A 144,179-nucleotide genomic window follows, 5' to 3' on the forward strand; every position below is an offset into this window, starting at 1 on the left:
GCAAGAATGTGCTTTACTTGACTTTGGCAGATTTTGCTAAAGGGGACATAACCCTGAACAAGTCATTTCCATTTCATTTTTTATTAAAAATGAGCAAAAATCTGGACATAATTAAAGTCAAGTATACAGTATAATTTAATTTTCAAGTTTGGCTGCACATTGTATGCAAATATGAAAAACTCTAATATCCAGTTTAATTTTAATTGTACTTTAACAGTGTTATGCTTTGAAGTAAACAGAAATTTGAGGAATTAATCCGTCAGTTCAGGGGTAACAAACAAATCTCAGATCAAGCATGCTCAAGGGTGATTTGTGAGTATATGTACAGTACATATATGTTTGGATGTGTGCCTATATCTGGTACCATTTCATTATCTGTGTTAGCATACACCTGTGCTTCTGAAGGAGTAAGCCTGTGCTTTGCTGCACATCTCAGCCAGGCCTGCTTGGAGGGAGGGCCATTAATCTTCGCTAAATCAAATAAATCAAGTGCACTTTAGAAAAGAGCTGTCAGTGTAATTGTTGTGATAGCCATTCTCCGGCTTCTCCAGGGGTTGCTCTATTGAAAATTGTGCCAGGGAATGCACACTCACTGCCGTCCAAAAAATGCAAGGGCTCTGAGAAAAGATATAGCCGAGGCTGAATGAAGACATCTGAAGCTACTCAGCAACATAATGAGCACTGCTGAGAGTGATGAGATTGAAGTTTGCAGCCCCGTTTGTGCTGCAGAGTCCATCATAGTAGGATGCTCGGACAAGGCCGATGCAGTGTAGTGGGCCTGTCTTTGTGTATGATCGTCCCCAATGTTAAATGTGGCCAAAACGCCCCTAAATGCTCTGCTCTGCAGTTGGCGCTGCTGTTAAACAGTTTTACTCAAGAGAAAGCCACTGCGACGATAAAACATCAAACCTAATCTTCAGCTCCATCCTGTGCGTCTGCACAGAGTGAGCACAATTTGGTATTTACATTTAAAAGAATGCTAAACCCTTTCAAGAAAACCATATTGGTGGTTGCGGGGATGAGACAGAGGAGATAATGGGGATGGAAAGAGCAGCATGTGAATAGGTTGTCCTGCCCTCGGCGTGCCTCTCAACCAATGAGGGTTAAATGACTATCTGGGCACCTTGGCAACCATTTCTGTGCTTCTTTTTCTTCCTCTAATTCGGCTGTGAACTGGCTAAACAGGCTGCATTCATCAGTCAACAGTCAAACATGCCCATGCTTGGGGGGTGGAAGAGGGTTTTGGTTCTTGTTTGATTGTAGTTGTTTGTTCTGTATGTTCTATGTTCAAAAATATAAAAATAAAAAAAAATCGATCATAAAAAAACATGCCTATGCTTTTCTCTCAAAAATAACCAATCTGCAATTAAGAAATCTTTAAATACATTATATTTATATTTGACATGCAGGTAAATATTTCACCTACATGTTTTTCAAGGTTCCAGCAGATGGTGCCAAACTGTGTATGTGTTTGTGTGTGTGTGTGTGTGTGTGTGTGTGTGTGTGTGTGTGTGTGTGTACAAAAGTGGGGTTTGTGTGTGTGTGTTGATCTCCTAAGTGTGTCTTTGTGTGAGAGCGTTCTTGAGAGATGAAGAGAGCCACTGTCACTCATCTTCACATCAGGTATCACAATAACCAGCGACGAGGAGCAGGACAAAAGGTTTTTTTTTAGATAAAAGACTATAATGTATTTATTCAAGGTTTCAGTAGAATACATTATATCCACAAGCACTCGTTTGTGCAGTTGGAGGGGTTAGGGTAGTTGGACATCCATGTTGTTCCTATTTATAATGAGGTTAAAAAAACTCAACTGAAGCTTTAATCATTTTTATAGAAAATAATCTGCACAAATCCTATTTTGTTGTGGACACATAATACAGCTTTTCCTGCCATTACCCTGAACAAATCCTCGCCACACTCGAGCGTAACAAAGTAAAAGTAACAGAAAAGGTTAGAAAATGTGTGTGTGTGTGGGGAGATGAAAAGACATGGATGGATGCGATCTCAGTTAATTTGTCTGACCCACTCTCTCCTCAAATGAGAATGGATGGAGGGATTCCCGATGTCCTGATTGGAAGATGGATGAGTGTGCAGCTATGGCTTTAATTGATTGAAGACAGGAACTCAGTTAGGGATAATTGAATCATGGAAATCATTAAAAGCTCAAGTGCATGAGATAATTAGGAGAGCTAGCCAGGTTGTAATCAACCCTCAGTAAGAATCATATTTAGGATACAGACTAAAAGGAGCTTTTTATCCTGCGAGATTTAAGGTTTTATGACATTTGGTGTAAAACATCTAACTGTTCTTTTCACATAAAGGCACATTTAAGCGCTTTGAAGCTGCTTTTTTGGATGACTCGGTTCATATTTATTAATAAATGACTGCTCTGTTTTAATATTTCCGTTTACTCTTGCTAATTGGTCTCTAGGCCAGTTTTCCCTGCTACAGAGTCCCAGGGTCTGCCGGAGGTTAGGGTTCTACTTCATTACTCCATCCAGGGAAATGAGGAGCCTGATTAGTTTGAGCTTGACCTTGGGCTATTCTGTTAAGCTCTCTATAACGAAATCTCCTCACTTCAGATCTCGGCAGACTCGATTCATCTCACAGACGGAAACGATAAAAAAAAAAAAAAAAACATGAGTGTATGTAGATGTTTCAAAATGAACATCTCGTGTTTCACTCAGAGAGATTTCACTTGTAGGCTGATGAGAATCGGTGGGCGATATCTTTTAGGTTCAGTGTCACAGAAGATGTGAATGAAGTGCAGCGCCGACTGTTACCCATAGAAACCAAGTAACCTATGGCCGGTGACTGTCATAGAATGCCATGGTAACAGCAGAGCTTAATAACAGGGGAGTTGGCTGGCTTGTGTCCTATCTATTTCAAAGACACGATCATACTTACGTAGAGCTGCTCTCCCCCTCTCCATTACCATGCTCCTCCCCCCCTCCCCCTTCCTCTCTTCTATAATGTGTTTGTCATCCAGTTGGAGTGGCCAAGCAGTAGCTTTATAATTGAGGCAGCACCCAGCAGGGGGGTATGATCTGTCCTCCCTGCTGATTCAGGCTGCCCCAAGTCTGGATATGCTAAGCCCAGGGACTTGTGGGTAAACCCACCGCCTCCTAGCCCCCTAAAACACCCCCCGCAGTGCTTCCTGAATCAGATTGCTGCTGACCCCCGTCGAGTGATGTCTCACCCGAGAGAACGGGGAACAGGCACAGCGGGGGTTCTGGGCAGGCAGTAATGCTATGCCCGTGGGCTGGGCACCAAACATTCATGTAAATACATGTCCCCCCATGCGTGTCCAACCCAACAAAGAGTGGGGAGTGAGTGACGCCCCACACAAGCCTGCAGATCATCTCTCTCTGCTGCTCTCCCTCAGGTGTACCTCAGGTGTGGATTGTCTTTCTTGCACAGCCTTGAACATGACGTCTTTGTTTTTGGCTTGCACTTTGCATAAAACTGCACATGTTTCCAGCAGCCAGAGCAGACATGCACAACTTCTACACACTATTAGGGCTGAATAAACATGGAATTTAATATTCACCAATTCATGTCAGTGCCTAATTTTTTCAAAGATGAATAGATTTACGAATCAACAAGCAGCCTCAGCGGAGCCTTGTTCCGCGCAGTTTTTGCCCTGGCTTCAACCCATGCCAAATCGATTCCAGAGGTCATTTCTTTCTTCCTTCATTTTCTCTTCCCTGTGTGCCAGTGGTCCTGCTCTGCAGCCTATACTGAAGGCTGTCTGTGGCAGGACTTGTGTGTGTTTATTTTCTCTGTTGGAGCAAAAAAAGAAAAGAAAAAGGAGATCTGTCTCCACTTAGCAAAGCCTGGGCTCCTTTACAGGGTAAAAACCTCAATAGTGGATGAGGGCTGGTGAGTAGGGGGAGTCTTGGAGGTATTAATGCTGAGTGAAATATGCATGGAGTTAACTGGAAGGAAAGGGCAGAAAAAGATGATGAGGTAAATAGGAGAAACAAAAAGGAAAGTAGGCTATTTAGTGAGAGGTAAAAGAAGAGATTCTGTGTGATAAAAAGATTTATATGGACCTATAAAGGAGGGCAGGGTGAGTGTGAGGTAGATGTAGTAAGCAAAATAAAGAGAGAAAAAGAGAGACAGAGAGAGAGGCCAGGCAGCTGGGAGCTCCCACAGACACGCACTTCTGTCTAAGCAGCTTTCCTCTCAGGGCAGGGTCACGGCGGGTCACAGTGGGATTACACTTTTGGCAAACAAGAGGGAGCTCCTCTCTCACAAAGCCGTGCACGACTCCCCCATGACTCTCAGCAGCTGTAATAAAGCCAAGGCAGCCTGAACCTTCAAACAAAAAGCTAACACGCTATCGATCGACAGCGGCCAACTTTCGTGAGGTGGTGTCGAAAGATCGACATTGTGCAGACAACTCGGGCCGGGGTGAAGGGCTATTATTGGGATGAGGGAAAACTCTGGCATTTAGTCTTATCACAGAAATTCCTCCCTTAGTTGACGATTTCACCAAACTGTCAGCACAGGAATGAAGTTATTGTTATGTGGCAAATGAAGAAAAACAGCCCAGTGTACAGTGTGATATTCCAATCACAAAATCCAAATGAGGTTTTCTACCTTTTCAATCAATAGCCATCCCCTGCAGTGCCTGCATGTCTCTTCACTTCCTAATCAACACTTCCACTCATAGGGAGGTCAGCTGAGCAGGCGCACAGTGCCCCGAGCGCTGCTTTGAACTTAATTAAGCAGCTTTAAACACAGCCAAAAAGATTAATTATTAGGCTACACAGGCAAGATGAGCAGCTAGATGAGAACATGGCCCTTCAACAGAAGAGATTCAACTTCGGATGGCTGTTGAACCCACATGTGTCAACATTGGGGTGCAGCTAAAGATAGCTAGATTTGCTAAAGGTTCCTCTAAATCACTTCATTTTCTTTCTTTTTTTTTTTTACAGTTAAAACCTCACTCAAGCTTAAATGAACCCAGTGGATGAGACTGTATACACATAGAGATGTAAACAGTGATACGATCTGTTAAAGCAATACGTAATCTGCAACGAATAATAGAGAAAGAGAGGTAAATATGGAAGTGTTCATGTGCCTGGAAGGCTGCAGTGTGCCACCAGGGTGCTGTGAGGCAGGGCCTGTTAAAGGAGAGCTCCAGACCAAGGTGTTCTATAGCTCGGGGGCTAACGGTGATAAATGAGTCCCTTAATGTCGGCAAACACTTTATCTCTGCTTCATCTGTTTTCATTAGGCAGGGCCAACCTTTGGCTGGGCGAGAACGTGCTGCAACTTTTATTACTACAACACAGAAAGGAGAGACCTCCCATCGGTCTAATAAAAACACCAGCTAGACACCATGACAGATCCTATTCCTTATTATTATGATGGCACGCCACCGTTATAAATTAGAGAATGCTATGTCCCTCAAAGATGATCAGTGCTTTTCCTTAACTCATGTCCCTTTTCTGCTGCTGTTATTGCTCTGAAACATGTGTTTGATCTCTTTTATCTTGTTTGTCTTTACTTGCTATTCTCTCTGAGAGGAATATTGAATGGGCACAAAGGCTTTTGCATTCCTAATTACTTGAGTTTATGTGTGTAAATTGATTTGAATGTGAGCTAAATGAACAAAGATCCTTGTTTGGGCTGGGCAATATTTAAATTGACTTTTACTGGAATGGTATCGTGACACGGTCATCTTTTGTAATAATTTCACAATGTTGTCCAACTTAATTTCAAGAAAAACACTTAATTTGTTATTGAGGTTTTACATACTTAAGTTAAAGATGAACAGAAAAAAACAGTTAATTGCAATGAACATTCATTTTATTTTTTGTATGTGATTTTGCGAAGTCATTTGCTACAAGTAATATAGTCCAATTCAATCAATGACAGAACAGAAAAATATGCTGCACATCTATTTCATGTGACAGGTGCATAGAAGAGGGACGAGTAGGTCAAAAGTCGCAAACAAAATCCTGCAGTCTAACTTGCAAAGATACATTTATTAGCGTTGTTTCGGTACTACAGTAGACCTTCATCAGCAATCGATGTCAACTATATCTTAACTTAAAGTTTCTCGAGTAAACCGATGTCAACACCATGTAATTAAACATCTTATATCCTGTGAAAAATGAAGACATTTTGGACTGCGTTTATTGGACTTCAAAGACTTAAATAAGGCTTTTCAAATATTCAGCAGGGAAGAACAACTGTAGATAGTTTATTTTTAATTTACAAACTATAACCAGTGGCACCAGTATTATATCTATGCTAGAAGCTGCAACACCTGCAATATGCAATATAGCTACCTGCTCTGTCAGCTGAATTGTCTGTGTAGACCACCTTTTAAAGTGCCCATATTATACTCATTTTCAGGTTCATAATTGTATTTAGAGGTTGTACCAGAATAAGTTTACATGGTTTAATTTTCAAAAAACACCATATATTTGTTGTACTGCACACTGCTGCAGCTCCTCTTTTCACCCTGTGTGTTGAGCTCTCTGTTTTAACTACAAAGTGAGACATCTCACTTCTATTCCATCTTTGTTGGGAGTCGCACACGCACAGTAGCTAGGTAAGGACTACTACCTAGTCAGGAGCAGAGTACGAGGGCGTGCCATGCTAGCAGCTGGGCGAGCATTAGCATTAGCGAGCATTTGCCAACTGTAGCAGGGACATTGCCTTCAAAAATGAATTCAGCCCATGCCGCTCTTCTGTCGTCTGCGGCTGGGAAACGATGGAGTGTTTTGTGCTCGTCTTTACAGCCAACAACAGAACACTTTCCGTGGTGCTTCGACATGGTGTCTCCTAAACCGGTGCTTGTACCTGGTGGGTGGAGACATAGACACGGTACGTATGCTCTGATGGGAGGGAATATTCAAATGTTTCGGGCGATGACGTAGACAGCCCTGCCGATTTTGACAAGCTCACCCGGAGACTGAAGGCAGGATACATTCAGAAATCCGTATCTCACTCAAAACAGTATGGATGTTTTTTTTTTCCAAGTTTGTGTGCGTGTGGAAGCACCAGAGACACAAAATAACACCCCAAATCCCAGAAAAAGTATATGGGCACTTTAACATGTAAATATACTTTATAGTATAGATAAATAGAAATGAGTGTCCTTTTCGAGATCCCACAAATTAGATTGAGGTTTTGTGGGGTTGTGGGTGTTAAATAACTAAGGGATGTTATATGTAGTACAAATACTAGAAACTATACTTAATCGGTTGCTCTGTGTTTATGCACAAGAGACAATGAGCATTTGGGTCACTAAAGTATTCACTGAAGAAACAGCCAGCTAGGAAGACAAAGAAAAAGTTTTGTTATGCGTTTAGCAAAGTGCAAGAGTGATGCTGTTAGTAGTGGACAAATGTGATCGTCAAAAGAATTAGCAGAGAAAAGACAAACAACTGAAGTAATATCTGATGTAAGCTTTACTTTCAAATCCTGTTACATTTAGACCTGGCAAGTTGAACATAAAATAATGCCAAACAAAGGAAACAAATACAAAAACAAAAAAGTACAAATGATCTATTTACCAGTTATCGTCACAACCCTGTACAGCCTTAACAATGAAGTAATAAAAAAAAGCATTGTACAGCACATACCAATCTTTACCGAGTGCCAAAAGATAAGATAGCTGAGCCTTTTCTAATAAAATACAGCCAAACTTAAAGCTAACTGATTGTAGACAGTGCAGTGTGATGCTAACTAAATGCAACCAAGGGAGTTAGTTTTAAACATAATTAAGTGCTAAAAAAACTAGAGAGGGCAATGTCATGCATACTCTGAAGTGCTGAAAAGGTAGTCGCTCTAAAAAAAAAAAAAAAAACTGGGCAAAAACAAAACAGAATAAGTGTTTAAGAATATTGGTTTCCAAAAGGATAGAGCCCTTTTGCCTATCTAAACATTACACTCAAACTAGGGGTGGCATAAAGAAGTGCAGCCATTCATGATTACGCTGTAATAAAAGGCAGACATTTTAAAAAGGTGTCAATAGTGGACACATTCTTTTTATCTTTATCTTTTTTTTTTTTTTTTTTTTTTGGACCCTGACAATTAGTTTGACTCATTCCCAGAAGTCTCAGGTGGTTTCCTTCCACCAAGTGGCACTAGAGTATAAAAGACAACGTAGATAGTAGAAAGAGTGTGTATGTATGTGTGTGTTGGAAGGATGCTCCTTTCACTCCAGGAACAGCACGCCAGACATTGATAGGGCAAAAAGGAACAAACAAACAAACAAACAGCAGTGTAAAGAGGGACAATCGAGGCATCGCTCCAGAGCAGGACGTGACGGATTCAATCCTAACATCACATCCTGCGGCGAGTTACAGTTTGGTCTCGACAAGTCATGTTCTCTGTCCAATCAACATTTGTCTGACATGATTTGACAATGATTCACTACAAGAAAAATGCATGAGTAAAATAGACACCAGGAGAACATAAGGAAAATAAAAAACAATCCCTTTACAATAAGGGATTTTGGCTTGAAGACCACTTACAAACACAAGCACTATCAATGGGTAAAGCTTTTTCAAAATAAAATGCGTGTACTATACTTCTTCCTTTTGAGCATTTTAGGGATAAATACATATTCTCTTAATCAAAAAGTGCAGCACTGTGCAAAACTGGCTATCACAATTTAGCCTGGGATCTTTAGTTCCCAGGGAGAGCTTGACTTCTACTGTCTAATTCATGCAATTTGTATTAATTTACGTTCTCCGATTTCGCAGAGGCAGACCCTTTTGCACTGCTAGAAATGCCTACATGTGAAACTAAGGGGTGTTGATTGAGTAATTTCCGGCAACTACTGTCCACTTCACATTATGGTAACTTGGTGGATCTAAGTTTGCACTTAACAAAAAAAGGAGAAAAAAAGGTTGAAGTGCTTTTGGCTTTAAGTGTAACTACAATAAGTGCAATTAAAACTCAAAAGGTTAACAAGGAGGGGGGGGGGGGGGGCCGACAAAAAAGCAGTACCATGTCTGCCGGCCTAACAGAAGCCAATGCCATTGAACACAATGCTGTACAAATGAATGGCTTTGCTTCATCATTGCACCTACAGGAGCTTTTTCTCACAATGCGTTCTCTATGAATGTTAGTAGAAAATGTTTTATTATGATGTAAAAGGCTCAGTAAAAAAAGTAAAAATTAAAAAAATGAAAGACAAAAAAAAAAAACCAAAGAAAAAGACACACAGAAGGCCACCAGACACACTAACTTTCCCGTCTTTTCCAGCACAGGAGACGTCCCAGTTCACACTTCTGTATCGCTTCTTTTTCATGTACATAAACAAAAATACATTCATTCAAGTCATTTTTTTTGTACACAAAAATTACAAAAAGCTCCAAAAAGCACCATGGAATCGGCCTGTGGTGACCCTGGCTGTGGGTAGCTCGCTAACCCAGAGCTGGTCACCTCCACAAAACAGTTATCTCATATATCTCTTCTAAGTACAGGTGCGTGATACATAGTTCTGCATATGAAGCTGCGCCGATATCCACCCAGTCTCAGTAATAATAAATGAATGTTTCCACTTTGTCATGAGTCTCATTATTTCACTGCTTATTCATCTGTGAGTGCAAATTCATCGTCAACATTTTACATTTATATTCAAATCTAATTATTAGTAATAAATGTATAATGTTTCTTGTAATGATAGGTCAGATGTTCCTTATTTACATTATCACAGCCTATCTTCTGTTTTGTGAGCTTACAAAAAAAATTATTAAAATTAGCTAGTAACCCATTCAAATATCTATTCCGAGACAGAGGTGATATCAGGCAGCAGCTATGCATAATATGGTTTCACCATTATACAAAAAACCAACAGAAATCAAAAAGATGGTAAGGGGAAAGGCTACAAAACTATGTACAAGACTGATAAATAAGTAAGTGCGTGGTTTGAGGCGTTGCTTTGGAAACGTGCCTTTTACAATGAAAAGCATTCCGTTTCATTGGTTCTGTCCACGTTGCACCGCTAACACTTCAGGAGATCTCAAATGTAGCTTCCTAATGACGTCAAAGCTAGTTGAAACACAGGCATGCCATTTCAATGCATAATAGCAATAGACAGAAATGCACTAAAATATAGCACTTGCAAGTTTTTGTTTCATCTTTTTATCTCGTCAAACAACTAAAGAAAAATATCTATAAAACTGAGATACGTTAGTTTCCTCAGATAATGCAACTGGGTCCAAGTCATTCAGACATTTCAAAACAGAAAAAAATGTAATAGAGAGTAGTAGTTGAAGTAGTAATAATTCAATTGATAGAACCGATAAGAAAAGCAGCTTTGTGATATAAATGCATTTTTAGCATGTACAGCCTTTTTCTCTTATAAATTTTTTTTTTTTTTTCTCTTTCTTCAATATCTTTGTCTGGTCCAGCTTATTCTGCTGGTCTGATTGGAAAAAGACGTTGCTCCCACTGCAGTGGTCGAGTGTCATTCACACCACCGTCCGAGGAGTGAGGGAAAGAGCGAGGAGCGGAGGAGGGGGCGGGCCGAGGTCAAACAGTCTTAGCCCTCTCCATCAGTCCCAGGTAGGCCAGGAAGGAGTGTTTGTGGGAGGAGGGCGAGGGGGGAGAGCGGGAGGGGGACGCCGATTTGGAGGAGAAGAGGAGAGGAGATGTGGCGTGCCGCCATCTGGAGTGGAGGTGCGAGTGGAATGTGAAGCGGCTGTTGTGGGTGAACAAGGTGGTGAGGGGGATCAGGTGCGCTCGGTCGCAGTTCCTGTACTGCTCGAACACGTGGCGGGAGGAGGGGAGGAAGAGAGAGGGGCCGCCGCCGCTCGGGCCGCTGGGGTTTCTGGCGGCGCTGCTGCCGTTAGTGCTGACCAAGCAGTGCAGAGGGCCGGCGGCGTCCAGCTGGCGGGGCTTGCCAAGTGTGAGTGACAGGGCAACGGATTGGAGTGCGTGGGATGCCGTTAGACTCAAGAGAGGGCTGTTACTCCCACTGCCTCCACTGCTCCCTCCTCCTCCTCTGCTAAACAGGAAGTTCTCCTGGCTTTTCCGCGACGAAGAGCCCCCTGGGGACGTTCCCTGGAGTGGCAGCTCCTCCTCTCCTGCCTCCTCATCGTCCTCCACGTCTTCTCCTCCTAAGCCTCCGTCCAGTCCCCCCGCTCCTCCACTCTGGTGTTTCTTGAGGTGGCGGCTGAAGACAAAGGGGTGTGTGGTGGTGAAAGGGCACTCTTGGCAGCCGAAAGTCTGGCGCGGCGCGTGCTTCAGCTTCTTGTGCAGGTTGAGGTTGTCCTTGCGCTTGCAGCTATAAGAGCAGCGGTCGCAGTGGAAGGGCCGCTCGCCTGTGTGCACACGCACATGCTCGATCAGCTTATTGGCCGTCTTGGACAAGTAGCCACACTGCTCACACTTGTAGTGGTTGCCCAGGCGGTGCCCGCGCATGTGCGCCTCCAATGAGGCCTGGTCGGGCCACAGTCCCTGGCAGATGCGGCAGCGGTACTCCATCTTACAGTGCGTCTTAAGGTGGCACTCCATGGCCGCTGGACGATTGGTGGAATAGATGCAGAAAGGGCACCTGGGAAATGCAACGAAAAGGGAAGTAGGGAGGGGAGACACAACAGACAAAAGCAAAGGACAGTTGAAGGGGAAGTGTACAAAGCCACATAACACACCTTGAAATTGAATTACACAAAATGATGAAGAAGGAGAAGGACAGGTAAAGGAAAAATGTGTATCATGTAGAGTTCTGTGTGCTCATGGTGGTATGTGTGGTAGTTTAATGGTGGGAGAATTGAGATGATCAGGTATGTGTGTATGGAGGAGGGGGGGTGTGGTTGGGTGGGGAGGGGTTTGGGGTGACAGTCTGGAGAAAAGATTGGAGCAGTAGGACATGAAGGGAAATGAAGGAATGGAGTGGCACTTACATTTAAATAGCACCTTTCATCTGCTCTGGGCCCCAAAGCGCTTCACAAACCCTGCAGAACAGAATCACCTCAGAAAAACCTCGAAATGGTCAAGGCCCTCTCTTCCTTTCTACACACTCCTACATATATAGTAACACTTCACATTGCTCAAGTGTATACACATACACTAGTCTTGAAAAAAAAAAAATCTGGATGTTGGAGGTCAGAAAATATAGGCAATAGGAGTTCATCTAAAACCTGTTTGCCTGCGAGCTCCGTTAACTCATTCTACACCTGTTTAGCTAAATCCTGCCTGCTTTTGACAGTAAATATAAATGTGGTTTACATAAATTAAGAGACTGTGTAAACCTTGAAGAGCTGAAAATATAAGCCACATGTGCAGATATAAACAGAACAGCAAAGAAGTTGAGTAAAAGCAGACGCGCTGATAAATTTAAATAAATATCAAAAGAGCTCAGTTCTTCCGTCTATTTTTTTCCTCCCTTGAATAACATTAATCTAAAATATCCACATCCTGCTTCTTTCTCTTTTGAATGCTAACTTAAAGAAATCAATCTGGCTTCAAAAACATTAACACCAGACAGAAGAAACATTTAAAACTGTTATAAAAACTCCTTTACATGTATTCACTCACACACTACAGCTAGCAGCAAATCCTCAAGTTGGGGACTAAGGATGCTGTGTAGAGATATTTGAGCTATGAATGGGGCTTCTTGTGTGTTTGTGTTCTGTTAGCCACAGTTTAACATATAAGTCAATTTAACTGTGTTGGCAGCCTCCTGGTTTACATTTCATGAAATGCTACCATTTCCAGACATTCAGCAATGTTTAGAACATCCTAACTCCACTGATGGCTGCACAGAGAAAACCATATAGAACACAGATCTTTGTTTATGACAAGATGAGGCGATAATCATAATGATACTCAATGATCTTGCACATGCACAGACTGGAGTTATGAGAACAACTCAAAAACAAAAAAATGGCGTGTGTTACTTGAAATGAATCTTTACAAAAGTTTGATTTACTGCATTTTTTCTTTTATCCCAACTGCTGTCAACTGCCACCCTAGAACTGAATCTGTGTGAAAGTACATTAGTGTGGTTGGCCTGAACTCAAACACTAACATCATCAGTGTGTGGTGTGGATGTTGAGATCAACAGATGGGCTTTATGTTGGCTTGACAGGCCTAAAAATGGGACATAAACTTGTCACAGTACAACAAAGGCTCCTGTGGGACTGGAGAATGGAGATGGAGAGGGAAGCATGTGAGGAGACTAGAGCTACAGAAAAAAAAACAAGGCTGCCTTGTCAAGAATCGTTAAAATTAGACCACTAGATCCAACATGCATGTGCATGAGTACTTAAGGGGTTTAGGGCATGAGTACTTTAGGGGTTTAGGGCATGAGTACTTTAGGGGTTTAGGGCATGAGTACTTTAGGGGTTTAGGGCATAAGTACTTTAGGGGTTTAGGGCATGAGTACTTTAGGGGTTTAGGGCATGAGTACTTTAGGGGTTTAGGGCATAAGTACTTTAGGGGTTTAGGGCATGAGTATTTTAGGGGTTTAGGGCATGAGTACTTTAGGGGTTTAGGGCATGAGTACTTTAGGGGTTTAGGACATGAGTACTTTAGGGGTTTAGGGCATATGTACTTTAGGGGTTGGGATGCAAACTACAGTGTGAGATAGGTTTGGACATTGTATTTTAAAGCTTTTCATCAGGGTCATTATTTCCAAAACATTCATGCTGTGTAAAATACAGTAAAGCATGCATTCATGTTGTCATATTTGGATTGACTTGTGTCAATGTCTAGTCTATGATGTTACAATGGGATCTGACATTTGTGCTTCTTCTAAATGATTATCTTCGAGGGATGTACCAACAACAATTATATTAGTGTCTGTGTTGGGGTGGCTTTCTGGAATGCAGGTTTCATCAGATATTTTTCTCTGGCATGGCTGTTTCGCTGTGGGCAATGGAAGAACAGACCCTGAGGGGAAGCCCATTTCCATCTCCTTTCCACTCTCCCTTCTGTTCATAGCAGCCACTGCAGACCCAGAGACCACTGTCTAATACGTTATCCTTGCCAAGAGAGGCTGTCGAGCAAGACTACAGCTTGTATCAATTTATTTGCTGGCTGCAGATAATGAACATTCAAGTGAGGTTAACTGATAAAGGACACATGGCTAGAATAATATTCAAATAATCCACAAATCTGTGTTTCTGTCTTCAGCTGTATTGCTGTTCAGCTCTTATTATAAAGAACCATGATAATGTCAGCCAGCTTTAGGTATATGATGTTATGCATCTTTTTGTATTCTTTTATTTACATGCATCATTTTATAAATGTAAAATTAGTTAAATGGTGCATGTAAAATAATTAAAACCATTGTGAGATGCCTGAAACTTTAGTTGTTTTTTTTAAATATTTATTTTAGCCAAATTTAAATATGCCATAGATTGCATACCCCTAACATTGGTCTATGACTGTGTATATACTGTGTTTTGTGTTTAGTGAATTGACAGGGTGAGGGGTGAGGGAGGGGAAGGGTGGGCGGAGTTAGGAACCTCTGTCTGTACTTGCTTTCCTTACTTGAGCCCTCCGGAGGGGACGGTGTGGCACTTCTTGTGCTCCAGCAGCTGCTCGGGCGTCTTGAGGAACTTGTGGCAGACGTCGCACTCAAACATTCGCGTGATGAGGTGGATCTGGAGGTGCCGTTCATACATGCTACGCGTCTTGCACACAAAATTGCAGAAGACACACTCGAAGCCTGTAGAGAAGGAAAGAGAAGAGGGTGAGTTAAGACTGAGTTTGAATGATTTTAAATGTAATGGTTTTGTTGCAGAGTCTGGTTGTGCTCCTCAGACTAAGCATGACTAAAATCTCAGAGTGACCCTAGAAACAGAAACAAAGAGTTCCGATACGGGGAAAAGTCAGGTTCAACAATGCCCACTCATATAAAGTATATAGGCAAGATTCACAGCTGCAAATGCACTGCACTTCTATAAAGATCATGGGACTCACAAGTGACTGAATTAAAAAAGTCAAAATTGATGCAGTGGGAGCTGAGATGTCCTGACTTCGAGCTCCAAAAGCAATGAATCCTAAATGTCCCATAATGCAACCTGACAGCATATTTTGTCAGACCCTCCCTGCATGGTATATATATATATAAAAATAACCCTGATGCCATCATCTGGGACCTCAGAAAGCTCCTCCAGAGACATTATACACACATATAGTACATATAGTACTTGTGACTCGGAAACAGATCTTTTTGCGTAAAATTAGCAGAGTGCACCATCTGCCAAATTAATGAATGGAGGAAGAAAAATAATTCAACACATACGTACACTATTGAGTGAATGAGGTCAACATGTAATTTTGTCACTTCAGAACTTATACAGTATGCCATGTTCTGCAACTGTTCTAGATTAAAAGAGTTTATTTTTGAATGACAATGAATGATCACATACTTGGTCTGTCACCCAGTCAAGCAGCTTTCTGACCAAAGAGCAAGTGTGTAGTCTCAGTACAGCTCCAAATGATGAGGGTAATTCTACTTTAGACCGACTTGATGGCTTTAAAATGACGTGAAAACTTATTTTCTCAATCAGCTTCTTACTATAGGGATAGGGCCCTACATGAACACACAATTCTCTGCCAAAGTTACAACAGTTTTGGTTATTTTTCATTAGGAGATGTCTATTTTAGTGCACCAATATAGACCACCTTTGAATCACAATTTGATGACAGTTGGTGGGTTGCTTGGGCACTGTGAATCAAATCCAATCAAATCACATTTTTTGTTGCCTAGTCAGTTGTGAATATACTATACTGTAGAAACATTTTCAGGGGCATTAAAATGATGAAGCGTATCTGGTTGCAATAGTTCCCACAATGCCTTGCCTTTGTCAGACTTGTCCTCAGTTCCTGATCCTGAGTGGCTTCCAGAGCTGGACTGGCTGCCTGCGGTGGAGGGCGGGGCGAGCAGGCCCCGCAGTTCTTCATTACCATGGGTGACGTCTCCGCCCTCTGAGCTGTTGAGTGAGTCGCTGAGGGCCGAGAGGGACGAGGAGGTACTCTTGGTCTCGCTGAGGGGACTCCTTGAGTTTAGACCTGGACACAATGGAAGAAAGTCTTATCATTATGACAGAAAGCAAAGTTGGGAAAGAATAGTAGCAGAAAACTCCTGGAAAAATATATTAACTGAAACCCTGCAGAAATTGTGGGGTATCCTTTATGCTGAAAAATCTGTTTCAACAACCCCATCGTTATGCGCGCGCGCGCACACACACACACACACACACACACACACACACACACACACACACACACACAAAGCAGGCAGCCTTGATAGCCCTTTGCTCTGACTGAAGCCCTGCTGCCAGTCAAATCAAGATGCAGTGTGCTTTTATTGATCCCCTTCTCTAAGTCTGCAATTCACTGGGAAGAGAGAGGGAATTAGAAGAGGAGGGGGCGAGAGGGAGGGAGGGGTGAGGAGCGTGGGTCATGGACGAAGGAGCTAAGATGGCGGGAGCATCTCAGGGCACAGCTCAACAAAGGGCATTCACTCAGGAGCGAGCGAAAGGAGGGAGAAAAGGCTGCACGGATCGTGAAATGGTTGACCTATCTTTTTATTACAAGCACACACAACACACAACACACACACAAAGTCTAAAACATAAGAGAATGTACGCATGCAGTCCACACGCAAGGAATTATACTGTAATAGAAGATATGATTAATTGCCTTCAATCAAAATAATAAATTACCCAGGGTCATTCACTGTGCAGTTTTAGCAGCATTTTGAATACAGTATTGGACCAGCTTGAGGCCATCTTATCTCCTCTGCTGCAGTATTTAACATACACTTGCCTTCTCTTACAATATGCACAAGGCTAATGCCACAGAATATAAGCAAAAAGGAAAAAAAAAAAAAGGCTCTGAGCCACTGGGCCTCAACCTTGAAACACCTCAACTGAAAAATATTCCATTTTCTCTTTAACTAAATAACTTTGTCTGTGATTGCCTGGCAATATTCACGATATAGAAATGGAAATAAAGAGGCAAAGTCTGCCTATCTGCCAATGTATCCAGGGTAGAAAGTAATACTGTCACCTAATTCACCACCTTCCCCCCCACAGAGAAGGGCACCCAACCAACCCTCTCCCCATGTTGAGCCCAGTCTTCACAGGGGGGGGCAGCTTGAACCATGACACCTGCTGAGCTCAGCCATCTCCTGCCTGGCCGTGTCTACACAGTTGACCAGATAACTGCCTTTTGCAGTCTGTCAGGATTTGCTGCTCTTTCTACTTTACACTCTAAAGCAGGGATCTTCAACGTTTTTTAGGCCAAGGACCCCTCAGTTGAAAAAGAGATGGAGCAGGGATCCCTTACTATATTATATAAAATATGAGTTGCATATTAAACTGGGCCTACAATAACGTGTAGGGTGGCCTAAAGTCTTCACACATACCTTTTTATGGTGCATACAATACTAAGCTATTAAAATAATAATTGCTAAAATAATCATGTATTTATACATCATGTTTTAATGTTAGAATGTGGCACAGTGAATCCTTAAGCTTAACTGTATCTGTGGATGGCTACCTTATGGCTATCTACTTATAGGCGCGTAAGCCTATCATCAATGTTGTGTAAACAAAAATAAAAAAAGTATCTTTACAAATAATATTGTATTTTTATATTTTAGTTTGATTCAAGTTTTTTCTCCAAAAGACCCAAGGCCTATTGATTTTTTCCCCTCAGGCACGATAAGGGTCAACCTTCTCGGATAAACAAGGCCACTGTGGCTTCTGAAAGACCCCTCAGCTGTCTAGGCCGGACAATCCCACCCACCCGCACATACACACAAGCAGCACACACACATTGAGGAACAGTGGAAGAGCAAAACGTCAGCAATAAACTGGACAAAGCTGTTTTAGACAAAAACACTCATATCGACCACCAGGGGTTCACACCAGCAGCTTTAAAAGTCCAAAGAAGGTCGACTGGAGGAGGCTTGTTTGTGAAACCCAATTCTGCTGCTTGTCTTTCCCTGTGTCCTCTGAACTGACACAGAACTGTGTTTATGGAGCGTAAATTACTGATACAATAGGATGTTTTGACTTGGAACTGGTTTTTGTCTTGATTTTACAGGTAAAACGCCGGAAAGTACAGTACAGTACAGTCAGTATTTAGACAGTGATGCATGTTTGTTGTGTTGTATCTGTACTCAAACACATCGGATCTGACAAGTAGAGCCAAAACCATTAGTCAGTTAGTCGATCAATTTATCTACACATATTTTGCTAATCAATAAGTTTAGTACATTATTTTAAGCAAAATGCCAAACAAATGTACAGGTTAGTGCCCGTAGGTAAAGTTTTTTTTTAATTTTTGCTGGTTTTCTTAGTCTTATATGAATATTCTTTGTTCATTGACTGTCCCCCCAAAATTGCGATTGATTGTGCGGTCCTTGTATATAACGGCTTCAGTTCCTCATCGGAGAGGGCTGTCTGATGGCAAGGTAAAACGGTAAAAATATTCTAAATATAGCGTACACTTAAACTGATATTGTTTTTTCTTTAGCTGGGCCTTTTTTAACAGGCTAAAATACGTTTTGCTGCTGGACCGGTCCACAGCAGTACATTGCTTAGCTTCCGTTCTGCTTCTCCAAACTGGGGGCGTGCCGACCTCCATCTACTGTAGGTAATACACTGACTATAGAGTATAACACGCCCACTTCAAAAAATCCAAACTATGCCTTTAAAGCTGAAAGTCAGCTCTTTAATGTCAGTCATTGTTTAAATTTACACCCCATGTTTTGGAGTACAGAGCCAAAACAATAGAAAATGTGTCACTGTCCAAGTACTGCACTGTATTTCTATTCTGAGCCGTGAACAAGAGCCACAATGTGTAAGCTACCGCCCACTCTCGCATGTGAGAGTCATTTTGAAAATAACTCCATAAATCAGTTTTCTAGGGGTTGAACCATGTACTTTGCTACTATCCAGTACATGTTTGAGAACCCTTGGTGAACAGCAGACACAAGAACCTTACCCTAGAGCTGAAACGATGAGTCGATATTATTTTGATTACCGTTATGATAATCGAGAAATCATTGAAGTAATTTTTTTAAGCAAAAAAGCCAAACAATTTCTAGTAACAGCTACTCAGTTGTGAGGATTTGTGCTTTTCTTTGTGTTATATAATAATAATACATTGCATATATTTAGGATTTGGACTGTTGGTTGGGGAAAAAAGCAATTTGAAGATGTCACCGCGATAAGCGTTATTCACATCAGCTACTGACATTTCATTGACTAAAACTAATCGATAAACTGAAAATTTTTTTATAATTTACATTACACCAACGCATATGAGAATGGCTGTATTATAAATTTTGTCACTCAGAACCAGTGGACTGCCATGCATCATCAGAGATACTGTACCTGCATGTCCAGTACTAATGTGGTTCTTCATGTCGTTCTCCTCCATGCAAACGTAGTCACAGACGCTGCAGCAGAGTGAGAACATCCACTGCTCCTTGTCCACATGGAGCGACATGTGGCTGACAAACTGGGCATTCAGCTCCGTCTGGAAATCACACACATGGCAGCTGGACAGAGAACAGAGAGAAAAAGGAAGGAGAATAACAGGAAGGAAGATGGCAAGAATAACAGGGGGGAGACCGTCAGCTTTAGTGTTATATTATGTCTGAATAAATTGATAAGTGGCACAGCGTGGATACATTTCTTTTAATGTAATAAAGACGATTGAAAATAAAATATTTCCACACTGTAGACGTGGCGCTATTTAACTCTTTTTACATCATGAGACACATAAAATTATGAAACAATAGTACAACATTTTGTGAAGTACATCTATTCGCTTTCTTCACACTCAGAAAACTTTATTTTCTGTCATGACAGAAAATCGTTTTGGACGTGGCTCAACACTCAGTGCAAAACAATCTCAGACAGTAAACATACAATAACTTATAAAAATTATTTACACAGGATTCTTGCAGAGAGTAAGAGAAGACTGAGAACATTCTACTTTCTGTAAGGTAAACAGGTAGCTACAGCTAGGAGACAGTTAGCTTAGCTTAGCATAGCATAGCATAAAGACTGTAAGTGGGGACGACACAGCTAGGCTTGCTCTGTCTGTCCCAATTTCAAATAATCAATTATCAACATATCTAAAGCTCACTAAGGAGTGTTTTCGTCACTGTGAGGTTATTACGCAACTCCAGGAACACTACACCCAAATAAGAAATATATCAGCACATAACCCCATGTATAACCACTGTATAACTATTTTATTTGAATAAACAAGATGTTAAATAGGGAGCTTTAGAGGTGCCAGTTAGTGGTTTTTGGACTATCCGTCTCCTGGCTGTAGCTTAATACTTGCATATAAGTCTGGTATTGATTTTCTCATTTAACTCTAGTTAAGAAAGCAAATAAGCACAATTTCCAGATAAATAGCTCACAAAAACAGAGAAAATTGAAAACAGATTACAAAAAAGAGCAGTTGGGGAGGACTTAACTCAAGAAATATATCAGGATATATTTGGGCATCAAGCAGCAGATATAGATCAATCAAAACCTCTGCTATTGGCTCGAGACATCCTAAAAAGAGTTGTGAGTTGGTCTGTTTTCGCTACCTGTAGTAGAAGGGGCAGTTCTTGCGCTCGGCAGAGTCTGCTGTAACAGCGCTGACGATCTGCTCAGCGTCTGTGTTGACCAGCTTGACAGAGTGGATGGTCAGGTGCTGATTGAGGTTAGCCCTACACTTGGCTGCATAAGGACACAGGTGACACTTGTACTTCCTCTCTTCTGCAAAAATAAACACAGACACAAGACCTCGGGTTACTGTAAACATTCACCGAAGATTATATTTCATTAAGTTGCACTCAGCCTCTGAGCCTTTAAAGCAAACTTAAAACTAATGACTAAATGTCTAACCCTGTCTCACCTTCGCCTGACCCCAACTGTAACTCTGATCCTGAGAAGAGGAAGAAAAAAACACCTTGTGATGTCTGACAAAATCAACTTTTCAGGGAAGCATCTGGATATTCCTATGGATGCCACAATTTTATTTGCAAGCACTATAAAACCAAATTAAAAAAATCTAATCATAATATTACCATTTAACCCCAAAACAAATCAACATAACATCATATCTTCTCCCTCTAGCTCCCCCTCAAACACACACAGACACCATTTGCCCCAAGGACATGAAGCCAGGCAACCTTTATGTCGCTGGGGAAACCAAAAAGACCATCACACTGACATATGCCCCTGCTTCTGCTCTCTGTGGTGTGGCCAAGCTGTTCACAGCCAACACTCTCAGATGGTGTGTGTGTGCACGCAAAATGTGAGAGCATGCCCAATTGTGTGGGGGCATTTTGTACACGAGTCTCCATTTGTGCGCCCAGTGATTTAGTCTGCAATTCCAAGTAGGTTGCATTCATTTCAAATCTATTTTGCTTTAAATAAAATTGCATAAGCAGGAGACTCATTAATGTATTATCCTAATAAGGGCCGAGAGAGGGATTGCAGAAGACAGTGACGGAATAGAATGGATCAGTGGGAGCAAAGAAGGGCCAAGTTTGAAAACAGTGTAATCAGGACACAAGGGAGTGTACAGCTTCATCCTGACGAAGTCTTCATTGTCTGAGAGAGAAAGTGAATGAGGGAACCAATCGTGACTTCATCAGAATTACTGGTGCGTGTGTGTGTGTGTGTGTGCACATGTGCGTGCGTGCATGCGTTACTCTGTGAGGCATCCCTCTAGCTGGGTAATTAGATGGGCAGTTTTCCCAGTGAGACTAATCATGGTAGTAATCTCTTTAAAGAAAGGGTAATCTAGTCTAGTCAACCTTATTTACTTACTGTGGGCAGAACAAGGATAAACACACGTGCACAAACTCAGCAGTTAACACATCTATACATTAAACAAAGAGATGCAAATGTGCGGCGGTGGTGTGCACAAACGCTAACGTGGTCAGTGTGTACGTGTGTTTATTTACCTGTGTGTAGAGACAGGTGTCTAGAAAGAGTCTGCTGTCTACCGAACACCTTGCCACAGACAGGACAGGGGAAGAGCTGTTCATTTAGTCTCCACTGGGCAATCTCGTTTCCTGGTTCCCCATCATCCTTTTCCAAGTCTGACACACACACACACACACACACACACACACACACACACACACACACACACACACACACACACACACACACACACACACACACACACACACACACACACACACACACACACACACACACACACACAAACAGAAAACCATCCTTATCATTCACTGCTGACAGTTAGCCACAAAAGCATTTGCAGGTAGACCAAATGCTGTTAAGTCATGTGGCTATAAATCAAACAACGTAACTTTAGTTTAATATTGACGTTATCTTGAAACTGTAACTGCCAAACCATAACACACTGCTGTGGTATGTGCTTATGTACTGATTATGTTGCTAGTGGGAAACTTGATTTTATCCATCTTTTAAAATGTTTTGGGGCAGTTTGCTTTTATTCAATAATAAACAGTTGAGAGAAAAAGGAAACAAGGGTATGGGGCGAATGAATGCACAAAGGTAAAAAAAACAAACCAGGGTTAAGTTGCAATCACAGTACAGAATATGGTGTGTGTGTGTGTGTGTGTGTGTGTGTGTGTGTTAACCACTATGACACCCTATTTACATCCATCTTTAATGAGATTTAACACCAGTTAAACAGCTGGAAACAAACAATATGGGAAACATTGTCTTGTTTCTTCTAGACCTGAAATATGCTTACTCCATTTATTACAGAAAGGTAGATGAGAAGATTGATACCATCCTCATGTCTGTCCACTAAATATGAAGCTACAGCCACCTGCTAGTTAGCTTAGCATAACGACTAGAAACAAGGGCAAACAGCAGGCTAGTTGAGAACCTAGAAAGTGAGTGTGTCTGGCCAAGAAATAGTCTGGCACATAACCCCCAATAAAACCACATCTTGTTGTTTTTACACTTTGGTTTTTGTACGCGTTACTTGGTGAGCTTTAAAGGTGCATGTAGGTGTATTGCTGAACTTTGGAGAGAGCCAGGCTAGCGGTTTCCCCGTGCTTTTAAGCTAAGCTAACTGGCTGTGGTGAATAAGCTTATTTCCAAAAATGGTGAACTATTTCTTTAAAAAAATGAAACTAAATACATCAATAAATAAAATATGATGTTTTCTACCCAGCTTTAATAATCTCATACAGTACTCTCTTTCTGTGAAGGTGCCCATTCCCCTCCTCCCACCACCCATCAGTCCTCAGCCCTCCTATGGAGGCTGTGTGGTTTTCAATGATGCTGGCCTCTACCTTACTGCACAGACTCGCAGATGAGGCTGGAGGGGCAATGGCGACGGGACAAATGAAACGGACGAGAGTCAGAGATGACACCAAATACAGATGTATTAGAGAGTGAAAGACACAAAACACTTGCATACCATTTTACAATCTATGGTTAATGAGTGGTTGTTCCTTTAAGATGCTGTCTCAGTATACCATTACATTCACCCATTTGGCTGCTTTAAATCATGGCAATTTAGTACTCTTTGTTTGAGTATCACATAGCCAAAAGCCAGAAAGTAAAATAGTTTAATCTATGAGGAAAAGTATCATTCCCTTCAGTTCCAGTGTAACAAAACAACTGATACACTGTTGTCTAATTTGCTAATCCACAAGACTGAAACCCATCTTCTACCTTTTGACAGATGCTCCTTGTCTAGCCTGCGGTTGGGATGCAGTGCAAATGCATTCTTAATGTCAACAGCAAGCACCGGTCCTTTGCTCTAAAGCCTGCAGCATACACATATCACTGTAGCTCTCCTTTCTGTATGTCACCCCAACTTCCCTCCCCCTCCACCCTGTAATCAAAGAAATCAAAAAAATGAGTGACTACTTTCAGATACTCTGATAGAATTTAAGTTTCTGCTTTGAATTAAATCTCAAAGCAATTACTCTAGGACAGAGTAATTCACGAGGATAACGTTTTTTACTTTTCTCACTGTGCTATAAAACTTATGCTGATGGAGGCAGGACTTTTACTTACACTACACAGACTGACCTTGGCCTTTTGTAATTGCAAGGTATTAAAAAAAGATCCTTTGAGTAACTTTGAGTTTTATTTTCATTGTTCATAAAGGATGGAACAGTGCTCAGTTTCCCCCTCTCACTAAACGTGATTCTTTTGCGGATGGAAATCAGTGCACATAAGCTAAACAGTTTTGACTTTACATAAGAGAAAAAAAATTAGAAAAGGAATCTTTAAGTCACATATTGTGCAGTTTATATTTTACAGCAAATTGTTGTAGCTTCTTAAAGTCACATTTTACCCTTAAAAATGCTTCTTATTTTTTAAGTTGTCAGACAAAACATCAATGAGGCGTTTGTGGTGGTAAGGATACCACAATGAGGAAAAGCAAAGCATGTTTTCTGTAATTTGGGGATAGGTTTTATATTAACAAAATATTAAAGAACAGATGCATTGGTTTTTGGAAGGTGGTGTAAAATGACATTTTACTGTTGTTGAACTGACTCACAACCCCTGGAGCACTTTTTCCTGTATTTGTCATTTTAAATATTAGAAACTAGTGAATTTATGTTGTGTTTATTGTTGTTGTTTGTTTGCTTTTATTTGTGTCACACCATCCCTCACACATCTTCTAGAAACTGTCAAAGCAAAATACAGCAAACAATTTGGTTTGATTCACGCACACTGAATTCTTATTTTTCCAAAAGAGAGGCTAGTATATGAATTGCAAAGTATCGGTTATATACACAGACAGTTGCAAAATATGGCCAGGGTGCATGTGCACTACCTTTAAGCATCTTTTTTTGTCTCCATATGCTCTTGTATAGTTTTTATTCTATCTTAGTTTTATATACCTCTTATTATTTCTTTCTTTCTTTTACTTTCTCTATTTATCTGTACTATTGATGTCCTTGGGCTGCTGCAAAAACTGAATTTCACCGCTAAGAATCGATAAAGGTTTATCTTATCTTATTTTGTAGTTTTGGTAATATATGTGCCACAAAAGGGTGTTTTGAAATTAATCAAACACTTTTTTTATTTTATTGGATTTGTCAAGTTATGTTATGTCATGCCTATATCACTTAGTATCATTGTAAGAAATGCAAAATGTTCTGAGGGGAATAACAGCTATCATAACTTGGAGTACTGAAAGAATATTTTAATTAACTCAACTTTAAAGAGATACATTACATTCACAGTGCATTTGAATTAGGTAATGAGTAGACATTATTATTAGTGTTCTTTCTAGGAAGTGTAGTTCTTAAATGTAAGCAATGGGCTGCAGACCATGAAATCTTAAATGAGCACAGCCTGCTGCGACATGCAGATTGGTTTTAACTAAAGATGAAATCATTAGTCGAATAGTCAATCGACAGAAAATGAATCGCTAATAATTAATAATATAATTGTGAACATCTTTATCTCTATTCTACTGTAGGAGTGTGGATCACTGTCATTAAAGGTGCTCTAAGCGATGTTGGGTTGTGTCACTTCTTGTTGACGTTCGAAGTATTGTCAAACATAACGGAGGCTAGCTCGCCCCTCCCTCCTCCTCCTCCTCATCCCGTCCCGTCCCCCTCCCTTCCGCGCACTAACCCCCCACTCCCAAATCCTTCTTGTTTCGTGGTGCAGGTTGGCGCAGTTTGTTTTTGTTGCCGTTTGTGAAGCCTGGGTGTCTACAGAGACCGTGTCTTTTTTGTGTGTTCAGGGAACAGACAGCTAGCGGATAGTGAGGAGATGTTTGCTGTATGTGACAAAACATGTCACATGAAAAAAATGCGTGACATCGCTTAGAGCACCTTTAAGGTGATAGAGGGAACATGTGTGATGGTAAATACATGCAAGTAGAATGCAGTATTTTGCTGTGTTTATGTGTGAGGCTCCTCACACAGAGTAAAGCCACACAGGTGGCGAAGGTGTCACAACACAAGACAGGTCAAGAAACTTAGTGTGACCTCGACCAACCTGCAGGCCATGGACTTCCTGACCTCCTGCATTAGCTGGAATCTGCCTTTCACCATGACGGCGGCCCTGCTATCTGACTATTAAGGGCTGATCACACTTCTGTTCTCTAAACTCATTGTCTGTGTATGGCTTATTCTGAGAATCTTAGACCTTCTTATGGGGCTTGTAGCTAAAGCTCAGCACATAAAAGCATTAACTTGTCCTGACTCACAAGTGAGACTAGGGGACGGCCTGGTCACACAGGGTCACGAGAAGCCGGACGGCAAGGTCTCGAGGCCACAACCCGGCAAACACACTGATGATTGAGCCAGTTGGGGTGTGGCATGAGCCTTGAAGTTGGTAATGGTTTAATTAGTGCTATTAGACCGGGAGAGAGAGAGAGAGGAGGACACAAACAAGAAATGAGGGATCGTGCTAAGCCTCAGATGGCAAACTCCTACTCACTTATTCTTTCTTGCTTAAAGGGACAGGCTCACCATGTTTATCTCTACATAGCTAGCCATTAAAATGAGCAGTTTTCTTTGCCCCAAAGATACTGTTGAAGATGATCGCCAGTTATATCGCTCTCAGAGAAATAGTTGTGGACAGAACGTCAATGTCCATGACTATAATAATAAAACACAAATATGTTGATTTTTCCTTTTTTTACATTGTCAAATACATTATTAAAATATCTGCAGTAATGGTGTCAGCTTTTCCTTTTAAATGAACAGCAAGTGACAAGACAATCTTGACACAGCAGCCAATTGTCACTCAAATCATTTTACAACCAGTACATTTTAATAATACTACAATAAACTTAGCTAAACCAAAAGGTGCAACGGCTTTTTTGGGAAATGTGGTATGAACTAACAGGAGAGTAAAGTTCTCCAACCACTGAACAGAAAATCTGTTTGATTAAAGGTCTGCTTTACAGCTGCAACTAACTAATATTTGGAGCAGGGGTGATAAAACAGAGAGAAAAAGGATGAAGAAAAAGAAGAAAAAGAACAGGCATACAGTAGAGACACGCATGGAGGAGAGAAAAGAGTACAACAGTAAAAGAGTGAGCTGAAGCTTAAACACACAAGGGAAAGGGGAGTTGGGCTGGGCGAATTAACTTTCAGGACACTCTTGACACCCAGAAGCCAATCAGATTTTCATTAACTGGCAGAGGGACAGGCAAAGCTGGCACAAGCTAATTAACCTCTGGATCTCTCACTGCCAAAGGAACATGGAGGGAAGTTCTGGGATGCCAGGGAAGAGGGGAAGAGAAGGAGACGGGGGATGCCCTGAGCAGAGGCCCTCGGGTTGGGGAAATGCGTGAGAGTGCAGAAAGGCCGGACAGAGCTCTAAATATGAAACGGGGGAGAGGGGGTTTTACCAGAGAAAAGGGTGAGATCGTGTAAAGTTTCAGGTGGTTAATTGAGATGTGTTTGTGGCAGTATAATGAGATTTAAAAAGGTGTCTTCATGTGTAGTTGGATGTTAAGTAACTCGCCAGGCTACAAAGCTTCTGTGTGAGCGTCTGTGTCGTGTGTGTGCAGGAAGGGTCTGTAAATGCATGTGCATGTACGTATGTGTGTAATGAGCATCTCTGCGTAATCAATTATTTCTCCCAGCTACAGTGAGAATAACTTGAGGACTTGGACGCGTCTTTGAAGATACTGTACTATGAATGATGCAGTGGTACGGACTGTTGACAGTTAATTACTTCCTTGTTTTGGCCAGCTGCAGATCATTTTTCTGTATATTATTTCTTTGGAAATAATCGTTGTGTAAAACAACAAACATAAAGACACTGTGGCTGCAATTAACGATGTTCAGTATTGATTAATCTGCCGATTATTTTCTTGATTAATCGCTAACCGAGTCTATGAAATGTTAAAAAGAAAATGGCATTCAAAACTTCTTGGAGTCGAGGACGATGTCTTCAATTTGCTTGTTTTGTCTGACCAACAGTCCAGAACCTACATACTAAATATACAGTCACATATTAGGGCTGGTCGACTGGACGCTATATCAGCTATCGGTTGAGTACATCGCTGGTTGTTGTTGTCGTTGTTGGGCTGACGGTGGCCAGGAGGGAAATTTTAACATCTTGGCCAACCCTATCATATATGACAACAAAAACCAGCAAATATTTACATCTGAGAAGCTGGAAGCAGAAAATGTTCGACATGTTTACCAGAATGCGTAATTGATTATCACAAATGTGGCCGACTAATTGGTTAATCGACTTATCGCAGCTCTAAAAGACACAAAATGAGCAAAGATAATGTCCATCCATCTACTTCTTGCAATAAACTGATAGTGATAGGTATGTTCCTCTACAACAATTCTAGTCGTGTTTGTTGGTGTTGGTGTGTGTGTGTGTGTGTGTGTGTGTGTGTGTGTGTGTGTGTATATATATGTGTGTGTGTTTTACATGTGTCTTACCGTGGAATAGTGCCCTGGTAGAGGAGCTGGCTTCTGCGGGGGAAGAGCTCTTGGAGCGCGAGTTAAAGGGTGATTGTCTGAAGCACTCGTCCAGGAACGGACTGAAACATGATGCATAATAATAATACTAACAGTTACATGGCTACTAAATTAAAAACATATTTAAACTATATTGCAAAATGCAGGTTATCACCTATCATAAAGCAAATACAGTGTATGATGGACTCACCTGTTTATTCCCACCATGTTACTGTCTTTGTGGTTGTTGGCTTTGCTGACTTTTTCTGAAAAAAACAACAAAACAGATCAAACGCAGTCGATACCATACCATTAACATATTTATATTTTACCATTCATATTTACTCATTACACAATTTAAATCCGACCTTATGGCATTCCAGAAAAAGACAGTAAATGGACATTGAGTTAAGAAACTAGTGTTATAGGTTTTCATTTTAAATCCTGAGTCAACTGTATAGAACAGAGATTTAGACATAGATGTATTTAGATGCCACCAACAATTGCATTTAGTCTGTGAATAAATGGTTACCAAAATGTCCTAAAGCTTCCCTGCACATTGGCCATTATAGAAAAGAAACAAACACTATATTATCCTGATTCCTTGATGTTTAACTCGGCTGGTAAAGCACAGGTTGGTCATGCCAGCATGGGGTGTACTGGCCATCTGGAGTAGTGGGAGTCTCTCTGGTGGGCCTGCCGACCTGTGAGCCGAAAAGTTAGCCCAACAACACCAATTTTTTTTTTTAAATGGGTGGTCACATCAGACAACCCAGATGGCACGTGTGTGTTTGTGTACGGCTGCACTCTTGTATGTAAATGGAGAAACAAAACATTACAAACACCTCTCAATATTATTGAGTCCTTTACCACCGACTGTGGCGTCAAAAACTGCCAAGAGTTGAATCAACACAGCTAACGTCACGTCAAGAAAGAAAAATTTGGATTTATTTCAAGGCTTTTGTATTTGATTGCATTACATTGTACAGATCTACCTAAAAGACCAGTACTAGGTGTACAATAATACTCAAAAGGACATTTCTTCTATTCTTTGGACACACTAGAAAGGTTATAAGGGCAAAACTATTCAAATATTTCATAGTACTACTTTATGAAGAATAAATGCTAAATGTTTGTCCAACTAACCTGTGTCTGAATTGCAATGCAGAGTTTTTTCCCACTCGCATATCAACACCTGATTGTAACTAGCTGCGCTGTTCGTCTCTACTATTCCTAACTTCAGAAGGTTTTTCTTTTTCCAACATAGCAACATGCTGCTCAGAATAATTACAGTGAAGCAACCAAACAATGTGATTGATCAATCACCTGCTGAATTAGACGTCTCCTGGCACTTAATAAGCCAGTATTATATTTCACAAAAAATTGAATATTTTCTCTTGACATTAGTGGAGGCGGTCCTTATTTCAGGCGAGGCAGGGTGCCGCCACTATAAAAAGGCTGCAGGAAATCCTGCAAATAGACATTGATATAGAACCATTAATAGAATGAGTCAAACGTGTCAATAACTGCTTGTGTTTTCCAAAAAGCACCTGTAGGGACACATATGCAAGTGGAAAACCGAGTGCATCCAAGTCCACCTCTGTATACCAGAGATCCCGAGTGCTGTTGTATGAATGAGTCTTTTTAGGTCAAACATGGTTGAAGCTTATGAACTGAATACTTGTTACACAGTAGTACATTTCTAGTTGCTCACAGAGTGATTGAGTCTTAAATACAAATTGTTTTAAGAGGTTTCTAAGTGGTAAGTAAAGTGATAATTGTAAAATTAGCTAACACCACGACATGGCCAGCTGATGTGAGCACAGACTATGGGTTTCAGTATTCATCCGTAAAGAGCACTATACAAAATGCCTGAGAATGGAGACATACTGTATGTGTGAGTTTCAAGGCGATGTACTGAAGTGAATTTCAAAGCTACAACCATCTCAGTGTTCAGAGCGACCTTGCTACTGATGTGTCTCTGAGGTCCTACTGCTCTGGGTAATTCATATTGATTGCTCATTGTGTGACAGCAGCCCACTCTGTTCCAGTCCCCCTCACATTCAGACCCATTTCTAAGGGGGCGGTTGTCGCTGTTGCAAGGCTAGCGATGCCCTGGCCTCCCTGGGTGGGCATAGTGTGTACCCCTTATGCCCTCTCTACCCTCCTTATCCTCTGCCCCCCCTAAACACTCCACTCCGTCACACTGCTCGCCCAGGACAGAGGTCTCTTTCCACGTTGCCATGGAGATGCCGCACGGGAGAAATGTAAAGGGAGGGAGGGGAAGTGCAGGGGGAGAGCGTGTGCAGCCAAGTGTGCTTGAGCCGGCATGTCTGAAAACGAGTCGAGAGAGAGAGAGAGAGAGAGAGAGAGAGAGAGAGAGAGAGAGAGAGAGAGAGAGAGAGAGGGGGGGGGGGCGTTTGTGCAGACACCACTCCCCATGGGGCCTGTGTGAGTGTGTAAAGGTGTGCATGCAAGACTGTGTGGGAAAGAAAGACTGTCAATGTGTGAATTTGTGAATATGTGTGAGAGCAAGAAGAGGAAAAAGATTTTACACAAGCTTGTTTCTCTATTTGGCATTTAAGCGAAGCAATCCGAGGCTGGATAGAGCTAGGGTCACAGCCCAGGACTACAAGCCTGACCCCCCACACACATACTCACGCAGCACCTTTTCCCTGAGGGGGCGATGGTTCCACCTCAAAGCTCCGTCTTAATCTAGCAATACAAACAGCTGTCTGCTGCTTCAATGTCACTTTCATGGCCGTACAGGTAAAAAGCAGGATGTCATTACATGTCGTATATCCTCGACTTTACAACAGAGCCACCAGAGGACAGAAATGGAAACATGTAGGTTTTATGGTTGAGTATAAAAAACTGTCCAAGGTTTACACCGGTGCTACAGGGGGAAAAAAACGACATGTTGCTGTGTGTGTGTGTGTGTGTGTGTGTGTGTGTGTGTGTGTGTGTGTGTGTGTGTGTGTGTGTGTGTGTGTGTGTTATGGATCTACTGTTGCTCAGAGTGTGTGTCTGACAGCATACATGTCTGGAGGGAACATACCTGACAGTTTGAACAGTAGTTCCGAGGCCATTTTGACTGATATGTCCTGGGAGAAGAGGTCTTTCTGGGGACGGGCCAACGTCTCGGGGAGGTTACTCATTGGCTCGGTCTTCTCACTAGCCCCTAAAGTGCTGAAGGTCAGCAGGTGAGAGGCCGGTGGGGTGAGTTCTGCAGGGGGTGGGTCCACCTCCATGGGCTCTACCTTTACTTTCACCTTGTACTGATCCTGGTACTGATCTTTGTTGTTCTCTGCAGCAGATGATTGAACAAGAGGACAAATACTGGTTAGACTCTGAAGAGATTGAATCGCTATACATTATCTGAGGGTAAAGATTTTTGTTTTATTCACAGAATGGAGGTTACAGTGACCGTTTTAAGGATTATACACTAACCAGAAAAATAGAAACCCGTGCAATGTGATGCAATGCAATAGCCTTTGCTTTTCTGTCTTTGTGCTGATAATACTCATCTACGGTTACTTAAGTAGGATATTAAATGCAGGACTTTTACTTGTAATGCACTACTTTAACACAGTGTTATTAGTACTTTTACATCTTTATAGCCTTGATATGGAAAAATCCACAAAAAAAAACTATTAATAACTACTAATCTAATCTAATAACACTTTTTGACTTTCACCCGGCTGTACAAGTAAATAATGCATCCAGCATACACGTGTAAAGATGTTGTATAGACTGAAATAGGGAAATCCAAATAACATTGCAGCTAAAGCCGAGCCGGTTGCCATCTAGCTGTGTAATTATTAGAGCAAGAGGGCATCAGCAGGTCACACTGTCACGTGTGGGAGCTCATGTACGTTCACTGAAGCAAACAGGAAAGACGCCAAAACACTTCAAATGGTAACTAAAAAGCAAGTAGGATAGAAGAGTCTCAGATTGAAAGTCGTTTGCGTTCAGCACATGAACAATGGACTGAAAGGGTGAAAACAGCTGTTGACTCACTTCTCATACAAGTTCAAGAGGTGAGGCGAAGTGAGCAGGCTAAAAATAGTCGAGATGGCATCTGCGAGGAATGTCCCGAGCAGATCTGCAGAATCAAACACTGACTCTCCTCTCTCTATGGATATTAAACAAAAGGCTAAAGGCAGCCATAAAAAAATATTGGAGAATATTAAAAGGAAACAGTGATGCAGGCTTTATTTCCTATTCCGTTGTTCTCTAATGGCCGCTGTGACTAAATTTACTTGATTAAATGTAGGTCTACTTTAGGCTACAGTAAGTATACACTGCAGCTGTAGTACATACGGTAAATACATAAATAAATCATTGATTGGTACACCCGTTAGCATCTGTATATCCAAGGTATCTGATCTTTGACGGCAGGGATGGCAGGAGGCAGGGTCTCAGTGTGGCGACAGGCAGGAGCAATGTAGTGGGGTTGATACAGTGCTGCTGACATGGCGACTCAGCACGATTATGGGATACATGAATTTGGCAGGGCATCGGGAGCAGTGGGAGGGGCAGGGGGGAGGTTAGAAGAGCTGGAGAAAGAGTAGGGAGGGGGGGGGAGATACAAGACAGTAACCCTGCGCTAACCCTGCCACCCCTCCCCTTCACATTCTCCACTCCTCTGCTGAACGAGGCCAGTGTAAGAGACCAAGACTGGACCTGCAGTACATTGTGTGCACGTGTGAACACGCAAGAGTACTGAATCAGTATGTGTGTATGCTACTGTGTTTATGTGGGTGAATTAAAGTGTAAACTCCCCCTTGCCACCTCCCTAAAGTCCAGGTGGAGCCAGCATGTGGGGGACACTGACAAGCATCAGCCGTGCTAATCCCTTAATCAGGTGGCCAGAGTTGGCCAAGAGTAACCTAGGAGAGGCGGATGGAGGGGCAGAGCAGAGGAGGAGAGAGGCGGGAGGGATGGGAGGGGGCACAGCTCTGTAAGGGTCAACAAAGGGACATGCGAGCTTCCATCATTGGATCACCACCCTAACGACAGAGGCTGAGTGGACGGCTGCACTGCAAAAACACACACAGTTACACACAAAAAAAACCATCCATGTACTAACATATACTATATGCACTTGAGCTCCCAGCGCAGGGACAAACATGCTTACGACTCAAAGAGCCATTACAGAGAGGTCACGTGACACAGAGAGAAAATATTTGGCCGTAAACACATTGACACCACATTGAAAGCATCGCATCACAATAGGCCAGATCAGAAGTCTACCTGTCGCACAATGAAAACATGGCCTTACTCCCACACTGGTAATAGCTATAGCTTTTTGGTCAGGGTCATGACCTAATGTTCTGAAGCCATAAAAAGCAGCCCTCTGTCTGCCTGAATCCAGCTTGTGTGTGTCTGTAAGTGAGAGCGTGAGAGTGTGTGTGCATATGTGTTTGTGCCCTGTGTGTCTATGGGCGCATGTGTCATCCCCTCTGGTGCAGAAGCCTCTTCTGTGATACACCAGCTGCCATTAGGCCACAGATCAGGTCTAGAAGAATGCGTTTGTACAAAAGTGCCTGTGCCCTTTCTCAAAAAATATCAGCTTCTCCCTAGTGTCAGAGTTTCTCTAATTCCTCTGAATATTACTTCAAAATATGCCTGTAAAAAAACAGTGTACGGTGTATGATAGTTGTACCACCACCGAAATGAAAAATGCTATGTGGTGGTTTATATTGTTTTAAAAACACGCCAGAGCCATTTTGTGGTAATATTTGTGAGATATTAGAAACAAGGGAAACTGATTTCTTTAGTATTATTTCATTAGAAATAATCTCATTAATTACATTGTCATGTTCACAATTTGGCCTAGATTTTGAAGAATATTAATCTTGCAACAAAATGCACAATGTCCTTTTCAGAGTTTGGCTGGCTGTCCTCGTGCCTGAACATAACATTGGGACAACATGGTCCAATGTAACTATCTGTACTATTATTTAAATTACCAACATCATATTGTTCTATATAAATACAATTTTTAAAAACCTTTAGTGCAAAAATTCCATTCCCTTTTCTCCCCCGAAGGTTTCAAAAGTGAATTGCTTAAACGTTTTTCTAATTTAGAAGCAGTCATAATTAAATACACATGTACACATCTTTGTTCTCCTGGCTTGCCTTTACCTTCAGTCCTTAAGATTCATGTCTCTGCTTAAAGAAATGCACATAGATCCTATTCACGAAGCTCTGCATGTGCAACATGGCATCATGACTTTGCGTAAACATACATGGCACTTTCCTAAAAACAAATGGCGTGTTTTCTGTACACATTTTGAGCTATCCACGTGTATGTCTACGCTGTATACAGCGGATGTAAACATACATACCACGTGGCATCGCCACGGGCCGTGCTATCGCAAGAACAACGTCACACGCGTGTAAAAAAAAAAGGTTGGGTTTAGGAAAAGAACATTAGGGGAAGGCTTTATTTTAAAAAAAAAAAAAAAAAAAACAGTTGATAAACACCACACGCGGGACGCGATCCCGGCTCTCCCGGGTGAAAGTCCTGTGTTCCGCCACCCCAACCAACCTCCATCCTTTCATACTACTCGCTACGGCAATAATTCACATATAATGTAGGTCAATAGAGGCCAAACGGCGTTGATAAACACGCTAAACAACAATTATGTAAAAATGGCATACGAATTGTAACTGTCGACTCCTTCGGTCCGGTCTTCGGGCTCCTTCACCGCCACCACCAGTGTCTAGACTCCATCGGGGCGACATGCCTTAGTTTCTCTACCCCTTTATAAAAATATTTTATAATGATGGAGTCTAATCTCCAAAGACACTGTACATTTCATATTATGCATATGTACAATAAACCTTTGCATATCTGCAACAAAGTATCTTCTGATTGAAATGACAAACATTTTAACATTGCATTAGTTGGGTTAAATGTTGTCCAAATGTGGCTGCAAGGCTGCAAACGAGAGCTTTTTTGAGCTCCATTTGGTTTTTTAATGGCAAACATATTGCATGGTTTTACAATGTGTGTCAATGTGATCTGTATGCCAACCAAGTTACGTTACATGCATATACTGTACATACCTTGTTCCCTCTGATGCAGCACTACTCAAGTTTTGAGTCAGAATTAAAGTGACTGGGGTTTGTGCGATGTTCTGTTTTTAGTGATCAACTTTGACCTCAGGTGTCTACTTGAATCTGCATGGACGTGACAGCCTTTTTTGCTGAGAATGAGGCACAAACCCAGGCCAGATCCGTAACTACACAAAAAAAGGTCATGCACCATTAGTGACTTAATGCATGCAAAGTCAATTTATTGCACCACTTTGATGCATCGATGGCACAGGAACAACTTGAGCAGACAGGCAGTGAGGGAAAGGAGGAAGGTTAAAGAAAGGGAAATAAATTGTCAAACAGTGCCAGAAACGAACATCCGAGGGTAAGAGAGGAAACAAGTAAGTGGGATGAGAGAGAAGAGCTGGGGGAGGACAGAAGGATGAGGAATGGCTTGAGCCTAAATGACAATCTCTCTCTCTCTCTCTCTCTCTCTCTCTCTGACCTGCTCAAACAGGGGTGAAGAGTTCATGTGCTTCAAAGGCTGCAGTGTGGAGACTGCATGTCATGTGGGAGCCACAGCAGCCTTGCCTGCAGACTTCACAGACAAGCTGCTGCTACAATTGATCCTCAACCAGCTAGCTCTCAGTAGTTCAGCCTTCCAACAGTTGCAAACTGCAGCTACATTGGACTCTAGAGTAGCACGCTTGATAAACAGCCCATAAGGAGCCAGATAATGGCCCTTATAAAAGTGGTCCTAAACAAATAACATTTGGTACAAGCCGGAGCTGGTCCAAGACTAGGAACGTTTCATCCTGGTCAAGACAAAAGACGACAAGCGATTTGCCTCGGTAATTCTGTCAATCAACGTCCGCATATAAAACTGCATTTATGTAAATGGAACCATAGGCAGTGATAAGAAGCCAGTGAGACAGAAAGAAAGAAGTGGAGGTAGGAAGGGTGGGAATAAAGAGAGGTCAGCGAGCGGCCACACTGAGGGGTCATGGCGAGGACACTGTCAGAGCAGTGTAGGGCTTAAAAAACAGTAATACTGTACAGTAATGCTAGTGTTGTGGATTTGAATGGTGAACTGCTTACACATTCTGCTGTGATAAGCCATATTGAGTAAATAGTGAATCCTTTTATGTGAGTGTATAGATAAATAATGAGCATTACATTCCATTTTCAACTAAAAAGGGAAGGGATATATATATATATATATATATATTTGGGGTGGAACGGTACACTGAAGTCACAGATCGGTTCATACCTCGGTTCAGACATCACGGTTCGGTACAATGGAGGGAAAAGCATAACAAAAATGCAGAAGGCAATTTTTTTTTTATTGTGCATGTCTCAGGCTGTACCACCTAGTGTCATCCAGTCTCTCCCCTGAGCTAGCTGCAACAGCCTGAAGTGTATAAAGATGTAAACAGTAGGCTAAACAATAAGTAGGCTACCCCACATCATCTCTAGACTCCATCTGGAACTTGTAAACAAAATAAGACAATCAGCTAGTAGGCCTAGTGTGATATGGGAGACAAGCGCTGCTCTCATATGTGAATGCACAGAGCAGGGGTGTTAAAAGAGCAGCTTCGGTTACACAGAGCAGTTGGCAAATTGCGGCGTTAGCTTCACACGCTAACAGCGGAGCTAGCAGCAAACAGCGAAGGTAACGGCGGAGCTAACAGTTAACGGCGGAGCTAAAAGCGGAGCTAACAGCGAAGCAAATGGGCCTGGAAGCCATTTGTGGTCGAGGCAAGAAGGGATACAGCTACAGTACATCCGTGTTTGGTTGTATATGGAAGGGACTAGTTTGCTTCGTGTGGACTCACTCACTGACATATATATGTAAGGACTCACTGGACCGACTTGACATGTAGGCGGCGCTTGGGAGCTTCAGAGCTAAGGCGGGGCTACAGATTAGGTGTCCCTAAGAAACGTGTATGTAACAGTAGTTCCACATTACATTAATTCATTTGCACGCGAGTTTTATTTATTTTTATACCGTGTGTAACCCTCCTACTCAATTCCACTTTTTTTGGGATTTACCATGTGCATGGGAAATGAATTGGTGAGAGGTTACTAGAATTTAAAGTTAGGATGTATCCACAGCAACTAAAACTTCGGGCATGCGACTCTGCTAAAGTGTAGCAAGGCCTGGTTAGCTTAAATATAGCTATACTGTGTTTGTTTGTTTGTTTTCACTGTGAGCATAAAACTCCCATGCACATATACTTAACCACTATAACCCTTATTTGCAAAAATAAAAAAAATAAAATCACATTTCAATCGCACACACTTAAATATCAGACCACAAAGATTGAATGCTATACTCAAAATGTATTTATATTTATTTCCAGAACCAGGTGAGTTAACCTTTCAAAATGTCCTCATAGTCCAAATGAAATGACTGGACAATACCCCGGGGTTTTTTCTACTATGTCTCAGTTTTGTGGTACCACAACGTTGGCGCGCTTGTTGGAGCTCAGTGGAAATCTTTCCAGAGAATATTGTCTGTACTCACGGTTCCTTGGTAACAGAAAGATTATAGTGACCATCTATCCGAACCCTTCTGTCCAGTGGTGAGATACACAATGAGGAAACCCGTCCTGAAACTCCGTCCGTCCCCAAACACAGACACCTCCGACCTGCAGCGCGAATCCTGAGCACATCTATTGCAGCAACATGGGTGGCAGCATTCAGAAACTCGGTGGCAAAGTGGGTTTCTGAATATGTAGTAGCAGTTCGCACATGGCTATGGCGTTAGCTCCACTTCAGTGAAATCTCCGTGGTCGATTTAACCTGCTCCAAGACAAAGCTCACTCTCCCGTTTAACAGGGTTACACACTAACAAAAAAACAAGAAAAAAAAATTCCCCCGGCTCTTAACTTTGATGACCAGTAATGTAATCAATAGTACATAACTTACAACTAGCTCGTAGCTATCTCTACGTCTCTTTTCTCGTCACTTTCTTTTTCCGTCTCCCTTTTTTTTAGTCCCGCCCCCTAAAAAAATTCCGGTAGGTTGCCAAACTGCGCTCTGGATGGCACTGATTGGATAATAAACAAAACTGACACCTGGCCACCCAATACAAAATAAAATGACAGAAGGTTCAAAGGTTACTCACAACAGAGGATATTTCAACACCTCACAATTATATAACTCGATAACAAATATGAATTAATATTAAATATTAATAACAAAAAAGGTATTACACAACAGGAACAATTGAACTGGCCCATATTTCAGGATATACTGTATTTCTGGTAACAGGACACAAAATAAACAATATATAAATTTAGCAGGGTGCTACATTCTCCCCCCACAAAAAAAATGGTCATGCCCTCATGACATGTCTAACACCGTATATCACATACAAAAAAAATAAATAAATAAATAAACACATTTCCTTAAAAGATTGTGTTAGGCAGATTATTAACATTCCCTTTAACCTATCCACTTGTAAAAAGAGCTTTTGTGTCTCTTAATAGGAGATGAGGCCTCTTTCTTGTCATTAATCTCAACTACGGTAACACTATGTGTACCAACTGCCACTGACGTTGGGTTCCCTAGGAAGTCATAAGTTAGTCTGGTTGGAGCTTTCTTTAGTCTCTGAAGTCGAGTTGTCTTGTCAGAGCTTTCTGTTACACTGTCTAGTCTCTCAGCTATTTCGTCTGACGTCTGTATTTCAGTGTCTCTTTCTCGTTTCACAATTTCTGCAGTCACATTTTGTACCAAATGGTCATCCTCCTCCACTGCGGCAGGTTCTTCAGCTGTCTCATCCGTTTCTGGGTTACTTGTCAAAACAGCCAGATCCAAATCCAGATTGAAAGGCTCACCGTGATCAATGTTTTGAGGTTCTGATCCTGGCAACTCTCGTGGTACATAATAGTCATACCATACACCCATCTCATCATCTTCGGAGTCAGATGTGGCCTCCATCTTATCATCCTGTTCAGGCACTGGTAAGCAAGGAGTATCATAGTTCTCTTTTCTCTTTTCTTTGAGCCGTCTGCTTGCTCTTCTTCGTTTTGGGGGCTCCTTGTTGATCTCAGGCCGCAGCCGCACTTCCCTTCCGATTGGCAGAATGTGATTGCGGTGCAGTATCTTTTCAGAGCCATGTCCACTCTCTGGCTTCAGTTTGAACACGGGCAAACCAGGCAGTTGACTCTCCACAATGTAAGGAGTATCTTTCCACCGATCAGCAAGCTTGTGCTTCCCTTGTAAACCAAGGTTTCGGATCAAGACCCTGTCCCCAGAATTTAATGGACAGAAACGAACTCTCTGATCATAGCGTTGCTTGTTCCCTTCATTTTTCTTCTCTGCCATACTCCCAGCCAACTGATAGGCAGCTTGGAGCTCACGTTTCATGTTTTTGACATACCTCAAGTAGGATTTTGTGGAGGTGCCATCACTTGAGACCCCGAATGTCACGTCTACTGGCAGCCTGGCTTCCCGTCCAAACATTAGAAAATATGGAGAATAGCCTGTTGACTCATTCACTGTGCAATTGTACGCATGTACAAGATGGCTGAGGTGTTTACTCCATTTACTTTTGTCTTGTGTTTCCAAGGTTCCAAGCATGTCAAGAAGAGTTCTGTTGAAACGCTCAGGCTGTGGATCACCCTGAGGGTGGTAGGGAGTGGTTCTGGATTTCTTTATGCCAAGCATGCTCAACAGTTCATGGATAAGGCGACTTTCGAAATCCCTGCCTTGATCTGAGTGCACCCTTCTTGGCAAACCATAGTGGACAAAGTACTGTTCCCACAGCACCTTAGCGACAGTCGATGCCTTTTGATCTTTAGTTGCAAAAGCTTGAGCATACCTTGTGTAATGATCTGTAACTACGAGCACATTGCAGATATTTCTGGAGTCAGGCTCAATAGTCAGAAAATCCATACAGATGAGATCCATCGGTCCATCACTATTGAGATGTGACAACTCAGCAACTCTCTTAGGCAGAGTCTTTCTCTGAACACACCTTGGACAGCTCTTACAGTACCTTTCGATCTGAACTTTCATGCGGGGCCAGTAAAACCTCTCTTGTATCAGGCCGTATGTCTTGTCAAACCCCAAATGGCCCGATTGGTCATGCAACGACTGGAGCACAGTTGTTCTGAACTCTTGTTGGAGCAACAGCTGCCGCCGAGCTGGTTTGTTTGGTGGATGGCTCATTCTATACAACACAGAGTCTCTGACCATTAGCTTCTCCCACTCTTTTAACAACAGTGACACATCAGGATGTTTCTCTTTGTTGGCGTGGTTGGCACTTTTCTGAATGATAGCACGCCACACTTCTCCAATGCACGGGTCTTTCTGTTGAGAATTTGAGATTTCTGCTGCGTTCAATTTGGGCAACTGCTGAGAGTTCAGAAATGACAGGTTGCAATAGGCTCTGGGCACCCCACCTTTGGATGAACCCATGAGATCTACAGCTCTGCACCGGCGACCGTGAGGTACTCTGACTTTGGACATGTGACAGACAGCTTGGACTGTGGTGGCAAGCAGTGTTTCCTTCTCCTCATGAAAAGCATTGTGGTTTGCATGAGGACGCCGTGACAATGCATCCGCATCCACGTTCTGTTTTCCAGGCCGATACTTCAGACTAAAATCATATGTTGACAATTCCGCCAACCATCGATGCCCTGTTGCATCCAATTTAGCTGTAGTTCAGACATACGTTAATGGATTGTTATCAGTGTGGACCTCAAACTTGACTCCATAGAGGTAATCATGCAACTTGTTGACAACAGCCCATTTCAAAGCCAAAAACTCAAGCTTATGCGTGGGATAATTCTTTTCTGCTGGAGAGAGGCTTCTGCTGACAACAGCAACTGGGCGCAAACCTTCTCCCTGATCCTGATAGAGGACACCTCCCAATCCTTCTCTGCTCGCATCAACATGCAGCACATATGACAGTTTTGGGTTGGCGATCGCCAGCACAGGCGCCTCTGTAAGACTTCTCTTTAAAGCCTCAAAAGCTCTCTCACAGTCTTTATCCCACCTAGCCCCAAAAGTCTCAGAAGGATGGTACCAATCTTTTGTTGCTGTGCCTGCTTGTGCTTTCCTCTGCTCTTTGATGTCTTTATTTTTCTTTGCCCCTTTCCCTGTCTTTCCAGCCACAATGCAGCCCTGAAGCAACTGGTTGAGGGGATAACAGACTCGGGAGAAATCTTTTACAAAACGTCTGTAATATCCACAGAAGCCAAGGAAGGAACGAAGAGCAGTGATGTTTTCTGGGCGTGGCCATGACTTCACAGCTTCAATCTTTGCCGGGTCTGTAGCAATGCCATTTCTAGACACAATGTGGCCAAGGTAGGTAACAGAGGAGCAGCAGAACTGACATTTATCCAACGATATCTTTAATCCTTCCTCCTTCAATCTGTCAAGGACTTTAAGAAGGCGCTGCTCATGTTCCTCTAACGTTCTCCCAAAAACGATCACGTCATCCAGATACACCAGCACTTCCAGTAGGTTCATATCGCCAACAGTCCTTTCCATAATTCGTTGAAATGTGGCCGGGGCCCCACAAATCCCCTGCGGCATCCGCTCAAACTGATAAAACCCTGCTGGGCAAGTGAAGGCTGTCTTTTCTTTATCCGCAGCAGCTAAAGGGATCTGATAATAGCCACTTCTGAGGTCAAGCACACTGAACCACTGGCTACCACCCAGACAGGACAAAGCATCTTCCACACGAGGGACTGTATACTGGTCCGTAATCGTTCTCCTGTTTAACGTCCTATAGTCCAGGCACATACGTATGGTGCCGTTTTTCTTGCGAACCACAACTATTGGGGAAGCATAGGGGCTTCTGGAGTCTGAAATGATTCCGGCCTCTTTTAGATCATTCAGATGCTTCCTCACATCCTCCAAATCACCCGGTGGTAACCGTCTAGAACGTTCTCTGAAAGGTCTATCATCTGTCACACGAATGCTGTGTTGTGTGCTCTTTGCACAACCCACATCAAACTCACTGCAGGAGAAAACCTCTTTTCTCTCCATCATCTTTTGACACAGTCGCTCCTTCCACTCAGGAGGCACAGGAGAGTCACCAAAGTTAAAAGAGGACAGGGACAATTTAGGTGTTGGCAGCTTAGGGCCCTCCCTTTCAAGGACTGTATTTATTACATCTACAGGGAATAGATGAGCAATAGGAATTCCACGTTTTAATGTCACATTATGACTGGACACATTTCTCATGGTGACTGTGCTGCGACGACATTGAACAGCAGTGGACTTTTCAACAACAGGCATGACCAGAAGCTCTTCAGGAAAACAATCCTCTTCTGGACGGTCTATAAGAACAGCTTGGCTAGAGAGACCTCCAGGAAACTTTGGAATACCAACAACTGTTGCAACGCCGCCAGGTGGCAGAGTGAACGGCTTGTCTCTTGTGAACCAGACTGTTCCTCTTTTTGTCTCAGCTGTGTCGTCAGGAGTTTCCCGAAACTTCTCATAAGCTTCTTTTATTACTGGATGAACAGACAGGGTGTTAAGAAAATTGTCTCCTCCATGTGTTTTGCATGCATGGAACAGTCTTCGAACTATAGAAGTGTTTGTGCCAACCACAATGGAAACATCCCCTGTCATGACCGGATCTGGACACACAAGCACAAGTGTTTCTACGGTCTCAGCTACTCCGACTACATCTCCAGTAAACTCAAGCTTCAAGCACATATAACCATTATATGGATACTCCTTTGCGCTGAGGCCCCAAATCTCCAGGCACTCAATAGGGGTCAAAGGCAGGTGCTTCAGATACTTGTCATAAAAGGAGCGATACAGTAGGGTAACTTGGGACCCGCTATCAAGTAAAGCTTTGGCGTAAATACCCTAAATTTGTACTGAGACAATAGAGCTAGGTCCAACTAAACCCTCTGGCAGGTTAGCCTGCTTTTCTGGTAGCGTGTCACACTTTGTGGAACGTATCTTCTCCGGAGCGTCAGGCCGTTCCTCTACTGAGCTCCTGGAAAGTTTCCCATCGGCTGTTTTATTTTCAAGAGACGCTTGTTAACTTTTCTGAGATTTTCTGGGTTCTGACACTCCCGCTGGAAATGACCATCTTCACCACATCTGTAGCAAAAGACATCAGCACGATACTGAGGTTTGGGAGCTCTCTCCTTCACACGTGCATATGAGTTTCCAGTAGCTTTCTGGCTGGGGTTCTGGTCTACCTGCTGTGCCACACTTGCTGATGCAGTCACAGAGACAGAAAGGAGGCGTGCAACATCAGTCTTGAGACCTTGAAATTCTTTCCTTAGACTCTCTATTGCAGGATCTTGCAGGACTGGCGCAGGCTCTGGCGGTACAGGTACAACTGAGGCTGTAGCACACTCTGCACGCTTACCAATAGCTAAAGATGCAACCTTCTTTACATTCGGTCTTTCAAGGATCATCTCCTCTTCTTCTCTTACATCCCGAAGCAACTCAGTAAAGCTGGGAGGAGGCTTGAGTTTGTAAGTCAGTCTTATGCGAAGGGCTACGAGGTCATGAGGCAGAGAACCTCTAGCAACTTGATCAATGCGCGCTCGGTTCATGTCAATCACTTCAATTCCACCTTTACGATGGACTGCATGCAATAGCTTGTCTAATCTGAGTAAGTAGGCTGATAATTTCTCACCATCTTGCTGGAATGTATTACGAAACCTTACCATGAGATCAGCTGCACTGTCTGTGGTTCCAAAAGCTGTTTCAAGGGCTTTAAGGTAGTCATTGGCAGTGGCCTGGGGATTAGTGACTCTCAAACCTCTGACAATATCTGCTGCTGGCCCTTTAAGACTCTCAGCTACTCTCTGTCTCTTGACAACATCAGAACACTGCCACTCGTCTAACATGTGAGTGGTCTGTTCCGCCCAAGCATCATACTCCTCTTCTCCATGTGGAGTGGGTTTCATACCTGAGAACATGCGTAGCTTGCGATAGCCCGGTCCATCTACAGGCGTGGCTTGACATTTTTCAACTAGTGAGGAGATGGCATTCACCAGCTTTGTGTTCAGGTCTGGAGCGGTGGGTGGAGCAGAAGCAGAGGTTAGTAAGTCTGTTACATCAGCTAGTGTCTTCCCTTCATTTGCTAAGAATGACAGCAACTTGGAATGGAAGTCTCCTTCACCAGTTACATGAACACTCTGGGTCTCAGTAACATTCACTATCCAAGGTCCAAACTCATCTCCAGCTAGTAACTGTTCAGGTATGTCAGTCTTAGTTTTAGTCGAAACTGTTAATGATATGACTAACTGGCTTTTACTGAAGTGTTCTACACACCGTCCTCTTATTTTACAGGGACCGAAAACTTCAGCCTCATCCAGTACCTTATACATAGTAAAGTTTCTCTTGGTGTTACTGATGAGACTAAGCACAAATGCTTTCCTTGCATCAATACCTTTGTCTATACACCATTTGATAACCTGTTTTGACTCCATGTTATATTAGCTTTAGATACACAGAATTAAAAAAAAAATGGCTATAGGGCTTTTAAGCTACCTCATTTAACACTGACTTTCCCTTTTTTTTTTTTTTTTTAGAACATGCTCACAAAAACAAAGCAACAGTAAACAACATCCCGGACGAGCCCCCACGTGTAACCCTCCTACTCAATTCCCCACATCATCTCTAGACTCCATCTGGAACTTGTAAACAAAATAAGACAATCAGCTAGTAGGCCTAGTGTGATATGGGAGACAAGCGCTGCTCTCATATGTGAATGCACAGAGCAGGGGTGTTAAAAGAGCAGCTTCGGTTACACAGAGCAGTTGGCAAATTGCGGCGTTAGCTTCACACGCTAACAGCGGAGCTAGCAGCAAACAGCGAAGGTAACGGCGGAGCTAACAGTTAACGGCGGAGCTAAAAGCGGAGCTAACAGCGAAGCTAACGGCGGAGCTAACAGCTAACGGCGGAGCTAAAAGCGGAGCTAACAGCGGAGCAAATGGGCCTGGAAGCCATTTGTGGTCGAGGCAAGAAGGGATACAGCTACAGTACATCCGTGTTTGGTTGTATATGGAAGGGACTAGTTTGCTTCGTGTGGACTCACTCACTGACATATATATGTAAGGACTCACTGGACCGACTTGACATGTAGGCGGCGCTTGGGAGCTTCAGAGCTAAGGCGGGGCTACAGATTAGGTGTCCCTAAGAAACGTGTATGTAACAGTAGTTCCACATTACATTAATTCATTTGCACGCGAGTTTTATTTATTTTTATACCGTGTGTAACCCTCCTACTCAATTCCACTTTTTTTGGGGATTTACCATGTGCATGGGGAATGAATTGGTGAGAGGTTACTAGAATTTAAAGTTAGGATGTATCCACAGCAACTAAAACTTCGGGCATGCGACTCTGCTAAAGTGTAGCAAGGCCTGGTTAGCTTAAATATAGCTATACTGTGTTTGTTTGTTTTCACTGTGAGCATAAAACTCCCATGCACATATACTTAACCACTATAACCCTTATTTGCAAAAATAAAAAAAAATAAAATCACATTTCAATCTTCTCAACTCAATCACTTAAATATCAGACCACAAAGATTGAATGCTATACTCAAAATGTATTTATATTTATTTCCAGAACCAGGTGAGTTAACCTTTCAAAATGTCCTCATAGTCCAAATGAAATGACTGGACAATACCCCGGGGTTTTTTCTACTATGTCTCAGTTTTGTGGTACCACAACGTTGGCGCGCTTGTTGGAGCTCAGTGGAAATCTTTCCAGAGAATATTGTCTGTACTCACGGTTCCTTGGTAACAGAAAGATTATAGTGACCATCTATCCGAACCCTTCTGTCCAGTGGTGAGATACACAATGAGGAAACCCGTCCTGAAACTCCGTCCGTCCCCAAACACAGACACCTCCGACCTGCAGCGCGAATCCTGAGCACATCTATTGCAGCAACATGGGTGGCAGCATTCAGAAACTCAGTGGCAAAGTGGGTTTCTGAATATGTAGTAGCAGTTCGCACATGGCTATGGCGTTAGCTCCACTTCAGTGAAATCTCCGTGGTCGATTTAACCTGCTCCAAGACAAAGCTCACTCTCCCGTTTAACAGGGTTACACACTAACAAAAAAACAAGAAAAAAAAATTCCCCCGGCTCTTAACTTTGATGACCAGTAATGTAATCAATAGTACATAACTTACAACTAGCTCGTAGCTATCTCTACGTCTCTTTTCTCGTCACTTTCTTTTTCCGTCTCCCTTTTTTTTAGTCCCGCCCCCTAAAAAAATTCCGGTAGGTTGCCAAACTGCGCTCTGGATGGCACTGATTGGATAATAAACAAAACTGACACCTGGCCACCCAATACAAAATAAAATGACAGAAGGTTCAAAGGTTACTCACAACAGAGGATATTTCAACACCTCACAATTATATAACTCGATAACAAATATGAATTAATATTAAATATTAATAACAAAAAAGGTATTACACAACAGGAACAATTGAACTGGCCCATATTTCAGGATATACTGTATTTCTGGTAACAGGACACAAAATAAACAATATATAAATTTAGCAGGGTGCTACACGTGTATTCTCCGTGTAAATTCATGTACCGAACCGAGACGCCCGTACCGTTTCGGTTCAATACGAATACATGTACCGTTCCACCCCTAATATATATTTGTAATATAAATAAATATTAGTATACTTAGTATTGGTTCACTCCTAAAGTTGCCATATTATTTCACCTATTTATATTGTTTTAATTTGATTTAAGAAAGAATTTTCTTTGTCACTTAACAGTTGCTGATCAGTGCTTCGATACGTTTTCCTAACCTATAATTGTGCTTTACTGTCATGGTGCAGTCGGTAGGAGTAGTGCTATGACATGTACGCTCCATACAAACAAGGTAGTGTAGGGCAAGGTGTTGGTAAATTGTAAATCAAGTAAATAAACACATTCTACAACCAGTAGACACATGTAGAAAAAGAACAACCAACAATGTCAATAATTCTGTCTGCATCTATCATCCTAAACTGCTTTTGGACTTTAGGAAAGCCTTCCACTTCCACACGACTAAATCCCTACAGCTACCTGAAGGCAGCAGGATATGTACAATGTGCGTTTTATCTGTAACAAGTGCCGCATCAAAGAGCAGAGACATTACACACATGATCCACTGAGCTTACCTCAAGGAAATCATGCACAACTAACCAAAATCTGCACACATCAAGCTGGTCTGTTACAACATAGATGGTATTCTGCTACTTTATCTGTTGCATTTTGATAGCAAAATGAAGTGTTACGGCAGAATTAAAACAGGGAATGTTTTAATTAAATGTAACAGCAGCAAGTCAAGAGTTGACTTTTAGGCAGAACAAAACCCCCACAAAACTCTTAATGGATAGTCGTGTAACCATCAGATGATACGGTTGACAGTGACGATGTCCACACTGTAGGCTGACAGCATGTGGTATGTCAGTCAGATGTGGCTCCTCCAGTAGAGGCAATCATGTGAAATCTTTTGAGGGAAGGCCAGGTGGAGCTGGCATCCTTTGATTACAAACAACATGAATGCTGCATGCAGCTAATTTGCACAGACAAAATCAAAACAATACAGTTTTCTTAAAAAAACATGGGCATTAACCATCACTAGCTGGTGGACCAAACCAGCGATTAACACCAGTTAATATTAAACCTACATTTAAATGGTAAACCAGAAAAAGCTCAGATGGAAGGTCCATGTTGCTTTGCTCCTGCTGGGTGCATAAGTCAGTTGTTGTTTTCTATAATAATCAACAAAAAGAACCTCACAAAGCAAAAAATGTGTTGCTGTCAGTTTGGTTCGAAGTCGTTCTGCTCCTTAGTGGTCAATGTTGCTTAATGCAACTTTTATTACGAAGGTAACGAGCACTGTAGAGGAGAGGGGTCCTGTAAAATGTCTTCAGAGAGGGAAGGCCTGTTCCTAAGGAATGAGGAACGAGTTAAGGGAGTACAAAGTGTGATTTCACACCTATAGTGAGGGTGGCTGGATGGTGAGTGGGTGGCACGGCTGTTACCCACACGATGCCAGTCTGCCAGGGCACCACCTAGGGCCCTGTACCCCTCCTTCTCCCTCCCTTCCTGTGACGCCATGTTCCCCTTGCCCTGCAACACCAGTGCCCATCTGCTAGGACACGTTAGCCTCTGGCGCCAGGGACTATTTAGCCTGGCGTAATTAGCCCCTAGACACCAGCAGCCTGGTTTTAAACAGATGTGGGGGAGGTAGCGCTTGCAAGGCGACTCAACACGACCAACCAATGTTTGATAAGGAAGAGAGGAGAGGGGGGGGGGGAGAAGAGAGAAGAGAAGAGAAGAAGTGACCTAGTTAAAAGGAATGATGCAAGTAATGTTACAGCACAATGGGCAGTAATGATGACAACCCCATTTGCTCGGACTATCCAATGCCGTGGTCGAGGAAGGATGAGCAGCGGAAATCTAATTAGGCTGTGTCCATTTGCTGCATGACAAGCAAAGATGAGGAAATTAGACATTTGACAGACAAAAAGTGATGTTTAGAACCAAGACAATGCTTCGTCTAAAACTCCCCAAAGTGATTTCCCTATTTAAGTATCCTCACTGGGTTATTGTGGTCTGGGGCTGACCTTTAACAGGGGACAGAGAGAGGTTACTGTGTCAATGGCCTTGAACCTCATGACCGTAATCACACGTGACTGTAACGACATTGACCTATCCCTGGCTCTCTCCTTTCCTCCTCGCCATCTTTTTTTCCCCTTCCCTTCCCCCCAGGGTCATTTGAGGGTCCAGACTCTTGTCAAGGCTGTCACTCTAGACAGCCCTCTCCATCTACCGCCCCCGCTGTTGCCATGGCAATGGACGGCACTGCGCTCCAAGGACTGTGTGAAGGGGCAGAGGGAGCCAGCGGATGGATGAACGCTGCAGCATCTTTCCCTAACCTAGGTCAACCTTGCAGAGCTAGTGTAAGTGATGGGTGGGGATAAACGCCGGCCATGCTGCTTGAGAACCACATAAACTGGCAGGATAACATCAGTGCAAGGAATTGGAAATGCCAGAATTGATGGGAGAGAAAGAGGGATAACAGTGATGAAACAAAGAACACAGGTGAAGGCAGTACAGTGGAGGAATTACATACTTCCCACATCATTCTCTCAGAGTCTCTTTCTGATTTAACACAAAGGCCAGTATCTTAAATGTGTTTTCTTGGTAGTAATCATGTCATCTTTGTCTTCCTCAAAAGCACACACAAAAGCACACGCACAGGGAAACGTGACCCGGGGGCAGGCAGTGGAGCAGCACACGTGTAGTACCACAGAGCTCCCAGCCAGCATGAGTCACTTTGAACACCAATCAACCCAGAGAGAACAATGGCAACCGGTGTGTGAGGTGTCTGTCAAGCATACACACACTGGCACAGGATGAAGAGCCGCGGATGGAGTAACGCCCCCACTGCGCCACCATCAGACTGCCATTTGCTTTTTAAACACTGTAGATGCATATTTGCACGAGTGTGTAACATTGTAAATTTTATGACTGCATAACTCCAGCGTTGTTATCATTCCAATGCTGAAACCAGTCTGTTTTTTTTTTTATGGAAAGGTAGCCCATAAGGCCTGCTTGATATTAGATTCAGTCAAATTTAAAAATATTGTATATATGTTTATCAAGAAAAATGCATACAGTATTGCAATTAATTGTTAAATCGGGAAATAAAAAACATTTTAATGTAGCCAGGGAAGCCATCTCTGTTGGTACATACTGATACACACTTCAGCAAATTTCATTCTTGCCTGAGAGATACACTCCAGCAGCCCACAGTGGACAAACACCTGTCCATAATATACTTGAACTGGACCTGGCATTCAGTAGTGATTTTGGATGTAGGCTAAAATACGAAGCAGCTTTAAACTTTATTTAGCAGTGACACAAAGTGTATAGTAATTGAAACACAACTGTTAAAACAACAACACAGGTGCAGCAGCACACGCAGAGTGCTACAAAATAAAGAGTCCCTGTCTGAGGACTTGTTACCAACATTCTTGCGGAGCTCAAACCAGAAGCTGTAAAAGCTAAATCATAATTCATTGGATGAGGTCAATGTTCCACACAGGTTGAGAGATACTGCCTGTCAAATATCTTACTGTTTAACTATCGGTCATCTTCGGTCATTTGAAAGCTTTGTTTTGAAGAGGAACAGTTGCACAAAACAAAGCAAAACTGATCCTAAACGCACTGCTTCTTGTTCACAAATTCGGAGTAAACCATAGATACATGGGGGGGTTACTGTAGAAAGAAAATTAAGGGTCAAGACAAGTTACCTAAATATCATCACAGAGGATACAGTGGCTCCGCAGCCACCATCTAGAGCAGAGGCCTCAGAGAAACAAAGACTATTTCACCACATATGCTTTTTACACACAAGTCCACTTTGCTCACCTTTGAGAAGCCCCCAATTTCAGCTTGGTTAGGTGTGCCATGGTAGAAAACAACAGGACCCTTTTATGGCAGTCAGTGGCATACCTTTGGCCTACAGCTAACCCTGAGCTGCTATTGGCTGGTCTGAAACTCCAACAGCCAACCAGCACAACAAATATTAATGAACACAGTGCACGGGCTGTTCTTTCCTAGAAACACTTCTGTATAGAAGTTAACAGTTTATGCAAATATACTTACTTACTTAATACGTTAAAAAACAGTGTTACACAAACCTAGTAAATACTGTACGTGCATTCAATAAAGCCCACAGATTTAATGTTTTGCTTAGATTTAGAATAATTAAATAATTGTGTGGCCTGTTGCATAGGTCCGTTTGAGAACTATAAAGCTCATTTGCATTTCCCCCTTATCGCAAACATGCACAGATCTATACATGCACACACCCTACCTGAAAGCTTAATCAGCAGCTCAGAGGCCACCTTAACGTTGATATCCTGACTCAGCAAGCTGTTCTTAGCCATTGGGCTTCCATCCCTTGGTTTCAGTGACCCTGGATGCTCTGTAGATGCTACAGCCCCCACTGGCCCGTCCTGGCAGAAAGCCGCAGGGAAGCTTGGCTGTACCTGGCTTTGGGACTGGGAGGATGGTCTAGGGCTCAACGCTTCCTCCACTTTGGGCTCCTCCTTCAGGTGGAATGGAGACTTGAGCGTCTCCCTCTGGTTGGCCGCTGCAGCCAGAAAGAAATGAAATCGAAGGAATGAGAAGAAATTAAGAAAGTACTGATTGTGACCAAAGAAGTGAGGTTTGCTGGGTATTTTGTGGTGGTGTTATTTTAAAATAATAAGGCCATATGTAGGCTCTGCCTTCTTTCTATTATTGCATCTGCCTTACATTACTTACTGAGTGTAGGGCTGCAATTAACGATTTATTCATTGTTGATTAATCTGTTGATTATTCTCTCGATTAATTGATTAGTTGTTTGGCTTGTAAAATGACAGAAAATGGTGAAAAATGTATATCAGTGTTCTCCAAAGCCCAAGATGACGTCCTCAAACGTCTTGTTGTCCACAACTCAAACATTTTCGGTTTACTGTCATAGATGAGTTACTAGAGGAGGATAAACTGCAACATATTCACATTTAGTAAGCTGGAATCAGAGAGCATTTACTTTTTTTTCTTCATAAAAATGATTCAAACCGATTGATTATCAAAATAGTTGGCGACTAATTTAATAGTTGACAACTAATCGATTCATATTTGCAGCTCTAACTGAGTGTATGGCAAAAGGTCTTTAAAACTTGTATGTACCCATACTGCATTCTGTATACCACTCAACCTCTGGCCACCTGAAGTTTAGTGTTTACATGCCACAAGCACATTACATCAAGGGGAAAAGGACTATATATACACAACATAAAGTATAAAACATGAAAATGTAGATTAAATGGAACACAGTGGATTTTCACAGTCCTATCGCTGCAAGAGACACCACAGTTGGCGTGCTGTGGGCCAACACAGACGGTACAACCTCATGACTGTCCTCTCTCAGTCTTTAGGGCATCCGCAACAAATTCCCAATTTATTTCCCTCCTCTTTTCTCCTTCACACTGCCCCCTCCCCATCCCATTCATTTCTTGATATTTCATTCTCAGCTCTATTCTACTTCAAGTCTGGTGGTGCAAGGACATGAAATAACTCCTGTACTTCTGTAGAGCGCGATAACAATCAGCTGAAGTCTTATCTGCCATCTCTGCAGTGTGTAGCCTAGGTTAGGGAGTGAACTGTCACATGGATCCCTCTGCTCTAAAGCCATCTTCAAGAGAAACTGGGCCACATCTAATCCGCCTTAGATGAATAATTAATAATTAGACATGGAGCAACTTCCGATAGCCGCCAAGAAAAGAACAGCGGGGCAAGTGCCTCTTTGTGTCTCTCAGCACGTACCACTACACTGCGCACTAAAATAAAGGTTTAAATAGCTATGGCTTACAACATTGTGGACATTTAAAATGGCTATACAACAGTGAGAGAAGCTGCAGATATATGTTTAAAATATGTATTCCGTTTGCCTGTGCAAAGCTACTTGATATCTTCATTTCATTCAGTGCAACTATGGAAACCGTGGGGAAGGTTAAAGGATACTATTGTCCACTATTGTAACCTGATTTACAACAGGTGCACCAACCCATTTTTCAGAAACAATTACAGCACTATAAGTACTTCATTGAGTACATGAATACATGAAACTTGAAACACTTATATGAATGTGTGTGCAAGTTATGCGGTTGCAAAATATGACAATGTCATATTATTGATAAATGTAAAATTGTCTTTTTTTCCCTTTCTGGTTTTATGGTTATTAATGATTTTATTTTTTCGTAATTTATTTTTTACTTATTATGGTTAAATAGATAAACACCTGCCGTAGAAGGGGGTCGGGAAAGAGATGTTATCTGCTTTGAGCAACCATGAAGCTTGTAGGAAGTGTGTGTAGAACCTTATCATCTCTGCAATGTTAGCATGTTGTTGTTTGCCAAAAGTAAAAACAAGTAAGCCACTATGGATGAAACAGTATCTGCAACGGTGGTGTTGTGATTTAGACAGTTTCACACACGAGTCACGAAGCGGAGCCTGGTTGCTATGGTTAAGTTTAAAAGGCAGGCCATCACATATGCTAATGATAACCAAATGTGGCAAAGGTTGCTTTCTATATTTGTCTTTGTTAATTGTCAAAATATATGCACCTCAAGAGTTACTTTTCTTTACAGCAGAATACGTTTGTAATATGATGTAATTGTAAGGGCCATGCATTCTGTTCTGAAATAAGAAGATTAATTTGCTGATGCTCCAACAGACACCACAGCTAGGGAGCTGCGAAGGAGCTACACGTATTAGTACAGGTTCACCTTTGTTATTATCTTTATTTATTCAAAATAAAAAATATTAAAATTTATATAATATGTCATTTAAATTTCCATTTTTTAAATTTCTAATCTAATAGAATTTAATTGTGGCCAAGTAGGATACCAACAAACAACTCTATCCTATGAGCACTCTCCCCGACCCTTGACACATCATCAGTTTTCAATCTGCACACTACTACTATCATACACACACACACACACACACACACACACACACACACACACGATATAAGAGAGGCTATCACTCTTGGGCAGACTGCTGTCCAGTCTCCTCTGGCCCCAGCAGAGATCTGCTCCGCTCCTCACCCTACCGTCTCACCTAACATCTCTAACCGCTACAGGGCTCCCGCCCCCTGCCCGCATCATCAATCTGCGCTGGCTCCAGACCCTTTGATTAATGATGATCTATGCCGGAGGGATAGAGGGCTCAGGGCCGGGGGATATGGGGCAGGAAAAGGGGACAGGTGCTGGTGTTTTGACCACCCATGTGGTGCCACGATGCCACAGTGCCACACTATGGCGGGCCGGGGCTGCAGTTCAAGAGGGGGAGAAGGAAGAGGTTGAGCGGTAGGGGGGGGGTGACCTTCAAGTTCAGGGGCAGTGGTGCAGGGTCGCACACGGCACCAGCTGGAAATGTCACACCATCAGATGTCAGCGGGCAGGCTAAGTATAACCTGGTCAGCACCTGGAAGGACGTCCTCTAATTAGAAGCGTGTTGGGCCATGTCGGATCAGACAGGGACAGCACACTTGGTCACCGCGTTACAAACACACATGAAAATACACTATCCCATACACCCATGCAGACACACACTTTACACTCAATATCTTAAGAGAAATCCCTACTTTAAGTTGTTACATACAGAAGTACGCGTGCTGTGTAATGCTGCCGTCAAACTATATACAAATGCTGGGCTGCACAAAGTTCGAGTTCAAGTTCAACAAAAGCCACTGACAAATACAAACTCAACACAAACTTAAGATTCCCAAATTCTTCTCCTCTGTGGCCTTACGAGAACAAAAACAACCCCAGGATGTGCACTCACACACAAAGTCACACCACTCCAGTGACCTTTTGGATTGTCGCTATAAATAGAGTGTATTTCCACTCAGAATCTATGTTACAGAGCCCAATGAATTATTAAGTAGCCTAATCCAATGGGCAAGTTTTTTTTTGTATTCCTCTAAGCTGATGGCTCAATAACAAAAAGCTAGAGCACACTACCAACAGGAAAAATTCAGCCTGCAACGCCAAGCTTACACTTTGGCCTTTTGTCGGTCAGAATTTCACAGTCACAATAGCATCATGCGCATCCAGTCTCTGGCAGATCATCTTGTGAAGTGAACACCGATCTGAGGAGAACATGGGCATCTCTGGGTGACTGGGCATCTATTCTGTGAGCTTCCTGCCTGTGTGAGTACATACCCAGGCCAATGTCAGCTCTCTGCACATGATACTGTGCGGCTGGTTCTAGCTCAGGGTTGACGATGCTATCAGTTTGTCTCTATGTTATCCCACCCTTCTGACACCTGCCACCAATGCTACTTTCATAGCTGTTCTCTTCCCTGTTTCTCTCCCCTTCACCATGCTTCTCTCTCGTGCCTCATCCGTCTCGCTGCCAGGCGCTTGTCCACTCCACCTCACCTCTCGCTCCATGGCCAGGGCTGCCGTCAAATAACTTCATTAGCTTTCCACCTCTGTCACGCCGGCCTGCTCCCCTCTGACAATTGGCTGCTGTTTTCTCCCAGAGAAAAAAAAAAAAAGCACAGAGCTACGTGGGGCAGGTTGAGAACCCAACAATAGCTGACAGTGTGCTAGACACCGGACAGTGATACTGATGGCTGCAGTGGGGATGTATGGACCAGAGGTCACACACAAAAGGCCTGCCTGTGTCTGCTCATGCAGAGCTGGAAGGCAAGGGACATGCAGATGAAATCTAGATGCTCACAAAGTGACAAAACTAAAGACAGGAGATTTCTAAATTCTGTGTCAACTAAGCGATGGTATTTCTGTAATACACGTCTACACTACTACATTCAATAGATGCCCCTTTGATGTTTTCAAATAAAAATATTGTCTATAACATGGATAATGACATGATAATGCAGGAGGAGGGGGGGAGAGAGAGAGAGATAAACAATGTTCTCTAAAAATCCTTAAAAGTAAGATTTTTCATGTGCATTGATAAAATTCTGCCTGTGAATCATTTCACTGTAGCAAAGCATTGCATGCAATATACTCTCCCAGGAACAAGATAAATAAGACAACTGCAGAAGCATCATGACAGATGCAACACCTCCCACAACCCCTTCCATGCCAATTATTCACACCCAGCCAGGGTCAAGCTCGTTGTGCCTGTGTCACCGCAGCAGGGTGTGTGTGTGTGTGTGTGTGTGTGTGTGTGTGTGTGTGGGGGGGGGGGGGGGCAGTGCCCACTGTCATTATTAACTCAGGGTCCACTGGGCACAGGGTAGGGGCTGTGCATTTCAAAGTGCCTCTGTGGCTTTCATCTCTGAATCAAAATGTGGATCACACTGGATAGCTAACGGTTGTGTCAGCGTGCAAGGATACAAATCAAAGGGTATCACTGTAACACTCAATGGAAAGCAGGGCAGCCCAAAAAAATGATATGCTTATTATGTCAGAGGTCAGGAAGAGTTCACTGGCTTTTTATGCCTGGGGAACTCGATGCAACTCCCTCTTTGCCTCTTTCTCCCTCTCCCTTACTTGCTGTCACTTTATGTCTCTTTTTTTATCTTTCCCCGTCCAGCTTTTTACACCCCCCTCCATCTCCCCCTCTTCCACCCTCCCTCTCCCTCTCCCAGGCCTTGTGGGATTGAGGCTCTGAGACAGCAGTGTAAAAGCAGGAGGGATGAGCTGCCCGTGTACACATTCAATCTGGGTTGGCAGGGAGGTCAAAAGAAATAGAGTCTAGAGGTCCCAGGAGGAACTTCCTCACCTCTCCCTTCCTGGCTGCTCTGTGGCATGGGTAAGTCTCACAAAGATCTGAGCCCAGCTCTTCTCAGTTTCATAAACCTCTATCTTTCATTTCGCCCCCCAACAAAGGGAGAACTTTGTGATCAAAGAAGCAGTATTCATTAAAACTCATCATCATGCGTTCAAGTTCAACATCCTCTCGTCCTGTCATTTTATATCCTTCCTCATTCTCCTTGAATGATGCCCTGACTAAGATGTCCGCCACTTGACACTGGACTGACATTGCGAGGAGCCATCTTGGCTCCTCTGGGAGTTGCCTGGGCTTGATTGTGCAGTCTGGGAGTGAAGCGCAACTGGCACCCAGGGGGCATCCATGTGGAGCCCGGGCGTGCGAGATCGAGGGGGAGTTAACTAAGCTGGCCCAGTCCCTGTGCATCCTGGCGGGGTCACAGGATGGCGCTGAGGGCGCTAATCATTTCAAATTATGAATTCCTTTTTAATTATGAATTATGCATACATTTTTAATTAATCTAATGTTCCCAGGGTTTTTTCCTCCCATCCTCGCTCAAGATCTCAATCTAATTACGCAGCATTAAGTGGAAGAGTGGCAGCCGTAGCCCCGACCCCGACGCTGAACCTCGGTCAACCTTTTTCCATCAATCTTGCCATCCTCCCTGAGCTCATCCTTTGATATTTTGCAACATGGTAAAATGCATCTAAACACGGTCCGGTCCTAGTATACCTTAGAGCAGCATGTTTGTCAAGGTTGTTAAAATAATGCTGTATCGGAACGCTTCCATGTCACATTGCAACTTTACCAATACCAAGAAATTGTGAATTTTGAGGTGCACACAACCAGGTACTCATTATTAACTGCAAGAAAGGGCAAAACTTGGGAAACTTCAATATTTAAATGAGGCTTAAATAAATACAGTTGCTCTATGTAAACAATCCTTAATGCAGCACTCCCAACCGAATTCTTCTACTTGTCATTTTCAGTTGATCTCATCAGGACCTTTAGAATAAAATGTGTCACCATATAATAACACCAACACACAGGCAAAAAGAATTGTTAACGGGAGAAAGATGCCTAGAGGTTACAGATCTTCAACTCCCCTGACAACTGATAAAATGTGGGATTAATCCCTCAGCAACTTTTATCGAGGTGCCCTTGAGCGAATCATTTAGTCCCCAACTGCTTCAGTGGAGCTAATCAGTGGCCAACAGCAGAGGACTGGGGATGTACTACTGAGCAGCCATCAAGTGTCATTTTAATTGTGTGCAAAAGAAGCAAAAAAAAAAAATAGTATTCAACCTTGGATGGATAAATAATCTCAAAAATGGTCCAAGAATGTAATATTATTTGGGTGTTGTAATGCCATTTTAAGCAGATAATACCTAGTTCAAAAACAGACTGTTAATCTACAAAATGAGATGTGAACATTTTGTACTTGCTCTGATTTAGGTCATGACTTTAGTGATGCTCAGTGGTACTTAAGTTGATTTCTATGAGCACATTCTACTCTGTTGCTACCAATCATGAATATACACACAATGATACGCTGTTTCTGCATGAGGTGCACTTGAACTGATGGATACCAAAAAAAGATCCCTGTTAGCTGTTTAGCAAAGCATTGTTTAGAGTCATAAAGCCACTGAAGCCTTACTTTTGAAAAGTAAGAAAAAAGCTCATTATCAGAACATTCTCAGTCTACTTACTCCTTCGTGGTATGCTTGGAATACTGTAACTATGCTAAGAATGTCTCCTCGCTTTTGCTTATTCCAACACACTTTCAACGTACGCATAAGTGGCATGACACAAAGTGTGTGCCAACAAATCAGTTAGATGTGTTGGGCTTAGCAGTATCCACAATTTGTACATGAATTGAGCTTCTATCATTGTCATCTTTTGAATATCAATTTACAAATTCATATCTAATAGGTGACATCCTTCCTGTGTTTATCCCAATGTTGCATCAGCTGGGCATGTTATTGTTATAGTACTGGCATATTTCAAGCCTTTGTATCCGTGTCTACTATGGTTTTCAACAGCAATATAACAGTCTATATAGAGTATGTGTACTGGCAAGACAATGTGCTAAAACTCGGATCAGAAACACCTTTTGTTACGTAGGTGCCACTAGTTATACAATGGGCAATCGAAGTGCACATGATCAAACTTTTACACATATAAAAAGCCAACAGATATCTCTTTAAAGTTTCAATGCTTGTTAAACAGCTTTTTTTATTTTATTTTTGATAAACTCTTCCATTTATATAAAATTGTTTTAACTACTTGTAGGCACAATGAAAATAACCAAAATCTATTTAGTTAAATATAAAGTATGTTGTCTTCCTCGCCATCAGTGTCCTAAGGGCACGTTTTGAATTCCTTGGGTGTTGCCCTAACCAGTTTAAAATGTGGTACTTGTGAGAAGGCTAAAAGTCCATGGCCTACTTTTCTACCATGCTCATGGGAGAGACACAGAAACCAAGGATGTACATAACCCTGTGTACAAGTGAAGGCATCCCTGATATCCAACAACAAGACCCACGCAGCTTTGGCACATAGTGTTAACTATTCCTATTCAATTTACTGTATAAAGGAAAAGTCTAGCAGGATTTTACATTTGATTGCTATGTTTATGCCCATAAAACATCTTAACACATTAATGTATCTGCCACCGTCAAAAGCTAAAACAGTCTATTCAGTAAAAGGTTTGAGCTAACTCTCAGACATTTAAGGCTCCCATTGTTTTAAAATCCATTAACAACTGCTCAAATAGACATACTGCAGCCTTGACCCAAAACAATAAACATTAAACTGTTTACACTTCTTAAGAATGTTATTTCTGGTGACAGTGAAGAATAAAATAAAACTTAAGGCAAAGGAGAGACAACATCTAGCTGGAGATCAGAATGGATGTCTTCGTGTTCAAATCTGGAAGAAGTGAAATACTTTCTTTTCTTTTTTTTCTTTTTTTTTTTTTTTTTTTTAAACGGGCAACTGCAATGACTGGAGTTACAAAGTCAAGTTGAGAAAGCGGTACAATAAACAAATAATTATGGATAACAGGAGTCAAGCTAGTAGTGTGTCTGTGCACACTGTTTTTTCATGTATTTTTCAAAATTTCTCAATTACTTGATGCAATCTGTCTTCCATTTGGACAGTAGCAACTTTTAACTGCAGTACAGTATGTCCTGTACATTGGTGGGTTTTTCCTTTTTATATGATGGCAACAAAAGAAAACTAACACCTGCCTGCCTCCTCCTTAGATTTGTGTTCACTTCACAAGATGATCTGCCAGAGACTGGTGTTAACGCTTTTAATTTCCATAGGCTACCGTGATTATACATAGGCTCCCAAGTCCGCAAAAATATACATATTGACTGAATTAGAGCAGAAACTATTAGTTGATTAATCGATCAGTTGATAACCAGAAAATAAATCAGCAACTGTTACTGTGTTAAGTATTTCTTAAGCAGAAATGGCAAAAAATAAACTGGCTCCAGCTTTCCAAAAGTAAATATATTCTGGTTTTCGATGGGTTTTTTTCTATAATGCCACCAGGGGCTCTCTAAACGGGCACTTCTTTGCTATTTGCTGACATTCTAGTAGATATCTACTGAATTGCATTTTTCATTTTATAAAAAAACAAACATTTATGCCAACCTGAAAGCTTCATAAGCAGGTCAGTGGCCGTCTTGGTAGTGATGTCAGGGCTGAAGAGGGAGGCTGTGGTTGGACCACTGGGACTGGATCTGAGCCCGACTCCTACCCCAACTCCAGGTAGGTCCAGGGAGTTGGCACTGCTGCTGGGACGGTCCCTGCACATGCTAAATGGGGAGAGCACAGACAGATCTCTCTCCTGTTGCTCCTCCTTGATGTGGACGTGATTGGAGGGTGCCTCGACCGAGGGAGATGTCTGCTGCTGGGTGTCTGAGTGCAGCGGGGACACCTCCGTTCCTCTCAGGTCTGCGGAGCTGCTGTCACCCATCAGGGAGCCCTCGCCCTCAGTGTCGGTGGTGAGCTCCTCTTTCACCTTGACGTCTGTGCGGGGGAAGTGCTGGTGGCAGCGCATGTGAAGCTTCAGGCTGAAGTGACGGGAGGAGGTGAAGGGGCAAAGTTCACACTGAAATGTCTCACCCCGGTCCTGGTGCTGATGTACCTGGAAAAGAAGGACAGGTTTGTGTCAAATAACCTTTTTCTCTCTGGCACTACAGGACATAAAGAGGAAAGACAGGAGTCTTTGCTTCATTTCAGTTAAATATATCTGCAAACATGCAGCAGGGTTTAATTTGATTAAATTTCCATGTAGAGGATTTATTACACATTTAACTAAAGCATGCATATCCTTTAATGTTAACAATTATATTTCAAGAGCTATAATAGCCACTAATTAAAGATGATGTGGGTGGGGGCGACAAGGGGTGCAGGGTCACGAAATGAAGAAAATCCATATCATCTCACCTTCATGTGGGACTTAAGATTGTCTTTGCGAGCACAGCGGAAGGGACACAGCGGACACTGGTGGCTTTTCAAGCCTGTGTGGATGACCATGTGTCTCTTCCAGTAGCTCTTGCGTTTGATGACCAGTCCACACACAGGACACTGGAATGGTTTGCCACCATCCTCAGGAGAGCCTTGAGGGCACCAAAGAACATACAAGAAGAGTCATTAGTGTCTTAATGCATGGAAATATGTACTTTGTTACTGTTAAGAAATAAAAACCATGCCTTTTCAATTACAGACTACAGTATTCACATCTTTAGAAGAGGCAACTACTCCACACCTAATGGTGAAAACTATCAAGGGAAATGCCAGCTGGAAGCAATGGAACAATGGAAGTAAAAACTCAAGCATGTTTTAGTATCTCGATTATTGTTGTTGGCTTCATATCCGGCATCCATTACTGTTTAATTGGTCTTATTAGAAAGAGGCATGATTGCATTACAAATTCTACAAGGGCCTGTCAGGATGGCTTCATAAGTATTCCAGTGCCGTTCCTTGAAAAACATCTGGTAATCAGTGTTTGGTGAAATTACTGTGCTCAGCCATTCATTGACCTGAGGTGTAAAACCTCGAGACTGCCTATTTGCAACAATAAACCGCCATCTGCGGCCCAACCTCTCCAAGCACAGCAGAGATCACAATGCAAAAATGACTTGTGCTTATTCTGACTTGAGCCGAGTGAAGCGGAAATAAAACAGGGCAGAGGAAATGTGCGCGAGTTTAGCACCTTCATCTTAGTATTTAACACACCTGTTTCTATGCTTTAGAAAGAGGAAGAAAGCTTTGCGTACATATTCAAAGTGCAGAACATGCCCGTGCAGTAGAGTTTTTTTACAGTGGGACTGGCAAGGGACGACAATAAAACTAAACATGACAGTCAATAATCAAGGTCACATTTTTCAGTCTGGCGATCAAACAACTACCTGCATTTTTACAGCGCTGCTCGACCTTGACGGCTCGCGGGTTAGAGCAGACCCCCTTTTTAGCATGCAGATCACAGAATATTACATCGACTGCCTCATCTGTCTGAAGTCAATTTGATCCAGCCATTTTAGATTTGGCGGGGTTGCGACACAATCCTTCAAAAGTGCCCATCCATCTCCCTGAAAACATTCTGCTCTCCCTAAAGGCTACTTAGCAAGAGCCTGCACTTTGAAGCTTTCTCAGTCCCTGTGCAAGAGTGAGATCTTTGTGTGCACCCTTGTTTGGTTATATGTCTACATCTGAGTACACTTACAGAATATACTGCATGGCCATTTGTGAGTAACAGAGAGAGAGAACATAAGAGGGAAGGGGGGGAGAGAGAGAGAGAGAGAGAGAGAGAGAGAGAGAGAGAGAGAGAGAGAGAGAGAGAGAGTGTGAGTGTGAGAGAGAGCGTGAGAGTGTGAGTGTGAGTGTGAGTGTGAGTGTGTGTGTGTGTGTGTGTGTGTGTATCTGTATCCAGTCAGTGGAAAGTATGATGTGTTTGGCCTTAAGTCTGCTGTGCTGATCAGTGCAGAGGGTTCTGGCTAGTGGGGTTTGAAGCCAGGAGGAGGCTGCCGAGATGGATATGGACTCCAGGGCTCCCCACTGTGCCGAGCACACACTGACGGCCCCCTTTTGGCAGCACGCACATCCGAGCACAAACGAGCTGGTCTGGGAAGGCAGTGAGGTCTCAGTCTGAACCCCCCGTCGAGCCGACAGACCATTTCCCAGACTAGAAGGCCAGCCAGGGCTGTTTTCTCTCGCCTATGCTCTATGCTCGGCTGACAGTTAAGCTGAGGCTACACTACTCGCTACTTTAGCACCAGTGAGGTGAGAACAAAACCATTACAAGACCAGAGAAAATATGTCATCGAAGATCAGAATGATGCCTTTTTTTGGTGACAAGTAAACCTGCTAATCTCCCACACAATGACAGCAAAGACATTTTATCTTTTAGGAGCCACGCCTCCATTGCAATATAAGTTTTAATTCTATCAGTACTAATCAGTTTTAAGTGTTAGTAGTTCTTTGGTGAATGTTGAATGGGAAGAATTATAATGACACCTCAGGCAAATTAGCACCATTCTTTTCCAAAAGAAAACGGTATTGTAAAGGAATATGAAAAACTTCCATAAATGGAGTTCAGCTGAAATGATCTTGAACCTTCATAGTGTCTCTCTTCTACACAGACATAAGGTCATTTTATTTCATTGTAGCAACCTTGGTTAATCTTAAATAGCCTGATTCTGTGTTTAACACAAGGCAACAATAGAGTGTGTCTCACTAAAGAAAAACATATTTTCACTGGAAAAATATCCAAAAGGTACCTAACCTAAGCTGAGCTCTACTCTTCTTATCTTTATTGGTGTGACCAGTTGATCAATGTAGTTGTACTATTACTATGCATATAGTGATTGCTGTGCATATAGTATTACTTTATATTACCTGCTTGGCTGTTGGGCTTGCCTCTGCTCTTTGGAGTAGAGGGCAACAGCAAGTCCAGGCTCTGGGTGGGTGTAGAGGGTGTGGTAGCCTTCTGGTTCTTGTCCAGCAAGGGCTTCACATCCTCTTGGAGGACCCCAGCAGTTGCCAAGGAGGAACCATCCTTCTTCTCTGCCAGCAGGTTTCCCGCTGCCCTGGCTGCCACCTCTTTGAGCAAGGCAGCAGAAGAGGTCATTGACACAAGTGAGAGAAAGGAACTGGCTGAGGATTGGTGGTCAGTAGCAGCACTGGTCGTTGACGAGGCTTGGCTCCGCTCACTGACTTTCTTGGAAAGTGCAGCGAGGGTGGAGCTAGCTGACTGTGGGCTGAATGGAGAGTTGAAGGCATCAAAGCGCACCACGTCATCTCCTCGACCACTGCCTCCGAGCGCGGGCACCGCAGATGAGGCAGAGGTGGAGGAGGAGGAAGAAGTCGTTGAGGAGGAGGCCACGGCATTCTTGTCTTGAAGTACAGCATTCGCTGCTGCTTTTAACTTCTGGATTGCAGAGTCTGGGGACAGGCTGGAGCCGCATGGCGTGGAGCAGCTGGCCGGTGGCCATTTATCTGCAACACCTGCCCATACAAAGCCACTGCCGTTACTAGGGGTGACGGAGTTAAAGGGGTCAAGAGGCTCTTGCTTAATGTTGGTGACTGAGGGTGCCAAGGAGGCTGGCGAGGCTGAGCCGCTGTTGTTGTTATTGGCCAGTTTTCGGGCAAGAGCACTTAACTGCTGGGCATGGTGGGAAGATGGGGAGAGGGTCAGAGGTGGGGCTAAACCTATTGGAGGAGATTCCCCCCCAGCACCTCCCCTGGATGAACGACCCAGGAGCTCCCCAGTGTCAAGTTTCAGCGACCCAGCCTCTAGGAGGCGCCGTAGGTTACTGCTGAGGGGTTTTCCCAGAGCCCGAGATGCTGCCTCACCATACAGTGATGATACCACAGAAGAGAGTGTGTCCTGGGCCGAGAATGCACCTCCATCCAGTCCAAGAAGTTCCAAAGAGGCACGATGGACGGGTGTGGGGCAACCCAATGAGCTCTCACCTCCACAGGTATCGTGGTCCCCGGACCCAGTGCTGACTCCAGGCCGCTCATCAGGAGAGGAGCCCCTGGCCGGGAGGAGCTCATCCTGGGTGTCTCCATAGGACGACGACTCTGAGCGTGTGTCAGAAGCATTCCCAAACCAGCCTTCCTCCTCCACAGGTCTGTCATCAGGCCCTCCTTCCTCATTGCTGTCTACATCTGGAAGAGGAGAAAGAACATAACATTACTGTGAGGGAATAGAAATAAATGCTGTGCAAGTATTGGGACATAGATATCATCATATTGCTCTAGTGAACAGTTAGACTAGGCATTCTCTTCCAGCTAAACATTTGAGTATCCTGATTATGAATTCATCTACATCAAACACTTTAACTTTACTAAGACTTAAGTAGAGGGCATAGGCATAGCTTCCGGCTAGACAGCTTGTAACATTGGAAATAACTACTTACTATTAACTTTTATTATTTCCCATCCTTGCTTGTCTGATGATACAAAGCAATTAGTGCTCTGTACTATGTGGATGCCTAATTGAGACCACAATTTTGAACATTACCAAACACTATTACCTGCCCAAACCCAACCAAAGTGGAATGGCCATTTGAATCTGCAAAATATACACTTCATTGCTCAGCGAGAAGACCACTAAAATTACACACAAGTTCAACCTTTGTTATACAATAGCTGCTTTATGCAGGGAGCATGCAAGATGTTTGAGTAATTTAGATTTTTCTGTCCTTTTTTAACCGTATTTTTCCCACCCTTGGTCTGGAAGAGTCTAGTAAAGGGGTTACCATGACAACGGGTCCTTCTGGGAGGCTAGACAGCAAAGATTAGGGTAATGGAGGTTACAGAACTAGATTAATATTCATGAGCCTGCAGATACCACCAGGGAGCCAATAAGGATAGGGTTAAGGTCACCAAGGGTCATTAATATACACTTCATGTATCAATATTCATAAGCAAAACATTACAGCTTGCCAGACAAGGGCGAACAAAGAGAAGTGAATATTCCCTGATACATATTAACAAACCTCCATAAGAATATGTCAAAAGCACCAAGCCTGGGCAAAAAATAATGTCAAAACTGAGTGTTCATCCCCACCTCTTTGGGTTACTGTACACAACCTCACAAAACATCTGATAAAAAAGTGGCAAAAAATTGGCACTCATACAGTTGCAAAAACGTGTCAATAAAAGATTGTTTCAAATGTTTCACACACCAACATACATACAGTATATCCACACACCAAAGCTGTCTTCACCCTCGCGACCCTGACGGAGGCCTGGTGGGCCTGCTCTCTGTTCACAGGCAAAGGCAAAACGGTTGCCAGGCAACCCAGCCCAGCAACCTGTTGGGATCATTAGAGTTGTCTGACATCTGGCCAACGTGGCTCGCCATGATCCACAAAGGTGACCACAGTCACAACCCACTATGGCCGCTACTCTCCTGCTGCAACAAATATCAAACAGGGCTTACACACTTCCAAACATCTTCTCATTTCTGTCTCTCGCACATCTTACATTTTTCAGTAACACATAACCAAAAGCTGACAGGAAATGCCAGAGACCAAGGCAGCCGTAATAATAATGGCCTTAGGGCTCTCCAACCCAGTTATGAAGGCATGTCTAATAGACTTCACATACATGTAGGCCTATACAAACAATGCAAGATGTTAAGAGAGTGATGAGAACAACATGCCTGACTCTTCACACCTCTTAAGACTGTTTAAAAAGGTGAATGAAAACGTCACATGCCGATTGTGAACCCAATTTTCCTATGCTCCTTGAAGCAATTTTGCCACCTGAGTAGGGTTAACATGAATGAAAGAGAGGGAGAAAGAGCCAGTGAGTCATGCAGGGCAGGGCTTGACCCATTTCCATGTGACATGTGAAAAGCAGTAAGAGCCACTAATGGCTGTAATGTGGTTAGAGGGAAATCGCTAGATTGCTGACCCAAGGTCTCAGCTTTGTGGCTGAACTCTCTTGCTTCCTAGGTTCACTTTTAAACCTCAGGGTTAGGTACAGCTGAACGCAACACTACACCACTAGGCTTCTGCCAGAGTGCTACAGTGAACTGATGCACTCCACTACCATGGCATTGTGTCACAGGCGAGCCACCCCCGTGGGCGGAATGACATTTCCCAAGGTCATGGTCTCCAGCCCAAGCTCTAAGGGGGCCTCGTCTGAGCTCTGTTCTCACAACTGCTGCTGTATGCCCACCAAACGCAAGGGGACAAACATAATGCACGTGCATACATATTACAGTTTAGACTACAAACCCACAGCCAAGAGTGTGATTTAATGCTGAAGTCCTCACCCCACTGCATTCAACTGCTTTGCCTCCAGTACAATGGCTGGCTCTGCAACAGTAACTGCAACCCCCCCCCCAGTGATGGAAGCATGGAGATACGGGCCCAGGCGGCAAGCGTCTGCTACTGAAAGGGAACTATTTAGTGGTGTAATGGCGGGGATGACTTGCATGTTGAGACAAACAGCTGCGGGGTGCTCAGCAGTCTGGATCTGTTATCACTCACACACGGGTGATTCAGTGGTGCAGCAGCGGGGGATTTTCTCTCTGGGCCACAAAGATGTATAGCGCCACCACATTGTAGACAAAGAGAGCCATAACAAGTCAAAGTGCAAGCTGAGGTTACATAAAGAGAAGGCCGTGATGCCTGAGACAGGCTAGAATAAACTGTCTGGCTTGAGCTTGAACAGAGATGTACACTGAGCAGCTAAAATTATTTTTGATGCAGCACCTCTGCAACTTAAACTGTTTGGAAACCTGTGTGTTGTGTTAACCTGTCACAAAAAAACAGACAAGGAGCTCACAGCCTGTAACAGCTAAAAACAGTTTGACATTACAGGTAGAGTACTTGTTCATTGTTTTACCACGCAGTGCTGTCAACAATCTCCACTTGTGAACTTGGCAGGATTATTTTGGCCATGGCTTTTCTAGGTCAGAGAGAGGTGCATGTATGTGTGTGCATGCACATACATATGAATTTAGTACGGGAGTCAGCCATAGCTCCTTGTCAAACAGAATGATTGCTGGTAAAGGGAAGAGTGAAAGTTAGAGAAGAGCAAGGGACTGGAGTAAGGTTGGCCAGGAGGTCTCTCTCTCTCTCTCTCTCTCTCTGGCCTCACTGACCCCAGGCCTGAGCAGAGGGAGAGGAGATGCGAAGGAAGGGGCAGATAGAGGGATGGTTAAGTGAGGGGTTTATTTGGCTCGGCAAGAAAGAAGAGGAGGCCATTAGCCGATTAAGGCTGGACAGGGGTGCAACAATACTGTGCCAATGTCAAAACGAGAGTCATGCCCATGAGCTAATATAGCAATGAGAGTAAGAGAGGCAAAGAGAGAGGGAGCGAGCGCTAGAGCGAGGTAATGCAGGTCAGGGAATCACTAAAATCGCAAAGATTGCTGACCACAAAGCCATAAAAAGTAAAATAACATAAAAGACTGCCACAACATACCAAGACTAAAACAATCACATCTACATCGGCAAAATGATTAGTATTACATCTTCCCTGCTATGATTGGGAGGGGGATATGGTATTGGTGTGTGCATGTGTGTGTCTTTGAGGGTGGGTCAAGGAGGTAGAGCAGGACATGGGAAAGAGGGCAGTGAGTATGGATGTACTGAGGAAGGAGCCACGGCGGTAATTAAGTGTCCGGCTGGGCCCTGGCGGGGGTTGCCACGGCCGCGGGCTATGCTAATGAGCACGCCCGGCGGTCAGGGCTGCCTTCTTAGCGCCTGCTGGAAAATATGGTGGGAGAGACGCTCTACTGGCGGGCTCCCGTCTCTGCAAATGACTAACAGTCCTCTTGAGGAGGAAGGTAATTCCATTAATTGGGACACACTGGATCAGGATCGCTTCCCTTCCCCTTTTCCATAATCTCTCAATTGTTTTATCTCTTTTACACCTGCGATTTTTCTTCTTCTTCTTATATGTCCCTCCCTTCATCCCTTTCCCTCTTCTCCTGTTTTCATAACCGGGAATACTAATATTCAAAATAAATATATTAAGCACCGATGCTCTACATTAATCCAGCTGGAAGTGTGGAAGCTAGCAGACATATCCCCCCCCCCTTCAAATGAGATGATACGAAATTGCTCCAAAGTTTATCCATCGTGTTATTTCCATTAGGAAGTTGATGAAACATGACAACCAACAAGGGTATGAGCAAGACGTGCTCACTAAAGCAAAATGTCACACAATGGAGCAGGTAACTTATTTACTTTTGATGAACTTGGTGATGGTGTGATAGCATTTGCCTTGTGTTGGGAAGTAACACCACTTCTTTACATGCATGCAGTATATATGTAGGCAATTATATAGTAGTTGTCAAGGCCTTTCTTGTAAGTGACTTCAAAAACTGACACAAATTTTTCTTCCATGCAAGAGTAAGCTAAACCATTAAACATCCCTCTAGCAATTAATTATGTTGACACGATGTCTTGACCCAGGAGGAAAGAAATCCTCCTGTGTATTGATTGAGGTTCATGTTAGACATTATGAAAACTCAGAATCAACTCCTTCATTCTCACTCCAACTATCTCTGTCATCCCGTACAACTGGTACTCTGACAAAGGCGTAAAGAGCTCATCTCTTAGTTGGAATTTGAGGTGAGGCGATACTCTCAGTGAGGATCAGGGCGCAGGCAGCAGGGCTATATTTAATGGCGGTTGAGACGTATTGAAATGTAGTGCAAATTACCATCTGTGTATTTTCGGCCTTGGCCTCCGTGGTTTGTGGGTACTTTGGGCGGCATGCCAGAGGTGAAACAGGAAGGAGAAGTGTTCTTGGAAGAGAATGAGACGACTGAGAGCCCCAGACCTCTGAAATTCCTCATTGCAGATGAAGTGCACTTTACCCCCTGGTTTATTTTTCCCTTCCATATTTAGCATCTCATGTTTAAAAAAAAAAAAAAACAACTTGCTCATCACCTCAGATGTGTCATCAAAGCTATGGACCTAAACTGCTGGAGGGCAAGAAGTGGTATGTTTATTGCATCTTTGCAGCATAAACTGACAAATTACAAAGATTTTGATTAGAGGATATAGCAACTGAATCTGATTAGTAACTTTATTGTCCTGCCTTAAAAATAACCTGGACTGGAAGTTAGTGTGCAATTTACGCACATGCTTTGGACAGACCGTGTCTTGCTGTACATTTACTGTGTCTCTAATGTTGTGACATCTGAATATGAGTGTTAGATATATATCTGCATTAAAAATGGGTATACAAATTGGGATTAACAAACCTGTTTTCCAAAACTCAAAAGTTAAATTCAGATGTATTTGCTGCCAAGTATCACTTTATCATTTTAGTTCAATTGCAGTGAGCAGTGTCGTTAATGTGGCTCCGGCAGTTATGGCCAATTTAACATTTTTCCCACATTCCAGAGTCAATTTCCATTTCACAACAACATCCTGATGCAAATGTGTGAATATTTTCATTACAGGAAAGCCTGCTTGAGTAACTAATCGACCAGAAATAGACATATTGCAATTTTAGAACTCTTTTCTCTCACTTAAGAACACCCTCTGTAGTTGAACACAGAGTATCTTACTACATGATTAAAGGATTATCATTTGAGCCATAATCTACAGCCCAGGCTTGAAGCAAACTGCAGTATCCAGCTAATGACACTAATTGGTGAGTGAAAATGGGCTAATGTTCGCTGTCACAGTCCCAAAAACAGCATCAAAACATCTATTACACATGAGATCCCATCTCTGTCTACCAATGCCCATTTCAACACGTTCTAATCTCTGCACCATACTCTATTTAGTATTGTTCTTTTTCAAATGTCTACAATGAAGTGCAACATAAAAGCAGAATGATGAAAAAACAGCCAGAATGATGCATTCATGTGCCACCGTAGAGTCTACTGTAGATAAAAATGACTTCCCAAATCTGAAATTAGGGCAAGTGTTGAATGTTAGAGGTCAACTTCCCCAAAATCCCCACCTGTTGAAAACACTGACTTCATTGACGTCTCTCAAACAACCTACAGATGATATGTTTTAGTGTCAATTTGTTGCATGCTACCCAAGTCATCAAGGCCATCCCCTTGGTAATGACAAGCCTCCAACATAGCCTAACTAGCCAACTGTTAATAAGGCTGTCAATGATAGCTATCGGCCATCAGTAAATAAATTATCGATCCATAAAATATCCAGACAGGAATGTCCATTTTTGACTAATTATCACTTTGATACAAACATCTGAATTATAATTTACACAAATCAAACAGTCAGACAATCAAACTCAGTGGTTTACAACAGCGACCACACCATATAAAGTATATTGTCATACCGTACACACCCTGATGGCAACTATTTCTGACTAAATAAAATGCCATTCATCAAATTAACATAGGAAAATGCATAAATACACAGAGGGCCCTTATTGTTTTCATGGATGTATTAGCTGCTAGTGCCAGTCATGGATGGATGGATGGATATCGTGCCTGTTGTGTAAGTGAAGGTTCTGTTTAAAATCAGCCAGATTAAACCCACTAATATGACAAACAAATATGATACACGTAATATATAACCCAAGCACATTTCTATGTTCATGGCAGGAGTCACCCTAAATAGTTCTCCAAGCTACTGGATCCCTGACTAAAGGGCCGACCACACCAACAACGATAACTACAACGATAACGATTAGGGTTGGGTACCGAAACCCGGTTCCATTATGGAACCGGTTCCTACGCAAACGGTAGTATTCGGACCGGATTAGAACGCAAATTTCGGTTCCTCATTTCAGTTCTGACTGAAATATTTTCCCTCTGTCGCTCCAGACAGTAGCAGACTCTTTTTTCTTTCTCCCTTTTACGCCGAGTGGCGCACGTGCCCGCTTGTGGTGTGAAGCGTGTGTCCGTGCTATTCCCCCGACATGCACTCTACAATCACAGCTGATAGACGGCTTTTTGTACACGCTCCGAAACGGACGTAAAAATATCACACTTTCTCTGTAGTCTACCGTTAGCTAGCCATCGTAAATGTAGGCTACTTTTTAAATGGCATATTTTCCCTCTGTGCTCACCAAAACGGACGTAAAGGCATATTAACCATTCACTGCACGTGATCGCTAGTAAACATATTACACTCTATTACGATAGACTAGCGTCTGCTAGTCTATCGCTCAGGACAAGACCCTGTAGCCTGGTGCCCTTTCAAACTCCTCACTGTGTGGTCCCGGCCTCTTGGACACCACCTGAGAGAGTTTTCTCCTGTGCAGGACATGCCATAAGTCAGGAGAGGTGTAGTATCTTGCCAGAGAAGGCAAATATGGTCATTTTTCTGCAAAAGAACTGCTAAAGTTTGAAGCTGGTTGGCATACCAACTCAACAACATTTATTTAGTTCTTACTTGTTAATAGTGTAACTGTTATTTGTTAAATTATTGTAGTTATGTGTTAGGTATTGTAATTTCCCCTTGCGGGATAAATAAAGTATACATTATTATTATTATTATTATTATTATTATTATTATTATTATTAGGTGACTTAGGTTTGCTTATTATATATTTAAGTACTTTAAAACATTAATATATTGTTAAATTTAAATAAAATTTTTTTAGACAAAAAGGCAAAAACGAAAAAAAGCAGTGACCAGAAAATCAACAATCAACATCATTAGGCAACAATCGATTATGGTCGGTTGCTGCATTGATGCAGAATCGTCCAGATCCGCATCACGATGCATCGATGCAATGATTAATTTCAACACCCCTAATTGATATCCTGTTACTGCTGCACATTGCCCAGAGAAAGAAACAGAAAACCATAAGGTTATAACTTAAATTCACGAAAATATTCATAGACAAGATTTAGGGAGAGTTAGGAAAATCCTTTTCCTTCTCGCCTTTGTAAAAGAGAAAATAAACGTGTACTTCATCAACAGCATCTCTCTCTCCTCCGTGGTGCTTTGCGGCACAGCAGCGGCTACTTTTCAACCGTTTTATAAACACTGGTAAACATTCTAAAAAAATTAGATAGACTCCTTTCCCATAGCCAGTAGACGGGTGCGTCACGTTCAACGTCACAAAGCGCGCCGGAAAACAGGTGTTAACTTTTCCTGCACAAAACTGCAAACTCTGCTGTACATTCACTTGATATCTAAACTTATAATAACTTAAAATTAATTAATAATTAATAAATAAATAAAAAGAAATAAAAGCTGTGCTTTATAAAATGTTGTTTCTGACCACAAAAAATAATTAGGTTTTTCTTTTTTGCCGTTTGTGTAAAAGTTGCGAAAACTGAATGGGGGACAGAGTTGTTGCGGAGGTAGTCATAGAGCCGTAACAGAGCCAAACCGATGCCTGTGTCTAAGGGACAGCCTCTATGGCGGGACTACATGCAGTAGGATGTGCGAGTCGACCCACAGGCAGGTCAAAAAGTGACAAAGCAGCATTCCAAGTAGCCAAAAGTTTTTAACGATCTGACGGAAAACAGTAATTGTCAATTATAATGTCTACTTGTGCTTTGTTGGGGGGTTTAAGAACACAACAGGACGTCACACAAATGTTTCATTGACACTCCACCCATTGCACAACCCTGCGGAAAATCGGCGGATCGCTTTTTTTTTGGTCTGAAGCCCCGTAATTCATAAAGTTGGCAGTTTGTGGATCGGGTTTGTGTGGTTAACAAACAGTGCGGATCGACTCTCACACGCTTACGCTTACTGGATGGTTTTACTGTCAAACGCTCTTCCAAAGGTTTTATTTTTTTATGAATGGCTTATTCACTGCTTTCAGTGTTTTTGGTAACAACGAGTCATGCTTTTTTATTGAATCTGCTTTACGAGAACTGGTTAAATTATCTAAGCAGCCATTAGAAAAGAAGATTTCCTGTCCGACAGGGTTGTCCTCTTGTCTTTGAAAGCAATTTTATACAGATCTCTATTGAATGAAGATCATTTGATTATTTTTGACAATAACAGCTACAATGACCATCTGTGGATTACCATATTCCACACTACAAAACTGATAGCATTACCATTTTAAAAATCACAAAATGACATTTCAGATTATGGAATATGTAGTGTTGGTCACAAGGTTAGTCTCTCACTCATTGGACATCATGTGTTTGTTAATAAGTGATGAAGATTTCCTGGTATAATTTTACAAAAATAACAACTGCTATTGTATTTAGAAAATGTTTGGCAACAAAAGGTTTCCATCCAAGGAATGCAAGGAAGAAACCCCAAAAGATATGAGTGTGTTGGGGGGTTTAACAGCATGGTGTCGGTGAGGGGTATTACTCAGCAGCAAAAATCTATTCCCATTTTAAACTGGGTGAGTCCTGATGCAAATGAATATTGGTTTACATCAGACTATGCACATATAATATAATTGTTCTCAAAGTGATCACTGTAACAAGTAAAAAAGACAAGGTTCCCCTATGTAGAGGAACTGGGAAGTTTTTAAACATAATTGCTTGAACAAACTTCATTCATAGGTTGCGTGATAAATGGGGCTTATTGCTAGTGTCTAAACACTAGACAACAACACAAACTCTCTTGATTCCGTTAGAAAGAGCTGTTCATATTTATCAAGACTCAAGCCGTTCCCTCTCATAGGAATAGGCATATGTGGGTGGCATCCTTCTTTGTGAAACGGAGTACAGGCAAACACATGCAGCACACTTTAAAACACCACATATGGTAGATAAAAACTCAAGTGTTTCTACATGCGTGTGTAAAAAATGCAAGAATTATGCCTCTGACACATAAGTGCTCACAACAACACAAGCTCTTTTCCTATAAATGCCCAATGCTGGATTGCTTACCAAAAATATATTTGATAGCATTACGACATAACCAGATCAATTTACTGTGCAGCAGTGGTTGTTTTACAGGGTGTTGTGTACTGTATACAGTGTTTCACATAGACTGGCACAGTTACAAATCCAGAAGACAGCCTGATGATAACCACTTTAACCATTAGAGCTTCTATGCAGACTTAAGAGTAATATTTTTCACAAATTCCTCTTCTCAAACACTGAGTAATCAGCATATGCCTGCAACTGTTCAACTAATATAACTCCCTCGCGTATTTGCTTCCTATCAGGCGAAATTGGCTTACACACCGCTCAGATTACCATTTGATGTGATTTTTTTGGTGTGTGAAAACTACTAATTATAAGCCACTTGACATACTAGTCAGATCCCATCAATTTGTCCTCCGGTTGACAAAGTAACCTCATTCAACCAAGATGTGGATGTTGCGCTAGCATTCTCAAGTAGACAGGGTACATTCTTTGGAACAAGTGCGAAAAAGAACAGGCCATCACCCTGCTGCGTAGTTTTCTGGCATACTGAAGCTCCTCACAGAGGTGATTGTGTGTCTGTGGAGGAGAAGTGAGAGAGAGTGGGAGGGTGGAAGGTGGGAGTGTGTACAGCGTCCATGTATTGTTTGTAGATCACCCTACTGGCAAAAGGGACACTCGGCTCTATAGCAGCCAGTCCACCCAGGGATACAAAGCAAGGTCCAGTGGGAGGTGGTTGTAGAGTGAGAGGTAATTCTATATGTGTACGCATGTAATGTATGTAACGGGACAGTGTGTTAGAGCGATGGAGGCAGTGTCTATTAGAGACACTCAGAATGGACGACAAGGGAGAATGAGCAGAGGAGCGAGGAAGACGAAAGAGGGAGGGAATCTTGAGAATTGAGGGGGAGGGGGGAAAGATGCCTTTTTTATGGTGGTATTGCTTTGACGGCTGTTTGGCAGAGGCACCCAAGGCAGTGCCTGCTTGGATTTTAGCCTGTCACTTTGGACAGGGACACTAATCAGGATTGGTCCCGGTCCCTACCCCAGGAAAGGGGGAGCACTTTCAGGCCATTATTTAAAAAAAAAAAAAAAGGAAAAACAGGGAGCAAGAGAGGAAGAAGAATTGCTGTGGCACAGCAGGAAATGCTAACCGCTAACCTCATTTACATGCAGGTCCAGGGAGAATGGGGGGAGAGCTTATTCCGTTTCCAATCTCCATGTTAAATGCTGGCCAGGGCAGCTGATGGGAATGAGAGGCATTGTTCGTCCCATGCTGCTCTTCCCCTCTCCGTTACACCAATACCTGTCTCGCTTTCTCCAAGGTATAAAAAGACATTGCCTCAATAATTTTACCCCCCGCCCCCCCCAAAAAAAATCCATATGAACTTGACATGCGATGTCTGCGGCTGTTTACTTTGTGCAGACTGTGTACTGCAACCAACCCTTATAGGTCTATCTGTTCTGTCATAACCAGGTTGTGACCTGAGGCTGCCGCATTCAAAGCCATCCTTCACCCACTGAGTCTGTTCTGTGGCATAATGATTGCTATGACAACCATCACTTAAAGCCATGGGTAGGTGGAGGAGAGATGTCAGCTTCTCGTCTACTCTTCTGATGATCTCATTTCTGGCTGGCAGGTACAACAAGGTCAAACCACTGAAACTAGAAAAGTGGCTGCTTGCTGCATGCAAATGGCAGAACTGAGTTTCCAAACAATTACACTGCCCTGACCAAATCGACACGGGGCTAAGCTCTGAGAACCACAAGGTGGGGGGATTAAAAAAAATTTAGTAAAAAAAGGGGGTTCAGAGAGAATGAGATGTAGAGGGAGGGATGGCTGTCTTTGGCCAGCTATGAGCACAAAGTCTGGCTGTGCGTGCCAAATTAGGTTTTTAAACAGTTTTTCTGGGAGGATTTGTGCTAATCTAGAAAGCCTTCTGGAGGTAGTGCAAATACATCTGCCGCTGACCACTCCCCTGTAGAGTACGAGGGATTAATGACATGGCAATCTGAACCAATATGGCCCCCATTCAAAACACCCGTGGGGAGTGGGAACATACGGGCAATCATGAGCTGAGCCATTACATTCACTTTTTTTAGAATGGCTTGATACCTACAACATTCATCCATTACCTTAGTGTGCTAATTTGTCCAGCTTCATTTGTTTCTACGTGTGGTTATGGTTCTTACAGGTACCATAAGCTAAAGGGCTCCTCACTCAGAATGACATATCCAGTGATTAGCTAATCTCATTAGCATCACAAGGACAAAATCAAGTGACCAAATGCCCTTGGTAAACAATGGAAGGATGAGACCTGAGTCACATTGTTCGTTTAATGTACTCCGAGATGCTATGACCACATTGTGCAAATAGGGAAGCCTCCTCTACAGCACTGAATTAGTCAAGATGCTCACCTGCATTTTCAGCATCATAAATAACCTCACACTGCACTGACAATGGCTTTCTCCGAGATGACATCACATCAATGATTTTAACTTCTCAGGATTTTTGTCCCGGAGCCAAACACTTCCACTCTGCTTTTAGAGGTGATATATTGTTTCCTTAGAGAGCTGCCGCTGCCTTATGGTCCTGCTATCCTGTGTCTGTAACAGCCCCCACCCCTTCTCTGTACTCTTAATCTCCCTATAAAACTGATCCTACGTCCCAAAAAGCTGCAGACACCCAGCTGTTAAAGACATGCCGGCTAGTTAAAGACATTAGCCTGAGCCTTGCTCTTGACTGCCTAAATGTGCAACGTAGAAACACTTCCACACACCAAGAGGAGAGAAGGGGTTAGCCTGGCTAGTGCACTAAAGGCTAACTAGCGCCAGGCTGTGCTTGAGAGAGAGTCTGTCTGCATGTATGTGTAAGAGGCCTCCTGCCCCACTCTACCCACACAGGAAGTGAGGTCATCTCATAGCACTGCGCTGTGCAAAGGACATTCAGCGAGGGCAACAAAGATCAACCTGTTGGCCTAAAGGCTTTTTAAAGCCCCCTGGCGAAATAGACATACTCTGATGACCTACTCTGGGTAACTACATTTCAAAGAGCAGCTTTATGGACAGTTAACGTATAAAATGCTAAAGCAGTAGGTTTGTAGGGATAGTTGAAAAGCAATGACCAAAGCAGAATCCATCAGCAAAAAAACTAAAATAAGATGGCACCATATGCCAAAACCTTTCAAAAAAACTCAATTTCACACACTGGTTAAAGATGTACCACATGCTCCAAAAAGAAATCTTCACAGCCTACAGGCGATGGTCTTTCTTCTAAGACAATTGAGGAAGTTCTTTATCTCTGTACAATGTAATTTTAGTGTCTTTCTAGGAGTGAAACGTGAGACAGAGTCCAACAATAAATCACATCCCTGTTTAGAGCGGGCGTCTGGCACGACTGGCCGGCTTCAGCTCCCCAGACCACCACCACCACCTCCTCCTCCTCCTCCTCCTCCTCCTCCTCCTCTCCTCTCATGCTCTCCATCCCTCATGCCTGTTAAAGGCTTGTCCTGCAGGGCCTGGATGCACTTGTGTGGTACAACAACAGAGAAACCGCCCAAAGCTCTTAACAGCTCTTCCTCTACACTTCCTCCCTCCCTCTCTCCATATCCACTGCTACCACCACCATCTCCTCTCTCCCTCTCCACTCTGCTCTGTCTTTCCCAGCTGCACCGGCGAGCTGTTCCGTATGAACTGCTGCCAGCTGAAAGCCTGCTACTCCTGTGAGATTGCTATTACTCAGTGCAAGCAGGGCTCTGCGTAGCCAAAGGGCTGCTCTCCGAGCTGTAGATCTCCATGTTGTGACTTGTCAACACGGGAAAAATCGTTACCAAGGCTGAGGCACTTCCACTCCACACAGAGGGGGTTCTGATTGAGACCAGGCAGACAGGCAGGTACTGTACTGGAGGTATTAGGACCAATACAGTTACCTGATTGTGTGCTGCTGGGGATTTTCTGCTTAGAGAAGGCACTTTGAAATGATTAGATAACAAAGATCTGAAGAAAAAATACATTTCCACTAGGGCTGTCCTCGACTAAAGAAATTCTTAGTCGACTAACACTTATATGATTTTGTCGATTAATCGATTAGTTGATGTAATCGACAGAGCTGTGCTCTTTGAGAGGTGGTTAAGACTAGAAAAGCACAATATAAATGTAGTTAATGAACCATCTGTAAAACTGAGTTTCTCCACAATTAATCCTGCAAAAGTACCACTTTAAAGTTAATAAAGTTAAAGTTGATAAACGAACAAGTAAACTACAACAAGAATCTGACCAAGCATTCAGTAGCACCTTTTGTTTGACAGTTTTTGATAACTGGTGCAAAAAACCCGTTTCAGTTGGTACTCAAAAAGTGTTCAGATTAAATACCCAGCCCTGGGTGAATGAAATCCGTCAAACTCCCGCTGAACATATACATTATTATAGAACATAATATTTAATAATCAAATAAAACAAAGCTTAAAGAACAACATTATTTTTCTTTCAATAAAGATGCTCTGTCACTTTATTTTTTGAGCAACTTAAAAACTTTGGGTGAACAACTTCTGGGACACAACTAGCCTCTTACATGCACATGTAAACACTTAAGCAGCTCTTCCGATGAAAACACTTTTTATTGCTAAATAATTAAACACTCAGACCTCTTTCCAGTGACCTCAACCATTTTGTAATCAAGAAGATGTCTGGTTTATGAGACAAGATAAGAATAACAATTTAGCAGTCTAAGTCAAGTTTAGAAAGTCCATTATCACAAATAGCTTCCGCTGACTTGGTTTGAACAATGTAGAAACACAGGTTTTGTCTGATCCTGATGTGTCACACTGGGTTGCTATAATTTACCAGGAATCCACAATGCTCCTAAACAGGAGATCTAAATAAAATAGGAGTCTTCAAGCTTTTGCTTATTATTTCTTTCTTTAAGATTATTTTTGGGCATTTTCGGCCTTTATTTTTGACAGGACAGCTGAAGACATGAAAGGGGAGAGAGAGGGGGAATGACATGAAGCAAAGGGCCGCAGGTCGGAGTCGAACCCGGGCCCGCTGCGTCGAGAAGTAAACCTCTATATATGGGTGCATGCTCTACCAACTGAGCTATCCGGGCGCCCGCTTATTATTTCCTTTTGCCACACTGTTTATATTATATTAGATAGATGGACTGGGCTACTTCTACTAGCATAGTTTAGCTAACAGACAACAACTAGCACACCATCAAAGCTTTTCTGCCAAGTAACAGACTGCACTTAGTCCGTGGCTAAAGTCCTGTATGGATTTGAAATAAAAACACATACTATTACTATGCCTACAAAAACTACACCCTAAAACAATACAGTTATCATATCGTTCAAACATATTGTCCAAACATACAAGAATCTCATTTTACTGACTTGTGGAAATAACCAGCTACTATTTTGAGCGGAGAGTTATTAGAGGCTGGAACGTTGTATGGGGCTATGACATCTAGAGGGGGGGGCTTAAAATACAAAGGGGATGATGAGACACAAAGTTTGTCCGACATCACGCTCTATTCTCTGTGCTAGTTTAAGTGAAGTTTTAGTTAAATAGCCTTGTGACTAGGTTTGGAAGGTCGTGAAAATCTGGGTAGAGTGAAAAAAAAAAGAGGTTATGCTAAGAAAATTCTTATTTCACGTGTTATTCTTGGGTAACATACAGACCCGCAGGGAGCTTTAATTCTTAAGAAACATTTATTTGTAAGTTGCATTAACCCTGAAATGTATCACTGACATGATAAACCACCCTGCTTGGTTTGATATATGTGCCTTGCCAATTGTCTATAGTAGCAAATAAGGTTAACGTTTGTGTAAGATCTACACCCTGAGGCTTAGCCAGGCCCATTAAATCTTACCCAACTACCTGTTTATTCGCATCAGTGTTTTCATTTACTAGCAAAACTAACAAAAGAGAGTCCAGTTTGGCCACTGAATGATCACTGAAAGCAGGTTTCTATGCTCTCTGTGACAGTGTATAGTGAACGAGGCATCCACCACCTTTCCCCTGCCCTTTAATTCATTTCTAAGTTAAAGCCTGTGTATCATTATTCGCTTGAGCTCTACCCGCCCGACACCGCCAGAGCATCCAAGCCCCATCAACTTGGGTGGGGGGGGGGGGGGGGCATAGTGGTGGTGGTGAGGTTCGGGATTCTTGGCAGAAATACCCCACCAATTTTATGCCAAGAGCGAAATGGAAACCTCCTCTAATTTTCCTTTCCCCTTAATCTAATGTTTTTCAAGCCCCAGTCCCACCAAGGTCATTATAATCATAGGAAGTGGAAGGGAGCCAGTGACCCGCCATTACAGTAAGGTAGAGAGCCACCCAGTCAGTCAGCTATTGGCTGGCCAAGAGGAGCTGATATCTGTCTAGAAATGTTAAAAATATCTCCATCTCAAATGTAGATTACCAGGGTATAGGTAAGAAGAACACAAATTTCCCTCCCAATACACTTAAGGTTGTGCTCCTCATGATATGGACTCTCTCTAAGTCTATATTTTTAACATACTCACCAATTACTTTTAAAGACTTCGAGGACAAGAATGACAATGATATGAGACATGAGAAATGTTAAGGGGACTTGTGTGATCTAATGACAACATAGGCTATAGTATGTACATTTCGCCAATCAATATTGAATACTTAGGCCTATTCTGACTAATTTAATGGAGTTGTTTCCGAGTCAATACCACGTAACTGAGAAGAAGAAAGGGAAGAAAATCTACTTTAAAGTAGTTGAATTATGTTCTTTTTCCCGTTATGACTGCTGTCAAACTGGATAATAGTTCAATGGCATTTATTTTCTGTATGTTTTCATGTTTTACAAAAGGGTTTAACCTGAGCCAAGCCCTACAACAATGATAGAAAGCATATCACATTCATACAGGGATAGTAGTATACAGCTGTTAAAAATAATAATAATATATATATAGACAAAGTACCAGTCAAAAGTTTGGACATGTTTGGTTTGGACACGCTTTCTTGTTCACTTGAATGGGAAAGCGTGTCCAAACTTTTGACTGGTACTACAATGCACTGGTATCGGATTTGTACTCACTACTACTACTACTACTACTACTACTACTACTACAGTATCTGCCAATAATCAAGTTCAGCTATCGGAATAGGTATGGGGAAGGAAATAAATGGTATCGGAACATCTCTATAATTTAATGTCATTTTTGAAATCACAAAAATGAAACATTAAACCTTACCAGCATTTTCATTAACTCTAACTTTAAAGAGTGAATAATAAGGCAGCAAAATTACACAAACAATAACACACTGCAAGGTCATAAAGAATGGCAGTTTGCATTGTGGCACCAAAGGTCATGTTTACTTGTCAGAGTGAAGGCGCCATACTGTACTGTGACCTCCATAGCCAGCTATGTACCCACAGACACACACACAAAAACACAAGGGTTGCCTGTTCACTTTCACATGTGCGTGCCGTGCACACACACTTAAAGAATAGTCTCCTCTCACAAGCTGTGCCACAGACAATAGAATAGTGCACACTGGGCTACACAACCCATATATCTGGGTCTGTGCTAAGATAAAGCACCTCCAGCATTAAAGCCATTGTATTAGCTTGCCCTTTTTCACCACAGATGAAGAGATTTGAAGCTCGATATTGTGCTTGTTGGCTGGCACATCACCAGGGTGTTGTTGGCTGAATAATGAAGACACACAGACTGACAGCGAATGGCATGAGGTGACACTTCCATTCTAGAGTGGGAAGATCCAAAACAAAGCGCAAAAAGCTTCTGACAAATTCGTATTTTCCTGTGACAGTTTGTTGACTGAGGAGGGAAACAACTTCTAAATCAGAAAAAGGCTTTCATTTAAACCCAGGAACACAGGCACAGCAGTGCTCCAGTTCAGTGCCTACACAGAAGTACATGATTTCAGATACGTGGGTGAAGGGTATTTTTGTTCCAGACCAATTACAAAGCAGCTTAATTGAAAGGTTGACACTTTAGTCCTCTTGCCCAAAAGACAGAAAATAGTGGACTTCATGTTTGACAGATCCATACAGTATTGCTGTGTGAAATACAGCTTACACACAACCTCATGTATTTTAATTGTTGAATCTCAAAATGTCCCTAATATGTTACAATGTTTTTTTTAATCATAATAAAACTGGTTTAACCTATTAATTATTTTACATTTGAACCTATCAAAGCCTATCCTTAAATATACCTTATATTAATATATAATTATAAAGGAGGGCTTGTTTAAAATAAAATCTTAGTAGTGAAAATTTCACTCCAGGGACCAGGGTACATTTGGGTGTTGAATTGGACAATCAATTGCCATTACCCTAGGTGGGCAACTACAGTAGGTGCTAAAACATGATTTCATGTCTTCTACACAACAATATAAAATCTATTTCAATTTTGCCACACTGAGTCATATCACAAAAACATGTATCAACTATGAGTATACATGTGTCCCTGTTAACACAGTGACTCACTCCAGTTGACCAAGACACTTTTCTGGAAGAAAATGTAAAACTTATCAAAGTATCAATGAGCCATACTGCAATCTCCATCTAATCATTAACAATAGCTGGAGGGCCGTCACAAAAAACTACTGCATGTATTTCATAATCACACCGCACTCTAAATACGCTTTAGAAAACATAGATTTTAGTAACCAATGAGGAAAACATATTCAGGGGACAAACTCCCTAAAAGAAGCCTTGGTATGCAGAGGGAGGGATATATATATATATATATATATATATATATATATATATATACACACACACACACACACACACACACACACAGGTATATATGATATAAATATCACGACCCTGTTCTGTGCAGTTCAACCATATAGCTTACTCCTTATGCAGCATACCGTATGAGTGAAGACTCACTGTCCAAATATCTCCCTGTCACTCAGTGTGTCTCTCACACACACACACACACACACACACACACACACACACACACACAAAACACACAGTCACCCAGTCTCCACCTCTATGCCTCCGTGCCAACCGCTGCTATTTCCCAAGTTCAGCCCTAGGTCAAACACCTGAGCAGATCAGTGAATATTACCACAAAATAAAAATAAACCGTGCATCTGTGTATATTGTGTGTGAGGCTACAAAGATAACTCTGTAATGTACATTTGATTTAATGTCAGACATATTAAATTGTGAAAGGTGCAGGAGCTTATTCATTCCTCATACCCTTTGAAATTAAAAAGAAAACTATGTAAGTAAACTAAATAAAAGAGACAACTAGAAGTGCCTTGTTGATGGTGGCTGGCTATGATGAACAGCTGGCATGGTCTGACATTTAAGAAATGAAGATACTGTCATAAGATAAATGTATCAAGCCATCTTTGTTAAAGATGAATCACTCAATTATTCATTACATTTGCATACCACTATGACTAATTGAGCTCTTTGCTTACGCATGTATTGAGCAGAAATTATCAAGAGCAGAAAATGTCACTCTCGGATAATTCCTTTAATAATCCTTGTCTTGCCTACTACCATCTAAGCAATCCTCTAGTGGCCGGAGTGTGTTATCGCAGCTTTTTCATTATCTGGACCGATAAAGGCACAATACGAACATCCAAGATACGGAGGGTCAAATGTACAAAAGTAAACCGACCTCCCACCAAAATCAACAACACGGAATAACAATAGGTTTATGCTGCGGCACCGCGTTATTTTCAGCAACGTAGCAGAGCATAACTGTCGTTTCCCTTTTCTAACCGCGTTATTGATCGTAGTCTGTCTGCAATGAATGGCTGCAAAGGGAAGGGGGGAAAAACCCTGAACTTCAGGTGACCGACCATGGCTCTGTCACATAGCCTGCATGCAGACTGGGAGGGGTAGAAAAAAAATTACATTGGCTTGGGTGGGGGGGAGAGAGAGAAATCTCTTCACACTTTTTAAAGTCGACGACAAACAAGCGCGAACAAATTCGGTTCCGCGATTTGGAGCAGCAAAACTATGAGGCGAAAGTTACACGTTTAACGCCGAGGAAATGAAGTTTACCGAGCGTTGCTAGATAGCGCTATTGCTAACCAGGAACACTAGGGTATGGGGAGCCAGACTCTGGCTTGTCTGATCCGACTGACCCTTCATTTTATTGCGGCCAGACTCCCAGATCCTCCCCTTTCTACCCGAAAAGCGACCTAGCAGAGGCGAGCACATTACCGAAAACGCTCGGCCGTTATTCCTCACACACAACCGACACATATGCCAACTGACCGCAACCTTTAGCGGAACCGGACCTCTATCGATTATACTCCTAATAAAGCCACGTATCATTTATCCACTCACTGCCTAGCTAACGTTACCCATCGCCAACAACATGGCTGCCTCGCTCGGACCTAAAAAGGGAGAAATAACCTACGCCGAGTCTTTTGTCTGTTTCACCTCTTTAACCCTAAACTACTGCACAAAACACACGGAGAGCCGTTAAAATTGAACAAATCGAGTGAAGGACTTACGTGAAGGCAGGCGCTTGGGTTGCTCCTGCTTCCTCCTTGGCATTTTCCCCCGTTTTTAATCACATTCTCGTCCTTGTTTAGGGATAAGAAGAAAAAAGGTTTTTCCCATTGAGACTGGAGGCGCCAGTGATGGCAGGGACTTCTTCGTGCACCTGGCTTTGCTCGGTTTAAAGTGTATTGTTGGGGAATGGGAACACAGGCGGAGGAGGTGCCGCTGTTGTTGTTGCCGTGTCTTGACTATGGCTGCTCTCGGTGCAAGTGTGTCTCCGAGCCCCTAACTAACGCTAATGCAGGGATCAAAGGGCAGCAACAGCAGAGCAGACACGCGCGCACGCACGCACACACTCACAATCACTCACTCACACTCATACACACACACACACACATTCACACGCTCTCACACACTCAAACACGCTCTTGCGCGCACGCACACATTCGAGGGGCTCGCCCCCGAGAGCAGCATACGGACAAGGTGCCCCCAAGCTTTCAGGGTGTATTGCTAAAAAGAAAATGTATTAGAAAAAAGCATGAGGCATAAATCAGCTGAGAGACCGTATTGATCGAGTCGAATTACACCAACGGAATCTATTTAATTTCCTTCAAAATTAATGGTGAGACGATAACAATGTATGCGAATGATGCAAACATGAATGTAGGCTATAGGCTACGTCAATTTAGACGCTATGAAATACATAAAGCAGAAGCATGTTAAACATGGATTTAGCTTGCTTTAGTAAAAGAGACAATTAAACACTATAACCACATCTTTATTTTAAATAAAGATAAGTAGCCAATCACAATTGCAGCATGGTAAAATGAAATGCTAAAAATGAATTTTATAGGCTAATATTGACTGGATGACTTAGTCTACACACTGCTTTTACAAACTTATACATTAAATCTATGCTTTTATGTAACTGTAATACTAATAATAGCCTACTTTGGACTTTTTAGTAGGCTATCAATAGTATAATAGTACATCAGGGTATTTACAGTATATATATATATATATATATATATATATATATATATATATATATATATAAAGAACTCTTTTCATACAAATAGTTTGTACAATTTCATACAAACTCTTTCACCTGAAAAGTTTCTTTCCATTTCACCATGATTGATAAACTATATAGAAGTTGCATAAAGAAAAACAACTAAAAGCTACAACCTGAACAGTAGATTGAATAATAACAAAACATAATAATTATCAAACATCCTATATTTTAATTTGGTTTATTTCTGTTATTTGGTAATTTGGTATATCCACACACACTTCTCACACACAGTCTTCATACATGTCAAGCTGCTAATTTAAAAACTGCCTGCTGAGTAATACCTAGAATTTGTCTATTAAAAGAACAGTAAAAAAAGGTAAATTGTGTGGGAACCAGTATCACATCAGGTGGGGACAATAACCTGTGTCAGTGTCAGTAAAACGTCCAACAATTATCCAACCCAATGTAGTCATCTCCTCATCAAAGTTGAGAGACTAAAACTGGCCAGAGCTGAATCCTCCTCCCTCTCAGCTTGGTGTTGGGGCTTTTTCACAGCGCAGGCTGTCCCCACTCCCTGCTGTTGGACTCCTCCAGGCTGCGTTCTGTTGGCCTGCCGCGTTCTTTCACACCTCGGCCGTGTGTGAGGAGAGCTGTGTCTTCATCCCTCCATCCTTCCATCCTCCAATCCTCCTCCTGCCATGCCTTCCACCCACCCCCAGCGGAGGCGCAGGAGGCTCGTTACCGTGGCAATTAGTGAAAAGCCCAAATTAGCCCTCTTGGCTGTCCACAGGTGACAAAGACACTTTGCATTTTTGCTAATTAGGAAACAGAACAACATGATTAAATGGGGCCTATCAGGAGGAGAGTGGACAAACATGTTCCACAAATAGAAAAGAATTACATATTATTGCATCTCCTGCATGAAATGATTAAGACATCCCATTAGGTTTTTCATTTGTGGAGAGGATACTGTTGGGTTGTGATACTGAATATTATAATGGTTTACATTACAATTTTAATAGACTTTAGTGTGTGTGTGTGTGTGTGTGTGTGTGTGTGTGTGTGTGTGTGTGTGTGTGTGTGTGTGTGTGTGTGTGTGTGTGTGTGTGTGTAAAGACAGCTGTGTTTCTCACCTTCACCTGTAGATGGATAGTCTATGGACAGGTGCTCTGAGGAAAGAGTGGATAAGCTGCTACAAGGGAAAGGTTAAATCATTTTTGGTTTTTGCATTTCTTGCATATTGTCTGTATTTCTGTGTGGAAAGCACAAAATATGCAAAGTACCTCAGGGGAAAAAGTACTCTGATATCTACTGTGGTTCTGCTGGTAAAACATTCAACTTGAACAAAGTTATAAATTAAGGAGTTTGTCCAACATACATGTGTTTGGGATTTTATGCTAGTGCACAGATAAGCTAGAAATAAGTTGTAAAAGATGTAAAAGGTGACTCTAAGAGCATACATACTGTAGACATTTTCTGGTTCAGATCAGTTACCATGTCTATAAAATGCAGTGCAGTGCAAACAATATTTTTATGATTCCACTAAATTATTGTAATGCAGCCGCTTTGGTTTGTACGTCTTGATGAAATCACAGATGAATGTCATTGTTCTTTGGGTTTCCGGGAATGATGTTTATACTTACAAATTTTACATCAACAATCCTAGGGAAGCTGAAATTCTCCTGCTGGATGGCTTAATCAGAATGCTAAATCTTGCTCTGTGTATCCACCCTTTGCTTATTACAGCACATTAGTGGTAATTAATCATGGAAAACTCCATGTAATATCAAACTGCATTTACCAGGCTGACTTATTCCAGATGTAAATCAGTGCAAAAATCTAAAACTTCTGCATCCAGTGGCATAATTTCCACTAAACATTTCCATGAACAGAAAATAAGCTATACTAGACTACTAGTGTTTGTCGTGATGGTGTTTTTGTCCCCAGTTGAGTTTGGTCACCATTGGGAGGTCACAGCCTGTTCCCTGACCCTGACAATGCCAGGCAGCTGAGGTAATGCTGGCAACAGGACAGTCTGCTGATAGTAGCCATGGCAACACTGACATGACCTCACTCAGGGTTGAACCTAAAGGTTATTCCTCATTGCTCCGAGGGAAGAGTGCTCCAGCTATTTATTACCAGCGACAGCGCTCAAATTTCCCAGCTGTAACACTGTACACTACACACATACACTAATGCAAAATGGCTTTTACTGAATAGCCCTTAAATAACACCACAATAAGTGCTGTGCATTTGTGTCTGCTTCTCTAACTAAGTGAAGATGTAGAATATACTCAATCAGAATTGTTTTGTTTCATTCCCCCAATAAAAGGGGCTGGTTCCCTGCTTTGAAAACGGCTCATGTTGTCAGTCGTCATTATTACTACTTATTAAAATGCTTCCATATAGTGGCACAACAGTTAGTGGGGGCCAAATGAGTTTCAGTGCTTCAGTCAAGGATGGAGCAGACTGGAGAGAAATGAGCTAACTTGCTTATGTGCCTTGGGGGCAGACTGAACAGCCTCCAGTTTCTTCTTCTTTTCTCTGTCTCTTTTTCTTCCTCTCCTCTATCCTCTCAGGCCCTGTCCTGTGCAGGCAAGGCAGGTTGGACTAATGTTATTCTCGGCCAGTCAGATGTTACTCTGGGGTAAACAGAAACATCTGTCCCCTGCCTAGCCGTGACTGTCGCTGAGTGATAAATCCTGGGGTGGCTTGTGCCAGCGCTGTCCGGCGTTCCACCTGTCCCCCTTCTACACAATATCTCCAACCAACCCCTACACGTACACACACACTTCACCCTGTTTGCACTCGTTCGCCTTCATCCTGATGGTGTGACAGAAGCAGGTGGTTCACTCCCTTTTTGCCCTCTGGCCTTCTATGCTCTCGTCCTCGGTTGGCACATTTATGCAGGGAGCGAGAAGGGTTGTCGCCTCTAGCAAATACCAGTGGAGAGGTCCCTGTACCAGGTTATTTAGCAGTGGTCCTAGGAAACTCAAAAGCCTGTAGCAGTCGTTTCCTTTAATCAGACATAAAGTCTGCAGATCAGATAAACTAAGTCTCACAAAGGTCAACAAAATGCTCAGTGAAAAAAAAACACAACAAAAAGTGCTGGAGATTTTAGAGGATGTGACTTCAATGACAATGTTTTTTACTTATTTAAGGATTTTTATGCAACAATCAAACTGACCTTGTAAATTCAACTGTCAGACAAAAGCCTAGACACATACTCCCATTTTCTCTCTGTCGGTCATGTCTTACTCTACTGCTACCACTTCATCTCTTTGCTCTACTACTTTACTAAAGTGACAGAGGCAGGTGGCCAACTTCCTGCCCTTTGACCTTTAATAGTTTCCCTGCAGTAAGAAGACACACAGACACACACACACACACACACACACACACACACACACAGAGGAGGAGGAGCCTATGTTGGCCTGGGTGAACTGGGGCAGAGGTCTTGCAAAAGGCCCTGGAGGGAAGCGAAGGTCCTTCAACTCAGGGACACACGTTATTTTAGCAGTGCCAAACCTGACAGGCTGAATGATAATCCCTGCAGTGCTAACACCTTAGTGAATATGCACATCAGAAAGAAAGAGAAATGCACAGTATCAAATGCAGCCCTGTCTAACTAAAAGCTGAGTAAAAGGAATCAGGGAGCTGATTAGTGGCACACTCCTTACTAACACAATTCTGAAAACAATGTGGTCTTTTATCATTTGAAGCAGTCTGCATACTGAATTGCCCCACATTTTTTCACAAAAAGACACAAAGCACTAGGACAGTTACACTGTCTGCCACCTCTCTTATTCACTTTTTTATTCCAGAGGCTCAGGTGAGCAAAAAAATAAATAATAATATAATAATTACAAAAATGTTATGAACAGCTATTCATATGTCCACATTTTTGCCCTTGGCTGCTTGACTGTCTTTTTTCTTTACAATATGTCTGAATTTATAATAATAATAATAATAAATTGAATTTGTATTGCGCTTTTCAAGGACTCAAAGTTGCTTATTTATCTCCCAAAAGTGATACTGCAAATTATCTATACCATTATACCAATAATATCAAGTGAAAGAGCTCTTCAACGCTCAAACGTGTGTTCTTTTGAGCTGTACTTCAGGCTTGTGCACATCTGTGTGTACGCTTTGCATGTTTGTTGTATGCCTCTATATGTGTGTAAGAGGAGCCCCGCTGATTAATGTAATTTCATATTGTAATGGAGCATGCTGAGCATGTTCTGATATCTGTAATGTGTTACCAGTCTCAGCTTGATTTTATTGCCATGGTCTAATAGGATATTGCCACTATCACAATTTGGATTAACTTCCATATCACTGCTGTTAAACCGAGTGAGGTTTGTATGCATGTGCACACAAATGATAGAGAACTGGGGGTGCCTATCAGGGTGGGCTGCTCTGGTTGATTAATTTCACATTCAGCACTTCCTTCATAATGTGTCTCTTCTGTTTGACACCACAATTGTTTTCAATATGAACAGTTACAGCTGCTGTTTTTTTTCTCTCATTGATGCTGCGTTGAGGGAGGAAACATGTTTGACCCTGTGTAAAATAAGGCAATGCTGTCAGAATTTGCTACAGGGGACACTGTACTAGCAAGTGCTTTTGTGTTTTTTCGACCAGCCTTTTATGATTAGCTTGCCTCTGACGCACACACACACACACACACACACACACACACACACACACACACACACACACACACAGGTATAACGAACCCCAGTAAAGAGGTCTGGCACGCTTTTGTCCGGACATTTTTTTGTCAGCAGGGAGCATGGAACTCTATGCAGAGGAGGCTGCCCTTGCTCTGTAGAGTCCTTTGTCTCCCTACATCCCCAAGCTCCACCTCTCTCTCAGCCAGCCCTCCAATGGCAGAGCCTTCAGGTGTTGACCTTATCGGGTGGAGGTCAAAGCCAGGTCAGGGATCTGTTGCTAGGCTACCATCAGATAAGTGGCTGGTGTAGGCAGCAGTGGGTAGCTCTGTCATCCAGGGCTTGTCATGTAATCTTGTTCATTTGCAGACAATTGTCTGGACGTCAGAAAGGCTATCTGGCCCATACTGTTGTAATGAAACACATTTAAATATTAAAACCAGCCATGCTGAGCATTGGCAGCTCCACTTGGCACATGCCTTTTTTTTTTTTTTTTTTTACAGTCATGCCAACTGTCATGCAGTAACATGAACCCCTTAAATGCGCTTGTGTGGCTGGCTGTGTGGAAAGTGTTGTCGAGGATAGGGTGCTATTCATTTAGTTTTTTTTTATTTTGTCCTACACCATTTCATACTTTATAATGTTAAACAAATGCAATAGCATGATTAAATTAATAAAACCTTTTAATAAACATAAATTATGTATATAATCAGTGTTTAAAAATGTGATATCTTGATTGGGAAAGAACAACTCTACACTCATATCCATCTGTGTAAATGCAGTATGTATGTATTTTACTGCAACTACTGTACATAAATAAATGGATAAATTCATTCATGACTCGTGACTAATTTAGGGGGACAGGTGGGAAGGAATCTTGTTGTTTGCTAACCTACAACCTTTAAATAGAGTATAAAGAGTGCTACAGCCGTGTGTTTGAAGAGGGAGGGGGAGGGAGGGAGGGAATGAGAGAGAAAGAAAAAGAGAGAGATAGTTGTTGCATCTTCACACAAACATGGACTGTTCTCCCACTCTGCCATTCCACCACCTGGACCGAGCAATGTGGGAGACTGCGCCACACTGATGAAGGACACCAAACAGGGCAATTGCTGTTCATACTGTGGGTCAAATGGAGTAAGACAGGTTGACACAGCATCTGTGTCATATCACAAGTTCCTTTTTGGTGACACCTGCATTTTGTCAACGTCACCCTCTCAGCCGTTCAGGTTAACCGCCAGGTCTGGGAGGAAGTGGCCTTTGGAGGCCGTGTGAGGAGCAAGACCTGTGACAGTTAGACAAAAAGAGACCTAGATAAGGCACGTGGCAATTTATCCATGCCAGTCCTTGTACTGTAGCTCCAACATGGGATCTCGTCTGTTAGATTGGCGCATTGTGAAAAGAGGTTCTCAGTGTCTGGGCGCTTGCCAGCTGACATTCCACGGAGACAAATTGAGAGAGAGGCTCCGGCAGATTTATCGGGCCATTGGCTCGCCTCAGGAATTCTCTTGTAACATGGCACTCCTGTGAAAGGGATAAAGAAATTAGTGTAAAACAGCCCCCCACGCCCCCTCTTCCACAGCACCCATTTAGCTATCTAGTACTACTTGTAACCCCTCTGCCTAATAGTCACTTCCTTTTTTATATATAAATGTGGATGAATACAAGATGGATGCGTCTGAGCTTGAGTCCTCTTATTTCTATGAATATTCAAGAGGGTGGGCAAGAGAACGTTGCTGTATTCTGGCTGTTGAGTCACAGGTCCTCAGTGGCAGGAAGCACTGCTGGTCAAATGACAGAGAGAGAGAAGGAGAGGGAGACATGGAGGGGAGAGGGAGATATGCCTGTGTGTGGGATTTGAAAGGAACTGCTCCTGGCTGTCTTGGATATTTATTCCTTTCTAAAGCAATGCGGTGTTTGGAGAAAGAGGCCAGTTGTGTTCTTAATGCTACAGTGAGAACAAGGAGCATTCTTTTGCACTTGCCCTAACAGACTATGGTGTGCGAATGTGAGAACATGTCTTCTGACCTGTTGTTGATCAATAGAGAATTTTGATTGACTTGTCTGGAGAACAAGCTCATGCAAATACACTATGTGACATTCTTTTTAAATATTCATACAACCATACATTATATACATCATGAAATAATAAGGATTAATTATTAATTACTGGCATAAGCATCCCTGTTGGAAATTTACTTCCTGGTTTTGCATACAATAGAGCCCTAATGCCATCCCCCATATCATCTGTCAGCATCTAGAGGTTATCTGCCAAGTTGATGAACAGAGAGATTGGCTATGAAACACAAGGTGTGACAGTATGGCAATATGTTATAGTATGCAGGCAGAGCTCATCAGGAAAGAGAGGACGAGCGGCTTTGTTCCAAATGTCACGATGCATATTTATGGGCGCACTAGAGTGGCTCCTTGTATAAGCACCATTCACCATCTATCAAGCAAACCCACTACAGTGTCTCTTTGACAACTTGGTAGGATAGTGTTGTGTGACAAAGTGATCAAACTGGGCGATCTGCTCATGGCTCGAGCCAAATTTTCTTGTCATTTCGACAGTCAAGACAATAAAGCATGCTGAGGTTAACAAAGTGTAATTATTAGTTACTGCGCACATAATTATTTTCATGACAGGATGCTTCTAGGCAAACTCATCCACACAAGCCTTGTCATGTTGTTGAAAATTATTTATTTTAAGGATTATATAATGCTCTTTTTTATTCCCTGATGCAACAAAAAGGATGGAGCTTTAAAATGCATTGCCTTCTTGCCTCAGATTGAGATATTAAAGGGAAGTGAAAGAGGATAAGGTGACATGAGAGGGTGTCAAACAAAAAGACAGACAGACAGATACAAGCAGAGCCCTCAGCATAAACTCCACTGAGCTTTCGTTCCACTAAGGGGGATCTCAGGAGAGTTACGTGCTGGCTGGCTGGCTGTGCCTGGGCCATATAGCACAGGATGGGCAGTCTGACTGTCTGTCTGTTGTGCCACTCCTTGGGGAAAGAACATGGCTCCAGGGCTGTAGCTGATTTGAGATGGTCCCAGGACTAATCCTTGGGGAACACCAACCAGGCAGAATTGGTTCTCTGATCCTCTTTATAGGCTTTTGAAAACAGTGCAGCTCGGTAGCTGTGGAGAGACGAACAAGAGGAAGGCTTTCATTTTGACTGTGAGCAGCTCAGTGGATTTCCTCCAAATTACAGGGAGTGATTACATCCCACCTCGTCTGCCTCGCGCCACCCCCTTCTCTCAGCATGGGGCCCCCGGGCAGCCAACCACTGTCAACTGTCAGTGCTCACAGCTGAGTCATTAAGTGGAAGGTGAGTGATGTGTCATTGGCACGGAAATAATAAGGAGCAAAACCCAAAGCAAAGGGACACTCGTTGCACCCTGTGGGTAATTTACCACTGCTTATACATTTAGATTCTTTATTGCACAGTTACAGACTATGACCAAGGGATTCAGGACTCTTATAGGGGTGGATGTGAAAGTCTGACCACCTGTTTTGGTGAGCTGCTGCATGAACAGAGGGCAGGCATGGAGGGAGTCACAAGAGCTTTGAACAAGTCAGCCATTTAAAACAACCCTTGGTGCCACAGAGGCAACAGATCCAAGCATCAAGGCATGCAGCTGAGGTTTCCTGGTCCCTTTTTGATGGAAGAAAGGTTTCCCATCACTTCCAAGCTATTACCTACATACAGTTAGGGATTACATAGAAGCAAGAACAGGGACACTCTGTCTACCAATCTGTTTTTTTATTTGAAAACTCCCCCAAGCTTTTCCATTATCTTCTCCATATCAAGCTTGACCTGAAGAGAAAACCTGGCTTCAGAAGGGTCAATGCAGTCTAGACATTCTACTCATCCTGCACAGCCGACCCCCACCTCCACCTCCATCCTGCATATTGCCTTAGAATACTAGAGGGATGTGCCCCCCTCCCCTCCTTATTCCCACTCACCTCAAGCCCCTGCCTCCTTTGGTCCAGTCCCCCATTTCCCAACTACAATAGCATCTCCCGTCACCATAATCTTTCTATTTCACTAGCCCGCCCCTTGGGCTTAAGGGGTGTGTGTCTTTCAATTGACAGCACTGCTGTTGTGATTTTTGGCTGTCCACTCTTATACTGGATGGTCAGAGCATTTTTTAAAGAAAAGTCATAGGCTGTTTGTGTAGACATCGATGTGTTTCATGTTTAAGAAATTTGGCCTCATAGAGCTGACGAGTAGAAGAGCAGGACTGAAGAAAAGGAGTTACAAATAACTGATTGATAATGCTAATAATTATATCATTTATGAGTGATAAAGTATCATATGTAGGACAATTACTCATTAGAATGATGTTGCCAATAAACCTAATGTTGTATGCATTACTGCTGCTGCTTATACTTCGTAAAATTACTACTACTGCTGTTAATGATATTATGTTGTTGGTTATTATTGGAACCATTTAATAACATATTAATATTTAAACATTAAAAAGTGATGTAACCCACACTTTCAACCTGCATTAATTGATTATTTTGGCCACATGGGGGCAGCTGTAACAAGCTGTGAAAACAACACTGACATATTATCTTTTACGTAAGTTAATATTGTGTAACTTCTTAGCAAACAGTTGCTTTTTTACACATATGGAGCAACATTATCATTCATTTGGAGTCGTGTTTGTGACCACCTGATGAATGTAAGTCCAATATTCTCTCTCTTTTAGCTCTGTTTTTGGTCTCTACCAACACCTGAGGGAAATATCTGGCTCTTACGCTGCTAAATGCTCCACTATGTTCACCAGCTAGTCTCTAAGTTAATTGGTATACAAGTAAGTCTACCAAATTACCAGTGATACCTAAATTAGTCTATACAATTCACTGTTAAATAATACATTTTAAATACTGACTGTCAGCCATCAGATGGGTCAGGGCTAGAAGAAAACCAAAGCCTACTAATGCTCATGTATTAACTGCTATTACAGGGCATGTAAAAAAGGCCTGGCATTTTAAAGGTGTACTCCTACGCACTTCAATTCTAAATAATGTATAGGCTGCAGAATGCGTGGCCATCATTGACATGTGATCCGTAGTAAAATGGGATGTGATGTTGACGATGCTTTTAGACCCGTGTCAATGTTTACAATTAACCTCCATTTCAGCTGGATTATTATCTATCCTTGGTGAATTTTTTGCAGGTTACAAGCAAAACACACTTATCTCAGGGCCCCTGAATGCTGCCATTTGTCTGTGATTGCGTGATTCATGTGTATTTTCTCATTGCTTGCCCAGTTACCAAACTGCTAGTTAAAACAGCTGCATATAATGCCAGTGACGACGTAGCCTTGGTCATAAGTTTAAGTTTTATTTTAACCACAAACTTTTTGACCTGGGAAAAAAAAGATCACATTATTGGTTTTATTGTATTAAGCAATAACATGATGGGTTAGATACAGTGCATTCAGGGACAGAGCTGCATAATGAGTGTGGAGCATTTCAAAAAGCCACTTTCTATTAAGACTAAGGCCATCTATTATGATAACAAAGGACAAGTAAATGTAAGTGCACAGAGGTCATTTTTGAAGGCAACAGAGATAAACTGGGGTTTTTTTCTTTCCAAAATTTTCCTTCAACGCAAGAAACAACCAAGGGAACAGGGGACAAGGGAGAAAAAAAACCCGTCATTGAATATTCATTAACCGGTGCCTAGGTGTATACATGGCTCTTAACCACTCTTGTTTATGACTTAAGGACTTGTAGTACTGACCTTAGTTTAACACAGCAGCAGATACCAAATTAACCTCTAGCCTCCACAGGGCTAGCCATGCCCTGCTAACAAGCAACCTGTCTAGACACACAAGAAGTACTTTATGATTCCACCTCTCACAATCCCCCCTTCTCTCTCTCTCTCTGCCGCTCTCACTCTCTCTCTCTCTCAACCTCTCTGTCTCTGTTAACACATACTGGCACATCCTCCCTCCCTCTATCCTCTTCTACTGTATCTTTCACCTCACCATATCATCCCTATTTCGCCCCTGCACCATTTTTCATGTACCTCCCAAGCTGTGCAGTGTTTGGGTCATGCACCCAACAGCCAAGAGTTTTATCAGATGGTAGACTTTCTCTTATCCTTCACAACACAGCCTGGCCATAGCAGAATGAAATAATAAAAAGATCTAAAAACCTCTAGGATGCTTAATTTCAATTACACTCACAACAAATGTGATCAAATAAAGCTATAAAGCTTTTTACATTTTTTATACATTTTAAAGCAGATTCCCCTTTAAGAATAGTATAAGACTAGGAATAGGAATTCCATAAGATAAATAAAAAATATAGTCTATAATCTAGATGCAATAAGGTCACTAAAGGGATCATATGCACAGTATAACTACCTATAACATTGTTACAGTACTACTATTATTTTATGTTAAAGAATAAGATTAAGCAAAAAAATCCTATACATGAGAAATAATATGCCTCTGTCAATTAAAGTTGGGGAAATTAAATTCAATGTTCTATTTCTTGACAGGACAAATATGTCGAAAAGACAAGCATTTATAATAGTTTTACTATTATTTATACTGATATCATCAATGCCTTTCGTTCCTTTCCCTGACTAAGAAGAACAAAATACTGTATTGTAGGCTCTAGTTTGAGAAGCTGACTTGTGCTTAAAGTGGCGAGAACAAAGTATCACGTAAGCTGCCAATGTATTTTTTGTTAATTGACTAATCAGTTTATTGACTAATTGTTGCAGCTCTACTGTACTTATAGTCTGCACTAAGACCCAGACATTGATCTCCTTTTTTGCTCAGATCAGACCTCCACCCAGTACTGTACATCTGGCTACCAGCTACAAGTTCACTGTCCAACAGCAGCCTAGGCTATGCTGTAAAAAATAAACATAGTGCAGGAACACAGGAACCCATTTATCCCTCAGATTCTGAGGCATACATGTGTCTGTGAGATTCAGTGAATTCCAGGAATTACTTTGATATAAGCAAAATGTAAAATAGCTTCTATCGTCTGTCCATATTAAAGTTGGACAACATTTTCATATTGAGATGCTAAGGTTCATATTTCTATTTAAAAGGATGACAGTAACAATTGAGATCACACATGAGTATTTTTATACGATTTTATAAGAAATAAAATGTGTTAATAGGATGAATTTGAACTTTTTGTTTTTATTATGTCATTTAATCAAGATAATGCCGTGTTAATTATCACAATAGCAATTTTGTCTTGACTATTTTTATTTGATTTTGGTTGTTGTTTCTAGCTGAAAATGTAATACTTTTTTCAGGTAATGAATTTGTATGGTTCTAATAATTACTTTAAACAACGTGCAACTTAAAATATATCGCTGTAGGCCTACCCATAATCTCACAAGATGACTAGTTATATCAATAAAAAATATGAAATATAAAACACACACTGCCAAATTACACATACCAAGAGGGAAAGTCTGTTATGGTGGATTTTTACTAAAGGAGCTGGAATTATATTGCTGTTATATGCACAACCTCAGTTGTGACTACTTATAGCCTACTTATACTATTTTAGAATACTTAAGAATCAAATATTCAACTTAATATGATCGTACGTACCTTCTCATATTTATTCATATGTCTAATTTCAGGTTGAAAAACAGGCTCCAACATTGCCTGCTGCTTGTGAAGCATACAGCAACTGTATAGGGTAATCTGCATTAAGTACAATGCCGCTGTGTTGCAAATTGATGTCTGTTGATTTGTTGACTAAAAATGTGTCTTAAACATAGTGAAATATGTCAAACTCTCAAACCAGAGCATACTAAGTCTGTCTGTCAACGGTTCTGTCTCTAGTTTTCACCTCACACAATCTGTACCGCTGCGGATTTTTGTCCTCACTCAGTCTCCGTATAGTGCTCGCCTCTGATTGGTCAATTCGCGGTCCATTGCCAAAAACAATTGTTTTGAGACGAGACGTCCACCGGTAAGTGGAATGCTACGGATAACGTTTATCAAAAACAAACTGCACTATGGGCAGTCCGTTTCGATTCAGATAAACGAATGCATGTACTTACAAGGATAACGACCATCTCACAGCGTTAAGTGCAAGCATATTCATTGAAGTGAGTTGGCAGTTAGCGGGTTAGCTACACTAGTTAGCTAGCAGCTAACGCTCCTTGTTCTCACAGCATTAGCTAACAGTTACACTAATTGTGACTAAGCTATATGCTACTACAGTACTTTTTGGTCAAATCAGATACATTACGTGCTGCTACACTCAAAAACTCATCGTAGGAAAACCCCTACTGTTGGATTGAACGAATGAACGCCATCGAGCACGAGTTAGCTGACATGATGCTAACTTAGCTAGCTAAGTGAAAGAAATTAGCTACGACCATAACATCTACTGTTACTTCTACCTTTTCAGATCACAGCCAAGATGAGTCTGAGAAAGCAGACCCCAAGTGACTTTCTGAAGCAGATAATTGGGAGACCTGTGGTGGTCAAACTGAACTCTGGTGTCGATTATAGAGGTAATGAACCTGGCATGTACAACCTATCCATTTGTTTACATTATGTCATTTTAAAAGCCATTATGAATTCTCTTTAGCTAAATCACTGCACATGCATGACCTGTACAGGTGTCCTGGCCTGCCTGGATGGTTACATGAACATCGCCATAGAGCAGACTGAGGAGTATGTCAATGGGCAGCTCAAGAACAAGTACGGAGATGCTTTTCTAAGAGGAAACAATGGTGAGATTCTCCAATTTATAATTATATCTCCAATTTATAGACATGTTGGCACTTCAAGACTTGAGGCAGTGCATGGTTTTTGTCATCATTACATGTGTACAAAAGTCTGTCTCATACAAGCCTAGATGAGGGACTAGTGAGTAATCCGCTTATTGAGAAAAGTAACCCATTCTCTGAGGAAAGTTTGTAGACGCAGACATAGGCCATAAATGTAGGCCCTGTCATAGTATAAAAAGCACAGGTGTTACTAATAACTCTATTCTATTCAAGTGTCCCAGTGATAAATTTAAATATTTTTTTCCTTAAGAGATTTCTTCTTTTTAAATCACTGAAGTACCCCTTTTAAATTTGAGTATTTTACTAGCAGTAATGCGTGTATATCAGCTCAGTCTAAGGGGGATGTGGGCAGAGATATCTTAGGAAGTGTGATAGAGCTTCAAATGGTGCCTGTTAACAAAACAGTTTAAGTGACAAACACAAACAACAAGAAAAAAAGTCCTACGACACAGAAAGACCTTATGGGTAAATCAACCACCAGAAAAACACTAACATTGTATTCTGATGGGTTTTTCAGTTTTAAAATGTTCCTTTAACTGACCCCATTCACTTATTCTAAAAAGTGTGACCTGTCCTTTAAATCTACAAAACCGGCTTTGCTGTGAAATATTGATAATGTGGAAAGCTTAAAGCAACAAACATTAGGAGCTCTCCTGCTTTTTCTTTCTATTTTTAAACTTTTGTCTGCTGTCAGTCTTTGATGAATAAAGGATTATAGTAAGTGTGTTTCAGACTAGCTGTATTCACCTTTTGCTTGAAGAATCTGTCTTTATTTATTTTTCGTCAGTCCATATCTTCAGCCTTCGTCCAGAATTTACCTCACACCAGCCATGTACTGTATTTACTGTGTGACTCCCTCTTGAACATGAGTCATGCTGGCCAGTGGAGTTCTTAGTGTGATAAAAGGGCCAACAGCTAAACATGGGGCTATTTCAGTCCAAACCGAGCGGGTCGATAAAAGCAGATTGAAGTAAAAGTAACAATTGGTTTACCTGACTGCTTTTCTGTACAGTCTGCACTTGCACCCAGAATGACCAGTCCAAAACAATTCTGAAAATATCTCTAGGATGAGAAATGCTTTTTCACACTGAGATCTGGCTGGTTGGGCCACCCAAATATTTGGCCTCGTATGATGCATGATCACATCAAATGATCATAAAACAAGAAATGATGTCGATACATTTCAGATAGGTCTCAGATGTCATTGTGTTGCTCGGTAGAACTAGAGATGGTCTGACACAATTCAGAGGTGCAATGATGAATCGATTAATCGATTAGTTGTCAACTATTAAATTAATTGGCAACTATTTTGATAATCGATTAATCGTTTGAGTCATTTTTTTATTAAAATAAAATAAGATTTCTCTGATTCCAGCTTGTTAAATGTGAATATCTTCTAGTTTCTTCTCTCCTCTGTGACAGTAAACTGAATATCTTTGAGTTTTGGACAAAACAAGATATTTGAGGACGTCATCTTAGGTTTTGGGAAACACTGATCCACATTTTTCACCATGTTTTGACATTTTTATAGATCAAACAACTAATCGATTAATCGAGAAAATAATCAACAGATGAATCGACTACGAAAATAATCGTTAGTTGCAGCCCTAAAGCAATTTTTTGCTTCTCGATACCGATTCTGATACCTGAACTTGCGTATCGGCCGATACTGAGTACCGATCCGATACCAGTGTCTCATATATTTTATTATGTTTTAACAAGTATACTACTATCCCTGTATGGATGTGATATGATTTCTATCTTTGTTGTCAGTCTGGCTCAGGTTAAACTCTGTGAAACATGAACAAACACAAACAATGAATGCCACAGAACGTTCTTTTATTATCCAGTTTGACAGTCAGTTATAACGGAAAAAAGAACATAAATAAACTAATTTAACGTAGATTTTCTTTAGTGCTTCATTTAAGTGGTATCGGATCAGTGCATAAACTCTAGTACTTCCCGATACCAGCGTTTTAGGCAGTATCGGAGGCGATAACGATACTGGTATCGGAACATCTCTAAGTAGAACTACAACCCTTAATATTTTTTCTTCTTTTTTTTCCTCTCTCTCTCCACAGTCCTTTACATCAGCACCCAGAAGAGGAAAGTGTAGTTGAGACCATTCTGTTTTTTTTTTTCCCCCCAGTTTTTTTCTAGCGTTTGATTCATCAGTGGACAACTCTCCCTGTTTTTGGTTCTGTAAAGCCCAAAGTCCAGAAGAGTGTGTTTTGTAAAAATGGAATATGTTAATAAATCCTGAGTTTTGATTTATGTCTGATTTGGTGAATATTATTTACACATTTTGGTGTTAGCATGACAAGAAAAAAACATTCTCAATTGTTCTTTGTAAAAATGTAAATGTAGGGTTTGAAGTAACAGTATCATTTCAACAGGCCTTATTTGGAAAAGCTCGTCAAGTGTGGAGTTGTCGTTGATATTGAAATATCTTTTGATTTCATTCTTGAATATATCAGGCTTCTCCACTGCCAGTGGAATAAAGATGGGGTGTTTTTGACTAAATCATTCACTAAAAGTTTATCCCTGGAGCAAGCAACGAGCAAGCAAAGAGCAAGCAAATGTACCACTGTTTTACCACAAGGCTTCTAAAGGATTAGAACATAATTTTGTAATTTGTCAGTATTAATGTACTAATGTTGTAATTGATCTTGATACGACTTGCCTGCTGAAACCCATTACTTAATGGCCTGTGTACAAATGTACCCATCATCCTGCATTAACTTTATATTACAAGTAATTGGATAAATAGCTGTTTGTATAGCTACAAGTTTATTTTTTTAAAGCTTTCTATCTTGAGCTTGCTGGTTTTGAAATTGAGCATGAGTAATGAAAGTATTCCTGCAGCTGTATATGATGACTCAACCCAGGAATGTACCTGCATCTGAACTTTACCATTATCCTGGAGAGTAATTTATAGAGCATATGACTGCATGATGGAGTACCCATACATACAAAAGTAACTTGTGGCTTGTTTTAATACAGCATTAACAATTCAATATGTACACGTGGAAGAAAATTCTTCACTTACATACATTTAAATATCCATGACAGAATAACAAAATAAGAATGTGTCTGCAGGACTAATTCATAAATAGTGCCACCTGCAGGCTATATCAGGCTGCATTAACATGTAAACAGTTCTGTCAGATCTACTCCCCCTGCCCTCTGCAGCAGACCTCCATGTTTTAGTGCTTTCAAATGTCTCGGAACACCCAGCTTACCTTTTGTCATCTGTGACTGCACATCGATGCTCGCTGTTCATGAGGTTTGGAGTAGCTCTGCCTTCTCCGTTGCCCTGTGAAAATGAATGCAGCAGCATATGCAAGGAATTGTAAGTTTATTTCATTTCAGTGTGGCCTGTGGTAATTTAGCAAATGAGTTCAAAAGTGGCATCACCTCATTACGCTAAGATAAGAACGCTATAAATATATGATTCATTAGGCTCTTCATGAGAATGCTGTAGTGAGGAGGCAGTGAGGGGAATTATTTTCCTTCCAAGGGTGGATTTTTGAGAGCCTTGTTTTCCAACCTGTACATGCGCACTCTGGCCCCTGGAAGGAGACAAAAGGCTGCCAAGGTCAGGCCCGACTTGAGAATGAAGGACGCCTTATTGATCAAACTGCTGAGCTGCATCTGTAGAGAGGGAACGTTGGGAGGATAGGGGATTGAGCTGCAACACACACACACACACAGGCAGACATAGGCACTGAGTGATGTGTACACAGAAACACATTGTACACAGTGCAACACACAAAGAATCATTATGGCACCTAGTGAGGGTTAGTACAGGCAAATATTTACCCAATGGAATCATAACTGAGCCGCTGGCTGTGTGGCCTCGCAGGGAACCCAATTAATACCGTTCACGCAAATGACCTAGTGGCAAACATCATGCTATTGAACCATGCGGTTTAAAAAACAGGAAAAAAAACAGAACTCATGCACTCACTTTATCATTTTGCATGTCTTATTGATTTTAGCCTCACAACCCCTTTTCAAACCGACATTTATTTCTTTTGGATCATTGACACAACATGCACGATGAATGTGAGAAATAACCCTTTTTTTAATTTAGTTTGTTTCAAGATGCCTTTCCCCCTTGTCTATTAGTATGTTTTGGGCACTGGTACGTCCCCACTCAGCCCATAAAAGCAGAGTGGCTCAGGCGCTGGCGGAGGATGCTGCAGTGGCTCAGCGTTGACGTATGGAGGTGAGTGATGGAGGGGAGAGGACAAAGGAGGATAGAATAGGTGACAGCCTTGTTATGTCGGAGAAAAAGCAAGGGGGAGACTCAAGTCTTACAGCACCACCAGCTGCTAGAGCTACAAAACTACAGTGGAGTCACAGGAGGGAGGAAGAATGGAGGAGGGAGGGAAAGTGGAGTGTGACTTTGACCCTGACTGATCACTGCAGCATGGCTGTCTAGCCTTTTCACAAGGGATCAAAGGATGACAAGGACAACCTGAAAATCAGTGATCCCCCCCATGTTTGGCTGTACCATGTTCTCATTTGGGCAAGGACACATTTCTATCTTCTTCTATGCAAATCTATTCAGAGTGGATCTTTTCATATGAATGGTTTTGCTAGGGTTGAGAGTTTGTTACACATCGGGAACATTCAAATCATGTTTCTCTCCCTACCTTTTATCTTCTTGTTGCACATATTAAGCAGTATCAAGGTGAATCACCACACAGTAAACAAATGCATCACGTGTCTGCATAGCCCAAATAATGTGGTGAATGTACGGAGGTAGACAAAATATCAGAAACACCTTAAATGCAACAAAAACACCACAAATTACAGCCTCAAAACATACCATTAGGCTCAATCAACACCTCTCTGACTCTAAAAAACAACAAGTTAAACAAAAATCATCAATCATGCTTCCTGCATTACATTATACTTCTACCCACTCCATGTATGTATAGATGTAAGTGACAATCTGTTTTCGCATGTGTACAGAGACCTCCCTCCCCACAGTGTATTGGGATCTGTGCTGTCCTGTGTGAACTTGACCAGCTTTAACCTCTGCCTGACAGCCTGTCTTGTGTTTAGGATGTAAATGATGGCAGTGACCTCCCACACTGTGTCTCTGCTCTCACATTCCACTGGCTGGGTCACAGGTCTTGTTAGGTTAGCGCAGAATAAACAAACACCTTAGAAACAGCGTAACAATGGCTGAGTAATGTTGAAAACAGCTGCTACTGATTATTAAACTGAACGCTCCGTGTTTGTCTATTATTCCATTAATCAGGTGTGGTTATTCCCCTCAAAATATATCAGGATGACGTGTATGTTACTGTGCATCACTGGTGTTTTGATCCAGAAGGTTTCCTGCTTCACTTCCTTGTCTTTCAGTAACCTAAATCCAAGTTCAAGTTTGACGGTTGCTTTGATCCTAATTGAGTGTGAGGGCCTGTGCTAGCCTCTGGCGCTCTGCAACCCCTAGGCTCTTTATTTAGCCCTGAGGATAGTCAACCTTGGCCAGAAATGTAACCCATGACCTTCTTATCTGGAAGAAGCTATTCCCAGCATGGACAGGGGCTTCTGTGATTTATCTTGGCTCCAAATGGCAGCGTGATGCAGATGGTGAGGTTAGGGGAGTGTACCTAGTAGATACCCTTCAGGAGGCCAGAGAGCAGTATTGTTGCACTCACAGAGCATTTTATGCTGCACGGGCTCTAACGCTATGAACAGCAACAGACTTTTACAGATGGGAAAAAGTCTTGCATGGTCCACGTGAGTTCTTGAACCTTGACCCCCAAAAGGCTCTCCAGCTGTCCCTTCCAACAGAAGGGTCTATTTTGGAAACACACTTGCTTGAAATCTCTTACTAGATTATGACCATATTGTGTTATTGACCATGACCTGACCCACTTACACCACAATAAGCTGGGTTGATGTGAATACAAAGCACGTTGTCACTATTCTAATCAACAGGCTAAACATTGTTTAGATGACTGTTCTATGTTACTGGTGTGTCTTAATTAACTTTGTCATACCTGTAACAACATAAAGAGGTAAGGCTTCAAGGTTGAGTCGATCAATGTATGTATCCCAAAATATATGAACAAATTAAGATTATTTCCTATATATATTGATTTTATTAAAAAATCATATCTGGTATTTGACTTACTTTATCTATCTATCTATCTATCTATATATATATATATATATATATATATATATATATATATATATATATATATATATATATATATATATCTATATCTATATATATATATATCTATATTGTAAATGTATGATATGACAACTGAGCCAACTCCTGATGGAGATTATGTGAAAAGCACCTGAAGAACTACTAAATTGAACGTGAGGTGAGATAAGTTTGTTGAATTCAAGCTTTGGGTTTTGACCTGGTAAAATCTCTGAGAAATAACATAGAAACAGCACAGCTTGAATATTTAATTAATTTAATTAATCGGCCTATTCATTGAGAGGACAACTTTGTAAAAAAAACACACTTAACACAGGTTCGAAAGCAAAATGCTCAAATGCCAAGTGATTTGAACAGTCAGTATTTAGACATCTGAAAGATTTAACTTGACTTGGACTTTTCGCCAAAACAGTACAAACAGCTCTTCTATCTTATCACTATTAGCAAGCGACTTGTTTCGGGAATATTTAATGTCCTAATGTCCTAAAGTTCAATTTAAAAAAACTTTCTTAATCTGAAAGACAAATCTATACACAAAATAATCATATTATTATAAAAGCATCTGGTAAAGCTGCAGTGGATAGAATGCAAAAAAACGCCAGAATTTGAAGTAGAGTGAGACCTGTTCCTGCAGCTCTTTGTAGCACGTGCAGAACAGCCAATAGAAACACTCTCTTTGAAATGAACAGCGTTTGGTCAAAGTCTCCTGTGGCTACTAGATTTTTTTAATCCTGAATACAGAGCCAAGAGGAGGTGCAGAAGTCTATTTTTTCTTAGACCACTTGAATTATGCTGAAGGATTATCATGGATTTTTTACCCAATGATGCCAAAAACAAATTGCCTACCACAGCTTTAATAATGCTGCTTTCATTTTCTTCTTTGATACATACATTTATTTCTGGTTTTATTCCAGGTTATTCCCAAACTAATCATCTACCATTTGGGCGAAATAAATCTACAGTTACTTGGTTGCATAAAATACTGTATAAGGTTGTGGAAGCTTATTGAATGGCTGTCTTGGGACCTTATCTCACAAAATAGTATATTTAAGAATGAGGTCATTAGAGCTTGTGAGCAATAATTAGTGAATATGAAGTAAACAGCCCGTGTCAAAGAGACATTTTGAATTGCCTTTTTGCTTCTGAAAGGCGATTGCTTGTTCTCTTTGTCAGCCAAGTCTCACTACTGTGCACATGAGATTTGCATAAAATACAAACTAACCCTGCACTCAGGCAATTAGCCTCCATTACGCTGGCGTTCCAATTGCCAATTTGTCTGCCATGCAAGGTAATCCGGAGTGTTGCTGGCAAGCACCCAAAATGGCAATAATGGTATTGCAAGAGTCTTTTGTTGTTGTTTCCTCTCAGACTGACGACCAAAGACGGCTGGCGTGTCACTGGATGAAATGTTGAGGAAGTGGAAATGTTTGCACGGCAGTCAGGAGTCAAGACATGACCCTTTGCCCTCAAATGCGTCAGTCCAAAAGGCTTTTGGGCTGCAACTGTTTAGAATTTGGGTTTTCTTAGTAGTACTGCGTTATTCAGGGTTGGGCTTATGTCTTGTTCTGACTCTGTTTTTATGAGAACCAAACATAAAAGCTGCTATAAGCAATGTTCTTATATTAACAATGTGTGTGAAACTTAACGCTCATAGTGACGAACCCACAGGTAATTTCCACACAATGGTGCAGTTCCCCTTAGCTCTTCAGAGAGTTTCAGCTCATTATTGTGGTTTTAAGACCTGCAACTTTACTGTTTTAAGTTCACTCTCACCACTCTCAAGAGCCATAGCAGGCAGCTGTTTTCGGCAAAATAGCTCTAAAAACCCACCGTGCGCAGCACCAAACAGCAGACAGAATAAGTTAACGACTAGCTGGTGAACATAGTGGAGGATTTAGCAGCTAATAAGGCAGATATCAGGAGTTGTTTAAGAGCAAAACATAACTAGAGGAGAGTAAATATTGGACTTATAAATCAGGTGGCCAGAAACATGACAATTGTACTGTAAGTTGTGCTCAGTTTTCATGTGCAATGAGGAATTATTAACAACATTTTGGGTGTGCTTAATGTCGGGTTTAAGTGGTTAAAATCAGCTTTTTTGCCTATCTGACCTTACAACCTTTCTTTCCCTGTCAGTTTTTGTGGTAGCTAGTGATATCACAGTGTGCCCTGATGTTATTATAACTGATAGAATGGTCAAAACAAAAAATAAATAAGACATAAATTGTTATAAACTGGAATTAGCCTTTAATGGTGCTTCTCTCACAGCTTATAATGTAAGCCTATTGATGGTTGACTGTGTGTGTGCCTTTGTATGTGTGTTTGTTTCACTTTGTGTATGTCCACAGTTATGGAGAGAAGCTCAGTGGTTTGACTCACTGCACTCAGAGTGCCTGTGATATTGCTCAAGGGTAAAGCCAGACAGAAGAGTTATGACTTCAACTCATCTCTGGCCATCAGGGAGGTCATAAGAAGGCTACAGTCACACATACACATTTACCTAACACTCGGAACACACACTAAGCAACCTAATCTATCATAAACGCACACATGCACGAACGCACACACTTGGACACTGGAATAGTGCCAGTATTGCAGTCAGGGCACTGTCATAAACACAATTACAGCCTTTTAGTCTTGGGTCTGCATGGGCTAGGTCTCTCTCCGCACTCTGTGTGTGAGAGAGAGAGACACAGAGAGACAAAGAGAGAGAGAGAGAGACTGTATGTGAACATTTGCGTCACAACATATTATGAGGCAGATGAGGGAGAGCACCTTTCACATTAAGATATGATTTCCTGTACAGTGCGGCTCAGGAACAAGAGGCCATTAAATTCAATGTGACACTCCCCAGGTTGGCCACTGATGCTTTTTACGTGGGCGTGTCACTTGGAGAGTTTTTAATGACCATCATGGAAAGTGGAGAGCTCTCTGTCTCTCTCTCTCTGTCTCTCTGTGTGTGTGTGTGTGTGTCTCTCTCTCTCTCTCTCTCTCTCTCTCTTACACACACACACACACACACACACACACACACACACCTCTGGCAGAAGGTGCCAGTAGCATTGGAGGAGCAGCTTTTATAGGGAAGAGACATATAAAGGTAAAACCTGGGAGAGACTTTTATGAAGCGCCAAAAGTGAAGGCTTTTAACAGTGCATACAAATTGCATTTTTTTTGTTTATTGTGACCACTGATGTAATGTGAAAAGCTCGTATAACCTTCAGTTCAATGTGTAAGGTGATGTTTCGTGTATTTCCATGTTATTGTTATATGTTATCTGGGCCGTCACCAGTCCCTTGGCTGCTGTACTGTTTTGTTCCAAGATGTGTTTTCTACATTTTGGAGACATATCTAAGCCCCTTGTGCCCTCTTGTGGCAGATCTTGGTGGTGATCTTTCTCACAGCCAGACACTCAGCCCTCTTGTTCCTTATTTTAATTGACCTGGATTTGTTCCTTTGCTTTGCTGTAATGAAAAAGCTAGAGGTGCCTCGAGACTGAAAATCCTGTCAGCTTCGCCCTGCAGCAATTCCCACACCCCAAAACTGGGTCCCCTTTACAAGATCTACTGTTTGAAGCTGAGCAGAAATAAAAAATTTAAAAGACCTGGGTGCTTCAATGACTTGCGATGAATAATTAAGAAATATGCATTTCCAGATAATGGAGAAGGGACTTTTTATTACAATTGGATGTAAATTCATTGAAGAAACACTTTGGCATATATTTGTGTGGGGCTTGTACATGACTTTGTCTTGTATCCTTATTTCTCTGTGTAAAGAGATGGTAAAATATTCATCCGGTGTTTCACACTGAGTTTCCCTTTATGTTAAACATAGAGAATGAGCTGGATCACTTTAAAAAGATAAGAGAATATGAACAGTGATTCTACCACCCGTCTGATAAATACTAAGGCTCTCTGTGTCGACTTCTCGACGTGCTGCTGAGAGACTCATATTATCAATACAAGGCAATCAATAATCTACATATCATGAACAAGGTCATTCGATCAAAACATGTTGGGTTAAACATGATCATATCAGTTTCAGAAAGAGATGGAAAATCAAACGTCGTAATTAATAGATTATACACTGATTTGATACATACAGAGACCTTCTCTGAATAAATAAAAAAACTGCATATATGTGTGATTAAACACAATCACCCCTGCAGTAAAAAGTTAGTTCCTCTCAAGTTACCTTGTAAATAATTACAGATTTAAAAAATGCGTAAATCATAACAATTGAGTCCGTCACATCTGTCACCACCTCCATCTGACAGCGTTATATCACATAAAAAGCATTTTTTAGGATGAATTTTCCCTCGCTGCTCCTTTGGCTTTTTTTTTTCTTTTCTTTTTTTCTGTTTTCATTACAGAGACGAGTTTACAACTCCCTGTGCAGTTATAATCACAGACCATGGGCCTGTTTGATTTTACATATGATGACTCATCAGAGGTTTAACTCTTCACATTAAAGCCTGGTGACAAATTTATGGCCTCCATACTGGAAGAAGAGTGAATACGTTGCTACAACAGAAAACCTCTCTGTCTTAATCACTCATCTCCTGTGATGGCAGAGCTGGGTTGAATCATCTGTGCCTGCGAGGCTGGGGCTGAGGTGTGCGTATGTGTGTTCGTGGTATTTTGTGTGTGTGTGTGTGTGTGTGTTTGTGTGTGTGTGTGTGTGTGTGTTTTGTCCTAATTAAGCATCAGCAGCTTCTTGGACCAGGGGGAGGCAAGACTTCACAGCCATTAAATCAGGACAATGCTTTTTGTGTCACTGATGCTGGCATAAGATCCCCTGCTTCCCCTCCTTCTCCTTGCATCTCTTCTCTCTCCTTACCCTCCCAACTCCTCAACCTCCGTCAGTCTCACAGCTGCCATGCAGCCTAGGGCTCCAAAAATAAATGATGGCTTCCCAAGTGCATGGTCAAGGCCAGGCAAGTTGGCAGGGCTGGGGCTCCTTCGAGGGCTGTAGCAGTGACTTCTCTCTGGCATACCCTCTACTGGTGGATTGTGTTAACTACAACTACACTTCAGGAGGCACATGCATGCACAGGGGCTGAACAAAATAAGAGCTAATACTGTTGAATATAATGCAACACCCCAAACTACTGATTCATTGTTGAATCAACACTTCTAACATGATTACATACTTCATATTCATGTTGAAAGGCCTTTTTAGTAACCTTATTTAATTTGAGTAATTTTGTGGGTATGCAGGTTGGTTACATTATATGTAAAACATATGTAAAATGCATGTTTATATGAATGAATTGATTCATTTCTTCTGGTTTACTTATCTTACATATTCCTTTATTCCACTGTGTTATGTGTTATTTTTTTCTTTTTTCCTTGTGAAGCACTTTGTAATCTCTGTTTTTTCTGTATAAATAATCCTAAAAACATCTATACTAAAACGTATTGGATTCCATTGTACAGTTGTTCATGTTATGTCCACTCAGCTTTTCAACTTTGCAAATGGATACTCAACCCTTCTTTAACATGTTTTTTTGGAGATAGATAATGAATCGCTTGTTCATCTCTTGTCTACACGTTGTATGTATACCCGATGTCTTTATCTGACCCTGGTGTTTGCCGCCTGTACGCTTTCAATTTGTATATTGATGAAAGCAAACTGAATGTTCCCGTCTCCTCTCTTCATCCAGTCTCACTGGGCGACGGGGAAGTGGAAGTAAGGGCACTGACAAGTCAAAGTGGGTCAGTGTAGAGTGTTCCTAATACAGGCATGACCTCAGGCTTAGTCACTCACAGGAAAAAGTAAGGTCAGCAAAGGACCAGTCTGTGTGTGAGAGATAGAGCAAGAGAGAGAATATTTAACTTTTCCAACCAGACACATCCAAAACATAAGTAACTTAAGACTAGAGCAGCATTACCATTATCATCGATTTGTCAATTGACAGAAAATGAATCAGCAACGATTTTAATATCCGAGTAATTATTTATTATTTTTCATTTTTTCAAGCAGGAAAACAAATGTTTGCAGCTTCTCAAATGTGTGGGTTTGCCGCTTCTCTCTGTTTTAAATGATTGTGAACTGAATATCTTTTGGGTTTGGGTCTGTTTATCGAACAAAACGAGACATTTAAAGATGTCACCTTGAGCTTGTGATTAGCATTTTCACTATGTTCTGACATTTAACAGACCAAACAATTCCTTGTTAAATGGAGAAACTAATCATCAGATTAATAGACAATAAAAATAACCATTAGTTGCAGCCCCACTTCATACAATCCCTGTTGCATTTCCACACTTAACTAGCATTGTTTTGTTTTTAATTAGTAAAAAACAGTGAAATGATTGAGGACTAAAACAGGGTTGACACAATTATAGGAACATCAATCTCAGCAAAATAGCTCAGCATTAAGGTTTAAAGTCTTTAAGGTTCTTATTGCACGTGTGTTGTCTGGCATTGTATTATATTGTATAGGTGTTTATATGGGCAGCGTACCATTGGATGCACAGACAATAGAATACTAATAGGAGTTAATTTATGGAACAGCTGCAGTGAAGAGATGAAATCATGTACAACAATGAGCAATTTTAAGAGACTATTTAAAATGAATATATTGAATGGATACGAAAAGGACTCAAGGTGTTAGTATTGTATACTGACTGTATGGTTGCTGGGCTTATATACTAAGTATAGTTTGGATGGGTTATTATTTGGTTTGATATAGATAGACGGAAACGAAGAAGATAGATGGAAAAGGAAAAAAAAAAAGTGTAAATGTGTGTGTGTGTATGCATGCATGTATGCATCTGTGTGGTAGATATATGGTGTATGTGTATGTAAACATGTATAAATAAGTGAAGCATCAAATTGTTTTGTATTTAACTAAAGGATAAAAATAGAAAAAGGGGGTATGACCAGAAAAGGTATTTTTTTTTACTTCTTCCTACTCCTTTTTGAACATGGAAATTTCTTATTTGAATCACTTACAATAATTTTGGAAGATTGTGGTGAGATGTACATGTCCTTATTTATCTGTTATTTAAATGTTATTATATATATATATGTATGCATGTATGTATATATATATATATATATATATATATATTTACATGTTCAAAATAAACTACAAACTAAAACTAAAACTAATAGAATAGGCTATACAAAAGAGAACACACACACACACACACACACACACACACACACACACACACACACACACACACACACACACACACACACACACACACAAAAGTGTCTCGTCTGCCCTCCATCAAAACTCAGCACAGTGTAGCAGCTCAGTTCTGGATAGTGGATGAAGCGGCTTAGATGCTAGTCCTTTGGTCTGGTATTAATTTGACATACTCTGAAGAGGCCATATATATATTTTATCCATTTAATTAGTTCTGCTGTCTCTAAGTTGGTCAGATCTATTTTACCCGTATAGACTGGTCCAGTCAGTTACAGAATTCATCAAATATATGCCTTGCTTCTCTGAGGACTATGCAGGCTTTAATACATATTCAATGTCTGGGTTATTGTTGTCAAAGGCAGACACACTGAACTGCAGTTGAAGAGAGAATTGAGAGCAATTTAACTCACATTTCTGTACAGCCCGTTATTGACTTTGGCATGAAACATTATGAATAATGGCTTAGTCTATTTAAATACAAATAAATGTTCATAGACACAGTCCAGTGCTGAAGGCGTTTTAGCTTGAATACTTTCTGCAAAACAATTAAGGACATGTGTTGCTTGTGAAATGCAGTCAAAACATCTCAATAGATGATTTATTAATTTAAACAAAATGTATACAAGTTTAATAGATGCTATCCTTTGAGTGTTTTTGTGTGATGCCTCTATAAATGTGGTGCAGCAGTGGGTGGACGGGGTGTCCACTAGGGGTCAGGCTGACACAAAACATCAGTACCTGCTGCTTGTGCTGAAATAACTCCACACATGCTAAAATGTTTGAACAATGTGAACTATTGTAAGATCCTTACAGAAAAACATCCCCAGTAATTATTAGAAAAAGTGTTCATTTCGATCAATACCCCCTTTATTTAAAAACCATTAAAAACTATTAACATATTTAGTAGCAATGTTTCATTAAGAGAAACTCCATATTGACCTAAAGACAACATACATGTTTGATTTCAATAGATATTTATGTTCATAACAAATACATTTTAAGTAGACTCTATGATTGGTGGCCAGAGCCTCATTTAAAAGCAGGATGTTATACAAATCATTTTTACACAATGTTGATCTTCACCTATGAACAGACCAGATCTGTGCATTCACCTCAAGTACTGTGCCCTTAGCCATACTATCATGATTTACCTTACGCTATATCTTATATTATGTTGCCCAATGCTATATACTATATGCTCTCTCTCATGGCTATAATTACATATACAAACCAAGGTAGCAAAAAAATATTGGTTCAAATATATTCCAAAATGACAGCCTTACTGATAAAAGTTTAGAACCAGCATTCGTTTGAAAGGTGAAATTTACAGATTTCAATTATCTCAAACTTTGCTTGATTCCTTACATTAAACTCACAATGTTAACTATATTTGGTCCTGACAGCAATGCCATTCAAGAAGACATTTTTTAATATATGTCATGAAAAAAAAAGTACCTCTTCTGTTCAATCAAATCTACAATATGAATACAGAATCAACAATGACCTGTTACTGGAGGGAGTTTTCTAATCTTTAGGTAAAGAGAGATGAAAAACTCACTATCCCATCATATCTGAGTTAAATGTGACTAGAGTCGGCATTTAAAACGCTCTCATCCACACAACCGAAAAAAAAAAGAAGCTTTTAATGGGACTGGACAAAAAAACAATTAAATGTACAGAAGAAAGTTTAGTTGAACAGTACAGTAGCGCAGTTCAGATTTCTCAGGGAGGCTGAGTGCTGCTGTAATGAGATTAGTATTTATAATTCTATCCTGGACATTATTTTCAGTTAATTAGGTTTTTTGTGTTTGGAATGTTAATAGGAAAGTGATGGATATTTATACTTATTTCTTATATCTGTCTTTATTTATACTATTTTTTAATGAAGGCAAACGCTGCCAGAATTCAGTCCATCATTCTATCATTGATGCATCCTTTACATTTTTTTTATAATGTGAACTAATCAAACATAATCAAAATACAGAACAGGTACAAAATATTAGGTGTATAAAGAAAAAGAGCAAACAAAACAAAGGCTTATTAGAAGTAGAAGCCTACTAGGTGAGTACTGTAGTCTGGCTCAACGGATGTACGTTGCTGGGATAAAGCCTGACATATGGCGGGTCTCTCACGCGCTGGATGTCCCTCCCCTCTTGCTATCTCTGCTATCGGGACTTAGCGCCACCCAGGACGGCTGTGATTGGTTTGAAAATTACAAACAAGCCAGAATATTTTGCCCCCTATCACAGAATAGATAGGCGGTGTGTAGCTAGACCATACTCCAGCGCTGACACAGAGCTGTGGAGACATGTCTAGCAATGCAAGACTACTTGGTGAGTGACAGCAACAGGTTTTTTTTATGAGGATGAGAAACTTCCAGTCAAAAAACTGCATGAATCTCTATTGTGTACCACGTTATACTCTTATATGTTAGCAAACAAGAATATGTGTTTCCTGTCTGTGTTGAAATATGTGTTGAATATCGCAGGGTGATAATACACAACAACACAACACAGTGGGAGCAGCTCCAACATTGTGGAGTCTTTAACAAGCTGTCAGGGGCCATAACATTGTCATCCTGCAACAGTTAACACAGCACATCGGTGCAGCTCACAACCTTGGTGCACTACAGAGCACCTTTGCAGTCCACAAACACACAGACACACAGACACACACACACAGTCACAGACACACAGTCACACACACACACACACACACACACACACACACACACACACACACACACACACACACATAAAGTGTGTCTGTGCAGACTCCCGCTCGCATTCTCACTTATGGCCCCATACACACAACACAGCTAATAGGTGGCAGTGTTCTTGCTTAATGGAAGTGCAGAGAGAGTTCTGCTGTTGAGGTAGATAGGGCCCTCTGGGCAAAAACACATTAACCTATTTGGAGGGCGTGAATTGTAGATGGTGTTATTAGCAGAGTCTGAGCACCTTCAGCTGAGCTGCTCTAAGGCTCAGTGTGAGTTTGTATGTCAGAGAGAGAAAGGAGGTTTAGAGGAAGAGAGAAAATTCTTGTTTCAGTCGACAGTCTCAGCCCGGAGTGAAGGTCTTTGCACAATCCATCTCCGCGGTGTGAATCAGCAGGTCGGAGGAAAAGCTGGACTTCCTTCACTGAGGGTTTTATTAGTCATTTGGCACAACAAGTCAGTGCAGTGCACTGAAAATCAGGTGGGAAACAAAACTGGCCAAAAGAACCAGTCATTTGAGTTTTAAAGAAAAATGGACCAAGTTCAGAGTCAGCTGGTTGACAGGTTATGTTGTCTTGCCCTTTAAAAAAAAGCATTAAAATCACTTCACTGTCACAGCTACATACTCAATTTTGCCCTAAATGCTTTGAAAAAAGAGGGCAATTACGCTTATGCCATCCACCAATTCTATCCAATTAGCCAATTAAGGCTAATTACAGTTTTAGCTTTGACACAAGGGTTTTCATAATTAACCATTTATCAAATCTCCACCCTTTTTTCTCTCCAGAAGACGCCCAGGCAGCAGAGCAGAAGAGGCTGCTTCCTGCTCCGCCACACTCCTACGTCCACCTTTCCCCAGGGGAGTGGAGCCGTGACTGGGCTGCAGCTTGCATCATATTCCCCTGATTACCTCGTTGAGGTTGTAAATACATTTTTGTTTGACCTCTTTTAACAGAAAATGTTAATTAAATATTAGTAAATAATTATTTTATGCACACTAGCAGCCTGGCTATGGAATATACAGTATGAATCTGACCATACATCGCCACCTGCACAGTGTGAATTCATTAAGGTGACCGCAGGGTGAGCAGGGCCTCTAACCTGAACTGTTTCTCTCTGCCACACACACCACTCTAACCCCCATTGTACTACTGCATTATCTACTTTTAGTTAGATTCTCCAGTTTCGCAGTGTAAGTGAATTTCGTCGAGTTGTGCATTATTAAAGGGCAGAAATTATTTATCTAATATTCATTATTTATATTTATACAAGGAGCTTGTCCGCAGGGAGCAGGTCTCATTTTCAGCCTCATATTTTGTAAACAGGCAGTCACAGAAGCGACAGTTCCTCTGATTTAAAGAGACAGGCCTGCTTATGGAGAATGATGCCTACCTTGAATTCAAATGGAAAAGTGATCAATTTTTAATATTTTTTTTTTCATGCAGCATTTGCATTGACTCATTCTCAGATTGTGCAGCTTCTCCCCTTTCAAATGGACAATGAGTGCAGACAGGTGAGTTTGAAGTGGAAAAAGGAAAGAGGAAAGCCATCTGTGCTGCAGCCGCCTGAAAACTGGATAACATCAACTCAGGCAGAAAAAAAGGATTTATTCAGCCTTTGCTTTAGAAAATAAATGGAGATATTACTAGGAAGAGAGCACCTTTTGCCCCGTGCTGACCCTTTTGCAACTTTATAAGCGATTAAATGAATTAAATGTGATGACAAACAGAATTCATTATTCAGAGTCATGGTTTCATTACTTTTGTTTAAAACATGTTTGAGGAAAGCCACAGGCCACTTTCACAAAGTGTCCACAAATATTCAAAAACCAACAGTCTCGGTCACAAACTCAAATTGTGGTAAAGTAAAGTTCTCTACTGAGAACTTGCTGGAGGCCTGTGCATTAAAAAATCAGAGTTCAGTTGGTCGGGATTGTAACATTCAGTATCCATCTTTCCATGTTAACAGCACAGAGCAGACATGGCAAGGCTAGACAACCAAGTGCGTGTTTGTTAGCCCGAGTGTGTGTACCCGCACCTCCACACCCGCCGCCTCTGAGTAGCTTTAAGTATGAACAAAATCGCTTTTCAAAGGGAATAATGTAAAACAACATCATGTTAACTTTAGGATATATTTATATATTTCTTTGGGCCGGCATTAATTTTATAGCAGCATTTTAAAGTTGAGGAAAAGGGATTGCTGCGCTCAAACTGAGACGAAACAAGAGACATGGGGAGCAGTTATGCAAATGAATGAAATAAATGTCAAAATGGCAGTGAAGAATTGATGAGGACAGAGAGCGCTAGTCCTGGTTGCGAGGGAAGTGGATGACTGAGAGGACAAGTGACGCTCATTTTCAAAGGAAAGTTTCACGCCGCTATCATGGCAGCCATTGTGACTTTTTATAAATTTTAATGCCTCACTCTGACGATTCTGTGTCACTCTCCCTCTTCCTTTTTTTTGTATGAGTACCCATTGCTATCTCCTCTCCCTATCTTGCTGCGATGACATCCGAACAGACACATGTGCATGTGGTGCGCAAGGACCCAGAAAGCCTGTGCACATGGAAAAGAAAGATGGGGAAAAAGTCTACATAAAAGATTCATCACAAATGTCTCTAATCCACTACTGCATTGTCAAGGAGATGTTATAAAGCACACATTGTAAATGGATTCTTCCCTCACTGACTAAAGTCATTTCTGCAGAGGGATGGGGGAGTGGAGCTGGGGCGACAGGAGGCATCCTTGTGTGGCACCAGACAAGTACATAGTGTGAGCAGATGAGCAGCACTCTCTGGGACTGCATTACTACCTGTCCCCAGTGCTGCACTGCCTGTGAGCCTGACTCTAATGTACAAGCCGGCCACATTCCCCTTGTCAAGGCCTTGACGTGCACGTCAAAAATTACCCAACCTAAAGTGACAGCCCCCTTTCTTCCCATCTCTCCCCTCTCTGCAGCCCGGCCGCTCTCCAACCTGCTAGAAGAGTGCTTTGAAAGCAAAGACTGCCAGTGCCACTCTACAGCGGCAGGCACTTTATTTATTCCTCACTGCAGGCAACGGGAGGTAAAACAATATGGATGGCACTGTGGAAGCTCATAATGTTAGCTTTGGCTGTGGGCAATTGGCCATAAATATCACACGTCCTCGTGGAGAATATGATTGGAGCCACTTGAAGTATAAAGATTTTGAGCAAAGGTCTGAAAAAAATGGGGGAGCGGGGTGTCACTACCTTTCTTTCATCTCTTATCAAATCACCCTTCAGCTCCTCCATCCTCCCAGCGCAAAGTGACATAAGTCTCTCATGCTTTTAGTGGCACTTTGAAAAATAAGACCTCAGTGAAGCAAAAATAATCACTCTTTTCAACACTTCACTTCATCTGGCGATGCTCTTTACTCCTCCATTTCAGAGCCCCTTCAATCACATATGATGATATTAAGTATTACTTATTTATTTTCTGTTGAAGAGGTGCAGCGGTTGAAAAAAGAAGGAAGCGGCAGGGAGCCGAAAAGGAAGCCCGGTCCCGCCACAAACACACACACACACACACACACACACACACACACACACACACACACACACACACACACACACACGCAATCTGACACATTTTGTATGGCTTTGATCTCTTCCACTGTTTGACTTTTACATTAGTAAACATGTGACATTTTAAGATCTGATTTCCTTTTAACCTCATTGTGGTAATGTGTGTATGTGTGTGTGTGTGTGTGTGTGTGTGTGTGTGTGTGTGTGTGTGTGTGTGTGTGTGAAGATGTGTGTGTGTGTCAGGAAGAGAGAGAGAGAGAGAGAGAGAGAGAGAGAGAGAGAGAGAGAGAGAGAGAGAGAAAGAGAAAGAGAGAGAAAGAGAGGGAGAGAAAGAAATGTTTTGATGCCTAATGTCTTTTATTACATGTTTCTCTTGAGGACAGATTACTTTTTAATTCGAACATGGTTAAAAAGCGACTGCTGAGAGGTGTATTGACATGTGTTTTGACACACACACACACACACACACACACACACACACACACACACACACACACACACACACACACACACACACACACACACACACACACACACACACACACACACACACAGTACATCCGGTTGAAAATCCCCTTCCCTGAAGACATGTTCATTAAGATTAGAGGCCAGACTGGATCAAGGACAGGGCTATGGACACCTCAGCCATTTTTCTGTTTCACGGCAACAACTACTTAAAAAAAGTTGCTCTAAAGATCAACACGAGTATCAGTGTTTCTACAATAAAATATACAGGTTTACAGATGACAACAATTAAAATGACCATTACTATGTACGTATTTCACTGGACAGAACATTATTGCTCTCTTCAAATCCACCAGACTCCTTTGACAAAAACAGTAATTTCACCTCACAGAACACAGGAGCTGCTGGTCTACCGTTACCACCACCTAATGTGACGTCCACAGTGATAGAACGGCTTCTGTTCTTCGTCGAAAAGGGCTGTCTGATGGCAAGGTAGGGCGGGGAAAATATTCTATATATAGTGTAAACTTAAACTGATAATGCATGTTTTAGATGGGCCTTTTCTTAAGTTGCTAAAATAAGTTTTGCTAGTACCCCTGTCCACAGCAGTACATATCACTCTATTCAAAGCCAATGCAAATGACAGAGAGAAAGTAGAGACAGTGTTACGGTAAATTGGTACACCTCCAACATGACATTGAGAGTTCACAGCAGGTCAGCTGAACATGCAAAAATGTAAAATTTGTTTTTTTAGTTGTAAATTACAGACATACAATTCCCCAAATATGATGTGGGTCTAAAGGATCTCTGTCAGTTTTTAAGCTTTTAGCAGTTCTTTAAGGAAATAATCTTTCGAACAACTGTGTACAAACTCAACCGCTAACTAAATTACAAACAGATGTCCCAGAACTAATTATGTATAAGTATCAAGCTTCCAAGGAAATTGAGAAAATGATGGTACCCTGAAGTGTTACCTTGAAATGCATCAGATGTGCTTTGTAATATGGCACTCAGAAAAAAGGGACAGAACTGCAGCTAATATTATACTCCTCTATGTATATGTTTAAACTTAGTAAAGGAACGAGTGCAAGGCATCTTGAGTTCATCATTTATATCCAGAACTAAACTGTTATTTCAATACAATCCATCTTTCACACAAGTTTATTTTTTTGGGAACTTTCAAAAAGTGCATGTACCATATTCATAAGCAGTAGTAGTTTGACTTTAAAGTAGAAGCAAAGCAAAGAATGATTATCAGCCCTTTCTCTCTTCCTGTTCTCTTGTATCCACATCAGCGCACAGACAACACTCACATCTGAGCCGGGTCACCTAGGACCTCTGCCTCAACACTTTAACTAAGTTACACAATCCTCTGCTACGCTGTCTTTTCATCCCCACTTTCGCTCCTTTCATCTCACCCTCCTGCACTCGCATCTGTGTGCATCTGCGTCCCCAACTGCTGCGCAATTAAAGAGAGATGAGCAATGCTGTTAGTTTATAAAAAAAGGAGTGAAAAAACATAATGTAGTTTGTGTGTCACCACCAATTTACTGCATGCTAAAATTTTAAAAGAGCAGATGAATAATTTGAGAGGAGTGCAAAGGGGAAGTAGGGTGGCAGTGGTAAAAGAAATAGATGGAACGTAGGAAAGAAGACAACAGGAGAAGGGGGGAGAATGCAGAGAAAATGACACTGTTATTCATCCAACTCTTTGTCACAAGTTGAGAGTGAAAGATGCAAAACTTCAAGCACACAGTCTCCCGTGGGTGAGATACCGCAGTTCAAACAAAGTAAACAACTGTTTTACTCTGATGCACACTTTAGTCTTGCTGGAGGCTAAGTTGCCTTCCTGCTGCAGCTGGTATCGTGGCACACTTTGCCGGCAGGGGAGAGCATGAAAATTGTTGCAAAGATCTCAGAGTATTCTCACCAAGTGTGGCACGCAGGAGACTCTGCCTTGTTGTTATTTACATAAAACAAGCAGGTTGGCTTTCATGTACGGGGAGCTGCTCGGGTAGAAAAGGATCATGAACGCAGTGTGACAAAGTGGAGACACTCTGTGCTCTTAGAGGGAACTTTTACTGTCAGAGACGAGGATGTGAACAGAGGCGTTTGGCAAAAGTTTCCCCCAAATTTACCCAAAACTTTAAGGCAGTTACATAAGTGACCATGGGAGATGGAGCCATTTTTTAATGCTAGTGTGGATACGTTTTTTGACCAATACTGCAATTTCCTTTTATGAATTTAAGCACATGCCTGTATACGTGGTCTACATTGTATTAAACCTAAATTTGCTGGCGACAATAGTCATTATAGTTGGCTAAATGTGACTAAAATCAGGAACTATCTGATCAAAGATTAAGTAAAAAACAAAAAAGTGCAGTATACTCGCCATTCCCGACCTGTCGCGCGACAGTGTGATGTCATGGGAGCGCCGTCACTGTTTATACTCGCGCGTGGTGATCGTGACACTAGTTGCAGTCTTCTCCTGAACAGAGGTGTTGCTAATGAGGAAAGGCTACCGACTTTGCTATTTCTACGGACTAGAAGAAGAAGAAGAAAGGTAAACAACGGCAGAACTGGCAGCAGCATTGATGTCAATCAATGTCAACAGTGGCTAAGATGATATTGGAGTCAATGGATGAGGAAGAACAGCTGCTTTTGAGCCTGCTTGCAAAGAAACGAAGAAAAAGAAGGTGGAATGTTCGTCCTTTGAATAACGGCAGACATAAATATGGTGAGTTCAATATCCTCGTGAAACAAATGAGGATGATGAACGAAGAGAAGCACTTTGAATACTTCAGAATGTCTGCACAACGATTCGATGACCTACTTCGTAGGATCAAGCCTTTCATTCACCATAAAATAACTCATCTTAACCCTGTTAAGTTTACAAGAGAGAACTCGTCCATGCTTCCTGTTACGCTTTGTCGTGCGCCACTGAAAAAAATAGAGTGGTGCTGGTCGCGCACTTTAAATCCTGGCACACCAGCGAGATCTACGTCATTTTGACGTCATATTGTCGCGCATGTTCATACATGTAATGCCAGCTCTCAGTACTAGAGATGATATTAGGGATTTTAAACACATTTCAGTTGTCAAAAAAGTACTGACGTTTGATACTCTAATGGCCAATATCAAATATATCTTTCAAAGGCTTTCGTGATAAATACAACCAAGATCTCAACAGGGCTACAGTGTATGGCTTTGTGAAAAAACACACACAAAAAAAAAAAAAGCATAAAAATGGGGGCAAAAAAAGATAACAAGCCCTGGGTGAGCTAAAGTTGTTTAGTGAAACAATGAGGCTTTAATGGTTTTACCTGGTCCAGGAGAGAATCCCCCACAAAAACATGAATCAAAGCTCCTGTTACAACAAGATTACACAGAAAACATGAGAGAGTTTGTGCAGCATGCAGGTTGTTTATCTGAATCACATCATCAAATCTAAAGTCTGGAGGCATAACCACCATGTATCCCTCTCTCAAATGTGAGATTTGAGCTTTACTTAGAAAAAAAGAAAAGATGAAATCCCCTAAGCCTTTCTAGAATTTAACTTCTAACAAAAGACACTGGTTGGATGTGTGATCCATGTAGAACGGCAAGATAAACAAGGATTACAGCTAGTTTATTTTAGAGATGTACAGTAGCTGCTTAGTGGATGACAGATTAAACAGATGGACTTGGTGATGGAACAGAAAAGGACAAGAGAGAGAAACAGAGAAGCAGATATACAGAGAGAGACATAATAAAACTGTAGCATGTGAGTTGCTGCATGTTGCCTTTAAGCTAATTACAGCTGAAATACAACTGTCCTCACACCCTATACAGTGGCATGATTAAAGTTTAATGCAGTCTCAGTTCACATCTGAGCATAGAAGTTAATTCTTGACCTTTGGGAACATAATATGTAACAAAATAATGTAAGCTCAACTGTCTACTAACTAACTTTCATTGCTTTCAGCAGCATCTCGTCTTCATCAGTGACTTGAGTTGCCTCAGGTGTCATCACATCAACATCGTTCCTGTGAAAACTAGATGCAGTTGAAAGCTTCAAAAGCTAGTAAGTGAACCTTTAAGCTTTGTTACATATACATGCATGTATTCATAGCATGTTCATGATAATAGCAAGACATACATGTACACACACACACACACACACACACACACACACACACACACACACACACACACACACACACACACACATACAGAGAAGCCATGCATCATCTGAACTTCTTCAGACATTTAAAAGCAACATGTGCACAATGCCTAATTAAAATAAAACTCCTCACAAATAGACAAATGTTACCACACACAACAACCGGCGCATTGCTTTCTGTTCAAATGTACATACTAAATAAGATATGGGGGAAAATGAACCCATTTCCCCATTCGTTACTTTTAAATGCAAATTGGGTCCTTCATTAAAATGTGTGGCTAAACTTCATTAGCAGCAGATATTGATTTTCAGGCTGCAACGATCTGATAGGCCCTATAGGCAAGTGAAGGTACAAAGGTTTGTCTAAATGCTAACTGGTAGTATGTGGCTCGGGGGCTAGTTGGAGTTCTGGCTCTGAGAGCTATAGAACATCTGGAGAGGTAACATTTACATAAGCTTCTCTTTGTACATGGGAACCTTCATTAACATCACGCTGCTTTGAACTCGGGATGAGATGGTAATACAGACGAAACAGAAGTTAAGGAGAAAGGCGCTGTGTTGGATTGTTGCAGCGATGTGCTGTTTTCTCTGATGGTGTTTCCTGTTTTTGCGCATTATTTCAAGAAAAGTGCAGGAGCTTCTGGTTAATCCCACAAGAACAAGAACACACGAAGAAAGCCCAACATTTCTAGCAATTTCAATATCAAGATTTTACACATTACATTGATGAGGCCTGCCCAAAATCTAACTGCAATGTTTAACTTTGCTGACTGCAGTCTTTGGAGAGGACATAACTGTGCTCAATGATGATGAGAGAGGTTTGAAGCTGCTACATACGTTTTATGTAATGTCTCCACATTTTTAATAACCATACTGAGAAGCATTTCGGAACTTATAATCATGAGCTCACGTTATGTGACTAAAAGTTAAGAGTTGAATGAATAACCTACAGAGCATTCACTAAACTCATTAAGTTTCTATAGAAACATTTTGAACCTATTCACTTACATTTCCCACCATGCATTGCAATGTCTTAGACACCAAAACCCTGGTTTTCTTCTGGTTTGTGAAAAGTTGAATTATGAACACTTAAGTCATTGGTGCTAATTGTAATAAAGATTTGCTTTACAGTAATACAGCCAGACACAATAAATCCATGTTCAGTCCAATATTCACTCGTCTTTTAGCACTGTTTTGGTCTCCACCAAACTGCTGAGAGAAATATCTGACTGTTTAGCTGTTAAATGCTTCACTATATTCACCATTTAGTTACTAACTGCTGTTAGGTGCAATGCAGATAGTGTACAGTGGGTTTATCAGAGCTTTTCACTGAAAGCAGCTGCCCGCTGATGCTGGAAACAAGGTTAGTGAGAGCGGTGAGAGACCAAAACAATGAGCTGAAAGATGCTAAAACGCTCTGTAAAGCTGAGAAGAACTGCAAAGTTCGGTGATAATTCTCTGTGGGTTTATGAGTGACATCTTTCACATTATACCTAGTTATTTAATCCATTGTTGATATAAACATATAGATTAAAAGCTTTAAGTTCTTAGTGTCCTTCTAACTTTACTGAGATCCATCAGCCTCCACACACACAAATCATATTTACCTGAGGTCATCTAAGTGTAAACTCACAATTCTAAAGCAGCCTGGTAACTTATATTTGGAAGTTGGATAAGATTTATTTTACCACTGTAAAATACTGCAACTTGGCATGATAGGAGGTTCACATGATCACAAATTCACCTTTCCTGCGCTCACACAGCTGGATAGTCTTCTTGCTATCCTCCGTCGCTTACCCTCTCTTTAATTTTTCAACCACACCTCCTTTCTCTGATACCCAGGTCTCCACCATAGACTCTCTGTTAATTCAATCTCATTATTTTCGCAAACATGGTCATACTGTGTGGCTCCCCCTCAATCACTGGCCAGCCTAACCCCCTGATCTCTGGCAAATGGGGCCCCAGTCGTGTGCCACTCCTCTCACCGTACGGAGCACACAAAAGGCCATGACCCAAATTGCAGGGGATTTAGGTCCTAATCTGTCTTTACTCTGCAGAAAAATGGATGGCTTGGATAGAGACCAGAGTAAAAGGAGGAGAAGGCGAGAAAGGGGGGAGGGTTTTATAGGATGGTAGGTATAGAAGCATTAGGAGAATACCCCCAGTTGGGAAAACATCTGCTCTTTATCATCTGGTCCAAACTGTGTGTGTATGTATGTGCTTCGAGGTTGTGGTCGGTGGGCAGAGACTAACATGGCCTGCTTTACATTTTTAAAAAGCAACACACGAGGCGTCTCCTACAATCACGCAGAGTGTAAATTATTGAAATTATCCCCAGTGTCAGAGGTCTAAGACAAGCACAACATGATACACAGAGACATGATGTGGTTCTACCTGCCAGGCCCCCTAACACACTTGTAAACAACTGTAATTCTCTGCAAAGCAAGCACAAGTACAGTATGTCTTTGTGTAATTTATTTATCATTTATTTATCCGCCTCCCAACAGGCGATTGGAGGTGAGAGATGTATGTTTACTCTTCTGCGAACATAAACAAATGTACACTCACACAGACACACAGACACACAGACAGACACACACAGACAGACAGACAGACAGACAGACACACACACACACACACACACACACACACACACACACACACACACGCACACTCTCAAAAACAATTGTCAAAGTTATGACTGCTCTCCATTACAGATTGTGTCAAATCTTTCTTTAACCACAGCCCGTTTCTAATGAAGAGTAAATATAGGTGACAGTAGCCTAAAGGTTAGGCTAATTCCATATTGCACAAGACAACTGTGTGTGTGCGTGCACAACAGCAGGTAGTACAGTAGGTCAAAGTTGAACCAGGAAGTTGGTCCGTAAACAATGTATAGTTTAGGGCGACCCTCTACCTTTAGACCCTCGATTCGAATGTGGAGAAACGTTCCCAAAACATCCTTTAACAGGGGCAAAAAATGGCAGACATGCAATAGGCGTTGTGTGTACAGAATAGCCTCAAACAGAAAAAATGTAATATGCAAAATCAGGATGACAACATAATAGATACATTGTAAACATATATGAAGAATATGATCCAAGAGGACATTGTGCAACATGCAGGTGCTGCCAAACAGACCATGGAGACCTGGAAAGACTGCACAAACACACAAGAGGCTAAACAAACATTTTTTTAGTGATGTTGCCCCACTCCCAGATTTTAGAAACTCATTTGGGATTAACATGTTGTCATTACCAATATGACTGATGGCCAAGACTAGGACTATAACATCCAAGTTGTGAAGAAACTAAATTATCTTTTAATTTGTTTTCGTCATCAACAACTACCGAGATATTTTCCAGTCCACTTGACCTCCATCTGCTCCTGTCAACAGGCTTAGTGTAGTTCTCAGATGTGAACAGGAAACAAATATAAAGCCAAGTGTCTTCTTTTAAAAAAAAGACGTTGAAAAGAAGTTGATCAACATTATTGTACATGAAGATGAAAACCAGATAGTGTTCATATGAGTGTGTTTTCTCTGTAAAGACTGTACCTTAGATGCTAGACCGCCCTGCCCGAGCAGGAGAGTCATGGTTAACCAGACCCGGGGAGTGGGATTATGAAGAACAACCATCTCATTTCTTCCTCCTCCTCTGACCCCCTGCCTTTCCCCAAAACCTCCCATCTCATCACCGCCCCTCACTCACCCCAGCCTCCTCTCGCTTGTATGATTAAGGGTCAAGCGTGCCACCTCGTCTCCAGGCCATCATTAAAGGGGCGACAGAAAAGAGAAAGAGAGAGAGGGAGAAAGACACCCTGGCACACGGGGCTAATGAAAGCCATGAATCACAGTGTGGTCTTTAAAGAACATATTAGTGGCATCATTAACTCTGCACAAAGGCCAGAGCCGGGGTGAACAGACAGGTCGCTCTACCAGCAAAGCCTGCTGCCCCACCCCCTGCCACCCGCCCCTACTGCTCTGCCTTTCATATCCCCGAGAGCCGCCTCTCATTAGGGAGGCACCCATACTGCCACATACGGTACCGCTCTTAGTGTTTTACTATTTCCCCAGACAGATTTGAGAGATCTAAGCTGCAACATGAAATAAAAGATGGACCTAAAGAGCAACAACTGGCTCAGTGTGCTTAGTTATTAGACAAACCCTAAGCAAAAGGAGGTATCGACACATGAATCCGTGGCGAAATGTGCTTTCAGAGTATCCTGGAACAAACTCCAAAAGCAAAGCTTCTACTTCTGTACGAGCAAACAGCAGACATATTTTTGATGGACACGCTACTCTTAACCTGCCACTTCCTGTTTGAACAAAAACAACTCTCCCTCCAGACGCCCTGCAGCGGGGGCCTGTGGGTACTCCTCACGGGCAGTGACCTTTTCACACAGCCTCGGGACAAAGTGGGTCTCCCAGCTCACCCTGGAGCAACACCCACCTCCTCCTCCACCACCACCACCACCACCACTTTCCCTCCACATGCCCCCCTCCTCGCCCCTTCAGAAACCCAGGATCTGATGGTGTTGCTGGTAGAAGCTGGAGCCCCTCAGTACCCTCCATCAGAGGTGTGTCTGGAGCCCCTACATGCTCGGGGAGTTGGCCCAGGCCTCATTAGGAGCTCCATGATGAAATGAGCTGAAAGGCCCCAGCCTCCGCCAGCACCATCCAGCAATCACAGCAGCCTGAACTGGCAAGGCTCATCTCACGGCTCCAAAGGCGTTAAATCATGGATAACCTTCTCGTTTCTCTCGCTATCTAACTATCCGCACCCCCTAACTTGCCCTCTGTCTCACTCAGACTATGTATGCTTCGCCTATTCTCTCTGTTAGTCCCCTATAACCCCCCCGCCTCCCCCTATATCTTCCCCCTCTGTCTTATACTGCTACTCACAGACCACACTGTACTTTACTGCTTCACGCACTAAAGGCATCAAAGTTTAACACCTACAACTTACAGCTGTCACTCATATCTCATCTCTCACTTTCTAGATTTCCATGTTTCTCTCCCAGATTATTTTTTCCAAGCTTTTCATCATGCATTGTAATCATAATTCTTTTTTTTCTTCCTTTTTACTCCATTTCTGTCCTTTTGATTCTTCTGTTTCAACTCTTTCTGTCTGTCAACTCTATCCACCAATATCTATCTATCTATCTATCTATCTATCTATCTATCTATCTATCTTTCTATCTATCGATCTATCTATCTATCGATCTATCTATCCTTCAAGAGCCTGTTCCTGCTTTGAAATTATAATTATAATTCCCTCAGCTGAACTGTACTGGTGACATGCAGGTGTAAGTGCCTGGAGGTATGCAGGTACGAAGCACAGTCTGCTCAAAGAATCAAAGCCACGGCTCTCTGGGAACCAGAGTGTTTGACGACCTATCAGAGTAATAGGGAATGATTTTAGACGACTAAAGAGCAGAGAAATGAATGCCTCGTTCTCTGTCCGCAGAGCTGTTAGTAAAAAATCCAAACATTTCAGTGAGCTTTTACTCAGTTGTGAGCAGTGAAGCATCACTTACAATCCAAAACAGAGTATCTCCAGAGGAGTGGAATGCCAGGAGCAGGTGATGGCGAGCATTATACACCCTTTCTTGAATATATGTTTGAATAATTGAAAGCCACTTAGTCCCATTTGAATGGTTGAGTGTTGTGGATCAACTACACCTATGGAGGGACGAGGTCAATATGGCTAGCAGGGATAGGCATTTATGCTAAGGCTTCAAATATATTCATGAAATGTGAGCGTATAAATTTTTCCTCCTCACCTAAGTCACAACACACACAGAGCCATGGATAATTAAGGATTGTCGCAATGCTTTATTTCTGCAGGCAAAACATCCCCCGCCCCCCTCCTCAACTCCACACCTTGTATTAAAAGCATAATTCTATGATAAAGCTAGTTTAGGGAAACCTAATGTTATATTAAAGCGGATTTAATCAATGCAAGGGGAACCTTCTTACCATACATTATTATGCACTACAGAATGCTTTAATGTGCAAAAAAATACCTTTTTTCTTGGCCAAGAGTAGACATTATATTACTACAGGTTAATAAAACTTTGAGTTTCTTAATTTTTCATAGTGGTTAGTGCATATGTAAATATTTAATGAGGTCTTTATGCTCCAGATATTCCAACAAAAAGGTTAATAAGCTCTAAGATGGAGGATAGGGTATATAATCGCTGGCCTGTCCTACAGAGAGAGGAGGAATGGCGAAGTAGTAATAAAGGGCATAGAAGAAGGAAGTGAGCGGGAAGAGGAATGACACTTAAACTGCATTATGAAGTAGAATATATATATATGAATAATTATTAGTCTTAATCTTACAGACTGTTATAAAGGTATGTTTGTTGATAATGAAAAAGGTAAGGTTGCAACTAATGATTATTTTCATTATCAATCTGCCAGTTGTTTTCTTTATTAATAAATGAATCATTTAGACTGTAAAAGGTTCAAAACATATTGAAAATTAACCAATTAGACTTTCTCATCTTTAAATAATTTTTTTTGTCCTAACAACCCTTCAAGCTAAAACAATATTCAATTGACAATGACGTAAAATCTAAACAATCTGCAAAACCTCACATTTCAGAAACTGAAACCTGCAAATGTTTGACCTTTGTGCTTTATAAACAACTTAATCCTTTATTAAAATAGTTGACGATTAATTCTATGTCAATTGATTAATGTACTATGCCCAATAATGACGAGACACATAACAGTATAACTGCAAGCTTCTTTTTAAAGTACTCCATTAACAGACAAATCCAAACGTATAACTAGGCAAAGTAATAAAGACAGTAGCTGTCATTGACTGCTCTCCTTTGGTTTGGCATTTCATTTCTACTTTACTAACACTACAAGCACCTTATAAAATAAAATCTACGTATTGACATCAGCCTAGAACTGGGAAACCCATATGTCACTTCCAGTTAACTTATCTTCCACCATGATGGCGCATTGAAAGCCCTGTCCCATCCAAAGCATATAGCTCTTTCCTTAATTAACACACACTGTGGTGTGTTGCAATATCAAATTAATATTTCAGTGCCTGCTTCGTTTTATGGCCGCTACCATTTGAATAGGCCTTAATAGAGTGACAAGACATTCCCACCGACCACTGTCCCATGAAAAATGCACAAGCCACTTAAAACCAATGGCCAGTCACAAGAAGACACTTGGCCCCTCAAGACAAACCATGACTTCTTTCCTGATGAGGGGAAAGCAGACATATTTTCAGCGCCCGCTGTGGAAACTAATGCCTTCCCCTGCACACACATATGTTATGAAGATTGGATGAAATGGTTTGATAGTGAAACATTAGCTTCCTTTAAATCTCACGCCTGGTGAGCATTCTTCAAATGTAACGCAGAGTTAATAATTAAGGTGCCCCATTCGCCATGATATTAATCGTCAGAGCCATCTGATAGTCTTCTTGCCCCCCCAAAAAAGCCTTTGACTCAGAGGTTGCTTTAACATATTTGAACTGAACATTTGGCTGCAGATGAGCTCATTATGAATGGAAATACAATATGGAATAGACAAGGAGAGTTTTCATACATGTTAGAGGCTTTAAAAAATCTATAGATCTGAAAGAAAGCAGGGTTACAAGATCAAAAGAGTTAATCTGGGGTAGCTGAAGGTGAGTTTATTCACTTACTAATGTACGATAAGAGCTACTGAATGCTGTTGACCTCACTGAGTTGAATCTGTCTCAAAGTGCTTCTTCATTAAGGTTCCCTAGAGACTCATGCCATCAGCATTTTAAAGAAACATGCTTCTGACTTGTGCACCTTTACCCCTCTTTGACCTTCCCAGTACAGTATACTGCATACCTGATGTTACAGTATCAGGCAGTATGAAGAGAGTACCACCTTTTACTGTCCCTCTTCATCTCTGTTCCGCTCTTTGATTAGCCAGCATTATCCCAGTGCGATTATGAGACGTCAGTGAATACAACAGTGTTTACAGGGATGTAACATTATTAAGGAGTGCAGCGAATCCAGCCCTTCTAACTGTGCAAACTGCTGAAATATTAAAGCAAATTAGAGGCAACCAACATCTGGGGAGGTCTGGAGAAAGAGAGAGAGAGAGAGAGAGAGAGAGAGAGAGAGAGAGAGAGAGAGACAGAGAGACAGAGAGACTAAGGCTATTGACTGTACTGAACTGATCACGTAACAAAGCACCTGTCAGTACACACATTTTCCCTTTGTACAGAATTGACACACAGTGACGTGGCATGTGCAATAACTACATAGATGATATATGAGATAACACAAACTACCCACACACTTATGCACACTACAGGAGCTGATATCTCCATCCTCAGACTATCATAACATTAGTTTGATTACATGGAACCAGTAGAAATACAACTACTAACTCCTAATGACTTCCATGTGACATGAGAAGACGTAAAAACACATGCAACAGTGTTATTTCTTTTGAAGATGACATTTTATCCTGGCCTCTTACGCATAAAAGACACATTAAAGTGGTTGCCAGTTGTGTTTAAAGTAGTCTCGCATTGCCAGACCTTCCTCCACAGCGCTGCGGAGGAAGGTCTGACTAGTCCACACAGCATTTCAGGATGGGAGAAAAACGTGCTCTGGTTTATTGGCATTTCTTTAAACCAATCACAATTGTCTTGGGCGGCGCTCAGCGCCGTACAGAGCAACAGCGCCACTGCAAAATAGCCGCAGGAAGGAACTTGTTTGGGTGGAACGTGTATGTTAAAAAGTTGTTTTAGTCGTGCAAGAGAAAACTCAGATTGGACAGATAGTCTAGCTAGCTGTCTGGATTTACCCTGCAGAGATCTGAGGAGCAGTTAACCTCAGTCCTCATAAATCGTCCAGAGTTTAAAATTCCAACGCAAAGAAAGCAGAAGGTAACAGATATCCGGCCGAAATGAAAGACATCTGGTGGAATTTCCGGCACCAACTGAACAGTACCGGAAGTTGAACGTCATGGATATAGACTATGTTTAAAGCAATGAAACTAAAGTCACTTTTAGTGGCAAATAAAACTGAAATTTGTGCAAAAACAGAAAATAACCTACATGAATGAAAGGCTCTTGAAGGAAAATCGTGATTGAGCCTTAAAAAGCATCTGTTGCTCATATCTGCACTGCTGTCTCTCTCTGAGAGAACCGAGTGTCAAGACATTTCCTGCACCATTAAGTTAAACTTTCTGATAGAGTACATCAAGGGGAAACTTTAGAAAAGCAAACGAGTAACCATATTCGTTGCAGCCAATCTTCATCAGCAGTCAGGAGATGGCTACAGTATGTACCATGTCACATATTCTATTAAAACCAGGGATCAAATTGGTTGAATCTGTGCTTGTTTGCTTGTCCGACTGTTAAGTCCCTCAAAAAGCTTAATCTCAATTTGGATTAGTTTTGCCACAAATTGAGCTTACATTTTGTCAAATCTCTTTTAAAATTCAACACATAAACACAGAATATACAGTATAACATTAATGACCAGGAGACAAATGAATAATAACAAATAAAAATAAAAAAAATTTAAAGACAAATAAACTGTTAAAAACATTTCCATTAAGGACAGGTTGTATTTTTGTAGCAGTGTATCAGAATCTGACTGCTACTTTTGAACAAACTCTATGAAAACAAAATGAAAATGTTTTCATAGAGTTTGTTCAAAAGCAGCAGTAGTAACATGTCTTAACTATTAACTAAAGCTATTTAAATCAATCTATTTTTTTTTTTTTTTATTTCTGACCAGGAGTGCTTCAACATGTAACATGTTGCAAATTACATTAAAAACAAACAAAAACAAAGATGCTAATGAAGGGCATATGAAGATTTCACTTTTTGCCCAGACCAGTGCATCAGCATCATAAAGATTTGACACCAAAATATGCTCGATATGCTACATTTTATAGTTTTTATATCACAATTCATTCAAAGAATTGTGCAGCAGATCCCCGATATAAAGGAGATTTTAAGTATGAAATGTTTCTCTGAGAAAAAATGATGATGATGATTGAGGGATTGCGGGTGGAACAGAGGAAGACATGAAAGGAATTTGGAATGACAGGATGAGACAGGAGAAGAACAGGACCCCACGCGATGGGGGGCTTGAGAGGCCGTCTGCAGCGCTGCCTGATTGACACACAATCGCAGCGCTACTGCCAGGGCCCCTCCCAGAGTTGAAGAAACAGAGCACAATGCACTCCGACTGTGAGCAGACAAATACACCTGTTCAGATGCAAAAAAATTACAGGAAGAAATACACAGAAAGACATAAACACACACACAAGCGTACGGTGAGGACGAAATGTAAGGTATTCGGCTGTCATGTGTGCTATTTTTGAATCAAAGGTAGGTGAGGGATTGATCTATGTATCTGTAGCAGGAAAGAAGAGCTAAAGCTAACAGATAGCTTTAACACAGAAAGGAATAAATAATCATCTGGAGGAGAAGATTAAAGTAGATGCTGGTTTATAATTAGCCAGCTGGCCCACAGCTAGGAATCACTAGTACATCTTTGCCACTGGTGATAGAGTGTGTGTGTCACAGGGTTGACCAGGGGAAGGATTGAGCAACCTGTCACCCATAATTCACACATAAACTGTACAGTGAGGCTGTACGTGGACTGTACACACTCTCACAGTCTCTATCTCAGAGTTCCTCCCAAAAAAACGCTTGTAAAAATACACATTATTACACTATCTCGCTTTTGCACACACACACACACACACACACACACACACACACAGATATTTTGGGGCAGACAAAGATAACAACAGTATTTTTTACATTTCTTTGACATATACATGGCATGCAAAAACACTCACTCATATTGAGAGCTGGAGTCTTGACGTCACTTTTGGGCAAGCCACTGTTCCACTAGTAAGTCAATGCATCGCATTTGCGTTATGTTCACTAGTCTTTCTGAAAAAGGTTAACATGTCCCTTGGGTATCCACATTCTAAGATAAACAAGTATACTATACTACAGCTTAAGACTAAATCACAGCGACCGTGCTAACACAAAAATCACTTCCGGGTAAACAAATGGCAGTTGATTTGAATTGCGGAGATAATGTGAAATCAGCAAACTTGTTTATTTCTGTTGTCATTTTAAGCCGTAACTGTAAACTTTAAAGATATATAGACAAACACGGTGTTCTGAACCCATCCAACCTAATGTTAGTGAAAGTGTTGACACATGAAAGCATCAAACATGCATTTTAGATGAGATGATAGTATATGAAGTATATCCAGTTGTTCCTCGTCCCTGTCTCCCAACATCCGTGTTTTCTACACGGATGTTGTTGTAAACAAACATTGTGATTGGGTCTATTAGCTTGCTATTAAACTTCTAATGCTTTGTGTTAAAAAAAGCATAAGGCTGGTGATAGTCTATATGTTTCTTATCTCTTATTGTCTTCTTGTCGTTTGCACTGGATGACATGTTCCTTCATTACAACTAACAAGAGCACTGTAGTTTATTTTGAGTCAACCCCACACACTGTGCTGGTGCTCTAAATACTCACCAGAGCAACAAAAGATGTATCAATCTGCAGCAAAAATGAGTCCCCAACAAATGCATTAGTTACTCCTGTTTGAATAAAGTTTGGTAATAAGTGCCCAGCTGTTTTAGGCAATAAATTTGCCATTGAAAAAACTAAAAACATACATTTGTTACCTGTTTTAAAGCTTTATTTCTTCATCAGGAATGAATGGACTTGGAGCTAAGTGCCACATGTTGGAAATTATTAAGAAGCAGACAAACTCATTATATGTGGTGATTTCATGAGATTTGTTGACTATTACAAGCCTTATCCTACGATGAAATGTTAGCTTTCAAAAACCACAGCCATACCAGTCCAGCATTAATCATATGTCCTTGTATTTGTTTCTCCTTCATTCATCATATCGACACACACTCTCTTTTACAGTAATGTCATCTTTACAACGTTTTAAACATAATCTCTGCTGTCTTAAAACGTCTATGCCATCTTGCTTTTGTTGCAGCTATGTCTAGACTCGGGAGATTGACTTGTCCATTAAGCCAGCCAGTTGCCTGGGTCTGTCAACATGGTGACATTTCACCTGTGACAGTCTTGGGCTTGTGGGAGATGGTGTTTGTAAAATATATATACAGTATACATAGCTCACTGTTCCACTTTGCTCAAGGATATGAAGAGACTGTCATTGGATGTCTATCGAAGTCATTGGATACAATCAGTTTTACACATATTCTACATAAAAACATAATTTATGTACACTGTGTATAGCTTCTAACTTTGATTCATTTTTTGTACTTATTGACGTTCTGTGCTACTTATTTGTATCTATTTGTATATACCTTTCTAATTCAAAATTTTATTATTTTTTGGTCTGTCCTTTTTGTACACCACATTTCCTCCCTGAGGGTTAAACTCAATGTTATCTTATGTAAACACAAAATATATATATATATATATATATATATATATATATATATATATATATATTTTTTTTTTTACAATTTACTATTCCTCTTAAGACAAATGGAGTGAACTGATTCTAAATGAGATTGCCTTACTTTTGGAAAGCAAACTGCAAGCTCAGGTTTAATTTTGGCTCTCTATCTAAACACATACATGTATACAAACATGAACACACAGCACCACACGTCAACAGGTTGCATCTTTTGCATTCAGGAGACAAAAGGAGCTGGACAACAGGCCTCGACATGGCGACAGGAAGTCATTGTCACACCCCTCTCCTTGTTTTACTACTGTCAGGGGAGAAGCCTAATGTAATCATATTTCAATCCAGACCTGATAATGAGCATAACCTCTCTCTTTTCATTCATATCAGGTCAGCCCTGTGCTGACACACTTACGCACACTGGCCCCCATTAAGATTCCCAAAGGTCCCTGACGAACCCTTAGTCTCTAATGGAGAAGTCGACAAACAATCTGTGAGCGCGGGAGTTCAGAAAACACTGATGGATATGCATAAAGCGGGGAGAGTGAGAAGAGAGAGAGAGAGAGAGAGAGAGGCGAGATAGAGTGAGAGAGAGAGAGAGAGAGAGAGAGAGAGAGAGGGAGACAGAAAGACAACAACTGACATCTCAGGGAATTTCACAGGGATGGCTAATCCAATGTGATCAGCGGAAGATTTTAATATTTAAATAGCTAGCAACGCACCAGAAGTTTCTAATTAAATTATAACTCATGCTTGAAAAGCAAAAGTGCATGTGTTGTGGGAGCTTAAATAATTCAGCCCGCCCTATATCTCGTCTTTCTGCTAACCCGGAGACAAATGGCACTTGCTAGGGCTTTTAGACAGGGGGCTGGCACTGTCAGAAACATGAACAACATCAGCTTGTAAAGGGCCTCACCCATCAGGGCCCAAATCCAAACTGACTGGCCTCACTACTGAACACTGTTTCTAACCTAGGAATTAATTTGGTTAATTAATTCATTATTAATTACCTTTAAGGCCACACAACATTGGCACATTGTAAAAAGATGACAGGAAAAAAGCCTCTTCCTAATGAACTAGGGATGTTAATGAGGCGCCAGACAACTATGTTCTGGCTCCTCTCACTATATCATCCTACCTGCTTTTCCTATTACAAGTTTCCAGTGAAAAAAGTATCAGAAAAGAGTTTATTAATTAATACACTCTTGAAGGATATATGAGACGCTCACAATATCCACGAGAAGCGTAAAATATTTAGGGTGGTAACATTCATATTAATGGCAAAATTACACATACATCTCAGAAATTAAATTAGAATTCGACCCAACATTGATGGCAGAGTCATGTCAAGCATATAAATGTACTTATGGCTCGAGGTTAGAATATCTCTGTTCATTCATTATTTTTTTTTTTTTTCATCCACCAGGTATCTTCGCTTTTGGCTACTCTGTCCTTGCGGCGTAATTCCAGAAAAGAATTACATTTTTGATGGAAACTAATTAGGCAGGCCTTTACCTGAAATTCTTCCAGACTGTTGCGTGTTCCTGGGTTGGGATGATGGTGGTATAACTTATTGAGGGGCACCAACTGTTCTAACTTCTGTTCAGGAACAGAGGGAGAGTTGAGAGCGCAGGGGTCTGTTTCACAGCGCTTGTACTTTGCACAACAGGAGAGACTCTTATAAACAAACTCCAAAGAGACAGAAAGTCAATCACTCTACAAAGGCCTTTCAGTCTTTTGACAAATACTAAAACTTGGTGTCATAGTCTCTTGCTCTGCCCTGCGAGGGAAAGTCAGCATTCACACGCATATGAGAAAGCCAGAGAATTACAATACACATAGTGAAGCAGATTTCTGCGAGAATAACAGTCCCTGCTGTGATTACTGCTTTGATGGTGAGTACACCTCAGACACATTTTGCTGAATACTCTCTATTTTTTTTGCTTTACCTGTTCCCTTTTTCGTCTCCTTTATTACCATGTGAGTGCACACACAGACACAACTGGCAGAGGGTGGTAAAGTGGTAAAAAGAATGTGGGTGAGGTAGGCAGTATCATGATCTGAGATGATGATATAAAACCGTCTGGCTGCTCCCGTCTCTTCTCTCGCTTGCAGTTGTAGAAAAGCCACAGAGAATTTCAGGTAGGAGGCAAGACGCAGACATGAGAGATGTGTCAGCTCCGATACAGTTCAACACAAAGGAGACCAAACACCACAAACTACCAACACAAATGTGTGTCTTGTCCTCAACAACAGGAACAGAAATGGAGGGTTGATTCCAGACTTGGCTCTAGGAAGGAAGGGGCGCGGGAGGGTGAGCTAAACTTCGGGGTGTTTATTCTACAACTTGGCAAGCACTTTGAGAACATGGAACAAAGACGTGTGGTTCTGTTCTTTTGTGCTCGCCGTTCACACAGCCTTTGGCCTCAGTCTTCTCAAGTCCCCAGTCATGACTGATGTGAGCCAGTCAAGACGTATGATTCATATAGCAACTACAAGAAAGCAGCAGAGTCCACCCCATGGGTCTCTTTCTGTCTCTGACACACACACACACACACACACACACACACACACACACACACACACACACACACACACACACACACACACAGTATACATGTATGCATGACTTTTTGAGCGGCCCTTTATGATTGTTATTATAAAGTTTGTAATTGTTCTGATCATAAAGAAATACCTTTCAAGAAGCTTCTTTTTCAGACTCGCAGCCTGATTAAAGAATGCATGATACTTCAGTGACAAGACTGTATTATTAATTCATTGCAAACAGTGGAATTTGGGTGTGTTACTTTGAAAAATGTTCAAAACTGGCGGCCTGTAATAAAAGCACTGAGAGAAATTCCAACTCATTAACATTTAATCACAAAATTCTCTTTCATATGAAATACCCAATATAGGCTGTCAGAATCAATCAGGTGTCCAGAAAAAGGGAGATGACATGCCAAAAGGATGGGGAATATGTCAATTGTGGCACTCACTGTTTCTTCTGGCTGTCATATTGCCAGTGCTGCCTTTAAGCTCACACTGTTAGGAAATGTGGCTCCGCAGTGCTGCTCTAAAACACTCGGGGAGATGTGGAAGAAGAAGAAGAAGAACCTTTTCCTGACAGGAGCCAGCACTGGATGTTGTGTCATCTCTTGGTATAGGAGAGGTGTTCAAAGCCAAGGCTTCTGGGTAATGGGGTTCTCTGGGGCAATCAGGGATCTACAGGAACTCTTCAATCATAATTTTATAATTTGCCTGCTGTCCCGGGGATCCATGCCTACACCTTCAACTTCAGTCTTTGAAAGTCTGAGGTTTGGCCCTCGTGTAAAGACTAGTTGTAGGGACGCAGAACAAGGATCAGTGATGGGGATGATCCAGATTTTTCATGATGCTTTTGGAGCAGGGTATAGGCAGAGAGCTGCTAGCTAAGGGAACAAAGTTTAAAGTTGAGGGCATTGTTTAAAAGTGGAGTCTGCGATTTAACGGTCAAACAAATATACCCCTCCCGTCAGTGCTCCTTTAAATGTGGGGTATACTCGCCGCAGCCGACCTGTCGAGCGCCAGTGTGACGTCACGGGAGCGCTGTAACTGTTTATACTCGCGCATGGTGGTCGCGACACTAGCTGCAGTCATCTCCTGAACAGAGGTGGCGCTAATGAGGAAAGGCTACCGACTTTGCTATTTCTACGGACTAGAAGAAGAAGAAAAAAGTAAACAACGGCAGAACTGGCAGCAGCATTGACGTCAATGCTTCGATTTGATTCGATGACCTACTTTGTCGGATCAAGCCTTTCATTTGCCATAAAAGAACTCATCTTAACCCAGTAAGTTTACAATAGAGACTTGCAGTCAGTCTGAGAGTCCTGGCATCCGGTTACCCTCGAGCTCGTTCATGCTTCCTGTTTCCGCTTTGTCGCACACCGCTGAAAAAAATAGAGGTGTGCGCGACCAGAGGGTGTAATGTCCTGGCGCGCCAGCGAGATCTACGTCATTTTGATGTCACATTGGCGCGTGCGAGCTCGGCTGCGGCGACTGTAAAATAAACCTTCAGTGTAGTGTTTATAGTGTTGTGCGGCTCGGTCAGAGCCACTTTCTTTTTACAGAGCCAGGGCTGTGTATGAACACCAAATTTTTTTTTTTTAGCACACAGTGAACGGACAGCTAGCCGACCGTGAGGAGATATTCGTCGAATTTGACAAAAAAGCGCACTGTATTAGAATCGCAGACTCCACCTTTAATTATCACAGTTATGTAATTTTAATGAAAAGAACATTAAGGGATGGAAAGGCTACGTATAAGAGCAATGAGAAAACATTTTTTGAAATATATTTTAAATTTGTTAAATTAATGTTGTTCAATTAATTTTTAAGTCTGTGTCACGCCAAACATTTGGTCCATCCAACATGGGATTTTAAGACACACTCAAAAATATAGCAAGACATTTTTAAGTAACACATACTGTATATTAATCCAAATAAAATACATTACTCACAATAGTATACATACAGCTGCATTACATTACAGGTATTTCATTTTATTGTTCAAATGTTCTAACAATATAGGCTTGTGAAATTTGTTCTTTCAAATATACAATATTGCCATGTTTGCAGGGATAGTATGGGCTCACCATATAGCATGGTTCAACACTTGAAATATTGTTTGTATATTGTTTATATTATATATTGTTTATATATTGTTTCACAACGTTTCAGACTCACTGAGCCCGGTCTGGCTTTTCTCAGAATCGCAGAATATGACAATGTTCTTTTGCATGTGAATCATCTGAATATTTATGATTTAGAAGTTAAACTGTCATGTGTGCAATTACACTACTGAAAAACTGCAACATTACTGCATTACTCTATTGCAACGTATCACAGGATGTTCTAAAAGTTGGTTTAAGATATGTTCAAGCTTACAGTATGATTGTACATGATGTTTGGGATTGCTCATTTTCTTTGTGTTGTCTTTTATCAACATCTCAAAAAGCAAATTCTGATTTTGAAAAGAGAATTACACAAATGAGTCTTTTTTTTATCTCAACAGTTCATCCTTAGAAAGAGGGTTACCATGAGGGGAGTTATTTTAGCACAAGGCATCTATTTAATACACATACTTTTTAGCGACATAGATGAGCTTCAATTGTATTGACTTTCAAAATTTGGTTGCTTCTTCTGCAAAAGTAGAGCTGCAATGTGTTTTTTTTTAAAGCCAGAAGATGGAATACAAGTTAATTAAACCGTGACCCACTAGCTTCGACATTAGAAGTTAGCTCAGTACCATTTGTGCTTTTGTCATTACTTTTTTCACTTTTCCAAAGCATCTTGAAAATGTTGTGGCATGTTGGACCAGATAACATTAGAAGAAACAGTATACAACTTTTTTATCTGTGTCCATACAAATAAATTGCAAACAAAACAATATTTGGCTATAAATTTAACCTGCGCACACAGCAAGTTAAAGGATTGATAAAGTAAGTGGGATTCTTACTGCCTCACTGAAAAAAAAAGGGTCATCTACTGTATAGCTCGATAGAGTTGTTGATCAGTACAATTTACTCAAAGCAAGAATCAGGGTTTTTTTTATAACTAGTGTCCTTCTATGTTAATTTCCAAATGCACATTTCTGGTAAACAAAGCAACGGCCAAGCAAGACGTTTTATTCTCAAGGTAAAAAAAAACAACTGGCAAAGGATTGCTGCTGTCTTTTATGAAAATGTGATTTTAGTTTTTGAGTCAGTTATAGGCCAACATTCTTCAGAGGGACAGGAGAGGGCTGTGCCAAAGACCTTTTGATGTTGCAGATTTAGCTGGTTACAGATAGATGTTGACAGAGGTCACACACCATTTACTGATTTGCATCAGAATCAAGTTTGGTAAAAAAGAAGCTGAGAAGCATCTGGACTCTTAGTAACACTTTCAGCAAATGTGATGATTGATGGTGAAACATTTGCTGCCTTCTGTATCTGTCCCCACAGTGTTGCCACGTCCTGTGATTTTATGTTTTGACTTCATTGCCTTCATGTCATTCTGACAGACACGTTACTGCCTCTGGAGGGCGCGGTAAGTACTGTGTCTGTGACACTATCAAAATGGATAGGAGAGATTCAAACTGGAGGGTCTACAGGGACAAAGGAGTGACATTTTCTTCTTGCCTTGTGTGGTGCCAATTTATGTCTTCCTGTCCAACTGCAGCTATGTTTTAGTTGACAATGCAATTCTGTGTCAATCCAGAGTGATTCTTTCCCATGCTGAATATTGCAGAGCTTCTACCTAAAGAATTGGGATAGGTTTAAAAACAGTAGGGAACACTTAAATATTGAAATGACAAAGTTGGGGAAGTTTTTGAATCCCTCCACACCTTACCACAAGCCTGTGTACATATAACTAAGATGATTTTCTAAGTTTATGTTGAGCAAGTGTTTCCTCATGTTCTATGTGCACCGCAATTTTTTAAAGTAATTTAAAACCATCCATCCATTATCTATACCTGCTTACCCGTTGCAAGGCAGTGGGGCGCTGGTGCCTATCCTGCTATTTTAATGTTTCATTTTTTAAATCAGTGTTTATCACTGTCTTACTGTCTAAGTTGTTTTGTTTGCTAATTCTGTAACACTTTGGGCCATAACGTAAAAAAAAAAAACACATTGTTTGAGAATAATAAAGAATGTGCATTTCAGTGATTAAATGCCAATGCACTGCTGAGTTTGTTGCCTCACAGCCAGCCAACTTTTGACCTGGGAGCTGCAGCTTGTAGTTTTACATTGTAGTTTTAATTGAGTTGATGACAACCAGAAGGACTCAGTCATATGAACCTCTGACCCAAAACAATGAGCGGACAACAGTTAAATAGTAAATGGGTAGTTTATAAATTGCAACTTGGGGTTTAGTGCCTTGCCCGAGGGCACTTCGACATGTGGACAAACTGCCAACCCTGCAAATTAGGGGACCACCAACTCTACATTCTGAGCTACAGCTTACTTACTGTAAATCCAGCAGTGGAAGTACAGTGTATGGATTCAAGCCTTGTGTCAACAATCATCCACCCTGCTGAAGTGCCCTTGAGCAAGACAAGGAAATCAGTGCAACACTGGGCAGTGTTGTAGTCAAGACCACCTAAACCGAAACCAAGTCATCACCAAGACCTGAGTGTATCGAGACAAGACCAAGACTTTTAAGGGGTTGAGACGAGTCAAGACCAAGACCAGACCAGTGCAAGTCCAACACTGCATGACACGATAACATGTGGAAAATGCTAACCATAGGCACTCCTCAAATTGATTTGAAAGATCCACATTCCCAAAAGAAAAACACCCACAGAAAACATATTAAGCTTCTTCTTTATTCACCTCTTTTATTGTGAGAAATATAAGTGTATCATGAGAAATGCCTTGATAAAATTATCAAAAGGCAGCTGTGGTCTAGACCGGTCTTAAAATAAAATCCAGAGTCCTCTTTATCTGAGACCGAGACAAGACCGAGTAAAAATGCAGTCGATTCCGAGACCTTCAAAAAGTGGTCTTCAGACCGGTCTCGAGACCAAGACTGATCTCAAGTACTACAACACTGACACTTGGTACACTGCTGTGCAGCTGACTGCACACTTTGAACTCCCTTTGGAAGAATAAACGATTTCCCCACAGGGATCAATGAAGCCTCATTATTATTATTAATAAACTAGAGCTTGGGCAGATTGTGAACATGATTGTAACACAGACTAACCTACTTGATCTTAGTGAGAACTACAGGATCACACAACAGAGAGGCTATAGGTTAGTAGACCCTAGAGCTATGTGAGGGTGCTATTACAACTGGATGGGCTGTTGATCTCTAATGGCTGTGTGCTGGGCTGTAATGGTGCTTGGAGAGAGTGGAAAATAGAAAATAAGAAGAGGTAATCTCAGAAAATGCTGACCTCTGAGCCACAAAAAGTAGGTGGGAAGTGTTAACGGCTCTTTGGCACTACTCCAAGGTTTTCTTTATAACCTTTGGCCTTCTCTCTCTGTAGACTCTAGAGAGCAGACCTCCTCTTATCCACC

The 144,179-nt window shown here is 41.5% G+C and overlaps 2 protein-coding genes across 6 annotated transcripts; one reads left to right on the forward strand and one right to left on the reverse strand.

The window, feature by feature from the left end:
• Positions 1 to 7,415: 7,415 nt before the first annotated feature.
• znf827 (zinc finger protein 827) lies at positions 7,416 to 85,325 on the reverse strand. Of its 4 annotated transcripts, XM_031276801.2 has the most exons (16): positions 84,946 to 85,321; positions 63,591 to 64,865; positions 61,140 to 61,312; positions 60,342 to 60,837; positions 51,256 to 51,534; positions 31,431 to 31,679; positions 28,584 to 28,638; positions 28,355 to 28,455; positions 21,926 to 22,063; positions 20,869 to 20,898; positions 20,558 to 20,729; positions 19,341 to 19,507; positions 15,793 to 16,002; positions 14,476 to 14,653; positions 11,883 to 11,933; positions 11,282 to 11,533 (listed from the first exon to the last, which is right to left on the reverse strand). In XM_031276801.2, exons 1-15 carry the CDS (start codon positions 84,986 to 84,988, stop codon positions 11,885 to 11,887), a joined length of 3,615 nt encoding a protein of 1,204 aa, XP_031132661.1. In that variant the 5' UTR covers positions 84,989 to 85,321; the 3' UTR covers positions 11,282 to 11,533; positions 11,883 to 11,884. The 4 variants fall into 4 exon arrangements, with proteins under 4 accessions (XP_031132659.1, XP_031132658.1, XP_031132660.1 ...); XM_031276799.2 differs by lacking the exon at positions 11,883 to 11,933 and having other exon boundaries at positions 7,416 to 11,533; positions 60,342 to 60,828; positions 84,946 to 85,325; XM_031276798.2 differs by lacking the exon at positions 11,883 to 11,933 and having other exon boundaries at positions 7,416 to 11,533; positions 84,946 to 85,323.
• Positions 85,326 to 98,412: 13,087 nt separating this feature from the next.
• On the forward strand, positions 98,413 to 101,700 carry lsm6 (LSM6 homolog, U6 small nuclear RNA and mRNA degradation associated). 2 transcript variants are annotated; one of them, XM_031277090.2, is made up of 4 exons: positions 98,413 to 98,597; positions 99,042 to 99,147; positions 99,256 to 99,369; positions 101,508 to 101,700. In XM_031277090.2, exons 2-4 carry the CDS (start codon positions 99,054 to 99,056, stop codon positions 101,540 to 101,542), a joined length of 243 nt encoding a protein of 80 aa, XP_031132950.1. In that variant the 5' UTR covers positions 98,413 to 98,597; positions 99,042 to 99,053; the 3' UTR covers positions 101,543 to 101,700. The 2 variants fall into 2 exon arrangements, with proteins under 2 accessions (XP_031132950.1, XP_031132951.1); XM_031277091.2 differs by having other exon boundaries at positions 98,586 to 98,736.
• The last annotated feature ends 42,479 nt before the right edge of the window (positions 101,701 to 144,179 follow it).

This window comes from Sander lucioperca, chromosome 4 (assembly GCF_008315115.2).
Source record: "Sander lucioperca isolate FBNREF2018 chromosome 4, SLUC_FBN_1.2, whole genome shotgun sequence".
NCBI lineage: Eukaryota > Metazoa > Chordata > Actinopteri > Perciformes > Percidae > Sander > Sander lucioperca.

Excerpts from the sequence above, each read along its gene's own strand:
- znf827 (XM_031276798.2), bottom strand. The coding sequence starts at position 84,988 with ATGCCAAGGAGGAAGCAGGAGCAACCCAAGCGCCTGCCTTCAC. Across the intron at positions 20,730-20,868 it reads ACAGTTGGGGTCAGGCGAAG|AAGAGAGGAAGTACAAGTGT; the intron begins GTGAGACAGGGT and ends TTATTTTTGCAG. Across the intron at positions 14,654-15,792 it reads TGAGGACAAGTCTGACAAAG|GCTTCGAGTGTGTCTTCTGC; the intron begins GCAAGGCATTGT and ends CCTTCTCTACAG.
- lsm6 (XM_031277090.2), top strand. The coding sequence starts at position 99,054 with ATGAGTCTGAGAAAGCAGACCCCAAGTGACTTTCTGAAGCAGATAATT. Across the intron at positions 99,148-99,255 it reads CTCTGGTGTCGATTATAGAG|GTGTCCTGGCCTGCCTGGAT; the intron begins GTAATGAACCTG and ends TGACCTGTACAG. Across the intron at positions 99,370-101,507 it reads TTTTCTAAGAGGAAACAATG|TCCTTTACATCAGCACCCAG; the intron begins GTGAGATTCTCC and ends CTCTCTCCACAG.